General features: G+C 45.4%; 3 protein-coding genes across 3 annotated transcripts; 2 read left to right on the top strand and 1 right to left on the bottom strand.

The window, feature by feature from the left end:
• The first annotated feature begins 30,748 nt into the window (after nucleotides 1–30,748).
• Nucleotides 30,749–87,570, top strand: CEP170B (centrosomal protein 170B). Its single transcript, XM_053980942.1, has 19 exons — nucleotides 30,749–30,853; nucleotides 42,740–42,829; nucleotides 45,864–45,942; nucleotides 48,507–48,565; nucleotides 49,839–49,977; nucleotides 58,416–58,517; nucleotides 59,080–59,556; nucleotides 62,745–63,493; nucleotides 65,486–65,671; nucleotides 65,867–65,975; nucleotides 67,391–69,166; nucleotides 72,428–72,677; nucleotides 74,914–75,073; nucleotides 78,707–78,745; nucleotides 79,291–79,434; nucleotides 80,975–81,063; nucleotides 81,616–81,709; nucleotides 82,592–82,643; nucleotides 83,373–87,570. Exons 1-19 carry the CDS (start codon nucleotides 30,749–30,751, stop codon nucleotides 83,606–83,608), a joined length of 4,935 nt encoding a protein of 1,644 aa, XP_053836917.1. The 3' UTR covers nucleotides 83,609–87,570.
• A 4,656-nt stretch (nucleotides 87,571–92,226) lies between these two features.
• PLD4 (phospholipase D family member 4) lies at nucleotides 92,227–106,475 on the top strand. The gene is made up of 11 exons (XM_053980320.1): nucleotides 92,227–92,298; nucleotides 95,251–95,340; nucleotides 97,507–97,715; nucleotides 98,383–98,566; nucleotides 98,885–99,005; nucleotides 99,363–99,490; nucleotides 99,658–99,858; nucleotides 100,304–100,443; nucleotides 103,431–103,596; nucleotides 104,624–104,720; nucleotides 105,981–106,475. Exons 1-11 carry the CDS (start codon nucleotides 92,296–92,298, stop codon nucleotides 106,196–106,198), a joined length of 1,557 nt encoding a protein of 518 aa, XP_053836295.1. The 5' UTR covers nucleotides 92,227–92,295; the 3' UTR covers nucleotides 106,199–106,475.
• Nucleotides 106,476–110,598: 4,123 nt separating this feature from the next.
• Nucleotides 110,599–136,422, bottom strand: AHNAK2 (AHNAK nucleoprotein 2). Its single transcript, XM_053979845.1, has 4 exons — nucleotides 136,373–136,422; nucleotides 135,627–135,768; nucleotides 135,114–135,289; nucleotides 110,599–134,321 (listed from the first exon to the last, which is right to left on the bottom strand). Exons 2-4 carry the CDS (start codon nucleotides 135,760–135,762, stop codon nucleotides 111,594–111,596), a joined length of 23,040 nt encoding a protein of 7,679 aa, XP_053835820.1. The 5' UTR covers nucleotides 135,763–135,768; nucleotides 136,373–136,422; the 3' UTR covers nucleotides 110,599–111,593.
• Nucleotides 136,423–142,113: the final 5,691 nt, after the last annotated feature.

Here is a 142,113-nt window from a genome sequence, read left to right as displayed (position 1 = left end):
CCTAATATTTAGTGCGGCTCTGACATTTCACCTTTTTAGGTGGATAAAGAGGCAGGCTCTACTGTCAGTGTGATACCTGAGACATAAAAATGTCTGTGTGGGGGACTGACCCAGTTTATAAACTAGACCTGGATGCAGTCTTGGGCAAAGCAGCTGAGCAGCAGAACGAGATTGTTCTGAAGCCCCCTGGGGGTTTTATTTCACAGCCAGGAAGATCCAGGAGGCCCCAGGGCATAAGCTGCTGTCTGTAGGTGGCCAGCATGAGAAACAGGCTGTTGGATTGTGCCTGCACAAGTGCCTTCAATAAAACATGCAAGATTAAGGCTGCATTTGTTCTTCGGGACACTCTTAGGGACTGACCCCTGCTTGGCCAGAAGTAGGCTGAGTTCCTCTGGACCTTGTCTTAGGCTTTTGCTTAAGGTAGAATTTTGATCTCTTTTTAATGAACACAATTTAAATTTTTAGAGGTGTGGAGGGGAAACCCCAAGTGAGATTGTCTTCCCTTTCTTGTAGCCTTCAAACTGATCATCTGCTTCTGACTTCAGAAATAACCTCATTAGCCTCTTACTAATGAAAGTAATTTCTCTTGCATTAATTCAAAACAAGGGTATTCAGATAGAGCATGCTAGGAAAAGGGGGACAGGGACTAGGTTACAGCAGGGGTTATTAACCTTGTGAGACCTATTGGGCTGGGGTTGGACCAGTGTGGGACTGTGTAGCCTGTGGTGGTGTTGGCAAGTGGATGAGGTAGTGAACATGAGAGTCCTTCCTGCCTTTGGCCTGGTAAGATCTGAATGCTTCAGCTGGCAAGAGTGTGGTGGAGAAACTCACTGCTGGAGGGAAAAGGACCTGGGGCTGCTGGGGGAGTGCAGAGAAATGCCTGCTCTGTGAGACCTGGTGCTGCAGGTGCCCGTATCTCTGCTCTGCCTTGGGCTGATGGAAGGGTGAAGCAGGATTAATCAGTCCTGCTCAGTCATTCCCTGGTCTGGGCAGCACTTTGTCTCCTGGTGCTTCTCATACACCTGGCAGAAAAACTTTCAGCTCCATGACTCTCAGGGAGTGTGAGAATTTTCCTTAAGCTCAAGTTTACTCAGGGGATGGAGTTTTGCTTTGGGTCTGGAGCAGGTCTGAGGGAGCTCTGTCGAACCACTCAGCTGAAATCCAATCTTAGTTTCAGTGCCATGAAAGCGGAGCACTGAATTCCATTCAGCTCCATGTGTCCAGAGGTGGTACAGCCTCAAGCACTTGGTAAGGTCTTGTCTGGACCTTTTTGAAGCTGGGGAAGGAAAGGAGATGAAGTCAGTGATGCCATTCAGTGCAATAAACCTGGGATAGCAGCGCTTGCCCAGGAGGGATCCCCTCCTGCAAGGGCAAGGTTTGTCCAAAGAGAGAGAGAAGACAGCGAGGCTCTGCACCCACTGGATGAGGACAGTTTTGGGGAGGTCACAGTCTGAGGCTGCAGACTTGAACACAAAAGGTGTGATAGGTTTCGGAGCAAAGAACAGGGCTCTGACCCTAAAATCATGGTGACACTGCTGCTGCTTCTTGTTGTTTGTGTAACAGGACTGAGGTGCTCTGGCTCCCAGCAGCCCCAAATTCCAGCAGGGCAGAGAAGCTGCAATACTTCCAAAGGCTGCATTTAACTTCTCACCATCAGCAGAATCAGAAATGCTTCTTTCCCCTAATATTAGGCTAAAAAGTCACCCGTGACTTCCAACAAAAAAGCCACCTGTTTTACGGGGCTCAGGTTTTTTAAACCTTGCTGCTTGTAAAACCAGAATTTAAAAGATCAGACAACACTTTGTTCTACAGTATTTTCAGACATCAAAAGATGACAAAACTTACTGAGCACTGCTGTGAAGTTAGGTATGAGCACAGTGCCTTCCTCGTGGTGTTCACTGTGCCTCCAGTAGCATTCTGGCAAGTTCTTGCAATGCTTTGTGTTCACCTTCAAATCAGAATTTCTGGCTTTTTGTTTCGTTTATTTCAAACTCAACAAAATATGTCAACTGCTTTTGGAATATGGAAACTTAGGAAATTTATCTTGGAAATTATTTTTCAAAACATGCCTTTTTGTGTGTGTTTTTCTCTGTTTACTGGGTCTTCAGGGTATGCAATGTGGCTGTGCACAGCTGATGGAGCACAGGGGAGTGTGGGGAGGTATCAGGAATGTAACTACAAAACCCGAATTTATCCCCCAGGATGATTTCATGCACAGTCATGATATCTGGATCTCTTAATTCTCCTCTCAAGTTGACATATCTAACAGCCTTTTTGCTAAAATGTCAGTGCTGGGAGTTTCCCTGGGAGAGCCTGTCTCCACATCATGACCTGGCACAAACTCCCTTAGCTGTTACAACTGTGTGGTGTTAAAGGGTTCTGTGGAAGGAAAATAGATGTAGTGAGAGCTCTTATTGCATCGCTGGCTTCTGGCACTGCAGCAAAAGCTGACTGATTCAGTTGGTTTCAAAAAATGGGTTGAAGTCTGATTTTTTTCCTTTTCTTTCTTTATGGTGTTGTTTTTTTTTGTTTTTTTTGTTTTTTTAATCTGCTAAGGAAAGTATTAGATTGGCAGCCTTTCAGTTAAAAGTCTTCGGGTTTGCCATCCCCGCAGACTCTCACGTGTGGAGGTATCAAATTGCAGAAAATAGAAAGTGCCTGGGTTGCTGGCTGTATCCTGCGAGGCTCAGCCCCGCGGTGGGGGCAAACTCCAGCTCAGCGGTGCAGAATTTTGCCCACGAGAGGCTGCGGAACGGGCTCGGGTGTTGCACAACGTCCGAGCGGGCCCCGCGGAGCCGGTACCTGCGAGCCTCTCCCTCTTCCTTGTGTACTTTGAAACCCCGAGGGAGGGAGACGCGGAATGAGTAAGTCACTGGGAACAGATGTTGCACAGTAGCAGCGAAACAAATATTTTGTGTTTATGCTACTTCCATTCAAGGGTAATGTTAACACCGATGTGTCTGTGTTAACTTGCCCTTTTCTCAGCAGAATCTCAGCAGACTCAGGAATTGGTTGCTAACAGAAGTCTGGTTGGAGCAGGGTGAATGCTGGGTTCTGAATATGTGTGTTCGGTTCCTAATTCTGCAAAGTGTATTGCTTATTCCCTTGCTATGTGTCATTTCTTCCCCTGCCTGACCTGTTTGCTCTCCCCCTGCTGCCAGTGGCAGTTTGCTTTGCATAAGGAGGAAAAGCACTACCCAGAAGGACTCCAATTTTATTCCCCCAGCTTTAATTTATTTATTTTTTTCCCCAATGGAGTTTCTGAGTAAGAAGCAGATACCCTGGTGGGTTTTGTTTTTTTTCCTGGAGAGACCTGCCTATTCCTCTTGAGGCTTTTTCATGTAGATATGATGGGCTTGGGGTGCACAGCTGCCCCACCATCCCCTTGTTCTCAGCTTGGAAGTCTGGGAAATGCCTGGCTCCCCAGCCCTGGAGGATATTATCCCCGTGGCAGCATCTGGCTCTTGGCAGACTCTGTGGGCAGCCACACTGGCAGGGTTTGGAGTTCCCTTTTAGTTTTGTCGTGTGGTAATCTGTCAGTTGGCTCTTTGGGCTCCCTTGTTCTCTTGTGTGCCTTTTCTTTTTGACAAACCTCTTAATTCAGAGTTGGTCATTGAGAGTTCTGAGAATGATCCCTGGAATCTCTATCCACAAGGCATTTCTTTTACTTTGCTGCAAGGAGGGGTCTTTTGGCAAATCTTTGTTTTATTATAACAATGGGGAGAGGGAAAAAAAGCTGATCAAGTTCCTGGTAGCTCATGGAATCTGTTAGTGTCAGTGGACAGGATAATTTGCTCAGCAGACTGATTTATTTACAGTGACCCTAAAAGCATTGACTCCCTCCCCAGGAAGGAAGCACTGATGGTTTTAAACAGAAAGAAAAGCCTTTAAACAAACTAAGAGTAAAGACAAAATGCCAGTTCTGCTGCTGCTCTTGAAAATGAGTGGTTTTGGGGACAGACCTCAGCTGAAGTAAATCCCACCTTGGATTGTGTCACTGTGCACTGTTTGAAAACCGTCCCCCAAGGATATTACTATTATTTTCTCCATGTATGAATAAGCCACTTACAAGGCATAGCTGCTATATTACAATTTCCTAAGAGGTGCTGGCATCTGGAGAGATTACATTCCACTGGCCCTTGGGATGGAAAGAATGAGTTCAGGAACAAAGAATGAAACTCTCACTTCTGCACTCAGAAACCCAATATTCACCGAAGGGTAGGGGCCAGCCAGTAACCAGACCTCAACATTGCCGCTGCTTGGCGCAACCTTCCCCTTCCCTGCCAAAAATTGGGCTGCACTGAACCATCCATAAACTTAAGCTTAATACTACTCAGGCTGAACTTCGTGGCGGGGAGGGGAGAGGAGGAGGAAAAATCAGGCTCCTCTCTGTGGTGAACTTTGCGACACCGCAATGTGTAGGATTAGCAGCTCCGCGCTTCGGTGTCTATTTGCAGGACTGGCACGGTTCACGCCGTGGTCTTGGCAGCCGCGGCGCAGCCCCGGCACCTTGCTCTGCAGAGACACCTTTCTGGGTGGGAGGAGGATGCTGAGCGCCTGGCTGCCCGCCAGCCCGCGTCGAACCGCCACGCAAATTGCAGCGGAGCTGCAAAGAAACGGAGATCGCCCACTCCGAGCAGTCTGTGCCATCGGCTGTCTGGCAGGATTGATGGTTGTCACTACCGAACGCTGCTGAGCTGGAGCCAAAATCAAATGAGTGGATGTCCTTGTGAGCCTGCTTGGGGGAGAGAAAAAGAAAAAAGCAACTTAAACTAAGAACTTCTTTTCAGTTTAGAAAATGAGCTAAAGGCTGGTTCCACTTTGTAATAGCTTAGCTGAGAAGAAGGGCTGGGAAGCATTCCTGCTGCATGCAGAATTGGAAGGCCACAGGTTTTTGTCTTCCTTGGTACTGATTTGTAGCAGAAGAGACTCTGTCAGGAAGGAGGGAGCATCTCATGTTAAACTGTCCATAGGGCACAGAGGAATGTTTAACCATAGCCAGCCCTGATCTTGACAGGTGTGGCGTAACGTTGATGGTGGCAACAGGGATGGGCTGATGTCCTTTAATGGTTTTCTGTCTTCCCACATGGACAACCAGACCTGGCCATGCTCCAGGTCATGATTGTAGCAGTGGCTGATGCATAATGATAGTGAAGCAACTGGTTATAACCTCCCTGGGAAATCATAGATTAGCTTGTGTTGGAAGGTAACTTCAAAGATCATTCAGTCCAAACCTCCAGCAATGAGCAGGGACATCGTCATAGAATGACAGAATGGTTGGGGTTGGAAGGGACCTTAAAGATAATCTAGCTCCAACCCCACTGCCGTGGGCAGGGACACCTTCTGCCAGACCAGGTTATTCAGAACCCCATCTAACCTGGCCTTGAACACTTCCAGGGATGGGACAGCCTCAATTTCTCTGGGCAGCCTGTGCCAGTGCCTCACTGCCCTCATAGTAAAGAATTTCTTCCCAGTATCTAATTAAACCTGTCATTTGTCAGCTTACAAGCACACCTCCTGTTTTTCCTATTGCTATGTGCCTTTTTATCTGATCTTCAACTAGGTAAGATTGATCAGAGCCCCATCCCAAATGACCTTCAATGTTTCCCAGACAAAAAGAGGGGACTTGGTTTCCTGAATCTGACTGAGAGGTGTTGCCAAAAGAATGTTACAAAATCATGGTAGAAACACAGTGTTGGAGCCTGATTTGTCTCTGAGGACTGAATTGAGCCAGATTTACACCAACAAAGCAGAGATGAGGCACTACCCCTGGCATGGGGTTGGCTCACCTTTCAGTCTCCAAATTGTTCGCAAAATGGACAAGAATTATCCAGACCAACATATCCTGAGGGACAAGAACAACTTGGAAAATGGAATGCATTAATCTCTGCTCCTTCACCTCTTAAGAGAGGGACAAAAGGAAGGAAAGCAAGCCAGAAAGGAAAGAGATGTGCTTCCTTTTCTCCTCTGTGTTGGGGAAAAAAAAGCTTACTTGTCTGCCAGCTTCCTCTTTCCTTCCCTCATGTCCTTAGTGTGGTAAGATAAAGAAAATAAAGTGTTTTTCTCTACCATGTATATCAAGTCCCTCTCCTGGGATGGAGGTGCTGTGGTGCTGCTACTCACTGGGCTGAGGAGTGCTGGGTCTGGTCCTGCCTCTCCCATTGTTCCTACTTATACTGGTAATTTATGTTTTGGGGGTAGATCTGAGCTAGCCAAACTAAATCCTCGGGCCTTGCTAGAAAAATGGTACCACGCATTCTTGAATTAGGTCAACAATTCTTGAATTAGATGTGATGCCAAAGGTATCTTTGAGCCTGCTTGAGCTGAAGAAAAGCCTCCTGCCTGGTGATGTGACCTCTCCAGGATGCATCCTTTTGTTTTCTTCTGGTGTGTCTTGAAGGGACTGATTGTGGCAGGGAGGTACTGCTGGGGGGACATCCTTGTGCCTGAGGTGGGGAGCGGGGCGGGGACAGGGCATGCTTTGTTTGTGACATTGGCAGTGCCTACATTGCTCATTGCTAGAGGGATCCAAGCTGTAGAGCTAAAATGCATGGTAAACACTGGCTTGGCACATAGCAAGACTATGGCTACAATGAGGTAAGGACCATGTCCCCTGCCCTGCAGCCCAGCACTTGTTTGAGGTTGTATCCTCTGAGAGATGATCCCTCCTTGTTGTCCAGGCAATGAGGTGAAGCTCTTCTTTTCCTTGGAGCTCCTGCCCTGATGGCCAGGAAACTCCACTCTTCAGATGGGCTATAAATATTCAAAGGAGGAAGCACAGGAGCCTGGCCATGCCAGGCCATCACTTCTGTGCCTTCAAACCTAAATTACTCCCATAAGCTGAATTCTTGGTTTGGAGGGTACCTAAACAGCGTGTTCAAACACTTCTCACCTCCCTGAGCAGGTACTTCCTCTCTCTGTTGGCTTCAGGAAGGATGCTCACCCCAAGACACCTCCTTCCTGACTCAGGTTCAGCCTGGCTTTACAAACCCACAGACCCCTTCAGCCTGAGGGATCCTTCCATCGCTTCTCTGCTTCAGAGAAAATCATGTCCAAGTGCTGTGTCTGTCCCTAGGCAGGCATGTGGAGGATAAACTGGCTGCCTGTTTGTGTCTGGTCAAAGATGTTACTTGGTTTGGTTCCTTCTCCCTCCCTTTTCCCTGTTAGTCCAATGGTATCTTTATATTAAGCAGCACAAGAGAAGAATAAAGATTTAAGCTCATTTAACCTTGAACACAGCCATTAGTTAAGCAATTAAAATTAAAGGGTGAGTTAATGGGCAGTGTCAAACATTCGGAGAAACATCTGTTGTAATAGAAGTCTGCCTTTTAGTTGATGAATAATTGATCCTCTGTTTGTCAGCACCTAAGCCCAGGCAAGGCAGGAGCACTGGCACTGCCAGAGCATCTCCAGTGCCCCCTCCCCAGCCACAGGCTCCAGGAGAGCAGGAGGACCCAGCCACCAGCACTTGGAGGTACATTAGGAAAACCACCTGCACTGCACTCCCTCGCTGAGGTGGTCCCTGCTGGGTCTCTTGCTTAGCTGGGATCAGATGTGTTACTCCAGGTCTGGAGGAATTGATGGTCTATTTTTAAGTCTTTATTAATGCATATGTGGCTGGATGTGGTGTCTGGACACCCATAGCCAGGCACGTAGATGATTCAAACTGCTTTGAATTGAATCACTGAGTTAAATTTACTTGCTTTTTGGCAAGCAGTAGATGTGAGGGAACGTCTTTACTAATGCATTGAAGGCAGTACTGTAAATATTACCCAGAGTTTGAGGAGTAAAGAGCAGAAAGGGTTTGTCTCTTGGCTGTGGTAGAGCCAGTATTGCTGGAGTCACTTCTGCAGTATTGCCATCTCCCACAGGCATCCCTCTCTCCCTAGAATGGAGAACAGCAAAAGATATTTGGGTGAAATCTTGTGTCCTGTGAGATGGGGAGAGCTCCGCTATTGCCAGCAGCAGGGTGCCCTTGGTGCCTAGTCCTGCACACCCAGCTGGAAAGCACTTCCCAGCCAAACCAGTCTCCATGTGGGGCTGGGAGTGCCTTAGCAGGGTGGGGTGATGGAGCAGGGTCTGGTTCCCGTGCTGAGCTCCTCGTGGCTGGGGCTGGGAGAAGTGCCAGAACAACCCAGAAACCGAATCGAGGATATGAAACATTTGCAGCGTGGGATGTGGGAGAGGAAACCTGGGTCACGGAGGATTCTTGACGTGTTGTTTTCCATATTACCTCTCAATCCCTTAAAAAAAATCAAACTGAGCCTGTTGTGCAATTCTCCATAATTCGAGCATGCAAAACTGTGCAACAAACGGAATTAAATCAAAGCCACTGTCCCAGTCCAGCACAGAAGGAACAGTGGATTTTTAGCAAGCCCAGCAGCCCCCATATGGGGGATGCCATGAGCACAGACCCCTTTATAGAAGGCAGTTGGAAAAAAGCAGTGGGAAGACAGCAAAAAAAGCAGAAGGAAATTATTTTGAAGGTATGTCAGAGATGAATGTTGTCAGAATGTGAGTTCTACCCCTGCCTCAAGCTTTGTCAAGCCAAGCTTTTACCCTTTGAGGTAAAAAAATAATATCCATCTGGCTCTTTGTTAGAGAGAAACACAACAAAATCACCTCCACCCTCCTAAAGAAACCAATTGTAAAAATATTTTGGTTTCATACACTTATCTTTCTTTTTTCCCTCCAAACTATCTGTAGAACTTGAATTTATGCAAGAGTTCAGGATTTGTTTAATATTGGGTTAATCAGTGTGTGCATCATAAGCATAAAGAAAGGGAAATAAACTGGGATGGGAAAATTATCTGTGTGTCTTCTGCTGGTTTTAGCTGACAACAAACAGAACCTGTAGCCCTGTTTCTTCCCCTATCTCCTCCTCTGCATGTAGAGGCTGCCTTAGCATTTGTCTGCACTTTTGCTGCTGCTTCCACTTCTTTCTCTGCTTCTTTGGAGTAGAGTAGTTCTTTTTCAATTTTATATTGAAATTTCTATTTCAATGTAAGATTGTCCCCGCATTATTGTCAAGTGTTTGAAGTCTTTTTCCACTTGCACCTTTTTATTTAATTTGTCAATATTGCCTTTAGCCACACGTGAATGCAAACAGACCTTGATCTGAGGCCTGTGTACAGCAGGCAACAAACGTGGCTGTTCCAGAGTTCTTTAGACAAATTGTTTTCAAGCAAAATTTTAACTGCTGAGGTTATGAACACACAAACCAGCCCATCCAACTGTGTGTAGGACATGCACAGAGGAGATGTTCATGTTGAAATTAGTGTGGAAGCTTTTTAAAATCAGAGATGACTGTGAGGATGGATAAAGTAAAGGGTCAGGGATTTTTATCCTAGATGAATTTTGTTTGAGGAAATCTGACCAGTTATTAAGGAGATTGTATTCAAAACTGTAATTCAGCCATTTTCAAATATGAATAGCAAAACACCCCTCAGAAGCAACAACAAAGATCTCAGACCTCTGACTTTTCAAATTTACTTATTCCTATGTTTGGCTATATTGTAGTGCCAAATGTGTATTTTGTAACTTTTCCCCAAAATTGCATATTCATATCTCTGCCTCAACCCCAACTTTGAGACTGTCCCCATGGTGATACAAGTGACACTATTTCCACTCTAATAACCTGGTTATATTTTCTTGGCCACGAAACTACAAAAAATCATAATCATACTTTCTTTCACTCAAATATTTTGCGAGAAGGATCTAGGAAAAAATCTAAAAGCTAAATAGTTTAGCTGAAAGTCATATTTATTGACTTAAACGGAAGAAGATTTGAGCCTTAAAAGCAGGCTGCTGCCTTTCAGATAATATCCCCAAACACCACTTTTTCATGTGTTTTCTGAGCTAGGTATTTTCTGAGATGACTTCTTTCCAGCCCTCTGTTTACATCTACAGACAATAAAAAGGAGATTTACCCTGGAGCTTTCTTGCCTCTGATGAGCATTTGCCCCCTGCACACCACATCTCAGAGACGGGTGCAAAGCAGTGCTGATTAATCTGAGGATGCAGGTTACAGGAACAGCTGTTTTTTGAAAGTGGAGTTTATGCACATGAATAGGGGATAGCTGAGGGCTGCCAACTAATCTGCTGCAAGCTTCCCCTATACATTGTTACAGCAAAAGATTTGTGTGGTAATGCCTAATTTTTAATTGCAATTTCATTAGGATTATCAGCTAGTTATTTCATCCCTGTTGGGAGTGGCTGGGCTGCAAGGGAGGTACAAGGGCATCCTCAGCCTGGTCCAGCCAAACCTGTGTCACTCTCCCAGGAGGGGCAAATTCAGTGCCTCTGCCTAAGCTCTGCAGAGCCCACATTCAGAACCCCTCATGCATAAGCAGGAAACTTTACAGGAGCCCTGCAGATGCTCAGGAGGACAAAGTGAAGTTGGGGATGAAGGAGGAAACCTCTTGATGTCACAAAGACATCCCAGAGTCATAGAATCATCAAGGCTGGAAAAGACCTCCAGGGTCATCGAGTCTAGCCTTTCACCCAACACCACCTTGTCAGCTAAACCATGGCACTGAGTGCCTCCTCCAGGCATTTCAGGGATGGTGAGTGACTTCACCACCTCCCTGGGCAGCCCATTGCAATGCTTAACCACCCTTTCAGTGAAAAGCTTCTTCCTGATGTCCAACCTGAACCTCCCCTGGTGCAGCCTCAGGCCAATTCTTCTCATCCTGTCACTGGCTGCCTGGAAGAAAAGGCTGACCCTCACCTGAGTCCTTTCAGAAAGTTGTAAAGAGTGATAAGGTCTCCCCTGAGTGTCTTTTCATCCAGGCTAAACACCCCCAGCTCTCTCAGCAGCTCTTCATAAAACTTACTCTGAAACAAGCATCTACCTCCCCAGAGATGCTGCTAAGGCAAGTCAGAATAACTACTGCTTTGTTTCAAAATAATAGAGGATTGATTTGGCATTTTGTTCTGAAAAGCTGCTTGCAATGTTAGCAACTACCCAGGCAAAACAGAGGAGAAAGGTACAATTTCCCAAGCCCTGGGTGCTCTCCCCCTGCCCGTGACTGACAGCTCTGCTCTGCCTGTCATCTGCAAATGAGCTGAATTCCTCGCCATAACAACAGTTGGAAGAATCTGTTTTTCTAGCCTAGAAATAGGGATTTGGCCTTGGCCTTTTTGGATAATCTGTTTGGAATTTGGTGGTGGTGATGATCAACAGTTGTTCAAAGCTGCTGGCAGCCCACTGGCCTTCACGCATCGACTCGGTGGTCTTGGGCTCTTTCCAGCTCTGTGCATTAAACATTGCTTTCCCATGATGCAAGAAAAAGGGTGCAGTCGATGCTAAAAGGCAGAAAATTTAAATCTGATGAAAGGAAATGCTTTTCCACACAATTAGCCTTTGGGATTTGTTACCACATGGAGCTGCTTAGGCCAAACATTTCACATGTCTTTGGGGAGAGGAAAGGGTGTCTGGGGATTTATATGGAAAGCAGATTTTCCAAGGAAAAAGGTTCAAATTTGAATGAAGGCTCTGAAGTTCAGAGTAGGAGTTTTAGCTTCAGTTTGAGTGATTAAGGTGCTCTCTGGACTGCAGCAAGATTTTGAATTGCAACCTGCAGTCAATCCCAAGTGAGCATCACAGCTACTGGTTATGCTGTTAACCTGCTTTCAGAATTGTTTCTCCTACCACCAGTGCACCCAGCAGCATAAACTTCCCCACCAGAGGAGTTTCAGCAGTGGTACAGTTTGTTACCTTCCTCCTCGGGACCATACCAGCACTATGATGCATGGGGCTTGATGATTTCATATGTGGGCAGCAAAGGCATTAGTGGCTTTCCTCATCACTCCAGCTGATGGGTGACTTTGTGCTGTGGGAGAGGTCAAAATGTGCCTTCCCTTCAGACAGGAGCAAACCACAGGAAGTTTTGTGTATGAAATAAACTCTGCTGGATGGGCTGGCAAGGCTGAAGGCTGGAGGAAGCCTTCTTCCTGGGAAAGGTTTCTCCTGGCTGTAGCCTCACAGGTGCTGGGCCCTGAGTTGGAGTTTTAGTATAGTTTTGATGAACACAGCCTCCTGTAGTCACATCATGTTGAAATTAATGTGCTTTTTAATGGTTGGGTTTTCTTTCACTTTTGTTTTGAGAATGCCAGGACCATTTTTAAAAACCAAAAAATTCCCCCCTGGGTTTTCCAACTTCCCCTGAAATATCAAGCCCTTCATTTAAAGTCTATTTTTATTATTAGTTTGGACTTCACTGGACAGTCTCAACTTGCATCCAGGTGTTTTGTTAGACTGGATTTGTTCCCGTGTGCCACAATGAGTTTCATCCTGCAAAATGCGGCATTTTGCAGAAAAGGGGGGTTTTAGAGGAAGTCTTTCAAACCAGAAAAATAAAACCATGGCAGAGCAAGAGACTATTGCCATTATAAACAAGTGTTTGGTGCAAACACAAATGTCTGCAGAAATTCCCTTGTTCCAGTGGGTGGGGCTGAAATTCAGAATATTTACGGAGCCTTGGGAACTCCTGCCTGTTGGGAGATGGGTGCTGTGTTGCACAGTGCTAGAGAAATGCATAACAACCCCAATTTCCTCATTTCCTTCCTTGTTGTCTATGATAAAGAGACATAAGGATAATAAAGGACAGAAAGGTCCTTCAATTTGCCCCTTATTTGCTGTCAAAATCACAGAATCACAGAATGGTTTGGGTTGGAAGGGACCTTAAAGATCATCCAGTTCCAAACCCCCTCCATGGGCAGGGACACCTTCCACCAGGCCAGGCTGCTCAGAGCCCCATCCAGCCTGGCCTTGAACACTCACAGGGATGGGACATCCCAGCTTCTCTGGGCAACCTGTTCCAGTACCTCACCACTCCCACTGTCACAATTTTCTTCCTAATACCTAATCTATACCTGCTTTCTTTCAGTCTAAAGCCATTCCCTCTTCCCAGTCACTACTTGCCCATGTGAAAAGCCCCTCTCCAACTCCCCTGTATTCTCCTTTAGGTACTGGAGGGTCTCCCTGGAGCCTTCTCTTATGTCCCACATAATGTATCACAAATAGGTGATTGAAATAAAACCCAGCAAACAACTATTGGCCTTATCGAAGTCCCTGCCTGCCTCCATGCTGGTTCAAAATGTATATTGAGCAGTAATAACATTGCAAAAGCAGGGTAAGTAGTTTCTGTCACTGCTTTGTCACTTGCATTACACTTTTGTACGTATGAACGTTTTTTTCTTATCTTTTTAAGCCTTGAAACACCGCCTAAGCCTTGGCTAAGCCTTTGTGAGCCTCGAAGCCGAGCGGATTGAGAAGGGAGAGAGGCGGTTTGCCTCTCACTGCCGACCCAAGAGCATCCTCTAGTGTGGATGGGAGGTAACACTTACACCTTGCCTCGCAAAACCGCACTGGCGGAGCCGAGCAGCGAAAACGCAGCGCCAAGTTCGTGGTAAAAGGCAGCACGAGGGAGGGAATGCAAACACAGGCAGTGGGTGCTTGGCCCCACTCCAGGCTGGCTTCAGGAGAAGGTGACAGAGCCGAAACCCCCATGGGCTGAGCCTGTGAGGTGATTGGGCAGCTCTCATCTACTAATCCTGAGTGAAACTGAGTGCCAGCCATTTCATAATGTTAAATGTATTGATGTGGCCAGGTATATAAAAAATGGAAGACCTGCTGTAGGCAGACACCTTAAAATAATTTAAAATGTGTATCATGCACTTACAGATTACAGTAGTTTCTGTAAGGGGTGTATTTTTGCTAAAAAAGGTAAGTGAAACCACCTTTGAGGCTATGTTTTTTTGGTTTTTTTTGTTTTTTTTTTTTTTTTCTTTTTCTGTGAAAACCTACTTTATATTTTTGGTAACAGTAAGCAATTTTTGTGCACTGAGCAACCAAAACCACATTTTGATTTTCACTGCACTGTAAAAAATGTGCCTCCATGACAGCAGGAGGACTGAGATCCAGCAGCTGCCATGGTCCACTCCTAGGACCATGTAAGGGGATGCATCTCCAGTAGATAGAAGGCTGAAGAGTGTGACTAATGATTGTTAAATAGTCATTACATGGCTATTATGTGTATTTATGCTATTATGGTATTATATGACACAGATCTAGTCGCCTTCTGCCTTATTTTTTTGTTCTGAAAAATGGAAAAAACAAGTTTAATTTCACTGCCTCAGGAGGGGATAAACTAATTATCCTGAATGTGCATCTAAAAGCTGATGGGGAGCTGTAGAATTATTGCAGGTGGGTGGACACATGGCCAGTGACAGTGTGTTATCTTCCAAAGCCTGAACAGGAGAAATGAGGCCACCCTTTCCTTCCCCACCTCACTGCACCTCGGAATCACAGAATCATTGGTTTAGGTTGGAAGGGACCTAAAAGATCATCCAGTTCCAAACCCCTTGCCATGGGCAGGGACACCTTCCACCAAGTTGCTCAGCCTGGCTGAGCCTGGCTTTGAACACTCCCAGGGATGAAGGATTCAAAACCTTTCTGAGCAACCTGTGAGTGCCCTCACAGCAACGAATTTCTTCCTGATATCTAATCTAAATCTACCTTTCCTTTGGTTTGAAACTGCTAGCCCTTGTTGTGTCCCTACACTCCCTGATCCCTCATCTTTCCTCTCCTTGAAGTGCTGGAACCATCCTGTTATGGGGTGGCTGGGTTGTTTCTGGTTGTTTCTGTTTGCTAAAAGCTTGCAGTGAAACCTTCTGCAGGAAGGAAGGCAGCACATGTGCTCTGACCTGGAGAAGCTCACATATTAGGACAAGCAACACACTCCATCTGTGCACAAATTTGGAAGAAGTAGAGAGGAAGGGTGAGATCAGGACAGACACAGGTTGGAGTAATCTCACCTCAGTGGGATGAAAGGCTTTGAAAGAAGCTTTGAAGGGATAAGTACTTATCCAACATGGGAGCAAACAGAAAATGAGATAAGAGCCAACAGAGCTTACCCAAAGTCCACCATGCCAGCATAACCTGTTAGCTTCCTTCGATAAGAGAACTGATCTTCCAGATAAGATCTGCTGCACTGATACACTACTTGCCTGGTCTCTCAGAGCAATTGGTAAAGTGCCATTTGGGAAATTATGCCCTCAGATGGGAAGTGGTAGAAATGTTGTGGTGAGGTAAGAAACTGGCCAGGGCAATGTGAGTAGCAGGGAAAGCCTTGGGGGAAGCTGCTGGAGACATTCCACAAGAAGACTAGAAAATCATTGCCAGTACAGGGCAGATGGGGTGTCCCAGTAGGACACAGATGGAAAAAGTAGGAGAAAGGGAAGAAATTCAGTTGCTATGAGCATGAGCTCATGGAGTAGCAATAGCGTTTCTGCCATCAAACAGGTACTCAAGACTTGGGAATGACTGGGAAGGAGAACACATCCACTGGGGGCAGGAGGATTGAGATCCACCAGCTGCCATGGCCTTGACAGTGGTGTGTCCACTCCTAGGATGTAATAGGTGGGGATGGATTTCCTACAGATAGAAGGCAGGACAAAGGCCATAGAACAGAGGTGGGTGAGACTTCATCTGGGATATTCTGCTCAATCTGGTCCTCTGTGGAAGGTACTGGGCCTATCTACCAGCCAAGGCAGGAGGCTTTGGGGAGAACAGGCACAGCTTTTTATAGGTAAATATTGATGCTGGACAGGATGATCATTGCAGATCCCTTCTAACTGGAACTATCCTAACACCTTAAAGAGAACTGCTGGGCATACCCCAAAATTTTGAGCTTACTTCTTTTGCTGACTTGTGATTTAATTAGATCATAGAGCTAAACACAAGATAAACAAGTTCAAGCAACACAGATCTTGAAAATTAAACCAGAAATGTTAATGCCACCAAGGATTTTGTCCATTCAAGGCGCTGAATTGAATGTTGACAAGTTTTGTTGACTGATGCCCTCCCTTCTGCAGCTGGGGTGGTTCTGTGCATCTGGAATGTCTGTGTGGACATCTGCCCATGGACTTGCAGGGCTGATTGCTCACTTCCTGCCCTGCCTTGCTCCTGTGTCCTCTGAGTAAGCTACTGCAATCCCACCTTGAGAGCACACCAGCAACATTCAGTTTATGCTGGCAGTGGCTTCAGAGGGCTGGTATGGACAGTACAAGCACTGCAACAAACAGATAACATGAATAGACACAGGTGGGGCTAAATGATGTGTCATTTGGCCAATAAAATCCCTCTTAATAATACTCTGGATAGTAGAACTGCTGCATAGCAGTGGTGAGGGGAGGTGAAATTATGCAAAGCCTTGCACCCCCCTTCCCTGTTCCATCATGCCCTGCTGAAAAGAGCAGCTGCTTAGCTCCCGACTGGAATGAGCATTGGATTGGGTGCTGAGGAATGCTGTGTATTCTTCCACTCTCTGTTTTGACTGGCAATGCCACCTGCAGCACTTACTGCCAGGTTCCTCCCTAGATCCCAAGTGATGCTGCCCCTGGTGCCTTATGGTATGTCTCTGCCTTCTCTTCTATCTTTCTAACCAGTTTTTTACTCATTCACCCAGGCTATACTATTTGCCCCATGCTTGCTGCAGGAAGATAGGCTCTAGAGTAAATTCTGTGCTGTTTTTTGGCTCTTTGGTGTCTGTCATTTTTAGGAAATCCATCTTACCCTGCCAACACCCAGTCCTGTCTCCCATAAACAGCCTTCTAGCTATGCCATCTCCCTTCATATCCAAAAGCTGCTTTTCTCCAGCAACTGAGCCAAGATTGATTTGTAGAGTCTATGGTTCTGATTAGTGCAGGCAATTACTTAATCTCTTTTAAGTCTCCCCCCTACCCTAGAAGGTTTAGCAGTTGCAAGATCCCTTGTATCCAGCTGATGGACTTGCTGAGCACACCTATTGTGGTGGGAAGCTCTCCAGAGCCACACTGCCTTGGGCATGACTCCACTCAGGTAAATCACTAAAGCTCAGTGCCAAGAAATCACAGTCATTGCAGAGGGGCCTGAAGAAAAACTCTGTGCAAGCTGATCTATAACAGCTTCCAAATGCACTGAGCCCTTCCAGTACAGATGTCCTAAATCTCCTCTGCCTCTGCCAGTATCAGGGACCCTGCTGTGCCCTGGTGAAGGAAGGTAGAACATGACCCCATGTGCCTTATATCCGTTTGGTGCAATTATATTGCAAATGATAAAAACGACTGTGAGTTTAAGGAGAGGCTGGGCAGGTTCACAAAAGGCTGTTTAGAAGAGGGAAACCACACACACCTCAGGAAGGCTCTGGCAGCCAGGCTGCACCCAGGGCAAGTAGGTATTTTTGCATTTTCCTCTAGGAATTCACTTTGACTGTGGCCAGGGAGGGGCAGGATACAGCCATTATTAAGAGGAAAGCCATCTCTTTGCAGAGCACTTGTGAGCTCCTGGGTCTCATCACACACAGGCTCTGCTGCACCTGGCTGCCATCAGTGGGAATGGGTCCCCAGGCTTTTGTAGTCTGGACCTTCTTGCTTCACATCACATCTAGAGCAAAGTGAAAGTGCTGCCTGAACTGCAATTGGCATTGCTAATTCTGGGTCAATAACTTTCAGTATTTCTTCAAATGGAAAAGGTTGCAGTTTAAACCTTTCCCTAAGCACAGGCTGATATGTGTTTCTGACAGACAAGAACACAGCATGTGAAAGCTTTCCTTGCTGAACTCATCAGGAATTTACCCTTTCACATGGATGAGGGGCTTTTCTGGCCATCCCCCACCTTCCCATTGCAAAGGAATAGAGAGATGTGATCCCACACAGCAGTCTCCAGTCAGCAAATCCTCCCATTGGGAACAGTAAGTTTATGAATTTTCATGATATCCATTAGTAGTAAGCAGAAGTTGCCTTGAGACAGACTTTTTGTTAATTAACTTTCTGAACACGCACTTTTGTTTCTAGCTGGTGAATGAATTTGTTGTTCAAAGTCTTTCTCACATGCCCAGGCTTTTGTCTTTTTCTCTTCCAGGTTAATGGCTTTATAATTCTTCATGGATAGTTAAATAATCACCAAAAGACAAGAGCAATAATTACATAGAGCTGAATAAATGGACGTGGTCAGAACCTCAGCTAACGTAAAGAGATTTTGAGGGATCTGCTCCTACTAGATGAGGGTGTTCAAAGATTTTCCTGCCCTTCTTCCTCCTCAGGAATTTGGAGTGTGTGTTCTCAAGGATGTGAAATTCTGCTGTGTAAGGCTGTCAGCATCTTCAGGTTTACTTCTCAGCTTTGTAGTTTTACGCTGTCTAAGAAAAGCAATCGGCACAGATGAAACACTCAGATGTGCTGAATGACTGCTTTGATGACTGAAAAGCAGAATCCCAGGTGCTGAGCCTCTTGCACTCCAGTGGGTCCATGGAGATGGACGGTGGCTCCTGGAAATTTCCAGGAGCAATGCACAGGAGGACATGACCCAAATCCAACCAGCGAGGGATTTCCTGAGCTGAGAGTTGGAGGGATATCTGGGGGCTCTGCATGGGGACAAGAGTGGAGAAGTTCAGATCAACTTGCTTCTCTGTCTGACCAGCTCTCATCCCTTCTGCCACAGCCCAGAGAGAGGCCCCAGGGCTGAGCTCCTGTCCTGCACCATTCTGCATTTCCTAAACCCCGAGGGACCAGCTGCAGCCCAGTTATGCAATGATATTTTTTAATAGCCAGTAGCAGGGAAGGCAGAGTACAAAAGCGGCTTCAGCTGGCACCCCTACAAACCAAGACATTCCCATGTTTTTAGCAGGAGTCAGTTTTACACAAACCACACACCTTAGAAGAAGCAGCAGAGTGATGCTGGCTGTAGTATCCAAACCTGGTTCATTCTGTTTCTTGCCAAGTCTTTACTGAGGCCTGTATATTTCACTTAAGATTTGCCAATTTGTCACTTCTTAATTCACCTACCTTAATGCTATTACTTACTGCAATAATTATTGCAAACAATAAAGCAGTCTGCAAAAGGCAACTATCTTATATCTGTTTAGAAGCTGTTATCAACCAGGCAAATAATTTATGGAAAAGACAAAATCAAGCTCCTTTCACAAGCCTTTTTTTCCTGTAAATCGTGTTGACCCCTATTATATACATTGTCATTCTTTATTGCTGACTTCTATACTAATATTTCATTACTTTGCCCAGAATGGCTGACTGGATGGCTTAGCATTACTCACATTGCCCTAATGATTTTTTTAATAATTTACCCAAAATGCAGCATTCCACCAGTCCTCTAAAACATTTGTAGTCCTCCAAGATTAAGTGGGAGTGGGTCAAAGATCCCTTGAGCCAATTCATTTCAGTTCTGAAGATGACAGTTGTCTGGACCTGTTAAGGTAATAATGTTTGTCTCTAGTAATGCTGTTTAATAGCTTCCTTGGTTACTAATGGGATGGAAAGTGCATTGTCCTCATGACATTTGTGCATGATTCTTCTTGTTTCCAAATTCAGAACAAAAATATTTACTGAACATCTCAGTCCTTTTCACATCATCATCAACAATTTTACCATTTCCACCATGTGATTCAAGTGTTTTTGAAGTGAGCACCATCTTAAATGTAAACTAGAGCCAAATGCCAGCTTATTGCCCTGTTCTATTTAATGCACTTGTGACTGATTTAAGACTTGATTGTTCAAGGCTGCAGCAATATGAAAATCCCACTAAAACTCTAGAGGATCTTCAGGGGTGAACTCAACCCCCCAGGTGGTATTGGCTGCCAAAATTACTTAAAAGATTAAAATAGGCAATGCCTGACACAGCATACCAATTGGCCTTATTGATTTTGTTAAAGCTAAAAATGGCTACAATTCAAGTTTTAAATTAGTTGGAAAGGCAGTATGGTACTTTTATTAAGCCAAAGGCATTCTTAAATTTATATTCCCACAGCAAGCATCTTTTATATAATGTTTTTAAAAGCTGGTCTCTATGCCCAATCCTTTCTAAGTGTTTCTAATGTTAAAAAAAATAACCAGGTGTAGCTCAGATAGGGAAGAAAATTGCTTAACTGTGATAGCACAGCACAGAAATGGCAGAGAGCTCCAAAAGTGCACTGTAAGAAGTGCCCAATGGCCAGTGACATCACTGCTGCCACTGTTGTCATCTACAGTCTGTGACCTAACCTGTGACCAGGGCTGTGCAGGGACTGAAATGCCTTCCTGTGAGTTATGTTACATCAGGTAGACTTCCCTCTTCCTGGGCACTCCTGGGCTCAAGCTCCCTGCTGCTGTGGGTGCTCCCCACCAGCACAAAACCTCTCCTGCTATTCCTTGTGCAAAGGGCTCAGTGGGCACTATGACTGATACAGTCTCTCTGGTCCTCCAACTCCATCCCCCTTTTCTGTAAGGAAATATAAAATGTTTTAAACTATAACTATTGGGAGGGTTGGTTGGGGTTTGGGTATTTTGGTGGGGTTTTTTTGGTTTTTTTTGGGTTTTTTTTTTGGTTTTTTTTTTTTGTTTTGTTTTTTTTTTTGGTTGGATGGTTAGTTGGTTTGGAGGGTTGTTTTATTTTTTTTTTACTTAAAGCAGGAAATGCCATCTCTTTGAAAAGTGTTGTGCCCATTTCTGTTTGCAAAGGCAGATCTGTAGGGGCAAGGAAGTCTAAGCCATACCTCTGCATGATCCTTTATCCTGCAGGGTGGAACAAAGTAACCTGGCAAATTATTGGCCAATGCTCTAGGCAGAGTTCAAAATGCTTTCAAGTATTAACTGGAAGTTTCGAAAGTCCTTTTGTGCCACCAGTACAGTATTGTATTGCTTATTTTCCTCCCTTGAAAGACTTGCAAAAGACATTTGCATAGGGTTTGCTGAGCTCACTGTCAGAGGGCACGGCGAGCTCTCCGCAGAGTGTGTTAACCTCAGCTCCTCTCCTTGTCCAGACGTGTCCCCAGAAATCAGCTTATGGCTCAACAACAGATCACAGGACCAGTCAAACTACACACTGGAGGATTTCCTTTTCATCTTCTTCTTCCACTAAGATGACTTGTTACAAATGTGAACATTTTTCTGCTCAGCTATTAGTCCAGTCCAGCAAAGAAAGAAATTATAGACCATGTCATCAATCTTAACTATTTTCACCAATTCTCTCCCCTCCTCAGTTTATTGTCTTAGATAAATTCCTGTGAGACATGATCTCTGGTTTACCTTGGGTCTTAAAGGGATCTGATTTACAGCCTTGCCAGGTATACACCAGCTTCTGTTGAATGATTATTTATATTAGAGGAGTACTAAGAAGCTCAATGCATAGTACAAAAACATTATTTAAGACAGTCCCTGATTAAAAATGGTTGCAGTCTACTTGGGAACCAAATACCAGAGGCAAAGCTGTAAAGTGGGACAATTCTTATGTCTCACCCATTGTTGCTGCCTCTCGGTCTCCTACAAGACCTACATGTATTGTCTCAGGATTTTTCTTGCTCTCCTTGCATATTCTTTTGCACTTGAGTTTTGCTGACCACACCACTTGGAGAACCTTTTCATGGCATCTCTCTGCTGTGATGGCTCCTCTGTTCTCCATCATGTGTTTGAGCTGATGCATATGCAGGCCCAAGTACTGAGAAATATCTCTTGTAGAGTGGGAAATATAACCCTCGGGAATGAATGAGAAATTAAGATAAAATACAGTGGTAATGAATGTTTCTGCATTCAAAGTTAACTCATGGTGTGTGGGGGGAAAGCTCTAGGATGTTTCTTCAAGATCCCAAGAGCAGAAGTTTGACCTGTAGCAGCTAGTGCCAAAGGCAAGATGAGGATAGCCATGACTGAGATGGGGAAGTACTGTGTTGTGCCCACTGATGTGATGCAGAACCTATTCTGCATGTCCCAGGCCAAAAAAAAAAAAAAAAAACAAAAAAAAAAAAAAAAACAAAACAAAAAAAAAAAAGATGGCTAAAATCCTTTAGTGAGATTTAGTAGTATAATCTGTTCTCATCCCTAAGTACCCAGCTTGTGGGCAGGTGTGACCAGCATTGACTGGTGTGGCAGTCAATGTTTTTTTCCTAGAGAAAAAAACTTGCTTGCTGGTGTTATCTACCTCCTTTTCTCTCTGGAACAACTGCCAGGGTCTTTGAACAAAGGAGAAACCTGCACAAATCTGCTCTGCCACAGGGTAAGGAGAGGCATCAGTCAAAGCTGGTGACTGGATCCTCCTCTGAAAGCTCCTGCACCCTCTGATATTAGATCTGACCAGAAAGCTACAACGTGGTCCTTCTGCCTGCAGTGTCCAGATGTGGTCAGTTCAGAATTGTTTCTGCTAAAGCTATTCCTGCAGAAAATGCAATTCAACCCCAAACACTGAAGCTGATTATTAACAAAGGGAGTTGTATGGTGCCATTATCTCCCAGCAAGCATCCACCCTATAGGTATAGGTATTGAAAGGACCCAGAATTTTATTAATCTTGAAAAAAATGTGCAAGATGGTGAAACTTATTAGAGGTGAGAGGCATTCTGAGTCTCTTCTGGACAATTTAAACATAGCAGCCTGTGTGTGTAGGACGTGAAGAGTTGCTTCATGCTTGGCAGATAATCAAGACTGTGGTACCCCTCTTTTTTGTTCAAATGTCACTTAGCTTTCCTCAATCAACTATCTCAACCTCCCACAACTCACTTTTGGGAATTAATTACACCAGCATGGAAATACCCAGAAACCTGAGTCTTGCCAGGAGTGTTGCAATGATACAGAGATCTGTGCCCAGCTTACCTGAGAGCTTGTTTCAGTTATGATTACTCTGTTTGCCTGAAATGAATGGAGCTTTTACTCATCAACTCTGCAGTGAGAAGGACAGCCATGAGCCATGTGTGTGCAGTCAGAAAATGTGCATTTTTTGCAGGGTTTTAAGATGATTTAATGAATATGGAACACATGGCAGTTCATGCACCTGCTGACTAAAGAAGATTATTCTAAAGTATCCTGAAGCTTTTAAGAACCAGCATGTAATGAAGCCACTACTACATCTCAAAAATACTGCTCTGTTGGTCTCCTGCTTGTGGCTTTTTTCCTCCAGTGATGCTGGTAACACAACTTTTTCCCCCAAAGAAATAAATATTATTCTGATGAGCTCTCATAAAATGCCTGACAAGCATATAAATCTCCAGCTGATGGCTTGTATGCTATAAATTACTAAAGCTGCCCCTACAGTTGCCCCATCAAAGTGGGCTGGCTCCTCCAGACACTGCTGATCTTTTCTTCCACATTCATAACATTCTTCCACCATTCTCAAGTGAAGAAAGCATCACTAAAGATCAACACAGTGGAGTATGGTTTTAACTTCACAGGGCAGAAAATATGTGAATCTCCAAGTGATTAAATAAATTATTCCCTGCAGGGCAGCAGATTATGAACCTTCTCTTCCTGTAAGGCCTTTGTCTCTGCACTGGATATTACTGAAGACATATTCTTCAATTTAAAGGGAACTATATTTTTTTTACATGTACCTATTACATATTTCATCAAAGCTTTTCATCTTGCAGGCAAAAATGATAATGCAAGAAACCAAGAAGATGGTTTCAAGCAGAACTGCCATTTTCATTAAACCAGAGTGGCATGATCTAGTGTCAGCAGAGCAAACACTTGTTTACAGAGGCAATAATAATGATTGCTTTAGAGATGCAACTGGACTGTTATCTAAAATGTTCTTTATAACATCAGCAAAATATGTTTATTGGTCTTGGATTTCCAGTAAAATGTATGAATTTGCTCAAATCATACAGGAATGACTTATTCTCTAGAAGTTCTCATTTACCCATTGCTGAGTCTCTAAGTCTTGTCTTAACAAGTCTCTTAGGCAAGGAGCAACCTTGAATAGTTCATAAATCAGTGAGATCCTGTTGAATGACAATGTTGGTTTTCTTTAGTGTAAACTGATGTTTCATTTTGAACAAGGATTTTTATAATCCTCATGAATTTTAATCAAATGGCCACATTGAACTAAATATGAAAAGGATTTTCCTAGAAATGCATAAAGTTGAACCAATGGGAGAAATTTTATAAAGAATCTTCTGACTAAGTGGACCATTGGGAAAGGGTAGCAGAGGATCACCTGCATAGAACAGAGTGTGCAATGAATGTACTTGCAAAATAAACCTTGGGCCAGATCTGAAAATGTGCAAGTGTATGAGTGGAGTACTAGGGAAGAGGAAGGAAAAGAAATAGAGGGGGTTACTGCAGCAAAACTGCTTAAGGAAATCCTGCATTTTCGGCATTCAACCAAATATTCCTGCCTTAGCATTATAATAACAACCACAGAGGAAGAGGAGAAAGAATTTGTTCATGGTTGGGAGGGCAAAGTACAGCCCTCTGGCCATGCATGTTGTGTTGAGTTCTCCAGGCCATGTGAAATCATTTTTCTGTTTAAGTAGGCTTGCAACCTTTCTCTTAAGAAATACACACATATATGAAAATTAATTGAACGAATAAGAGGGAAAAGAACCCTGAAATAGAGACGATCTCAAGCTGCCTGTTGTTTGCATTCTCCCACACAGGAGGCCTCAAAACCCTGCTGCTTCTCTTATGAAACCAATCAACTTTCCCTGAGAAGCTATTTCTTTAAATGTGATATTGAAATGGCTCTGACTTGCCATAAGGTGATTCCCATTTAAGATGCCACACCATACAACTATGTATAATCTGACCTAATCTCATCAGACAGCACGACATCATCATTGACGAGCTTTTGCTAATTAAACCCCCCTAAAATGAGATCACTTAAGCGTATGTTTTAATTCTTGCAGCAAAGTTTTAAACCACACAGATCCTAGATGAGACATTCTGACAATGCTCACACTAAACCAGCTCCACTCTTTTATTGCACTGATAATTCTTCCTGCTCCCCTGCCACAAGTTATGAGGGTCATAAATTAAAAATAGTTGTACAAATTCCTCTCCATAATAAAAATAAGATCTTTTTTGTGGGTTAGCTGGGGAATAAAGGAGGATCACTGGAGAAGGCCATACTGCACATTCTGGAAATAAGTGTTAACACAAATGGGGTTTTATTTTAGTAAATTCCATAGTAGTAAAATTAAATTTCATGTTGGTATGTAGGACTATGCTGTGGGTAAAAAAAAATACGAGTAAAATTCTCCAGCTGGTGTAAAACAAAGATGCCAAACTAAAGCTGTTTTGGGCAATGCTACCACACTCCAGCTAAGAATCTGTCCCTATGGCTGGTTAATAAACAGGTTAAAAACACGAGTATTGTAAAAAGCCATTTTGTAGAACCATCTAAACGACATAAGCCTGTCCCAGTCAGACTGTATCTCTGCAAACATTTATGCCAGGAAATAACCATGCACATGAATGGTCTTATTGTTTTCCAGTTGACTGGGCAGGGTTGGGGCCTGTTCCTGGCTATACAGGAGAGGAGAATGTTGGCAACCAGCACAGCTGAGGTACTGGGCAGAGTGAAGGATTGGTGCTTAGATAGAGAGGAGGGGCAGATTGCTTTTGTTGGTCCAAGCTCAGTTTGGTTCCTACACCAAGCTCAGCAAGGTTTCTACACCAAGCTGACTAAAATTGAAATAAACATCCATTTAAAAATAATTTTAAAAATTCATTTAAAAATAATTAATCAGCAAGAAATGAACAAACAAACAAACAAACAAACAAAAACCATGTGAAATCAAAGGAAATGTTTTTGAAATGACACTTAGAAGGTGCATATTCAGAAAGGGGATTATTTGCATGTTATGCTGATCCAGCTCATGCTGATATCCAGAACCAGTGATGAAAAGCTTTGGTCTCAAGCTCCATAGGAAAGGGCTCAGGGCAGCCAACTGTACCATTAGCTGTGTGAAGTACACAGGTCCAGACCTGCAGCATTCTCTTGTGAAAGACCACAGATCTTTCTGGGTTACAGTAAAAATCCAGGCAGAAATCCTGACCTGAAGTGAGAATGCTGCAGGCACACATCTCCCTGCAGCAGGGCTCAAAGAGCTGGCATGTGTCCAATTTTGGCTTCCTGGGAAAGAAAGTAATCACTGAGAAGCAGAATCCATTCGAATGAAGAAGTGGTTAAGAAACCCTGCGTGACCTACTTGTGAACCTCTCCTGATGCTTCTCAAAGTGAGTTAACAAAGAACAAATGAAATAATCTTGGGGAACAGTGACTGACAACTACAGCCCTTGGATGCAAAGTAGTCAGGAATTAATGAGCTGCACATTTACTCATGAATGTGTTTGCATACAGCTGTGCACACTGGATTTCAGCCAGCCTGCAAAGAGTTAATCAGGCCACGTTCACTTAGCAGTCCTGCACACCTTCATTTACAAGCTACCCACCAAGTTGACATGTAGCTCATGGACAGGGAAAACTGCCCTTCAGAGGGGAAGCCAAACAGGACGACATCTGGATCAGGCTACGATCACTCTGGAACAGAAGCCTCCTCTGCAGCAAGATGCAGCTCTTGTTTGGCAACTCTATCAAAAAATCTCCTTCACATCAGAGCCTGCCAGCAAGAACTAGATTTAGCTCAGTTCCTTTGGGAATGGTGGGATCTTTGTTTTGAAGCAGGGATCTTAAGTGGTTCTGCTCCAAGCTGTGGGTTCAGGGTGTCAGACAGAAAGCATTTCAGTGGAGCAGATGACTTGATTCAATAGGTCTGGATACAGATTGCCCTGTGACCTGTTAATCTTCTGTCTGGACATTTTACCTTGCCTTCAATTTCCTTGTTTAGTGGGAATATGAGTGCTATGGGACAGGGACTGGTCATTACTCTGCATCTGCACAACGTACAGAGCAGTGAACCTCCTGCCACCTGGGCCATGCAGGTTAACACAGCTGAGAGCATGTCCTCTGTAGCTGAAGGTGACAAGGCTGTAGATGAATGTAGAGGGATTTGCAGGATAAATATATGCCCCAAATTTAGCGTGAGCCACATTGTGCTGCTGCTACACCCAACTTTGTGAGGTCTTTCCCTGGCCTTTCCTCCTCCCAACAGGAAGAAGTGGTTTTACGTCAACTTTATGGTGTTGTATTTTCCAAGACAGTTGTGTGTTTGGCTAGCCTGGGGGGTTGAGCAGCCCAAGGGCTACACTGCCTGCCAAAAGGGCTTGTTTCAATAGGAAAAAAAAAGTAAAACTCAAAGTACAGCCATGCTTTGAGCAGCTTGTCTTCCCCATGGACACATGCTCTGACTGGGATTTAAAGATGACAGTGTAGCACCAGGATATGGTGCCCACACACTCTTTTTGGAGGGGTGAGGAGTGAGGAGAGAGGACAAGGAAAAACTCCACTGATTATCTTTTTTATTCCTTTTAGATCACTGGAGTAAAATAAAGAGGCTGCAATGCAGCATTTAGCCAGGCCCAGGGTATTGGCCCAAACTTCATCTTCAGCCAGGTCAGAAGACACGTGGTGGGAACAGGGACGACTTTTTTTCTTCCCTATAAATGCTGAAGTACTGACTGACTGCTCAAATAAATACACTTGGATAAATGCATGGTAAAACTGGGCTTAAAGAGAGACTAAAGCAAACACCAACCTTTTTATAGCAACTTTTAACAAAGATTTGCCTAGATGGCAGGCTTGTATAAAGAAGTAAATTATCCTGCTTCCTTTGAGGAGCATAGAGATGCTCTACAGATCAGTTAATAGAGCAGCCTCTCCAGTAAATAGATGTAGTTCAGAAAGAAGTGAATAATATATATAAAAACTTAAGCTATAGGTCAGTTAAATCAATAATAAAACATCATTCAGTGACAGGATGAGCTGGCAAAATAGGGCAGAAGTCCATTTTTATTTATAAAGGATTTCTATTACTTCATGGCAGCACTCAATAAAAAAGCCTTCAAAGTGCTGTGGAAGTGGCAACTGCTCCCTCCATCCTCCTGCCTGCTGTCTGAGGGACATGGCATGCTGCAAGGGTGTGGTGCTCTGCTCCAAGCAGAGACCAAGAGCACTTCAGTAAAACACAGATGCTGCAGCTCAGCCAGCTTCGAAGACTTTGAAGATAATGATACCCTGAAATCACTCTGGGGCATGACGTATCTGCCAAGAAAGAAGTCAAATGCTGGTTAAAGAATACTATTAATTAAATAATAACAAAGTCCCACTGCTCTTCAGAAAGAGGAGGAAAAGGAAGAAATGCTCTTTTCCTTCCCTCCTTACAGTCCTGCTTCAGTTCACTTTGCCCTTCCTGGCTCCTCAGCCTTGCAGCAAAAGTATAAATCAGGAGTAAGCCCACTAAGAGGTGGCTAAAGGGCCACCCTCTGCAACTGGTGTGCCAGACCTGTGGTTTCTGTGCCATCAGACTTTATTAAGATTACATCCTGAGCCAAAATTCCAAAGCACACAACATGAAAACACCAAGAAAAGTTCTTGCAGGTGACTGAGAAACAATACTCAAACCCAACTGTACAGCATATAAAAGCATAGCTGTCTTTCCAGCTGGAATATGAGCCTGGGGAAACATCACCATGAACTTGGTGTCTTCCTATAGAATTCCTTTAGCAGCCTGTGTCAGCTGGAGCCAGAGAGCCAGTGTTCAGCTGCTGCTCTTTGCAGCTCCACTGACATCTGCAGGAGCTGGGGCTCTCTTGAGAAAGCTTTACCATGATACTCAATGCTCCTCACAAAGGGAGAAAAAGTTGTAATTGCTCGCTGCACTTACTGTTCTTTAGAATTTTGTAATTACCTGCAACTGAAAAGAACCCATAAAATGGCATGCCCTTTCACAGCACCCATTTCAGGCTCTTATTCCATGGTTAGATGCTCAAGATTAACTCAGTCCTGCCAACTGCATTTTGGTACTGCCCTGCAAGAGTTCAAGGAGTGCATCTGGAGATGGATGCTGACCTGCAGCTTGGTGGAGAGTGAGAGAGACTGGTGCTGAGGCTCGCTTGGGTGGCTGGAGAGCCTGTGCTGGGACTCGGGCTGGAGAAGCAGCTGGTGTTAGGACTTGAGTGGGAGAACAGGCTGGTGTTGGACCTCCCTTGGGCTGGTGTGGGGTCTGGTCCCAGTGTCTCACAGAGGCAGCATCTCCAGTCCCATGGTATCAAGCTTGCAAGTTGGACCTTCCCAGGTCAAGGATGGCTGCCCTGGTCAGAGAGGTGCCAGAGGCTCTGCTGGCATTCACTGAGCCTCTCTGAGAGCCTGAAGTGAGGGATGCTGAACCAGGGCACGGCACTGCACTGCCACAGGCTCCCTGGAGAAGCTGTGGATGCCCCAGCCCTGGGTGTTCAAGGCCAGGACGGATACGGCTTTGAGCAACCTGGTCTGGTGGCTGGCATCCCTTCCCATGGTAGCAGGGTAGATGACCTTTAAGGTAGATGACCTTTAAGGCCCCTTCCAACCCAACCCATGCCATGGTTGTGTCCCTGCAGCGATGACACGACCCGAAGCCAGGGCAGCACCTGCCGCTCAGGTGCCCCGCGAGCACCGGCGAGCCGGGCTCGGGACCCGCCGCGGCACCGCCGCCTCCCCCGGCCGGGCCCGGCAGGGCTGGAGCCGCCTCCTGACGTCGGGAACCTGCGGCGCGGGGGCGGAGCGGGGCGGGCGCCGGGAGCGGCCCGCGGGGCAGGCAGAGCCGGCTGGCGGGGCGCGGTGCCCGGCTGCCACCGCGCCGAGGGCCGCAGCAGGTAGGGCAGGCGGGCGGGGGCCGGGGGGCTGCGGGGCCGGCACACAAAGGGCTGCGCCGGCGGTTCCCGGCTCCTCTTCCCGGGCGCTTTGTCGGGGCCGCGGTGTGTGGGGCCGCTCGCATGTCGTGACATGGGCGCGGCGGCTCCCGGAGCGGCGGGGAGGCGGCGGGGGCCGTGCGGGCTGTCCCCGTCCCCCGTGGAGGTCACTCATCCCCACCTGCGCGCCCCGGGGCCGCCGGGGCCGCTGAGGCGGCGGTCGGGCCGGGGAGCGCCGCGCAGCCCGGGGAAAATGGAGATCTCCTTCCCCCGGTGCGCTTAGGAATGCAGCTGGGAGCCCGGGAGGTGGGTGAGGGGAAGGCGAGAGCCTGGCGTGTGCCGCTGAATCCTCCTTCCTTTAGCCAGGGAGAGGAAAATGGGATGTTGTGGGAGAGGCAGGCGGGGAGGCCGCAGGAACAGGCTGCCCGCAGCCGGGCTGTAGCAGGGACAACAAACAGGTGTGGCCGGGAGAGCGCCCGGTGAGTGCCGCACGCAGGTCACAGCTGCCGCCCCTCCGCCTGCTGAGCACCGAAACCCCGGTGGGAATCGCAGCTTGTGCTTCCTGTCCTGGGGCAGCTGAGCGCTTCGGTGTTTGGACCAGCCGTGCAGCGGGGGAGGAAGGAAGGAAGGATTTGTGGGTTCCCAACTTACATCAGTGTGGAAGTGGGATGAGCAATAGGGAGGTTCTCCTAGCACTGGTGTAAGCGCTCCTGGGAATGCACTGTGAAAGGTTAGAGGAGCCACGTTATGTCACCTCACTGATGCACTGGTCCACATCTCTGATGATGCGGGAGGCTCAAGCTGTGTAGCACTGTGGTAGTGGTGAGGAAATGTTCTGGAAAGGAGATCTTTGTTGTTATCTCTTTTTTCCCCTCCACCATATTTCATAATTTCATTGATTGGATGAAATTATGGATGCTTCAATTTTTTAAACAATCCTTTCTTCAGATCCTTAGTCTTACTTTGCCATGGGAATATTTGTAGGGCTGCAGAGCTCCTACACATGGGCAGCAGGTCCTGGCAGACACTTCACAACTGCTTATTGTCACCAGAGATTTAAGATAGGAACACAAGTGCATGAGGCAGTGTTGGGTCCCGTGGTAGAGGGAAATTTGGGAATGGCGGGTACTCTTGTACTTGCACGCTTCATTAATAGCTAACTGTGTCTTGTGGGGGTTTTTTGTGTTTAGGATGTATAAAGGTTAAGTGCCAAGCGCCAAAATGAGCGTGACTTCGTGGTTCTTGGTGAGCAGCACTGGCATTCGCCATCGGCTCCCTCGGGAGATGATATTTGTTGGAAGAGATGACTGTGAACTGATGCTCCAGGTAACATGGCTTTTTTTTTTTTTTTGTAATTATTTCTTCTGAAGATGCAGTAGATGTGTATGTAATGCTGGGGACCTGTAGAGATGTTTGATGCTTTCAAGTGACACCTTTTAAAAGGAATTTTGTCTTTTTATCCTGAGTCTGTGTTTCCCTTGAAGACTTCATGTTTGTGACAGTGTCAGTGAGGTTTTCAAATTGCCATGTCATCAGATGGATAGGATCCGTAGTGGTGGGAGATTAATCAAATAGATTAACTGTCTTGCTGCTACTAGAAGCAGTAAACAAAGACATACCATTCTGTCCTGATCTGTGATTATGCTGCTGGCTTTTTTAGCTTTTAACACATGCGCTGTTTACATGTGATTTGAATGCAGGCAGGGTTTTTTGTTTACCTGTTTTTCCCTTTAAGTTTGATTAAATTATTTATGCTGGTATTTCTGAGGTGTTTTTATCATGGTAGAAAATGCTGATGTTTTGGTAGGCTGAGTAGGCTGGTGACCTCTTCCCAAAGTAATTGTGTTACTTGGGCAAACTTTCAGCTTCTGTTAGTACTTTCCATACCAGCATGTGTCTCTGCTGGACCTAATCCAGCATGTCTGAATTGTTGACTGTGGTCTGATGTTTGACAGCATAATGTAGTAGATGTCACTCCAGACAAATGGAGCTGGAATCTTGCAAAGAGCTTTTGACAGGAGCAGTTTAGCTCAGGAATTTGTAGAAGCTCAGAATTATAATAGTGGTTCTGCTAAACCCATGCCATGAGTACTTAAGTGCACAAAAAATGTTCTATTGCACCTGCCCGTCCCCCTTTTGCCTCTTTGTGGAGGTGGCAAATGTTCCTGTTGGTGGCAAAATTAGGAATCTGCCTGCACAATGGAAACTCCCTCCTCATAATTTCCACTGCTGACCTGATCACAGGTATGTCCTAAATGCTGTGCTGATGATCTGCTGAGGAGGTTGCATTTGTAGTTGCTGCAGGGATTTTGTATGATAGTAGGAGATCTGTTTAGAGAGGTAGAAGTTCTTGTACGAGGTGTACTTGAAGGGCAAGGTGCTGTCTAGCTGTAATAAAATGTCAGTGTCCACAAGAGGAGAGCTTGCAGTGCTCTGCCTGCTGGCAGTGAGTGGCACGGCTGTGTTGCTGTGGTAGAGTTGGGAGCTCCTGTTCCACAGCAGATTGTTTGTTTGGGTTCTCCCATGAATCACACTATCTCTTATTTCATGTTTCTACATGTCTGGCTGGTGAGGCATGTAAAGGTGAGACATTAAAAATGTCCTGATACTTGCTGTACGTCTGCATTTGGCTGCTCAGGAACCTGATTGGCATCTTCTCTCATGACTTGGAGGGAGAAAACACGATGTCGCTGGTTTCCAGAAATGGTCTGAGTTTTAGGCTGCCCATCTTATTATCTTGTTAAGGAACTTGAGGGTTGTTGTCAGCTTTCAGTACTCTGACAGTCATATCTTAAGCTGTGGTCTCTAAATAATAAAGAACCCAAATATCAATTATGCTTAAAATGCACAGCTTATTTCTCTAGTTGCTTATGGGGTTAACTGGATGTTGTGGGTTGTGAGCCACTCCATACCAACCAGAGTATTTCATGCTTCTTTGCCAGTCTGAGCTGGCTTGTCAGTGTTGCTTGTGGAGTACCCAACCTTGTGAGGCTCTTCATTTGCCATGCACTTTTCTACAAGGTAAATGAATTGAGATTCCTGGAGGAGCCAGGAATATCTGTGAAACAGTTGTATCTGGGGGCTCATAGGTTGTGGGTGGTATTAAAAGAGATTTCCATTATTTCACCAGAGTGAAGGCTCTGGATTGTCTATAAAAGCCAGCATGGGGTGAGCTACATGTGACCCTTTATAAACATAACTGGTCTGCTATCTCCAGTAATAAAGCTTTTTCTAGGCTCACATGTAAGGTCTTGTTTTGAACAGCACAGCACATTCTTTTCCTAGCCATTTGCTAATGAAGATGTTTTCCAGAGCTACCTGGGGCTCCAAATGAGATGTTTGTAGTAAGACTGAGTGCAGAAGAGAAACTGTGAACAGAGAGTCTTCATATCCAAGCAGAATTGTATGTGAGCAGATGGAGGATGAGATCTAAAAATAGACTTTTTCCCTACTGTGACTGTCCATGTCACAAAATCATTGTGCAGATTGGCACAATCGTTTGTCTTGGGGGAGCTTAAGAAGCAGGGCAGTTATCAGAGCAGATGGACAGAGATCTTGTGGCAGTTGTTTGCACCTTGTAGTATTTCTGTGGTACTGACCCTGAAACTGTATATTCACTGCACAGTTATTTTCCATATATATTTCAAGATACTGGCATTTAATCCTTTAAAGTGCTCAGCTGGGAACAGACTGGCAGTGACTGGGTGACCTGGTCATTGTTTTTTCATGTCCAAGGCTGTTACTGCATATTGATTTCATCGTGACATGGTTTGTGGTTCCCTGTTGAGACCATGTGTAACATGGTGCTCTCACACACAACACAGAGATAATCCTTGTCCCAGAGACCTGCAGTCTTGCCTTTCTCATTTTACTGTTTTAGGAATGTCTTGTCTATTGATATTTTCTTGGAATGTGCTGTCTCAAGGTATCAGATCTCTAAACAGCAAAAAAGGATGGATTTGTCACCAAACAATTAAGCTTTAGCTTTGTCTGGCTTTCTTATTTCATAATACAAGTAGTGAATTTGCTTTCTGATTAACAAAGAGGTGAAGAAACCCAGAGTCTTTAATCTTAAAGTTGAGTAGGTCTGATAGTAGGGAAACATAAGGTACCTTGATACCTTCTATACCTACTAAGAGGATTAGAAATATTTTAAATGTTTTGCAGCCCTCTAAAGCTTCTAGTACAAGTAAATGTGAGATTTACATTGGGTTTGAATGTTAATGCATGGGTGAAAATGCCATGAAGTAGCTGTAGCTTGGCATGCAGTGTTCCTACCAGAGCCAAGGGCTCAATTCTGCCCTTTTTCCAAGAAAAGTGCTTGATTTCTTCAACAGCCTTGCTGCTTCCTTCAGGTAACAGTCAACAAACTGCAGGAGTGTGGAAATCTGGACCTTCACTAACTTGCACTGGTGTGGGTTTTTAATGTGAAACTTGGGGGTGTTACGAAGTAATGGTCTGAAAAGATCTACTCATTTTTTTAATCAAAAATAAAAGAATAAAGAATTTTGGGACCATCCTGAAGAAAATAATTTTTCCCTCCCCCCAACATCCTTCTTTTGGGAGATGCTGCCATTTTTATTGGCTTTGATCACTTGCTTAATGTGATGGGTATTCAGGGGACAAACATTTTGCAAACTCAAAAATTTCACTTAACCACTAAAACATTCCCTGCTGCTCCTAAACAAAACATTTTTTTTTTTTTTCATTTTTGCTAAATGTAGATATTTAACAGAATGGAAAGCAGTGTCATGGTTTCCCTGTTTTTGTTTGAGAGTGATGTTTACTGGAAAATTTGGGGAATAGAAATGTTTAATCAGTGCTCCCCTGATTATTTCCCTCCCTTTAGAATGATGCTCTGGGCATGTGAGTTTGTACATGAGTGTGAGTTACAGCAGGAGTAGGTGCAGGCAGCATGGTGCTTTCTGTTTTATGCCTTTATCCTTTATGCCTTTTGGGACAGCCTGACATTTCCTATCAGGAGACACTGTTTGCAATTGCTTATAACTCTGCTAAACTTTGTAGCTGTTTGGGATGAGAGTTTATTTTCCAGGCATCTGTTTTATGCAGTGTGTTCTGGATGCAATCATTTATCTCCCTTCTTTGGTTTTTGCTGTGAGCAACTCTGAGAAAAATGCTGTTTTCTTCAGGTCAATTATTTAAAAGTATTTTTAGCCTGTTCTTTGAAGTTCTGGCATTGTAGTAGAGCTGAGTCAGTGAAGATTTTCAAGAGTGAATTTCTAGGTTGGAGGTGGTGGGGTTTTTTTTCCCATTAATCGATAATCTAAATGTGTTTGACCAAGTTCCAAACCTTTGAATAAAAGCTGGAGTTTGAATATGGTCAGCAGGGACTTATTTGATAGTATTGCCATAAGTAATTTCATCTGGGAGTGAGGTTGGCAAGGAGATGGAGTGGAGGAGTGTCACAGGTTGGGCAAAGAGGAACTGGGTGCAGGTATTCACAAGGATGGGGTGTAGATGTAACAGCAGCTGTGATAGATTAGATCAGGGTACACCTAACCTGGCATTCCTGACTCAGTGGTCAAAGCAGCTGTCGAGGAAAGGGCAAGAACAAGCCAAGAGTGTAATGATACTTCCAGAATGCTTGTTCAACCTCTTCAACTGTGTTTCAGGAAGCCACGGGTCAGATCTTTGCATGTAGTGGTTGGATTTCTACTCTATAGAGCTTCACCAAATGATGAAGATTTGGCCAAGTGAGGAAGTACAATGAGGATTCTGTTTGTGCAGAGTGAGAGGAGAAGCAGCAGGACTTGGAAAAGTAGAGAGGGTGGTGCACATAGGGCAGAAGCTGCTCGGTGTGGGCAAAACGGGCATTACAGGATGTGGCTGCTGAGCAGCATCGCCCTTAGGCCTGAGATGGGTCAAGACTTGCTATTTATTATTCTGGTGTCAGAAGAGAGCTGTGAAAGCTCCTAGCCAAGCATCTGTCACTGGTCCAGATGGGACCAGTGGTGCTTATGATACCAATTAGTCAGTTCAAGTGGTAGGGCCTTGTGAGCTGAACATAGTTCATTCTTCTGGTGAATCACACAAAGGTAACAATACTGTGTTTCCATCTTTTTAGCTTGCTTTGTTAAAAAGACAGGGAATTACCAGCATTCTAGGAACTGAAGGAGTATTCTTATGGCTGCTAAGTCAAGTGTTTATAACAACACACTAGTGTGAAGGCTGCTGAAGGCTGCCTGTGTAATCCTGCCTCTGCCCCTGTGTACATAGGCATGAAGATGCAATCTGTTATTGTGTCGTTCTTGGGTATTTTTCCCCGCAGGATCTGTTCTGTGTCTGGTATGCAGGGTGCACGGCGTGCTCCACAAATAATAGAGTGCAAAGATGAACTCTGCCTGTGTGTGACATCTGGTCAAATTAAGGTTTCATTGACCTGATGTATCCTGCCTTCCCTGGGCCATACTTGATAATACCGTGTCTTTCCTATGTAGTTTAGCAAGTGCATACATAAACAACCATAGGTGTGGTGTGGGTTGTCTACAGCGTTATGCTGGGAAGAAGCAGATGGTGAGAAGTTGGTAGATGATCTTTTTCCTGGTCCTTCTAGGTGGATTCACGACAGTGCAGAAATTGTATCCCTCCATTGCTCACATATTTCCAGCACTGGGAGCTCCCAGAAGAAGCCATGAGGAATCTCTGCTGGGTTTTGTGTCTGGACCTCCTTCCCCATGGCAGTGTAGGGTTGAAGTGGGAGGCTGTAGTCGGGACAGGGAGATGCCCCACCTGTGCTGTTTCACTGCAATTATCCAGAGGGTGTGAACAAGCACCTAAGTCACTCCCTGGGTGTTGGGAATTACCAAAAGTAAATTCATTAGGTGTTACAAAGGAAGTAAATGTCTTACAGAAGGGAATGGATCTAGCCTTGGGAAGGTGCTGCTTTTTGACAGGTAGTGTTTCCAGGTGCTGGGACAGCAGCTGTGGGAGGAAGGATGCACATCCTGTATTTCCAGGCCTAGAGTTGTTTTTTTGGCTCTTCCTTGTCCCATTGTGTTCTGTTAATGTGCAGTTGATGGGAGGAGGTTATGATGCCTGATGGCATATGGGTGTTTGAGGCTGGAGGCATAGCAAGACTGGCAGACCTGGGAGGGGAGTTCATTGCTGGAGGCAGGGTAGGGAGAGAGGTGATGGTGGCACTGAAGGCAGATGGTTATTAGGGTTGAGAGGGCTTCATGCAGGTGCTGGAAGCCTGGACTGCCAAGGGAGGGTTTGTCCCACTCTGGAGAGGGCAGAGAAAAAAGGGAGATGTATCTTCCTTGTATGAGATCCTGATCCAGACAGTAGCAGCTCAGCTGCACTATAAAAATTCAGGCTTGTGTCCCACCTAAAATGATGCTTTTCCATTCCTCCTGGGTGGCCATGTAAAACAAAGGGAAAGCCAGTGCATCTTGGGCAGCATGCTCCCTGCCTGTGGTCAGGATCTGACCCTGGGTCACTTGAACCAGTTCACTTTGGGAATGGGGAACTAGCAAGCAAAAACCCATTTTACCCCAAAATAACGGGTTAAGTTTTTATGGGAACCGTGCCAGCCTCCAAATCCCTTTGCCAAGCTGTGGGGATTATAGTTTCATTTTCCTGGGGGATTTCTCTCTTTTGTTCAGTGCCTTATTTTTTGCTTGAATACTCAGGCCCTGGTTCAGCCACAGATCCGCAAAGCCCATGATTTTGGCTTCAGCAAAGCTGAGGGCAGGAGCCTCTGCAACCTGGGAGCTGTAAAGCGAGTCCAGCCCCAGGATGAGGTGGCTACACTTGCTGAAGAGATTTGTCTGCTTAGGCAGTCATTAGAAGCTGGCAGCACCTGCCCCTAGGAGCAATCAGGCTGCCACAGGGGTGACACATTTGCAACCAGCCTGGGGCAGGATGGAGCATTCACTGATATTCTGGAAAAGTACTGGAGGGGGCCAATGCACACAACGCTGTGAAATGCTTTGTGGTGAAAGAGAAGGACCCAGTGTTCACATCTGTCATTAAATGTTATCCAGCATATGTTTACTTTTGAGGAGCAAAATTCACATTTCAGGCCAGAATGCGTGGAAATTGATTTTTGTTATTGCTGTTGTTTTGTTGAGTGGGTGGTTTTTTTTTGGTTTTTTTAATTTGGTTTTTTCTGTCTCCATTGTAAAGTGGGTCACCAGCAGAGGTTTGTATTTCCTTACTGGGACACTTGTGCAGAGCACAGTACTGGCAGAAATGTAACCTGTTCACTATGGAAAGTATTCGAGCAACTGTTTTATTGCATGCTGCCACCAGAACACTGCAGTTTTTTTGTGCCAGAAGTGCACAGCAGACTGCAGTGAGGAACAGGGAAACTGCTCATGTTTGTTTATTTTATCTCCAGTGCCACGATGCCTTGCAGCATTGGCAGGGCTGAGGTCCAAGTCTCAACCCCAACCGGTAGGTTTTCACCCATGGTAATTCTCCTGAGAAAAAAGCAGCATCTGTATCTGCACAGGCAGCTGAGCTGCGTCTGCTCCCCGGCCCTGTGGGGAAATGCAGGCTGGCTGCCTGGATTTCTCCTCCTGCCTTCCTAAGCAGGTCTTTTTGCCTTGTGGATTTTGCTTGGCATCTCTGCAGCTCATGCTTTCATCCCGAGATTCCCTGCTCTCTGGATTGGACTCCTCACCAAACACAAAGCTGTAGGGTATGTGCAGCACATGTAGCCAGTGTGATTTGTGCCTCTGTGGAGATTTCTGCAAGCTTTTGAAGCTGATTTTGCTGATTTGATGATGTGTGCAGTTTTGAGAATCACAAGTGAGCTGCCTGGTTTCGTGGCTGATTGGAACCTGGTGATCGAAGGTGTTGGTACCACTGTGGGACTGGCAGACCCCCAGGTACTATTCCTGTGTTTTGTACTATTTGATTAACATGATTGTGGAAGAAGGAAGAGCTATATATAAAGTACCTCCATCCTCAGTTATATGCTGTGTGTGCATTTTGTCTACTAGGTATTTAAAACATGATGCATGGTAGATAGTATGACAGAAAAGCAGCACAACCTTATATTAGGAAATGATTTGAATGTCTGGAAATTCCAGCCCTGGATGAGGGCTGAGTGTAGCAACAAATCAATGTCCATGTTTTCCCTGCAGAGAAGTGTAAATATTCTTAATCAGAAAAGTACACGTGTTTTCCTGAGAGTTGTTTTCATTTGATAACAGGTCCAGTGTTGGGACATGGTGAGAATGCTATATGCTTCCTTCATTTCCAGCTTCTTGGAGTGTAGCCTTGTTTCTTGTCTGAAGATTACCACTGCTTAAGAGGACACCTCCCTTCCTTTTTTCCCCTTCTCAACCTCCCCTGAGGTGCTCCAGCTCTGGTTTGGTTGTTTGGATCTCTTACCCATAGCTCAAGACTACTGCTCACCCCATCACAAGTGCATTTCTAGTGAAACAGATTAACTGCAAGGATGTACTGGTTATTTTTTGCTTTTGACATCTGGATATGGGTAATTGAGGTTTCTTATTAACACTTTATTGGAAATTCTGTTGTGTTTTGGTTTTTTTGTTTTTTTTTTTGTTTTTTTTTTTTTTGTTTTTTTTTTTTGGTTTTTTTTTTTTTTTTGTTTTTTTTTTTTTTTTTTTGTTTTTTGTTTTTTTTGGACCCCTGTGTCTTCTCATGATGGATCAGTCTTGCCTTTGGTTGTAGAGGTCATGGCTCATCCTTAAGCAAAACTCAGTATTTGCTGCACATGTGCATTTAGGCTAGAAGTCCTCTTATGTTAGTGATTCAGTCAACTTAATTGCAATTTTTCAATTTATAGATGCCTAAAATCTTTCCAGTGAAGTTGCAGATGGCTGGGAGCTCTGCAGCCATGGATGTGTTGACTCGGGCTTCTTAAATCACTTTCTGTGATTCAGCAGGTCACTCCTTAGAAACCACTGGCCTGCTGGGCTGGACTGTCCCTGGGCTCTCAGCTGTGACCAGCATGGAAACTGGTTTGTCTCCTCATGGGAAGTGGGATTGAGGGAGCCTGCTCCTCTCTGAGACAAAAACACCATCAGCCGCTGGCACTGCACACAAGAGCAGTTTATGTTAAATGTGACTGATGTTGAAATAAGCCACACCTCAGTTCTCAAGTAAGAGTGACCTTTGGCAAGTCTGCATCAAAATAAATAAGGTGTGATTTTAGTTACTTTAAGTTGAATTTCCTTGGAGACAGGCCCTTAGGAACTCCTGCTACCAGTTCCTGTGATGTTTGCTGGCTTAACATAAACAAAACTAAGAAAATTCCTCTCTTCTCCACAAAAGCATGAAATTTCACAGAAGTGCAATCTGCATAACAGTTTGCCTTGTTCCTGATGTGCTCTTAAAGAGATGTTGAGAGGTTGGATGAAGACTGTGGGTCAGATTTTGCATGTTGTTTTGACTCCTTTTGCCATGGGCTTTCTTGAACACAGCTGAAACTTCCTTGGAAAACAGAGTGGCATAAATTGGTTCCTTTGGTGACCTTTTTCTGCATTTATGGAGGGGAATATCATATTGCTAGAATACATGTCTGCTCCCCTGAGATGACCCTCATATGACTGGGGACCCCTGAGTGGCTGAAGTCAGCTGTTGCAGAACACAGCAGACCAAGGGCTGTGCTCAGTTACATCAGGGTCAGATGCAGGGCAAGTTGAATTTTTTGGAGACAGCTGGTTCCCAGAAATAAACTTCTTTTTAAGTGATCTGTGATACATTTAAAATCAGATACCAGACCTGCCCCAGTTTTTTTGTCTGGGTTAACTTTTTGGGCTGGAAACCTTTCTGCCCTTGGAAGGGGGCTAAATGGTTTGTTCTACCTTTAGAATCTGTTAATCTTTAAATGGAACCTCCATGATGTGCTGTAAAAAGCTAAAGCAAACACTGCTGCACCAGTTAATCAGCATTCCCTTGTATCTCGTTGGGAACAGTGACATGCACAATTTTGAGTAGCAGAGGGATCACAGGGAAGACAGATCACGTCTCTGCTGTGCAGGCACGGTCCCCTGTGCATGGTTGTCTTTGACTCCAGTGGCATGAAACGTAGCACATAAATGCCCATGGATAGGGAGAGGGGATGGTCATCGCCCTCTGCTTTGTAGCTGAGGTGTGGTGAGCCCTCTAGGAGGCCTGTCCAGAGCAGTGCTCAAACAGCCAGACTGTTGTGGGGACCGACTGGGCTCACATCCCACCAGAGGGTGTGAGGGACCATGTGACAGATGAGGAACAACCCCAGCTTGTGTAGCATCAGCTGCTGTGGTACCTGAGGCTGTGCCTGGAGACACTCCCATCCTCAGGGCCATATGCTGAGGTGCAGGGCCTGGGCACTGTCCCTCAGCTGTGCTTTCCTGGACCACCCTTACCTCGCACTGCACACACCTGCCACAGCCACTTGGGTCTTTTAAAAAACGGACTGAGGAGCTGCATCTGATGTGGGTAATAGGAGAAAGAAGCAGTAGCTTCATTGCAGATGCTTAAGACCTGCCCTGCCTTGAGGTCAGGGCTCAGACACCAAGTGTGGGGATGACATGGGGGTGAGGGTTTTGTGTGTGCCCCTCCTGGGAGGGCTTTGCTGTGTGTTGTTTCTCATGTTTAGTGCTCAGCATAGCAGGAGGCACAGGTGGGCTGTCCCCAGTCACGCTCTCTCTGCCTGTCCCACCTCTGTTTGTGTCTTTGGGGGGGTGATTGCTGTCTGAGCAGCATCTGTTGGGCAGCAAAGCATGAAGTGCTTCCTTGGAAGTCCAGCAGCATGTGGATAACTGTATTAGTGAGGGAGCTGGAGGCCTGGGGTCACCTGTCCTCACTGCCTCTGCTTGAGGTGACATGTCATGAATAGTGTGAGGGACATTGCAAGGTGGGAACGTAGTCTTATGGCCAGGCATGTGCTTGCTTCATATTGGTACTTCGGGGTTATTCTGGAGGATGTGTCTCTTGGGCTGATGGATGCTCTGCAGGGGAAGGATATGCCATTTCTCAGGTGTTGTGGTACTTCCCATGTGCTTGACATTGGCAGGGCCAGAAAAAATTCCTGCAAATAGTAGCAGTTTGTGTGAAAAAAGCCTCTTTTGTTTTCACCAAGGAATTGCCTGAAACAATCTTTGCCTCTGCATGCTTGCAAGAAGCCAGATAATGGCTTGCTGAGAGCAGTGCTGTGGAAACCGGTGTGTTTAGACTTGGCAAAAGGGAAGGACTTTCAGCAGGAACTTGTTGGTTGGTGCCCAGGAAGATGAGGATTAGCTGACTTGGAGCCTGGCTGGTCTCCCTGCTCTGGTAGCGTGGCCTTCCCTCCCCTGGCCTGAAGTACCAGGGAGGTCTCAGTGCTCTGTGTACGTGCTGATGGAGTGACTGCTTCCAGCCTAAGGTCAACTGCAGCAAGGATTCAAGTTACGAGAAGCAGCAGGTCTAAAAACAGACAGTCTGGTGTCTTTAAGATGTAACACACCATATTTCAAAATTATTCATAGATTTTGTTCTAGCATTTCTTCAGAAGTCTGACATGATGCCTGCTCAAGTGTCACACTCTGTTTTGAAGATAAGGTGCATTACTTGTGCATTGTGACAAAGCCAGTGGCACCAGATCACTGTCAAGTTCAGTGTACTCAAACCCAGTTTACAATTTAAATTTTTCTGGAGTTGCTTTCTTTCTCATTCCACGTTTACTAACCTCTCTCTAACTTGGAACACATCCTAAAATTTAAATGAATTCCAGGACATAATCCTGGGAACAGTATAAATTTTTGGGAACAAGTTTTGTTTGTAACTCAAGAAAATGATTTTTTTTCTCTTTGAAATATAGGAAGAAATGATCCCAAGTAGGAGCATCCCTAGTGTTGAGGCCATTGGCCTCAGCAGTTGAAAAACTGAGATCTTCTAGCTCATGCTGGCTCAGATCCTGGCCCCCAGGCTTTCAGTTTGACTGATTTTGCTCTGTGTGCATTGATACAATTTATTGAAATTGTGGTATAGTCTTGACAGCCTTCAGTGATTTTTTAAAAACTTTTTCTTTTCCCTTCTCCATGAAAATGGCCTATTGTCTTCAAACTCTGCAAATAACCATGGAAGCATTTACTGCTTTTCCTTCCATTATTTATAGTAGTAAATAGTATTTAATCCTTCCTGCTTTCCCCCTCTGTCCCCCTACCCCACATCAAGCCAGTTTAATGTCTCAATGTTACCAGTGTCTGTTATGCCTGACCGCTCTCACGCTCATTGTGCTTCCATTGCCAGTCCCGCAGTGTGGATAAGCAGCACGCTGTAATCAACTACGACAAGGAGAAGGATGAGCACTGGGTGAAGGATCTTGGGAGCTTAAACGGAGTAAGTACCAAACCTCCCAGCTGGCAGGGGTGGCCTGGTGCTGTGCTCAGTCTGCAAGCACTCGTGTGCTTGCTGAATCCTGCTCTCAGACCCTTTTGGGTCACTGCAGCTGTTGGCATGAGTTAAGCCAAACATGCATAATTATTTGCAAGGCCTGAGGTGGAGGTCATGTAGCATCTCATCTTGGCAGGGGAAAACTTTGGTGAATATTGTATTGCTTTTTCCCTCTCTGCTGGTGTCCTTGTAGAATGCTTCAGGGCTCACAAAATTATAAAGCCTCTTGCAAAAGGGGAGGAAATAAATTCAGTTTCATTTTGAGGATCTTAACTTAAAACTGGTGGAGATTCTGGAGCAGCTGTTCAGCATGAGCAGGGTGACCTTTTGGTGGTTCAACTGTCAGTGCATGGAGTGATTTATGGGGTGATGAGACATTTAAGTTCATTTGGGAGAAAACTACTTAAAACCACCTCTTTTTTTTTTTTTTTTTTTTTTTTTTTTTTTTTTTTTTTTTTTAATAATAAAAATTGCTCTTTTGCCTGCCTTGAGCCTGGTTTGCGTGAAGACCGAGGAATACTGTAAGCACAGAGGAAGGAACTGAGCCTGACTGAATCTTAACCCTTGCTCTGGTTTGACTTATGCAGTGGTGTTAGACACCTGAATTCCATGGTATTTAAATACACCATTGTTGTTAAAAATGTCCAAATGTCATAGCATGCCTCTGTTTTGGTAGTTTCTTCATGCAAGTGGAGCTATTCCTCTGCTGGAGCAGGCCTAAGCTAGATTCACATAATTGTCTTCCCAGTGGGGGTTTTACTGCAGCCATTGTTTCATTGTTTTGGACTTAGAAACCCTCCGCTATCACAGCCACAAAACCACAAGATGAGCCCAGAAACTTGTACAAAAACAGTGGCTAAAGCAGCCCTCAACCATTCTGCCTCTTCTGGCATCTGAACACAGCAAGAATGAGTGCTAATCCTTCTCAGCCTAATAGCTGAAGGCACGGAGCCCTGCTGAAATGGGAATATTTCCAGTAACTGGTCTGGACTCTAGCTGGATCCCTGGTTCAAAAGCTATGGTATTTAACTCATGGTGGCAAAATAGCAACTGAAGATTCTGCTTGCAAGGGAGGAAAGACTTGTACCACTAATTATTTTCTATCTTCACATGCTAAAGCATAAGAATTTACAATGTTTTAATATTAGACTTGTGCTTAGAGAGGCAGTGGAGTAAAAGGGAGTTACAGCAGTGCTTGTCTTCTGCAGCTGATCAAACGTTTCTGTTGAAAAAGACTGTTGAGGCCAAACCAAATTTTGCATGCAAGAAACATATCTTTATTTGAAAATTGTCACAAAAGCTTGTTTTCCCCCCGAAACTAAAGAAATCACTTTTGAGCACCTTGATTTTAAATCCATGTTCAGAATTTCCTTTTATTTTGTATTTGAGTAGTCAGCAATGCATTATATGGCTTTGCTGGATAATCTGGTTCATATTAATTGTCAAAGTGTTTTGTATTGTTTTTATTATAATGTACAGGTAATTCTGCTGTCTCTATTCAGAGGTTTTTGTTTTTAAGGGTAGCATTTCTATCCATATTAAGAATTTTACTAAAGTTACTTTATCTCAGGTAAACATGGACAAATAGGTAACTATCAAAATGAGTTCTTGCAGACTTTTTTGAAGAAAATTCAGCAAACAATTATTCCTGTTCCAGATGCAACTGTTGTGGGTTTTTTAAATATTAAAAACTTTAATGCAAATTGGAATTCTGTGCCTTTTAACTAGCTTCACTGTTTTTATTCTGAAATTACAGGCCTATTTCCCAGCTCTTCTGTAAATTGCCAGGAAACTGGGGGCTGTTGTCTGCTGAGGTTCTAGTTTCCTGCTCTACCATTTATTTTTCCTCTGTGGTTAATACTAGGTTTTATCATGCATGTTTGGCTTGGCTGAGGTGAGAAGACAGAAGGAAAAGACTGTGTTGCAGTCATGAAAACATGTAAATTCATTTTCTAGTGTAATTTTGTTTCCTCAGCTGTATTTGCATTAATGGTACAAAGCCCCAGCAGCAGGTTCCTAGTCTGAGAGGCTGGATGAATCCCACCTTGCCAAGTAGGGTAGCTCCTGGTGTCTGTCTGCCTCAAATCCAGCTGTGGGAGTGGCTAATCCCAATCAGCACTCTAGGGCTTCTTCAGCCCCTTCTTATTTTTTGTTTGACCCAGGTAATTGCAAAAGTCCATGGGTTTATTTGTGAAAGATGTACATGCACGCTTGGTTTGATCCTTGGTTGGTCTGGGAGAATTGTTTCATAGTGGGTCCCCTCAGGAAGCAGACATCAAAGACATTTATTCACAGCTGTGAAATACATGTCTTGCACCTTTAGAAGGATGTTAGTTTCTTTCAGCCTCAATTAACTGCCTGGAGCATGGGAAAAAGGGATGTGTGAAGTTTTAGCAGGAGGGGTTTGGTTATCTTGGACAGTGTGGCCTCAGGTGTCATGGTGGTGCTGCTTCAAGTTTTTTTCCCATTTTCCTGTGCATTTTCATTTCCCCTTCCCCTGTGATAGGCTTTGCTTGTTAAATTATCAGGCCTTGGGGCTGACACCAGTCTTGTTTGCCATCCAGCAGAAAGCTGATTCCTAGCTCAGTAATTAAGGGCATGAGTTGCAACTGTTTGCTGGTTGAGACGGAGACCAAGGGCATTTGAAGTTCCTAACTTCAGGCACCTCATTTACCTGCTCAAGTTGGGGACTAAAATTGCATTTGCAGTTGGTGCAAAGGAAATCTCCCTAAAGGTCCCTTCACAGCACCTTGCTTTGAAGCATAATTGGGGTGCTCTGACTTGCCCATGGGAGCTACTTGCTGGTGTTGGTTTTTCCAGGGAACTTAGCTCCTAGCTCCTGACTGGGTGCTGGCACACTCCGAGTACGTGCAGTGCCATCAGCAGATGGACATGGGTGCCCTCCAGGAGCACCATCCATCTGAGATCCATCATCCTGCTATCCTCAGTCAAAACTCCTTCCTTTGCTTTTCTCCTGCAGACATTTGTCAATGATGTGAGGATTCCTGACCAGAAGTACATCACCCTGAAACTGAATGATGTCATTCGCTTCGGCTATGATATCCTTTCTGAAGAGGATTGAGACTCAGGCTTTCTTTGGGTTTTGTGCTGTTGGCTGCATGGAGAGGTACCAGGGCTAATTGTGTCTACTGAGTAAGGTGTTTGTTTTGCCTCTTGGAACCTTTGGATGGCTCATGAGCTTGTGTTTCTCCACCATGAACCTGATTCAGAGCACATTAATCATGATGCCTGCATTGGACTTTGGCTCAGGCCCTGCCTCTTCAGTCTCCTCCTAAGGAAGGGTTGTGTTTTTTCATTTTATTTGTGTGGCAACTGTAGCTGCTACCAGCTAGCAGCAAACATAATTCATCTATTTTTGTATGAACTAACATCTTCCTATTTTTTCTCATTCAATTTACCTTATTAGTCATTTCACCCAGATGCTTTCTTTCAGACAATTTTCAGGCCTTCAGCCTTCAACATGTAGCTGTAGAGCTTGTGGCCAGACCCTTGACTTTGTACTGATTAAAGTTTGCCCATGCAAATTGGTTCTGCCACAAAATGCAAGAGTAAATCTCACTTTTGCAATAGCACATTTCACCTCTAGCAAGGGAAACTAGGTTGCAGTTACTGCTTTATTTACAGAGCACAAATCCTGCTGGTGTCTGCTAAAACACCTTTGCTTTCATCCCTTTCCTTTTTTATCCTGATGTGACAGTATGGCTGGCTATAAACATAGATGTTGACATGCCTTTCTGAGCCTGAAGAGCAATAGTGATAAGTAGAGGCTCCTATTGCTGTCTTTTCATGTAATCTAATCCTTTTTTCACTTTTTTCAGTTGCTTCTATCTGCCAGACTTTGCCCACTCAAGCTGAATTTAGAAGTAGCAAGTGTCTTCTCCAGGTTTTTTTTTTTTCTTTTCTGGGGAGATGTCAAGTAAAACAGTCCAGACATTTCTGAGAATAGAGGCAGAGACTAAGTTTTACCATTTGGTGGGGGAAAAACGTTTGGCTGGAAAACTCTTGTGCATCCTTGACCCCAAGGCCACATTCTTCCACCTTTTGCTGTCCCCATGATAATCCATTTGTGCTTGACCATGATTTAGCCCTTGAAATACTCCAAACCTTTAGCCCTGCTGGTCTTCCAGGGATCTGGTACTTCAGCTCCCAGCAGTGACAGTGCAGGAGCACTCACTGTTGCAACCAGGATTGCTTGAACTTATGTGTGCGCCATCGTGGATCTGCAGGAAAAGAGGGTTTTCTGGGCCATGGATCATAATTTGGGTCTTGGTCACTGTCATAAAGGTGGTGTCTTGCTGCACAAGTGATGAAATCTTTTACAGGCAACCTCAGTTGAAGCTTTTCTCGACTTTGCAAATGTTTTTTTTATATAGCTGCTTGTGTATGTTCTGGTCTCTTGGTGTGTGATGAAATGCACACAAGACTTGCTGTGAACTCCAGTCCTGGGAAGGCAAAAATTAGTGCCTGGAGCATGGGTGGATTTTAATGGCTGTAATACCAGTTTAAACTTTTTACAGAAAGCAATTCTCAGCAATGATCAGCTGAGTTTAAGTATTTAGTCCTGCAGCCCTTTCATGGATATTCAAGTGAAATTAATTGTGAAGTGAATTCTACAACAAAAGTGAGTTGTAGAATCTATTGCCCTCAACAGGAAAATTTTAAAGAATGTAGGTTTTAGAGTAATCTTTATAAGATGTACTGTACCTATGGCAGCTGTAAGGTCTTTCTCTGCTTTGCTGCTTTGGTGCCACTCTGTTTAGCAGAGCTTTCTGTGCACACTGCAGTCAGCTTGGTGTGGATGGCAGCATCTCCTGAGGTCTTGGAGTCACTGTGTCCTGTTGCATGAGAGCATTTCTCTTTTCCATTTACAGTTTCACTTACAGGCTGTGCAGAGTTTCTCTGCTAGGCCAGTACCACTTGGTTTATTTTTAGTCTTAACATTTTCCATCTTTCCTTTTTCCTCCTCTTTGCTTTCTGCTCTGCTGATTGGGTTGTTCATGATGACATTCCAGATGCCAGCTTTTTTCTTTTTTTTTTTTTTAATACAGCATTGCTGAGGATTATTGCCTGGGCTCAACCATGTGAATGCCTCCCTTCCTAAGAGGTCACAGCAGCTCATGACCTGATTTACTTTTCATCTAGAAAACTGCAGTGACTGAAAGGTCTTGCAAGGGAGCACCATAGTACCAAGCATTTGAGCAAGGAGCTGAACTCTGCTGCTCCCTTATCCAGCATGTGAGACTGGCCCATCTTGGCCGGGATATTGAGTGGTCTGCCTGAAGCCCATCAGCCAGGTGGAGAGGATCAGGGTGTGAGCTGAGCTGGGGCTCTGGTTACTCCCCCAGGTCCTGCACAGAGTTGCTGATCCTCCAGGCTTCTCCTGCTCAGGTCCCCAGGTCTGCTGCCCCTCAGCTGTTGTGAGTCTGGCTAGCAAATGTGGTTGTGCACAACAAAACCATGCTGGGCTGCAGCACAGGCAACTTTTACTACCCTGCATATTTTAAGACTTTCTGGTATTATCATCCTCTTTTCTTTCTGTGACTAAATGCTAGATTTCTTTGTCCATTCAATTCCTGTGTATTTTCCTTAATGAATTCTGTACATTCGAATATGTATGTCCTGGAACAAATTCAACACAAAGTCCCAGAAGAAGCACTAAAGGTAAGAGTGGCTGGGTGCACTGCATTAAAAAAAAAAAAAATCTTTAAGTACTCTAGTGATGGTCAAGCAGAGTGAAATATTAAAATACTCTTGATGGCAGTGAAATGTTTCAAAATGTGAGGCTCTCCTTGCATTTGGACTTAATAAAACCCTCCTTAGAGGAGAGAGATTTCCCAGTTATCTCAATTCTGATCTTTCCTGTTCCTGTGCTGGCATGTAGATCAAGTTCTTTGAGAACTTTTCTTTTTCTTCAAGAAAAAAAAATGGTTACTTAAAGCTGTAAGATGTTACAGAACAACCAGCACATGAACTTGTAGGTGAGGCACAGCAGAACTTTATTCTTCCCAGAAGTGGAGCACAGATGTCTTTTTCTGAGCATGGTGACTTATGCCAGCTCCACCACACCTCAGTAAGACTGAAGTTTGCTTAATTTATTCATGTGTACCATCTCAATTTTTGCCTTCAAGCTCCCAATTTTTACTTACTGAGCAGTCAGTCCTCTTAGGAGTGAGGTGTTTTTTAAACATTGTTCAGTAGCAGGTAAGAAATATTCAAGCATTCTCTTTTCTAAGGCAGAAAAGCAACCCCCTCTGGACAAGAAAGCTGTAATGTTCAGCTGTGGGACTGGGCTATCAGTGCCATGCATCAGCTCTTGGCTAGCAGATACTGCCTTCCTAGCCCTGTTCCATATTTAAGACTTGGCAAGAATAGGAAATTTAACAGCTAGAATTGGGCAAATGATTCATTGAACTTACTCAGGGATAATCTGGATGGGTTCACCCTTTTATTAATTTACTTGTAATAAACCAGCTTCTAAATAGCTCATTTACTGTGTTAATATGGAACCTGTTTTAAGGTAGAATCACTTTCCTAGCTGGGGAGAGGGTTTGGAAAAAATAATTAAAATAGATTCCCATTCCTTTGCTGAAAAACCAAGATAATGCAGATGAGCACCCTGAAATAATTTATAATGTTCCTTTAAGAACAAAGGGGATTTCAGGATTTGAATCTTGAGTGGAGAATGGCCTGAGCTCTGATTCTTCTCAGTCTATTTTTTAAAGGATTTTCTAATTAGTTGTTTTGCAGAGCTAAGTCACAGTGACCTTCTCGTGTACTACAATTGTCACTTAATGGCTTCCAAATGGGGTACTTCTCCTGTTCTGTAGCTTCTGCTCAGGTGTGCATGCTTTTTGTTGAAGGACAGAGCTGCAGTGGAGTTTTGGGTGATCTGTTGGTGGGGAAGAGGGATTCATTGCTGTTTGTGTCTCTGCAGCATGAGAAGTACACCAGCCAGCTCCAGATGAATTACAAAGGCACGGCCATGAAGAGGGCGGAGCAGCCCATGGAGCACGGTGTCTACACAGAGTCCCCACAAGCAAAGCTGGAGAAAGGAGAGAGGAAAGCAGTTACAGGTACCTGCTTGGGAACCAGTTAATCTGGATTCTGAGCAAAGTGCAGCTTGAGCCCTGTGCTGGGTTATAATTCTGACAATAGAGTCTTGTGGGTTGCATTTGGGAGCAGTTCTGGAAGGATCATCTTTCTAAACTCCTGGAGTATTCCAGACTCTGGGTTTTTGGATATTCAGCCTCAAAAAAAAAAAAAAGTCAGCTGATGTGATGGCTCCTACATGCCTTGTCGCTGTGTGTGTTCTGGAAAACCTGTGGGCAGAGCAGGTTTGGTAAGTTCTCTGGCACCTGTCTGGTCTATTTTTAATTTCCTAATCATGAAGCTGGTGTTTGAACAGAGAGGGTGACTCAGAGTAGAAGATGTATAGCTGCTGTGGCATGGTGCTGGCAGGCAAAGAATCAGCAAGCCATTTCTTTCACAAAGCCCTGGATGGTTTTAAATGGCTGTGTTTCCTAATGTGTCAATATGTGGGATTGAAACTGACTGCCAAACTGGGAGATGTTTGCTTCAGGTTCGCTGTTCCCTGGCTTCAAACCTTTTCTATTTTGTTAACTTCTCTTCTCCATTTTGTTAACTGCTGCCTGCCTTTAAAGATCTTTTGTCAAACTCAGTTCCTCTGTGTTCCCCATTACAGTTTGCCAGGACCTCCCCCAACAGTCTTGTCTCACCCATTTCACCCAAACTCCTGCCTCCTATGTGTGCTGTCCTGACAGATCTCTCTCCCCAGTTCTGGTCAGGAATCAGTTCACGGCTTTCTGGAGCTTGCTGGTGCATGGGAGAAACAAATAAGGTTTTAAAGCATACTGGTGACATGACTGCTAGTGTTGGTGTTGTGGCTTCAGGATGGCAGAGCAATTGGAAAGCTTTAGGGTTTAGCAGGGGGAGTTGCCCACTCTCTGTTGGAGGAAGAATCAGGGAGGAGGGGGATGGGCAAGTAAAAGAGTGAGGTAAACATCCTGGGTGAGTTTGCCTAGAGACAGGTATGGCAGCTTTCTAGAAAAGTGTACAACTTTGGGCAAATCTGTTAAGGCTTCATGATAACTAATTGGAGTGGGTTGATTGGCCATAATTTCCCATGTATTGTCCTTATGAAAATCCCCCTAAGCTGACACAGTGCACTAACACAGTGTAATGTTCCTCCCTGGCTCCTTGCTGTCTCCAGCTGTGTGGGGAAGCACGTGCACCCACGTGTCCAACTCCCATTTTTGGCACCAGAAAACCTTTCTTTGTGTTGCTTTGGCTGTGTCTGTGTGGCTGTGTTTGAGACTGAGCCTGACAAGTGTGAAAGTAAAGGGATGGAATTGTGGATGTTTAGGTGTGGCACTAGGGAGGGTGAGAAGAGGTGAACCCCACTGGGGGAAGAGCTCTCCATTGCCTTTCAAGGGGCAGGACATTCTTGGAAAGCTTTGCCAGTAACTGGAACCACTTTGTGTTTGCTACTGCCTGGTTCCATGAACACTCAGTTTTTTATTCTTACCTCCTTCCAAAATACACTCTCATTGATTTTAACCTACATAGCATAAGCAGTGAATATTTGGAACACCTTCAAAGCCAGGACGTTGAGTGACTCTTCAGCAAGGTGACCCGTTTCTCTGGCCTGTGATTTGCAGACCTGCATTATGTTTCTGTCATCTTCAGTGGGCACAGACCAGAGGTCTGAGGCAAAACAGGCTCTTTGTTCTTACTGGGGACCACCACTGAAGTATGTCACATGCAGTGGGACTGATGGGCAGAGCTAAAAAAATCTGTAAAGTGCTGCTAACCCCACTGAACTATAGAGGAAATAAGGACTTTTTCTTTGAAGTATTTTGCTAAATTGGACTGAAGCCTGTGGAAACAAGAACCTGAGCATTAAATCAGTTCCTGGCTCTCCCAGGGACTGATTTAGCATCTCTATCTCGTGAGCAGAATGATCAGTGGATCCCTTTCTCATCTGCGAGGTGACTAATTCACCTTGTCCTCAGCTGCACACATGCACTGTTTCTCCTTGGCTGCTGGGAGGAGTGGCAGCAATTTGAAATTATTAGTGAAAAGAAGAGTGTAGTGTTCTTAAGGGGAGTGGGCTTGCTTAGTGGCAGCAGAAAGAGGCTTTAGGGAAAGAGCTATTTTGCTAAGCCTGTAGGTATTTAGGAATTTGCATTGACTAATTAAAGCAAGGTCTGGGCTGACAAAAGCCTTTAGAAGGATCGGTTCCCAGGGCCCGCGTGGAAAAGAGGCGGAGGGAATGCAAGCTTTCAGGGAAGAGGTTTAACAAACCGATGTGAACAATTAGAGCTGCTTAGAAATGGGAGGAGGTGAGGGGCTGAGGATAAAGAGATCCAGGGGAGTGAATGGGAAACAGTCAGTTTAGTCTTTATGCTGTTGAACTTGCAGCTTTTGGGTGTATGTTGCCTGTAAGCAGAAAATCATCAGTCTGTGAAATGTTTGAAGCAGAGAGCTTGGTTAATCCTATAGCTTGGAGATGGATATGAATAAAAGTGTCCACAGTTGAGCTAGATAATGTTAAAAATAGCTATTAGCTCTCATGTCTAAAGCCTTAAGTTATCAGGAAGCCAGGTAGAGCCTTGAACTGAGTAGATTTCAAGACAGTCACAATCCCTATTCCCATCTGTTGGTACCTGAGTTGAGGTACTTGATGAGATAAGCTGCTTTGTGGTCTTCTGTTCTCAGCACATTGTTAAATCCTCAGGCTGATCTTAATTTTTTGTTTTTTCAAAGCTGCCACAGTCTGATGGGACTGGGTAATCCTGAATCTGATGACTAACCTCTGAATAACTGCTGCAGGCCTGAGTTTCCAGGGGTGGAGGCTGCTTGCAGGGAAATGGGCATCATCACTTGCAGGAGCAGGACCAATTGCAGGAGCTGCTCTCGGGATCTGTGAAATAGGTTTGCTCACCAGGTCAGCGTCCATGTCATTAGTTAAGTCCTCTCAGCAGAGTGGACAACTTGAAAGTCTTGTTGATGTCCAGGGCTGAGGTCAGCAGGCAGCATGGATGGAGACAGTGGGAGCTGTGCCCAGTTGTGAAGTGGTTTCCGTGGTTTTTGGCTGCTTTCCCCATGAGATCATGGCAATAGCTATTTAGACGCACAGCACTGCCCTAGCCTTTAATTTAAGGGAGTGGTGTTATATCTGCTTTTTTGCCTGAACTAGAGTGGTGGTAACTGTAACATGTTTAAGGTTTGACCATGTAATTGATACATTTGTGATCATCAGCCTGATTTGAAAGTCCCTGGGGTCTGTGTATGTTTACAGCAAGGTACAAAAGACCAGGGCCTAGGTTAACCATGCACATAAGAAATAAATTGTGTGGCAAAGAGTCAGAGAACTGCTTTATGATTATTCCTACAAGGTCTGAATTCCCTATTTTGGAGAGGAGTTAAAAAGCAGAGATGTAAGGAATTAATTTTAAAATGTTGTAGCTAGATCATCTTTTTTTTTCCCCAAGGCCTCTGCTGTAAGAAACCTACTCTGCATCTTCTGTAGATGGACATTATTGTTATTAATAATGAATCAAAAACAGTTTGACTTAAAGCAAGCTGGATTTCTAATGCTTTTGTTATGACTTACAGTAGCGAGCTTCAAAGCTGTGTGTGCTTCTGTGAGCAAAGAAATTTGCTGTTGCTGACTGTCTCTCTCTCATGATTGTGTGAAGCTTTGTGAAGATTTGGGCAAAGCACAGTGCTCAGTCCTGTCCTGACCACAGGAGACACCTTCAAGAGAAATCAGGCCCCTCTGTTTAGTGGGAGCTGTATGCTAGTCTTGAAAGCTCTTCTTCCTGCTTGATGATGGAAAGCAGCTTTAACACAGTCTTTCTCCTTTGCCTTTCATCACCAGGAGTGTATTTCTGGTTGTGGCCTTGTGTTCTGTGTGATTCACTTCTCCATAAATGCACCCTTTGTATGGACACGTCTCGTTCTCTCTTTTGGTGCCTCTCCTTCAGATGATCAATAGTCCTGTATTAATTTAACAGGCCACATTTTTGTCAGACTGTTAAGCAAATGGACTTCCCTTGTTCTGTGCTAAAACAGCCTTCATTTTTCCTTTTGAGTGACTGCCCCAAAGACTGAAATCCAGGAGCAGAACATGTGTATGTCAGTGGTCTTCCCTGTATTACACCATCACTGGTAGCTCAGTATTTATCTGGCTGAATGCTTGTGCTGACCTCAATTCAGTTATCTAAAAGGATGGTTTTCGGGCTGCCTGCCTGAATTGATGAGCCAAGAAATATGTCTAAATGAATTGGCACCATCTGGGCAGCCTGGCACGGAGTGGAGGGAGGTGGTAACGAGCTGCCATCAATTGGAGGAAGTCTCATGTCATTAAAATGACTGAGCAGTTCATTTTCATTGGTGTTCCTCCCTTCACTGCTGACTTGAACAAGCCCCGAGTTTCTCTGCTCTTGCAAGAGCATCCATCTTACACTAAAACAGAACAGACAGGAGGTGGCTTCAGGGTGCTTTGCATGTCTCAGGACACAGGCAAACATGCTGCTCTGGATGTTGCCAGGTCCATGTTGAGGTTACTACCCAAAATGGATCCCAGCTGGTGAAGAGCAAAGCCCGCTGACACAACTGCACGTGTAGCTGCTCCCTGGCCCACTTCTGTCACAGCCATCTGTTTTAGCTGCCTTCCCATCGTGCTTTCGCCCCACCCCTCCCCTTTTCCTACAGTATTGTTGTGTTAGAGCTGGAGCTGGGAGAGGTGTCAGTTGTGCTGGCAAATTAGAAGGGACAGAAGCTTCTGACTGAGCAGGGCAGCAAATTCATGTAGCTCTTTGTGCTGGTTTTGGCTGGGGTAGAGTTAATTTTCTTCCCAGTGGCCAGTATGGAGCTGTGTTTTGGATTTTTGCGGAACACAGAGTTGTTAATACTGAGATGTTTTTGTTATTGCTGAGCAGGGCTTACACAGAGCCAAGGCCTTTTCTGCTTTCCCTCCTGCCACGCTGGCAAGGGGATTGGGGCTGCCTGGGAGGCTGGGAGGAGGCACAGCCAGGACAGGTGACCCAAAGGGACCAAAGGGATATTCCAGACCACATCACATGCTCAGTATATAATATAGGGGGAAGAAGGAGGAAGTGGGAGGGGATGTTTGGGGTGATGGTGTTTGTCTTCCCAAGTCACTGTTATGTGTAATGGAGTCCTGATTTCCTGGAGATGGTTGAGCACCTGCCTGCCCTTGGGAAGTGGTGAATGAATTCCTTCTTTGGCTTTGCTTCTGTGCACGGCTTTTGCTTTCCTTACTAAACTCTCTATATCTCAACCCATTACTATTCTACCTTTTACCCTTCTGATTCTTTCCCTTATCCCACTGGTGGGGGCGCAAGTGAGTGGCTGTGTGGGGCTTGGCTATTGGCTGGGGTTAAACTGCAAAACTTTTCTGAACTCAAGAGAAATTTTACTGTGTTTCAGGATCTGTCTGCTTTCAGCAACAGCCAGGAATGACGGTGACTGTCATGTAACACTGTTGTCCCTTGACAATGTTACTCAAAATGCAAATTAATATGAATGCTCAGTGGAAACATTAATTGCTCTTAAAATATTGAAACTGTCCCCAAATAGCAAGATACTGACTCCTCAGCTTTCCACCTGTGCTTTTTGCAATTTAAAAATTAAATTCCCGTTCATTGTGGAGGTTGGGAGAGGAAAGGAATGAAACGCCACACACAAAAATGTGCAGCTTTGTCACAGATGCTGTAACAGGCATTGCAGGTGGGGCCATGTGAGCTCTGTGTCATGGGGCATGAGGAACCCTCTGCTGCTGTGCAGTGAGTGCAGTGCAGTGTCTTCCACCTGATGGCCCCAGATCTGTGCACTCTGGCCAACCTGGTGCACTCTTTTTAGGCATTCCTAGGCCTGCCCTGGGGTTTTGACTTTGTGCTAGCTTTTGTCAGAGGGGCAGTTAGGGTAATTTCCAAGTACTATTAGGGTCCAGGGAAATTTAAGACAGCAGAAAAGCTGGAACATTATTATTTGTAAATCCTTTATTTTCCTCCTTCAGCTTCGGTTGTAATCCCAAAGTTCCTCATCAACAAAAGAGGTCTGACCCAAAGTCTGACTTACTCCCCCAGCTGCCTTTTCCCTGTAGTAGAAAAGCTCCTGGCTAACAAAGGCAGAAGCTCCTGTGTTTATACTCAGATGGGACACAGATCTTTGAGCAGTTTCTGGGAAGACTTCTGTCCTGCAGGATGGGTGTGAGCTCTCTAGCTCTCTTCTGCCCCTCTGGACACAGAATTGTCTTGGAATAGATCACTGGCATCTTCTAGACTAGGGGGCCTTTGGGATCCCTTTGGGGCTGGGATGTGCTGGAGAGACGAGCTGTTAATGAGCTACAACTCCTTGCAAGATGCAAGCAGTAACAGCACCCATCCTTGGGAAAGGTGCTGCTTGTGCAACAGTGGAGTGCAGGTGGTCTTTGCATTTCATCTATAGGGTAGTTGATCCCTTTAGGCACAAATTACCTCAGACATCACTGGCTCTTGCTAATGGATTTGTGTTAAAGTGTTGATCTCCTCCCCCTGGCTTCCCCCAGATAGCTGCCTCTTGGCTATCAACCCTAAGATCTGTACTGCAAGCCAGAGGGTAATAATGCATGGTGTGCCCAAAGTGCCTGACGCTGGTGGAGCAGATCCTGCATGGGTGGGGTGGGGTCTAGTGGGCAAGTTATAGCATGAAAAGAGGATGGTAGGTTTCTGCTAGGCTGTGTGACAGAAGCTCTCGGCCTAGGAGAAACCAAACCCTACCCTGGAGTAGGGTTCACTGGCAACATTGTGAATAGGTTTTTAAATTCTTTTTTTCCCCCCTCTCCCATGAGTGGTTTACCCATCAGTTATGAAACATATTGCTTGGCAATTCCAATTTATCATGGTGAGAAATGCTTCCTCCTTTGAACTTTCAAAGGCCGCCCACATAATAGGAACATGGTTTATCTTCCATGCACTCTAGGCAGGGAGGAGACTAATATTTTCAGCCTCTTTTGATCCTCAGTGAGAAGTGAGGCTGCGTGGTTAACTTTGAAACATGAACAAGATCTCTAGAAAAGGCCTGTGGGCTGCATCTGTAAAGCAAAAGTTTTGCTTGTGGACTGTCAGTGTATGAGCTTATATATCTGGAATGATCCTAGAACAAAAATATCTGAAGTAGTGGCCGCTGGGTCGGTGTAGCTTTAGAAACAACAGCATAAAATCAGGCTGCTTTTTAAATTTGAGTTATTTAATTCCCCTTCCTCTCCTGATTTCCCTTATGCTAACAACTGCTTTCTGTCATGTCCCTACTAAAGCAGGCAATGCAAAATTGCAGGGCTGTTTGAGAGCTGCTTTGCACAGAGCAGTGTGTGGCTTGAAAACCACAAGCTGAGCAGCAGCTGGCAGTAGAAGCCCAGCTATGGCTCTGGAGCTGGAGCCAGGGTTTCAAGATGTGGCCAGCTGCAGCTATTATGAGCAGAGGCAGAAGCAGCCTAACAAAGCTGGATCTTAACCTCAGCCCCTGACCTATCCCGGTGTTTCTATCACCTCTAGATGAAAGAACAAAAGCTACTTTATTTGCTTCTCTTGGACTATGAAAAAACTGTAGTATTAACTGTTCCACAGGCAAATTGGGTGTATTCTTTTTGTTTGTTGCATAAACAGCAGCAGCCCAAGGCACTTCCAAAACACAACCTTGTTTTGTGGGGTACAAAACAAGGAGCAGTGGATCAGCTCCACTGAGTGGGTGCAGTGAAGCCCTGATCTTTCAGTGAGTGCTCACTGAATAGAGAATAATGTAAGCCTGGCTCTTCTAGACGAAATTCTCCATGAGAAAAACCTCTGTCCTACAATGACTATGCAACTCATTTGGTTTACTATAAATAAGCTTTAGAGAGCAAGATTGTACTGCTTCTTTATGAAAATATAAGGAGATGATTTTACTATTTTTCCTAAGTTTGTAATGCTTCAAGAATTTCCTGTTGTGGAATGTGTGTCACTTACAGTGGGAGTGGTAAATAGTGCAAAAAATCCCTAGCCTGGACATATCCAAGGACATGATGGGACAAAAAAGGGTAGAGCTAAAGTCTTCCCAGTTAAGTTGAGGAAAAAAGATTTTTCACCCAAATTGCAGATGAGTTGAAGACAGTTTTGTGTTTAGTGTTTTGTAGTCTGTCCTACCAAAAATCTTCCACTTTGTGTGTATTGTAAGGCAAGAAAGGGACAAAAACCAGTATCTGGGAAACACAGCTATGAAAGACAATGAAAGGAGGTGGAGTTAGTATCTTGCAATAGCATGTAAAAAGGAAAAAAACCAAAGAAAAGTCTGAACATATTATTGTGTATAATTTGCTGTTGTTATAAGTGTGATGTAACAGGTTCATGGTCTCATCTGGCCCTGCTGTTTTTCCCCTTTAGCTGTGCAGTTGAACCTAGGAAATTAGTATTTTCTGTGTTAAAGTATTTGCTTATCCTCTTCCTAGAAACAAATACTTACCGCACCCCTCTCTATGGGCAGCCCTCCTGGTGGGGGGAAGATGATGCAAATAACAAGGAAGAGAGAAGGCAAGAGGAACATTACTCAGGTAATGGAGGTGAGCTGGGGTGGGGGAAGATAGGGGACACAAAATTTTGGCACCCTTTTGATATTTACTGTTTGAAGCTGTCCTGTTTCAAGACTTCTAATTACTACTTCTTTTTTGTGCTTGCATTTGCACATTCCTGTGTGTAGGTTGCTGCTGCTGAAACTGGAATAAGGGGGAATTAGAATGTTTTCCCTAAAACATTTGACCACTAGAAACAGCAGCTGTGGAGTAAATCACTAAGCTTGTTTTAGAGTTAGTTGTGTAGCCGTATCTGTTTCTCACCTCATCATCCTTGGGAGCCATTTGGTCTTAACATTCCTGTTGTTATCAATCTCTGTGTATGGAAGAGGCATGTTGTTTTCACTTGTGCAGTAAACCTGATGTTTCCATCATCATATGCTCTACTGCACAAAGAATGTTTTATTTCAATGCACACACAATGTATCTGTTCTCTAGCAGAGAGGGGTTGTGATTAGTAGCCCTTCCAAGAAGTTGAAACAAGTGAATTAAGTAGTACTAAAAAAATGTTATTTTATCCTTTATTTTTTTTTCACTTTTGTAGAGAGATCAAAAGAGATAACCCAACATGAAGAGGAACTGAATGGGAATATTTCTACTTATAGGGATGCCCAAGAACAATCTGTGTTTGCCTTCCGGAGAGAGCCAAGTTATTTTGAGATTCCAACTAAAGAATTTCAGCAGCCATCAAAATCTCCAGAAACACAGGTCCATGAGATCCCAACAAAAGATATTGATGCTGTGGTAGCTCCTGTGGTACAGAGTCATGCTTCTTTCACCATTGAATTTGATGATGGTACCCCTGGTAAAATAAAGATAAAAGACCATATAACTAAATTTTCACTCAGACAGAGAAGACCCTACTGTAAGGAACCAGCTCATACAGAAGTGATGTCAGCAGAGAGCAAAGTGGCTGACTGGCTTGTCCAGAATGACCCAAGCCTGATGAGAAGGCAGTCTGCAGGAGATGATGTTTACAGTACCAAGAGTGACCTGCCAGTTCATGTGAGGACACTTAAAGGTGAGTGAATGTCTTGTCATGTGGACATAGCTCTCTGTTGGCCATGCAAAATCCAGCCTTTCATAATAAAATACGAAAATGCTTCTCCCATCAAGGAAAACTGGACTTAATTATCTCTGCTCCAAATTTGCAAGATGAAGAATATTACTTTAATGACTGCTGGTATTTTGAATGCAGCTAGCATGCTCTTCACCTGGCCCTGAAGTCATGTGTGATGTTAGCTTGAGGACACTAATGTGACTCCTCTGCATCTATAATGCCAGCTCAGCAGTAATTGGTTGAAAAAAAATTTGATTTTTAAATGTCTAAAATAATTTCCATGTGGTCAGGCAGGCTGATAAACACAGATATTTCAGTGAATTTGGTTCTCTTGGCTTCTCCTAGCTGATGGAATGCCTTTTCTTTTTAACTCTAGTCCAAAGGAGTCTAAGCATGATCATCCTGCTGCCTTTAAGTGTAAGTGTGATCATCTGGTAATGACCAGAGTCAGTTGGTTGGATGACAGAAAGTTGTTACAGAGACAATACTGGTAGAGTTGAGATACACATGATCCCTAGTAGAGGAAATTGTTGTGCTTGTAGGAAAAGGTTTCTTCTCCTAACCCAAAGCTTTTCTAAAATTCTGCTCTGTTCAAAGCCATCAGGTTTAGTGGACCTGTGTCTTGTTAAGTATGTCACTGTGAGGAATTCTTTTGGGATTTTCAAAGATCTGAAGTGAAGTTTGGAGCCCAGTTCTTAGAGCAGCTGATGGGACTTAACATGATTCTGATGCAACTTGGAATACATTTTGCAAGATTTATGATTGCTTGGGTGTCTCTCTTGGGCCATCCACTGAACAGCTCGGAGGAGACCAGTGATTCCTGCATTCTCACTGCCTTGCCTTTGGAAGAGCTATTGTTTTGAACGGCAGCTTGAGCTGATTCTGTGAAATTGAAGGTTACCAGACCTACTTGTGCTTGAGGTCCTACTTAAATAAGTAGGACCTTGTTTTCTCTTAAAGGAATATTTGCTTTGACCTTCTTGAAAAAAAAACCCCAAAACTCATCATAATATGGAGAGTTTTACGTATTACACCTCCAAATTGCTGGTTTGGGTACATATTTGTGGGAACCGTGTACCTGTAAAAGTCTCATATTCAGCCATATGATTTGGCATGGCATGGAAATTGAACTATTTTGTTGGCCATTGCTTGGTTCTAGTCCTTCCCAATAAGGGACAATGTTGAGGTGCCCTGCTTCATTATTTAGGGTCTTAATTTCAGCATACTGTGATTGTGTGATGAAAGGGTTTGTGCTGGGATTTCTATTTTATTGTCATACTGGATTTTGTTGACTTCTTGGAGAACATTGTCAGGGATAGAGATGTGCTTCAGTGGTTTTGATCTTTCCTCTTGGAGAAAACTAGAGAGTTGGGCAGGTGTTGCTGTTGTGATGCACAGGAACACTGGCTGCATTTGCCTCTCTACATGGAAAGAAGCTGAGATAATTCAGGGTTTAATTTGCATATCAAGAAATCAACACTGGACATTTGATTAAAACATACAGTGTTGATGGCCTGAGCAGTTGATCTGCCTCTGCTTTGGCAGGTGTCGTTTATCTACGATAGCTGTGCAACGTGTTCTTCTGGCAGGGCTAATGTTGAAGATGTGTTGGAGGCTGCTGCTGGCTGCCTACCAGGTTTGGGTCTCCAGGATCAGAAATGCACTCCACTGGCGCTATCTAAGTAACATTTGTTCACTTCCAGCAACAATGTGGTGAATGTAAAGCCTGGTATCAAGACTACAGGGTGTTCAGGTCTTAGCAGCTTGAGGGGTTGTGCATGATGTTCTGCTGGGGAATCCGTGAGCATGGTGCATGTTTTCCTTGTGTCCTTACCGGTTTACATTCGTCAGAGCTCTTTGTCAAGACCTTTAATTTAAGAACTTACCCTTCCAAGGATGAAGCTTATCGGCCCTCAGGGCACAATGCAAAGTTTGCTGGCTTTCTTCATGAGTGCATTAGCAAACTCTTCATAGAATTGACTCCTGGGTTGAATGGACCTTACATTAAATTCTAATAGTTCACAGTTAACTTGATGTAATAAATGGTCTTCACCCATGAGTTTGGAGAACTTGCCAAGTTGGTTTGAGCAGTTTTCCTTCAAACACGTGGTATTTTAGCCAGTATATCTTGCTACATATTACAGTCTAGAGCGCAGAGACCTCTTTCCCCGTTCTCCCGATGACAGGTTCCTGGTCGTTGACTGAATCGTGTTGTGTGCCTTCACACCTGTTTCCTTCTCCAAAAAAAGGTTTGTTTTTTGTTTTACTTTTAACTTTTTGTTTTAATTTTGACTTTTTGTTTTACTTCAACTTACTTTCTGAGAGTCCTGAGCTAAGGTGCTGAGAGGCAGGCAGGCACTGATACATAGAGACAGTTGTAAAGACGGTTGTTGCTAACATAAGTGAAAATAATTATAAACTCAGTTTAAGCTTAGTGAACTCTTAAGCAATGATTTAACCTTTGCTTGGCTGGTGATAGGATGGTGTAACTCATGGGGTTGTTATGGTATGATTCTTAAATCTCCAGGAAGAGTAAAGAACCCTGCAAATCCCCTTTTCTGTTAGCCTCTGGTTTATTTCCCCTTGTAGAGGAGAGTGACATGGGTGCTCAGAGATGCATGTACTTGTAATGCAGTGATCTGGTCTTTCATCGTGGGGATTTGGTTTCATGGTATGCAGTGTGAAGTTTTTATTCCCTGATCCTGCAGAGATATTTCTGCTCTGTAAAAGAGAAAACCTAGTGAGGTGGTCTTGGACTACAGTGATTGGATAGAATGGCAAAAAAATCTCATAATTTTTATTTGAATTGAAAAAGTAAAGAAACAAAACATTAGGTATGTAAACCCATCACCACCAGAATCAGAAAAAAATCAGAAATCCATGAGGCTGAGAGTACTTCTTGAATTCTTTTTAAATAAATAATTTGCTTGGTAGCCAACCAGTGGTGAAAAGTGTGGTCAGGAAAAAGCTGCCTTCTCTTTATTTCTTCTGATGGGGTGTAATCCCTGTACCACACAGAGGTCTTCGGAGTTTTTTAATCTTACAGAATGCCTTTTTCGTAACTGAAATTATAAATGTCAACTGGGCAGTAATGACAGGCCTACAACAGCTGAGAATATGAAGGTCAAATCTACATACCTTGTTTCCAGGCAACAGGCACGAGGACGGGACGCAGAGCGACACCGAAGACCCCAAGGCAGAGAAGGAGACGACGACGGGTGGGGAACGTCCGACAGAGCAGACGAGGCTGCAGCGCCAGATGAGGCGTGACCCCCACGAGATGCTGCACAACAAGCAGGCCTTCGTCATCGAGTTCTTCGAGGACACGCCGCGGAAGAAGCGGTCCCAGTCCTTCACGCACAGCGCTCACTCATCCCAGAGCGACACGGATCCGGGGCTGAAGAACAAGGTTGAAAAGCGCAAGAGTGCGTTGCCGGCGGAGAAGCCGGGAAATTCAGTGCCACCATCCCATCTCACAGCCCAGACGGGCAAAGCCACCAACAACTCCTGCGGGACCCAAAGAACGAGCTCCTTCAAGAGGGACAAGACGGAGGATCGGATCAACTCTTCATCCTCCTCTGCTCCCAGAGCCAAAAGTTATGGGAGCGTTGGGAGGAAGTCGAAAATGGCTCAGGATTTTATGGCTGAGTACTTGCGTGAGACGGCTCAGTCTGGGAAGCCAAATGCTGAGAAACCAGCCCCTGTGCCCATGCCGGCAGCTCCACGCGTGGTTATATCCTCGGAACCAGAGCCTGCCTCTGCTTCACCTCCAGAGGTGAAGTCTGCCCAGGGCAGGAGGAATGATGAGGAAGACAGTGTAAGTGAGACGGGCACGTACACCATTGAGACAGAGTCGCAGGACAAAGAAGTGGAAGAAGCACGAAAAATGATAGATCAGGTAAATGCTGCTTTTCTGTGCTTGGCCAGTGAGCTGAGGGCTGCAGGCTCGGAGAGCCTAAATTAACTGTTGCCATGAAGGGATGCAATTGAGTGGAGCAGGGCATTATAGTTAGGGGTGGAAAATCATCCTGAGTGACCTGTGCTAAGGATAGGCCTCAACAAACTGTGATGCTTGTCTTTGAAAAATCCCATCAAAACAACAAAATTACAAACAAACAAAAAACCGCAGAGTTAAAGAAGGCAAAATATGCCTACAGCAAAGAACTGCTTGCTTAAAAATGGAATTTGGAAGCAAAAGGGAAAGAGTGGGTTTGCCATCTGTTTAGAGGGAAGGCAACACCTGAATAAAGATCAGGCTGATCCTGCTGACAGCTGTGGCTCGGAGCAGCTCTGCTCTCTAGGACTGCTCCCAAGCCTCTGCCTTGGCATTGCATCACCTCCTGCCCGCTGCTGTGAAGATGGGAGCTATAGCCCATCACTGATGCATCATCCCATGGTAGGCCACAGGAAATGCCAAGGGCTGGTGCTTACAAGCCTTAGTGGCAGATGTTTCTCTATTTGGCTGTGCCTGATTAGAAAGGCAGTGCTTGCAGTCAGGGCAAGCGGCAGCTGGCTGAGATAGCAAAGGGTGTGATCTAGGGCAGAGGCAATCCCAGATGGATCTGTACTTGTTTGGATTTTGCAGGGTGAGTGATTGCCTAAAAGCTAAACACCAGAAGAACCCACCCAACTAACCAACCGCAGGGCAAACGAAAGTTTGGCTGATTTTCAGGTTTAACTCTCATCTGCGGTCTATTATGAAAACAAAACTGGCAAGTTGTTATGAAGATTTAGTGAAATGTAGTCAGGAGGATGGCAAGGTTTAAAGGAAGCCTTAATTGAACCTGGCTTTAGAGCTATGTATACAGTGTTTATGAGCCTGGATCTAGCTTCTCTCTTTTGTTTTTGATTACATTTGTTCCTTACATCATGTTTGAAATGTGATCGGAAGCTTTCCGGGCGTGGTATTTAGGTCACAGTAAGGTCCTAGTCCTGACAATAGATGGCTAATTGTTCTGATGGGGAAATATGAAGGAAAATGCCACAAAAATACAAATATTTCTGGGGAGTAGTCTTGGCAGCCATGTGGCTCTGGCAGACAAACTGGCCAGCTTCTGGCCCGACTGTGCCATAGACCTGGTGCAGTGCAGACCTGCCACTTGTGAAACAGCTGATAACTGAACCTCAGTGCTTCTGTCCAGGAAGAAAGAAAATGAATTCTGGACTTACTTAGGTTCTAAGGTGTTTCTATTCTTTATTCCTCCACCACTGCAAGCCCATTTTTTCAACAGCAGTGAGAGTGGAGATGTTTATGGCTATCTCTTTACAGTCAAGGCACCCTCTGTGGTGGTATCTTCCTCTGAACTTCTTGCAGTCAAGTGAGAGGAACAAACCCTTCTGAGGCATGAGTCTTTGTCATTCCCCATAGAAGGCCTGTTTATCTTCAGGGGGAATCTGTGCAATGAGCTCAAACACTCACCCATCTCAGAGGCACATCCTGTCCCAGTTCCCTGTGGCAGTGCAGGGCTGCTTTGCTCAACCCACTCACAGCTACAGTCTATGAAAGGCACTGGGGATGGAGCTTTCCCATTTTCTGTGTCTAAATCTTCATGAATGAGCTGGTAAATAGCTTTTCCGACATTCATCCTAAATTTCTCTGGGCTGAAAAGGAACTCCTTTTCAGTGAAAGATACTGCTGTTAAAGGCAAAACCCCTAAATAATGAGGGAGAGAGGAAATGTGGGTGTGAGTGGAATTCTCTGATTTTGTATATTTAAAGCTGCTACTCTGGAGTACAGAATAAAATCATTTACATGGTTTGCATGGAAGCATTGGCAAGTGTTTCTGGCCCCTTGGGATCATAGTTTATGTGTGACTAATGTTTCACAGATTTTGGCTAATGTTCTTCTGTTTCCTTGCATTTTTATATTGCCATGCAAACATCTTTTCAGGTTTTTGGCGTTCTTGAATCGCCTGAATTTTCCAGAATCTCTTCAACCTTTAGACCAATAATTAAAGGTGAAAAAGATGACTCCGGTTCTCAGCATCTAATCAGTGAAAATGGCACTAGTCAGAAGTCACCCTTGCTCCAGGCATTTTCCTCAAAAGCTGTGAATGGGTCTCAGGCTGAAGCACAGGTATGGGCAGTCCAGGTGGATTTCCTGGGATGGTGGAGGTGTAGATGGGTTTTCTGTCTGGATGTAAATGTGATGTGTATCTTGATTTCCATCTTGAACAGACCGAGTGGTGTCAGTAAGAGAGGAGAGATTTTTGTGGCTAGGATTTTGTGTACAAACCCTCTTTCTGACCTCATCTTCCCCACCTTGTTGTAGGTGTCTGCAGCATCTCAAGGGAGTCAGAAGTGGGTGTCAAGGTGGGCAAGCCTTGCGGACAGTTACTCTGACTCTGGATCTGTCTCTGGGCAGGGTGATGGAAGTGCAGGTAAGTCTCATCTGACAGTGTGGTTCAAGGATATAAGAATCTAAACCAGAGTGATAAAAAAGCAGAAATTAAGGGCATCTTTGCATCTGGCTGTAGCTTATTTTCTGTTTTAACTGCAGTAGTTGGAGATGGGAAGCACAGAGTGAATAGTTCGTAGTGGACTGGAGACAGAGAGAGCCTCTGGTTTGCATTTTGGAGTTATTCAAGAGATTCTTAAATGTTCGGTTTGACATGACTAGGGGGAACCTGGGAAGGAGAAAGCTTGTAAGGGCTTTGGGTGTTAACCAGCCCCAAGCTGTTATTCCTTAGACTGCCTTATGATGCCTTTGCACATAGCCTTGGAGTTAGTTCCTTACTTGCATGTTTTTTGTATGCATCTCCTGTGTCTGGCTGTGCTGAGAATTTAGGCTGTTCTGGCATTTGCTGTTGAGTGGCAGTTTTAAAGGGTGGAGATCAGCATAGAATACTAGATATGGTGGGGGAGAAATGGGAGTCTGATATCCTCCAGCTTCCTAACTTGGAAAACATCTTACAGACCCTGTGATCTTCTTGGTGTGTGAGAAAATGAGAAAAGCACTTTATTGGCTTCTGCAAATATTTTCAACTTTTTTTGGTTGGGATTACTTGTCATTAGATTCTTGCCATCGACAGTTATAGATAGAGCCAATAAAGATTAGAAGGAAACTTTGTTTCAGAGATCATTGCTACTGTTTTAACACCATGTAGGATGCCTAACTCCTGGAGTGCTTGTAATATTACCATAGCAAAATAACCAGTTATCCTGGTATTTCGAGGTCTTATCAGATATGGAGGCCTGGCCAGCCGCATGGGAGAAATAGGAGCACTCTTTCTATGGAGTGTTAGTGTTCCTGCTGATAAGCCCACACAATTCAGAGTCTCTTGATTATTACAGGGTCTTTCTCCTGGGACTTTGCTCTGGGATATGAGTGTAGGAGAATTTGTACTGTGAAAAACACAATCTGTTTAGTCAAATGGGCAGTGTTGTTTAGAATGGCACTTAAAGCACTGCATCACTGATGTCTGATGGCTTTTCATCTCATTCCTGTGGCCTGATTGATGCTAGATGCCAGCAATGTCATTATACTCCATAGTGCTTGTACTAAGAGGTATATTATGGGAGAATGAATCTGACATACTACCTTGAGAGGGGAAGGTGTTGAGCAGTGTGATTCAGCAAAGGAATTAAGTTTAATGTCTGTATTGATAAACCCAAGGGAGCAGGGACCAACCAGGCCCTGCTGATGTTCATATTACATAAAACCTTAGTTCTAAGCACATCTTATGAGTGCTTGTGTGGACTTGCATTTTGCAGGATCAAGCTCTTCCTAAACAAATAAATAAATAAGTGGCACAGTTTTACAGTAATTGATTCTTTTCCTCTTAACTTTCTTCAGAAAGTGGGGTACCTCCAAAACCTGGGGAACCAGAAAACTCTGTACCCTCGAGAACAAGGCGCCTTCTTCCCCAGCTGCCACCAAGTGATAAATCAGACAGCCCCACTCCCCCAGTCCTGGTGTGCCAGGAGTCCTATTCGGAGGTTACCAAGAGAACCATCATGAAGGACCACTGTATGGAAGCCTATGGCGATTCCAGCAGCCGCCTCTTCATCCAAGAAGACCTGGATCCGGATAGCCTCAGCGATGCCAGCAGATCTGACGATGGCTTCAGCACAGAAAAAGGCAAGAAATACAAAGAGAACAGCAAAATGCTAGAGCAGATGAGGGAAGACAATAGATCAGAGAGCCGGCAGCCAGGAGCCTCCCGGATCTCTCACGTGAGAGCTGTGAGTGAGCCAGTTTCTACTTCGTTCTACATTGGTGATGACAGCAATGATGCAGAGGTTCCCTCCAAGCTCTCTCTGAGTGTGTCCCACACTCGAGCAGACAAGGACAGCAAGGATCCGGAATTTTCCTTCAAGTGTGCTGGCACAGCAGTTTCTGGAAAGGCAGCAGTCAAAGATGTTAGTGCTTATATAAACACGGCTGGAAAAGTTGTCATTTCCCTTCATCAGAGTCTTCCTCAAGATCAAGAAAACACATCAGGAAAGGAAACGGCATCTTTTGTTAGACAAGAAAGTTTTACCAAAGATAAATCAAGCAGTGGTATTCCTCAGAATAAACTCCCACATATTTCAAGTCACCCCCTGCTTAAAGATTTAGAGGCTGTTCGGTCAACTCGTATGGACTTTAGTCAGGACACTCATCTTCTGCTTAAGGACACTGAAACTGCCTTGGCAGCGCTGGAAGCCAAATTGCTTGGTCAAAGCCAACAGCTGGAGCCGTCAGAAACTGGTGGTCAGCTGGAGGACTCCTTGTCAGGGGACTCAGATGTAGACACGGCCAGCACAGTCAGCTTGGTGAGTGGCAAAAACGTCCCAGCAAGTGCCCCGAAACGCAAAGCAGTTGTGAGTTTGCAGAAGGAGAAATCTTCGTCCACGCCATCCATCCAGGACCAGTGTGGGCAGCCCAGCGCTCGGGACAGGCTGACGGAGAAGCGGAAAACGCAAGCACCAGAGGCACCCAACCGAGCAGAGGCCGCCAAACACTTCCAGGTGAAGCGGAGCGCTGGGACTCGAGGGTCACTTGACTTCACAGATGACGAGAGAAGTTCAAACTCTCCCTACCTGCCAGTCCCAGATGCAGTCGTGTCTGACCACGAGCACTCGGTAACCCGGCCTGTTCCCAGGAGGAAACCTTTCACTCAGGCCACCAAGGAGGATCAGAGCAAAACGACCTCGAATGTGCAGAAAATCCAGCAGGTTCTCACCCGGTCCAACAGTTTATCCACCCCACGGCCCACAAGGGCCTCAAAGCTGCGCCGTGCCCGGCTGGGAGATGCTTCAGACAATGAATTTGTGGATGGTGACAAAACAGCCTCCAACTCGGATGCCACTGCTCAGGGCACCAAGCAGCCCACGGAGACGAAGAAGCTCTCCCGACTGGACATCCTGGCCATGCCCAGGAAACGGGCAGGGTCCTTTACGGTGCCCAGTGACTCGGAGACGGCGCAGTCGAGGACGGGGTTTTCGGGCCGCAGCGCTGAGTCCTATCGGAAGACGGGTGTTTCAGAGGTCAGAGCTGCAGCCAGGAAAACAGCAGCTGCTGCCTCTGCCAAGCAGCCTTTCAGCAGGACTCGTTCAAGCAGTGTCAAGTATTCCTCCTCATCATCCTGTAAGTGGTCCGGCTTTATGTTTTTCCCCTCTTCCCCTGTTTCTGACTTACAGGCAGCACGTGGTTGCCAAGGATTAGTATTACAGTAGTAGAGGTGCTGCCATGGTGAGTACAAAAGTCTGCATTAATGAGCAGCACGGATGTTGAGATTTCATGTGGATTTGGAGACAGCAGATCACTCTTATACTCAGTGAGATGGTATTGTAGTTATGTCCATGAGGATACTACAAACAACTACTTTTTTTTTTTCCTCCAGTGGTTTATTTTTTGAAAAACCAGTTGCCATTTGACAGTACTTTTTTTTTTTAAGGATAGAATTTAATGCCTTTCTAGTGCTACAAAAAATTCTGACCTGTTTTACTTGTAAGAGTCAAAGTTTTCTTCCAGAGTGTTTATAATGATGTTGGTGACAGCTGATGTCCAAGGTGGCAGGTTTGAAGGCATCTGAAACTGGAGAACAAGCAGTATATGTCCCTGTGTTGTGAAAGCTGTTCCCTTGTTGTTCCTGAAAATATAAATACAGAGCTAGACACTGCACATTGATTACCCCAGGAAATTGACACTTCTGTGTATTTTCAGTGACTTTTGCCACAGCTAAGGCAGGTACACAGTTGTGGTTCCCATGAGGCAGAGGTGTGGGGACTACATCATCCTGTAGTTGAGCACTCAGCAGACCCTTGAAATACCAGCATATGCCATATTTGAAATCAGCCTTCAATTAAGAGATGGGAACAATTCAGATGAGAACTTTAGGATGGTAATTGGTAATGGGAGATTGTTCCTGAAACCTTTGGTCTAAGTTCAGGTCTGTGCCTGTAGTTCTTGACCTTCTACAGATGTGGCAAAGCAGATGTGTTTGCTTAGGATTTTAGGAATGATTGGTCACCAAAGGAACAGGAAGAACCTCTTTGGCTGGGTTTCTCAGTCCTGTTGAGAGGAATGCTATTTTCAACAATTTAATGATTTTGTAAGGGGTCTTGGAGTTCTGGATGTGTCCTTTAATATATTTTCATAGAGCTGAGTATTTATCCCTCTTCCAGTATTCATTTTTATTGCATGCTAAAATGTTATTTGCTGCTTGTTTTGATTTGGATTGTTTTAGTACATTCAGCTTCACCTTTAATTTTAGTGATTTTTTTTCTTACACACTTTTATATGCATGTAAATATGAATGTGATTAAGCTAAAAGAGTATGTACAGTCTCTTCTCTTGCCTTATTTTGAGATGATGCTATTATTAACTTCTTGTTAATACTGATAAACAAATTTAAAACAAGATAATGTGGTCAGTTTTCCAAACAGCAGGTGCTCTTTGCACTCCCTCTGCCTTTGGACCACAGGCTTCAAATGATTCAGAGAAAAATGCTAAGTGTTTGGCCAGTTCTTTCTTTAAATGAATTGGTTTTTGATTTCCACACCTCTGTAGCAGCATGCTAACCCCCTTCCTTGTCCACAGTTGCAGCAGATTATGCTAATCCTTCCTCTGAATTAGTCACTCTTAAAATACTAACCTCATAATTCCTTGATAGGAATTGATCCTTGTGCAAGCTCTAAGTACATGCTGGTGTATTTCGAGCTTCATCATGCTTGCTTGTCGTGTGATCCATGCTCTTGTACTAATGCTGTTATAGTCATAGCAAATCAGCAGCTAGAACTCCCTTCCTGCAACATGAGTGACACGTTAAACTGGACTATTGCACTGTGCCATCAAGGCTTTTTTTGCATGATACAAGAACCCTTGAAAGCTTTGAATGTCAGGCCTAGGGGATAAGGAGGCAGATGTGGCTGATTTATTCCAGAAGTTCTTAGTGTTTGTTTAGCTAACCACAGGAGCTCCCAACTCTCCCAGTGGGAGAAAGTTAATCTCGCTAGTGGAGGAACAGCATGAACTGTCTGCCCATGAGACAAGAAGTGCTGGTATATTGTTGGGCCATATGAAGTAGCTTTCTGTGAAAGTCACAGATAACATCAGAATAATCCAAGTTACCAGTTCTGAAAGCTAAAGGCCTGTCTCCTATGCTCCTCTGTGTACACAATTTGTTTACTCAGGGTAATTTAATTGATGCTGAGGGAGCTGATTCTGATTTCCCTTGGCGCACAGAGATGGAAAATGAGTCTCATCATTTTGAAATTGCTGTTCAGTGACAGGGTGACCTCTTGATTCTAAAACTGCATTAAAAAAAAAAAAAGAGATGCAACTCTATGAATTGAATATGAGCAGATTTATTTTTATTTTTTATATATATATATATATATATGTATATATCTAAATCCCAAGACAAGGCATTGTTATAGCTATGGGTGAGATAGCAATGTCTAGGAATTCTTCTTTCACTATACAGTAATTATCTATAGTTTCTACCTGCATCTTACAAGCCAAATTAGTTGGTTTTGTATGTATGGTGTATGATGCTGACTTAATTCAGAGGTAGTGTTTCAGTGTTAGGATTGTCTTGGCAACACGGTGACGTTTTTTGGTGCTGTAATTCTAAATAACTCGTCTGGTTCTGTTTGGTGGGTCTCCATTCTCCAGGGGTGGACAGAAGGGAATGAAGCAGTACTTGTAGGGAGTATAGTGAGGCAGCAAACATTGGGAGCCCAGTTTTCAAACAAGGACACCTTGACATTTCCCATGCAAGGAAGACCTGGGTGTCTGCAGATCTGCAGAACAAGTTGGGATAAGTGAGCAGCTTCCACTTGGCTCCAGGGCTTGGAGCCAGTCCTGACTGTGAACACTTTCTTGCAGAGTGTCATTAATGGTGAATTGTGAGGCAGGAGGTGAACATGGGGTGTGTACTCTTGCAAATAACACCAAGCACCACAGTCTACTCTTCACTCAAAAATCCCTCCTTGTGCTTGTACTTGAAGCTAATTAGAAAGGTATCTGCAGGCTTGAAAATTGGGCTCTCTTTAGAAAAGGACTTCTGTGGGACTATGAGGAGTCTGAAATGTGTGCTACTTATTTACAGAGCTTCTGTGCATGGAAAGCCGAGTCTGTGGTAGTAATTTACTACAGTGGAGGCGTTAGCCTAGTCATTATGATTTTCCATTGGAATTTTCCACTCCAAATTTGTACAGTGAATGGGAACCATAAAGGGGCTTAACCTTGAAATAAGCTCAGAGAATGTGGTGTTTTAACTTAAGATCTGCACAGAAACTCTCCTTTCCTTGTGCTCTTGGGCTAGTTTTGTGTTACCTTTCAGCCTTTTGTAGTTACTCTTGACTACTGTCCTCGATCTGAAACCAATTCATTTTTTATAAGCATCAAGGCGGAGACCACAGGGTTCAGATTACACTTCTACTTCGGAGGAGGAATATGGCTCAAATCACAGCTCCCCTAAACACAAACGCTCCCATACTTCAACAGCCACACAAACACCGAGGATGCGTGGCTCTGGGCTGGGCAAGCAGAAGCACAACGGCAGAGAAACAGATGAGGATGAAGATTTTGATGACAACCCTGACCCCTACAACTTCATGGCACAAACAGCAGAGATAGCAGAAATAGCCAGGTGAGGTGGGGCTTTATCTCTTAATCCACAAGTTTAAAATGGGTTATTTTCTCCTTGGTGTTCAAATCAAACACAGGTGTCAGGGTAGAAGGAGAGGCTCTCTCCTGTTGTTTGTGTGCCCACATCTCCTTTATATATGAACATTGACTTGGAAGGTTTTCATGAACCTTTACAGCCTGGATGTGCTGGTTGTACCTTGTATCTACAAAAGGCCATGGTGCAGGGCGTCGTCTGTTGGTTTGTTTCTTGCTCAAGCTATGGGAAGTCTAATTGTTTATATCTGCATAACTCTGCTCTCTGCTGGAAGTCACAGTGTATGTGTGTGTGTGTATGGTGTGGTTGGTGTGAACTCTCCTAATTCTCTGCAGAGGAAGTCAAATAGATTAGCAAAGACTGAATATGTAAACTGTGGAAGCTGCTTTGCCTGAAGCTGGTGAGGGAGCAGTAAGGAATAGCTGCAGGGCAGAAACCTCTTTGTTTGGCACAACTGAATCTGAACGTGTCTAGACCTTGTATATAAATGAATCGTTTCTTAGCTTGATGTCCCTGGATACAGTACTTGCTGTGTACTGGTGGTCTGATGGTTGCCTGGAGGACCTCGGCAATAAAGCAAATAGATTCTTTTTTTAAACAGTGGCATTTGAGGTTTGTCATCTCTAATATGCAACTGTGTTATGCCAACTTTCCAGAAATACTGGTCTTCCTTTGTACTGGCCATACTTGAAATACTTTTGCCTGAGGAAGCTGCCTTGTGTCTGCTTTTGGCTATATCACCTTCGCTGCTGCCATGCTCACCTCAAAAGGGCTTTTCTTGCTAAAAGTTGCTGTCAAGCTGCTAGAAAGTGTGTCAGCCTTCAAACCAGGGTGCTCTACCTGTGCTGCACAAAGTGTGTGTGTGTGTGAGATGCCGGCTTCCCTCCCAGCAGCATTCCCAGCACGGGGGAGCGCTCCGGCTCTCAGCTATAAATAAAGGCTTGCGTCAGGCTCGTCTGGCGCTGCACCGTGCAGGGCTCTGTCACAGAGTCTGCCTGGTAATTGCAGTTCTGATTTCCCTTGCTGCTCCTGAATTAACTGGGAGGGGTTTAGAGGAGTCAGGGAGAGTTAAAAGGGAAAATGCCACTTGTTTACAGTACTGAGTCACATAATGGAAGTGTTTGGTGACAGTTCTATCCAAACCAGCACAGAGAGGGGTTACCTTATGCAGCCTGTATTTTATTAGTTCAACTGTGCGTTTTCTTTCCAAGGAAATGTTTTGATGAACTGACAGTTTCATCACATTGCTTGTTTTCCTTGTGGGTGTCTTCCAACTTGGAATATTCCATAATAACATGGGGTTTTTTTGTTGAGTGACGTGTTTTAGGGTTTGTTTTTTTTTTTTTTTTTTTGGTTGGTTGTTTTGGTTTTTTTCATTAAAAGATTGTTGTTTCAAATTAATCTGACTAGCTGTAAGATTTTTTTTTTTTTTCTTGTGGAAGTTTTCCTTTAAAATTACCACAACAGCTACTTCTGGTCTGAAGGGGGTTTTTAAAGCTCTACTACCAACAATCCAGAGACTTAGGAGCTGTTTTTGAGCTCTAGAGCAGACAGAGCAAGGTCCTGCCAACACTGAGTGTTAACTGGACACCTGTCAAGGGGCTTGAAGTTTCAAGATTTGGTTTCTGAAAACCAGATCCCTCTAACATATGCTGTGCTTTCCTCATAATCCCTCAGTTCTTCTGGAGAATGTGGAGGCATATTGTGATTTTCAGTCTACAGACCACAAGAAAAATGCAAGAGAAACGGAGTTTTTTTTCTTTAAGTAAAAAATGAATTTTTTTTCCCCTGTATGTACTTTTTAATGGAAACCAAAGAAAACCCAGGAAGAAAAATTAACTGTACTGTATTAAGAAAACAAACAAACAAGAGACAGAAGTAGAATGAATGGGTGGGGGAGCAATAACAAAATTTCTTTATGGATTGTCTCTACTTTCTGGCAGTGTGTAGTTACTAGAATTTGCTTTATATAAATTCTCCACTTTGAGGCTGGATTCAGGCAGGAAGGGGATTTATTTTTTTATGCAGCCAGAACATTCCTCAGCACCTTGCCAAGGCAGCCCAAAAAACCCTGTTTGCCCTAGCCTCTGCAGAGGTTATAGTTCCCACAAACCTTTTGTGGGTCCTCTTTTTATATTTTATGAATGAGAGGCATGTTGGTATTCTGTCTCCTAATGGTTCTGCTTCGTTGCCTGTGCTTTAGGCTCAGCCAAACCTTGGTGAAGGATGTGGCCATCCTTGCTCGAGAGATTCACGATGTTGCTGGAGATGGGGACTCACAGAGTTCCTCGGGGACGGGACCAAGCCCCTCCCTCAGCTCTGTGCCCAACACTCCGGCTTCCACCATATCCGCCAGAGAGGAGGTAAGGTCTGGAATCACAGAGATCTCTGCCCCTCGCTGCTAGTAAGTGCCTGGGGCATGATTGGAGTGGGAGACCTGGGCAGCATCCCCAGTTGCTGCAGCACTGGAAAGCCTTCATTCCTTGTTCTCCTAAAAAGCACCACCAGAAAGACCAAATGCAGCCTATTTAGGGTGCTCTTTATTTTGTCCTCTCTGCTGCAGCCAGCCTTGCAAGAATCATATAATTTTCTAAGGCTCTCAAGGCTTCTGTTTGGACACTGGTCCCTGAAATTTGCCTCTGAGGAACAGGATGGAGGGGATGTGTTGTGCTGCTGTGCCAGGGAGCCAGAGCCTTCCTCTTTGTTTCACACAAGGCACTGACCGTGTGCGCTGGCTGCACTCTCTGTGTCAGCTGTGTTTTGTACTTCTGCTGTGTCCTTTCTGCCAGGACTGTTGAAATGCTGTGCAGGTGTTCCTTGAATCCCTTCCCTTCATGTGAGTATTGGTGGAGGAGGGCAAGGACTCTGGGAGCTGGGCAGGGAGGCAGGCAGGTAGCTTGGGAAGTGCTGTCACCGAGCCCTTCAGTGAAGCTGTGGCTTCCTCCCAAACTGTGTAGCACAGTTTGTCTGCACTAGGCTGGGAAGGAGAGAGGCAATTTCTTAATTTGGTTCACCAGTGCCGCAGCGCAGGGACCAGCTCAGCTCAAATTTGGCTGTAAGGTCACCAGGAGGCTTCAGCTGCTGAAACAAAATCGCCTTTACTACTGTTTAAATCCAAATTCCCTCCTGTGTACCACCAGCGTGGGCTTAAAAAATACACAGGTCTCTGCTGCTCAGATGGTTCCTCTGGCCCCCTGTTGTCTTTGACTATTGTGAGAATTGCAGACCCATCCTAGGCAGGGTTCAAAGCTGAGACCAAACCTGTTGCTCTGCCAAGAGAGTCCTTGGAGGTCCCGTGATTCTGCTGTGATCAGCGCTAGAGGTGCAAAGCAGAAGTTTAGGGAGATACCCAGATCAGGCGAGTGTGGCTGTGGTTGTGCTAAACAGAGATCAACTGCAGCCTGCTCAGGGAGGGGTTTGTCCTGGGGCCTTTTGGAGCCAAAGTGCACAAATGTTTCACAATAACTGCAGACTCTGAGATAAAATGTTTTATTGCTTTGTTTCCTTGCAAGTGCCACACCTGCCAAGCTGCCTTTTGCATTATTCTTTTCAAGCAGTAAAGGTGACATGCCTACTGTACTTCTGACTTGCAAATGAAACATTTTGCTGGGCTCCCACTTGCTTACAGGGGAAGAAGAGTAGCATCCCTGCTTTTTTTTGTGGAGTGCCACTGAAGGGTTCAACCGTAACTCAGCTCATACAGAGGGATATTCCCAGCTGCTAGAGGAAGACACCTGCAGAAGTGTGTCTCTAGTTTCTCTAGTGTTTCTGCTCTGTGCAAAATTCTTGAGATCTTACAGTGGTGTGAAGGACGAAGCACTGATGGAAGCCCATGAAGACAGATCAGGAATCATAACCTTTGGTGTGTTCAGGTAGTGGCTGAGAACACTCTAAAGGCTTCTAATGAGGCTTCCTCTGAACAGGAGTGGATATCAGCATGACTTCAGCAGGGCCAGCATCTGGCAGGCCATTTGAGTACACTCAAAATGCCACAGTGCATCAGTGTTGCTGCCGTACGTGATTGATAGCCAGGAACAGGTTCCATCAGCAGGGCTTTCTGCTGGCAGTGCTGAGATGTGGAGCAGATCCTGAATAGCTTGGGATTCTAAACAGTGCAGCCTGGGGGTCTTGTTATGAATGCCAGCAATATAAACTGATGTGAGTTTAATAAACACACATCATCTTTGGCACTGGACCAGATGCAGCACCAGTGCACTGCCACGCCTGCTTCCCACAGTCTAAATGTTGTTGAAACTGTGCTGAATTAATAATTTTGGCTTGATGCAGAGAAGCTACTGGGAAATGTCTGAAGATCAGTGTGTGTGATGCTAAGCACTGTGAATTTTGTGAGTGTTATCAAACAACTATATTAAATATTCTAGGAAAGGACACAGTGATGAGAAATAGCTACTATGGTTATAATAGTAATATATTGAAATATCTGATAGAAGTGATTATATGAATAAGAAAATTTTTCTCTATGTGGCTGTCTCTTACACTGCAATGGCTTATGCAGTGTTGTATGCCATTCTGCATTCTAGTACTAAATATTTATGTCTATTCCAAAAAAATGGGGGAAAATGCAGGAAAAAGAAGTACTGATATTGGAATCACTTTTGAGTGTTTAATGCTGTACCGGAAACGTCATTTGGGACCAGCGTGTGGTTGGCATTTCTCGGCCTCAAATGAACTGCTTTTTGATTACTTTTATTAAGAAGCTTGGTCAAAGTTTAAATGAGAAGTATCCTCTTCTAAGTTAAGGTGGAGCCTTAGATTAAAACCTTATTTTTCATGTTCTGTCCTTTCAGGTTCAGTGCTGGCTTGGATGTGTGCCAGGGAGGCTTTCCATTTCCCCAGTGTACGTTTGGGGTGGTTTTGTTTTTCTAGCCTCAGCTGTACAGTTTATGATAAGATAGATTCTTGGCATACAGAACTGAGTACTGCTACAAATTAAGCAAATTAAAAAATCCCAAAAAGCCAACAATAAAAAAACAGAACAAAAGAAAGAGGTTCAGCAAGGGCGAAGTCTTAATGATTCCTGTTTACCAAAGCCTTGGGTTGTTTGGGATGCCTTGCTTTGTGGTTGTGTAGGTTTTGCAGGACCCAGCTTTCTGCAGAGCTCAGCCACCAAACTTAAACCTCAGCTGCTGCAAACACATCAGGTTGGATCATCCCAAATCACTGGATACTTCTGCGAATTTTAGACCTGCATAAAATTCTTTTGGCAGATCTTTTTAAAAAAAGTTAATAATGATGTAACAAAAACTAAAGAGCCTGATTAAGTTTGTTAAGTTGTTGTGTAATGTACTCAGTATGAGTGTTGGTACGACAAGAGGAAATGCTTACGGGTGTGATGGAACAGAAAATGTGAGAAGAGAACAGGTCATGTGCAAAATCTCCTGGATGGTGGAGCAGGTGCTGTCCTTACCTTGTTTTCAGCTGTTTGTGCTGAGACCTGCTCACTGTAGGAATATCTCATTCCCTTCTGACACTTTTACTGCTGCAATCAGCCTAACTTACTGTTTCTGCACTTGATGATAGGAAGCTTATTAGCTAAATATTTTGGCTGTTCTGGCCCTGCGCCATAATATCTCACACCTGCTGCCTGTGTATAACCCAAGTGCTGCTGCATAGTGTGGGGAGCCTGGACCTTGGATGGCACATGGTTTCCTCACAAGGAGCTGTGTGCTTTGCCAACCAAAGAGCCTCTTGGGCTGGGTGTTCAGTCCTTTCCCAGAGCGCTCTGGATTTCGCTCAGCACAGTCCAGTTTGGATTAACTGGGGAGCTGCCCAAGGCCACCTCAGCAGAACTGGCTGGTGACCAGGATCTCTGTGGGCTTCAGTGCATGATGGGGGGGTGGGCACCAAGTGCTGGTCCTCAGGAATGTGCTTTTGGGGATGTCAACCCCAAATAATGCCAAACCCTGTGTTCTCTTTGATACTTGCTGTCACAGTCATTCACTAGCATTGATCTCTTTGTTTCTGTTTTAACACAGATTGCTCGTAGATCTTTTCGGCTGGCATATCCATCTCAGGTGCACTTTCCATCCCATTATTTTTGTATCTCTGTCTTGTCACTGTTATTTTCTTCCCCTTCTTTTAAAGTTTTTGTCAGTAAACCCAACAGGAGTAACTGTCTTGTCATTTCTGTTCTTCCAGTTAATTATTTGCTTTTTTAGTGGTTTTGTATTGCTTTTTCATCTCTTTCACGTGTTACTAAATGGTTTCTGATTAATTTGAGTGTGTCTTTAATGTTGCATTGATATATTAAGACATAAAATATGGGAAAATAGGGTCCTTTTGAGTTTTAGCTAAATTCAAAAAAGACTGATGTACTTTTCCATACATGCTCAAGACTCAAAATTTTAAAGTAAGCCCCACAGAGTTTTGTGGTATGTCTCCAGTGGGTAGGCACTTGCAGGATTGGGGTCTAGGAATTTGCTTACGAGCCCATACCTGTCTGAACAAGACTTAAATGAATCAGGGTTCCTCTCGGGCTTGCCTGAAAATCTGCAATACCTTCAGTGAGTGCCTGCTTTCCCTACTAATTTTTAATGACTCATTACTCATTATTTCCAAGTTGGTGCAGCACATTCCAGAAGCAAGTCTGAACTACCAGAAAGTGCCTCCGGGATCAGTGGAACTGAAGGATTTTGACCAAAATATGAACGATAATAGAGAAGAGGATCCCTCAAGAAAAACAAGGACAAGAAACCGTGAGGAGGCAGGCCACCTTTTTCTTTACTTTATATATGACATTGCTATAAGCTGCTATATGTAAACTTGTTGTTTGTAAGCTGCCAAAGGAGGCTGCTCAAAAAAAAACCAACAAAACAAAAAACCCACATGTCTCAGCAGCCCTGATGTGTGGGTATAGAAACAGTGTTTAAAAAGAAAGAAGAGGAGCAGAACCACCCCTCTTGCCAGTAGTGACTGGAAGTTTCCTCCCTTGTGTAAAATGCCAGTCAAACCTGAGGCTTGGTCACCTGTTTTTGGCTCTAACACATTCAGTGTTAGAGCCTTCTTAGGCTATTTCACTGCTATCTTAGAGAAGAGCTCAAACATCTCAACTTTGAAATCTGAAGCACTGATAGTTTAATGGCACCTTACTGTTCTGCAGCTGGCATCCTGGTTAGAGCTGCTCATGGAGCAGCAATGGCAGGATCTGGACCTTAGGAGGGGATGTGTGACAGCTGGCTTGCTGTGCCCTGCAGTCTGTGAGCATCACTCCCTCCAACGTTACATGCAGGGTGACCTGCAAATCCCTGTGGTGATGGTAAAGGCTGAGAAAGCCTGGCCTGCACTTGAGGCTGGGGATGGTGTTGGGATGAGGGGTGTAGTGGGGTGATGGTGCCAGGGGGAGGAGGAGGAAAGCTGCTGATCCAGCACTGGCTGTTGCTCTTGCCTGCTTTCTGCCTGCCTGCCAGCTGTGGTGGAAAGGAGGAGCTGGGGCAGAGGCTTCAGGGAGGCAGTGCAGGCAGGAGGGCAGAGCTGCCTCCAGCACATCCACCCTGGAGGTGGTGTGACTCTCACAGGCACATACAGGGGACCGTGGGCTCAGCCACTGGAACTGATCCTGGTCTGTGACTGGTTTGAAGCAATCCCTTCCTCTCCTGTAGAGAAGTGCCAAGGCTGGATAAAAAGTGCAGCTTCAGAGTGCCCCCAGCTTGATGTGGGCTTTCCTGGCAGAAGCCTGGAAGCTCTACTAAGCCACAGGACTTGAATATTTGGGGTTTGATAGTATTTTGTTCTTACTTTTAATAAAGCAGAATGTAACATGGTGGGATACCTGGCTGTGAAGGTGGTTTGAACTCATATGTGTCACATTAGATAGTTTCAGTGAGACTGCTTGTGGGGCTTCTTGCATTGTGATTTGACTTTTTGGTTGTGGTTTTTTGGTTGGTTTTTTGTTTTTGTGGGTTTTTTTGTTTTTGGTTTTGGTTTTGGTTTTTTTTTTGGTGAGGTGTGGAAAGTCCTAAGTGCTGCTCTTTCAGAAATGCTTAAATGCTTAACAGCAAACTTACTTAAATGCTTACTGCAAACAGCTGTGTCTCTGTCTCTAAAAAAAGTCTGAACAAGTTAGTATTAACCATTTTGCCAAAGTGCTGTAGCAAAGCTGCACATCATCTTAATCTCCCTTGAACTTCAAGTATTATCCACAGAAACAAAGGTGTTTCAGTGGAGATGATTTACTGTACAAAAAATTCCTATTTTGTAATATGCTGCTTTTGCTAAAAGTTCTCCAATCTGTCCTCATATTTTAGGTAATCTTTGACAATCTGATGTTGAACCCAGTGTCCCAGTTATCACATACGATCCGTGAAAATACAGAAAACCTTGCTGAAAAAATGAAGTAAGTAACTTCTTGTCCCTGGCCTGAAATATTAACTTGCTGGTGAGTTTGTTGACTTACTGCTTGTGGAATATATTGTACTGTTGTCTTGGAAAGTTCTGTAATCAGGATGCAGGGAATCTACACGTAGGAAATTGTGTGTGTGTGTAGCCACCCAGAGGTAATATGATTATTTGCTATCACTTTTCCTCATATCTTTGGAATTTTAATGCTGGATTTGTAGTGCCTGTTGATGCCTTGACTTTGAAATGCTGCCTATGCAGGAGATAGAGCAGAAAACTGGTGGATTGTTTCTTCTTTCCTTTTCTGTACCAAGGCTCTTGTAAATATGCAATATGTTACCAAGCTTGTGAAGTCTTTTCAAAGTTTGTTGTTGCTCTAAAGACATCAGAGGGAAGGACTTTGGATTGTTCCTAATTCAGCTGAAAGGAGCTTTATCCAGCTGCTAATCCACTAATCTCTTTTGTTGCCACATCTTTTGATAATTAAGTCTTTTAAACAAGCAGTTTTTTGATGGCAGTTTTAAGATCTGCTCTACTTTTTGTGTTACAGGATTCTGTTTCAAAATTCAGAAAGGACCTGGGAGGAAATGGAGGCCAAAATCAATTCAGAAAATGAAGTGCCAATTCTGAAGACATCAAACAAAGTAAGTCCATGCAAACAAGGGAAATACTAAAGACTTGATCCATGAAAGCTTTGTAACAAACCAAACTAACAATCTCTGACCCTTCTCAAAGCCATTTCTGAAATTTCTGGTCCATTTTCATGTGTTGAACTGCTGGATTTCGTTACTGTTTGAAGTGTGACAAAGTGAGTTCCTTCTGTGGTTTTGTTTCACCAAACTCTTTCCCAGTTCTTTTGCAAATGATTTTCAGAGACTGGATCTCTTAACAGATGTTGAAGTTCAGGGTCATTAGGCCTCATTTAAACATTTACCAAAGGGTTGCCTACCATGTGGTTGCCACAGCTTCAGCTGCAGACAGGTGTTTCACCTGTAAATGTTTGATATGAGGACCGTAAAAATCCACCTCAGGTGATTCAGCCTCAAGATGGTGCTTGTGCTCTCATGACCTTTCATTGCCCTTGAAGGGGGATTGTCAGTAAGGATTTAAGTGCAGTAGTGGACCCAGTGAATATGATGAATGCTAAACAACCTTGTGCTAGACCTGTGTAGCTTGATGCTGCAGCAGTATAAATGTGGCCAAATACCCTGTCTGGTCTAGGAGTTGAGTTTGTAAATATCTTAGTGCGTTTCATATTAAGGATGAGTCTTTGTACAGGTGTAGCATTTCATATCTAAAAGCCACTGTGGCTGTGAATGGGGTGTGTAGTAGCACTTGGTGACACGATGCAGAGCAGGCTCCCTGTGCACTGACCAAATGCCCCTCAATACAGCTTTTCTGTTAAATGACCAAGGTTGGGCCTGACTTTGAATCTTCTTGATCAGATAAGGCAGAAGCAGTAAGACTAAATTCCTGTGTCAGTTGAATACTTTGTTGCTTAATTTTCTTTTGATGCTTTTTTCTAGGAAATCAGTTCTATCCTGAAGGAGCTCAGGCGAGTTCAAAAACAGCTTGAAGGTTGGTCATCTAAAATGTTCCTGTTGTCTCTCAAATGCCAGTAGAGTTGCACAAAATAATGTTGTCCTGATTTGTCAGTGAAAGCTGGGAGAGGATGCAGAAGTTCAGGCTGTTACCACAGTGCTGTCTGATGAGTGCATAGGGAATTAACTGTAGATTTATCTTTATACTGACAGTTTTTAGAAAGATTTTTGACTATTGAAATGTAGAAGCTGTTGCTATGGAAATGCCTTGTTTGTGGTAATTAGCATATTCCCATAAGATAAACTGGTGCAAGACTGTTCTGATGAAATAGTATTTAGCAGCTCTTCCAGCCAATAAACTGTGCTATGCTTTTTGGACTTGAATTTTGCACTTAGATCTCTGCATTAGAAAAAGCAAGACAAGCTCTTGCATCATCTAAAAGCATAGTAAAGGCATGTAAAAGCATGCAGGCATCATTTTGGGCTCCTGCTAAAATTTAGCTTGCCATTTGGCTGCTGTAGTTTGTCTTTTCCAATTTAACCAGAAAGTTGAGAGTCCACATCTCTTCAGTCTGGGAGAGGTTTTGCTTGTTAAAGCTGTTTACACCTGAAGGTACTAATGAGGAAAATAACCTGACTAAAATGAACAAAAGTACTGTTTACAGTTCTTCTGCCTTCAAAATGAAGGCAGCAAATTTCTGTTTGGAAACTGCTGACTGCTGCTAATGTGTTTATGTCTCTTTTTTTTTTTTTTTTTTTTCCCTAGTCATAAACGCTATCATTGACCCTACTGGAAACTTGGATATAGTTACCAGTAACAAAACGTCTTCTGCTGCTAAACAATCTACAGCCACTAAAGTCAGGACTGCTAACAATTCTGGGTCCACACTGGAGACTTTGTCCCTAGCACAGATGAGAAACTACGCTCAGAAATCGAACTGTGGGTCTTCTAGCTTACAAGAGTCGAATTTCATTCCAGATGGAGAGAAATACGTGATCTGATACAATATTTTGTATTGCTGTTATACTGTAATCTACTGTTGCATTAGTATTGTGTATGAGTGGTTTGTGGACAGTTTGTGTGGAGCAGTTGTTTAGATTGCTAACATGTTGCACAAAAAAGAAAAATCTATGCTGTGAGGGTGAATGGAAAGTCTGTGTATGCCTTTTAAACAAGACTAGCACTGTGGAGCAGCACATACTCAGCACAGAGGCAAACTGATTTTTACTAAAGTACTCATTTATTCTTCCAGTGTGCCATAAGAAAACAGGCTTTGCATATTTTCCATTCGATACTGCTGAGGCTAAAGTGCTCTTGCATTGGCCTGTTTATAACTATTCAGTTGTAATGATGTTCAATTTGAAAAAAAAACCTACACTTTTTTGGTACTATATTTGTTTGGGTTTTATTTGATTGAATTTTTTGAAGTGTACAAGTGAAGCATTACAACTCTGTTGGAATCAACTTGCAAATCCAACAGAACAATTGTGCAATATTATCGGTTTCTGAGAGAAACCCTTACTGCAGTTGTGTAAGATTTCCTTTCAACAGTCATAAAAAAGCAACCACGCTGAAGTTGTGCATCTGTTTTTCAGTCCAAAAACCAAAACAAGACAGAATAAACCCATTTGTTTTTTTTTACTGGGAAAGTATAAAAGTTAATAACGGTATGAATGTCAAGACTACTGATACAGCTACTATTTTTGATTATATTTCAGACCCAAAGTTTGGGGTAGGTACAAAAAGTTATATTTTACAATTTAGCTTGCCAGATTTTCATTATTTTGGTACAAATGCTGTCTTTAAGCTGCTTTTCTTTTTTTAATTTAAATATACAGTCTTTTCATAATGAGCTACAAGTGCTCTTGGCTGGGCCAAAGACTAAGATGTTTGCAATTACCCAATTGCAAAGAAAACCATCTGTTCCAATGGCTCATGGAATAAACTCAATTACACAGTTGCTGTGAACTAGTGCAATCACTTGACAGCACTGAAAAAATAATGGCTTTGATGTAGCTCCACCTTTATGGCTACTTCTGTTACAAATTTTTTTTCAATGCAAAAGTGCTTACGAAGGCCACCATTGTGGTGTTCCTCAGAAACTATTCAGCAGTGTCAAGCACTTGGTACGTTTGAGATTTTTGTCTCTGGATTTAATTTTTGGTCCGTTATAATCCTAGAACACTAAGGAATGTGTACAGTTGTTTGAGCAATTTCTTATTTAACAAAAGTTGGGGTTTATATTCTGTCTCTGTGTTAAACTGTAAAACACTAAGCAATTTTTATTGCTTTAAGAGCAAAAATTTTGGTTTTGAGGGGATCTCTTCCAGATGTGTTTGCTCCCAGTTTTTTCTGTCTTGTATCGATTCCTTTTTCATTCTTCCAGGTCAACAAATAGTAATCGGGTAAAGAAATTCTTTTGTAGCTGTGGAGGATACATTTACTGGGAAAGGTGAGCAGATGAGTTCCACTTTGCCCTCATACAGTATGTAGTTTAACCAGTGAAAATGGTTTCCCAAGCTTGACTGCTTCTTGTGTGCTGACTCTATATTTTGGGGTGAGTAGTGGATTCCTTAGTTAGCTTCAGTAGTTACCTGAGCTTTTCTGCTAGGATGTTGTAACAGTGGGGACCTGTTAAAATAATTTAAATAAATAGGGGTGCTCACAAAGTGTTTAACCTTACTAGTGAAGAAGGTGATTGCTTTCCTGGTGGAGCCAGTGAGAGCTTTCCATCAATTTCAGCAGAGACAAGATCGGTCGCAAAATAGGAGTATGTCAACACGTCATTAGTTTATTTTTGAGCCTGCAAGATGCTGGCTGGTAAATAGTAGGTGCAGATATCCTTCAGAGATTTCCAGTAGGCTATAAGCTCATCTGCTTGTGTGGAGATGCCCTTCCATGAAGAAATCTGCTGGGTTTCACATAGATGAATGCAGAATTAAAAGAATTTGCCCTTGACGTTGTTCTGCCTGTAATATACGCACTATCTGAATGTGTTAATTAATGTTGATCCTGATCTGTCTTTTCTTGAAATACCTGACTGTGTCCTTGGTGAATATCATAAGTGGTGGTATCGTTCCTGACATATGAGACACAATTTTTCAAACCCTTCTTAGTTAGGGTTTGAACTGACCAGGTGCTACCCCAACTCACTAGGAGTTGAAGGACCTTCACAGATAAGGTGTTGCTATTAGTTTCAGTTTTGCTGTAGAGACAAGTGAATTACTAAGACGTACATCTGACTTCTCTGATTATTTGTTATTTCCACATCTTCATGGCTATGCGCAAGTGGATTCTGTTTCTCTGCAATGTGCCCTTGATGGGACTTCTGTTTACTTTCACTTGAAAATTGCTTGATTATTCTTTGATTCTTGAACACATCAGGGAGGGATTTTTCTCCCTTGGTTGCTCTGTTCTGAGCTAGAGAGAGCAAGCCCACAGACACCTTGCATCAATTAAATCAACCTGCAAAATACAGTACCTCTTCAAGTGACTAATGAGGATGCAACAATCAGTGTCTCTTGATAATTTGTAAATGAGTGTGTGAAGGCAGGGAGGATGCACAGCTTGATTTGTTTTATTTGTGACTCAGCCAAACTGTAAAATGCTTCTGTGTCCTGACACAATGCACATTCTTGGATCTGCATTTGAAAAGGTTTTGCTACTCAACGATGAAACGCAACATATTTTTTCTTGTGTTCACTGCTTCTGAAGTACTGTGGTTTGCACTTGTCTGCTCCAGATAAGCCAAAGAGCTATCCACTCCTTTGCTGATTGTTGGTTCTTACAAACAGTACTGTATGCAACCATGGAAACATTGTTTGCCTGTGTGACTCCAATGTGAACCTGACCCATGTGTAGTGGTGTATCTGGAGGGCCCAGGATCGGTGCACGAGATTCCTGCTGGCTCCCGTGAGCTGTGGATGGGCCCTGCATTGAGCTTGGCAGGGGTGATGCTGCCCTGTGTGTCAGTACTGGGCCACTGCTTTTGTGTGTTTTGTGTTTGACTAAAGCAATGTAACCAAGGGTGGGATTTTCGAAGTCTTGGGGAAGCAAGTTGCTCAGGTCCTTTTGGATTTTCCGTATGCTTTGGGCACTTGATGCCCTGAGCACCTTCCAAAATCCCAGCCATCAGCTCTTCCACTATACTTGAAAACTTTTCAGTTTGACACTTTCAAATGTAAAATCCTGTTATTCTGTTCTGATGGCGTGAATGTAAATTCCTGTGAGGGTGTGTAGGAGCTTTGGGAGCGAGGACCCAGCTGGATCTATGGTGGTGTCATGTTGTGGTCATGCTCCAGGAGGGAAGAACGTCTGCATCATCTTTGAGTATTTTAGTAAAGGTACAATTAGTGGAATGTTTACATACAGCCTACTGACGAAAAAGGAGACAAAAAGAAAAAGATAAAAAAGTGTAAAGTATTTAAGTGCAAGACTCTACTAGTTTTTTCTTGTTTTGCAGATCACACTAGCTATTTTTGAAGTTGGTAAATGTGTATAACTTTTGCAAAGACCAGACAGAACTACCTGTTCACGTTCAGTGTGCCCCGTGCTGAATTGTGCCTATTTCACTCTCTGCTGTTGTTATGCTGCTGATTCTGCTGTTCTGAACTGTTCACTGGATCATTCCATTTGCATGCAACACAAATGCAAGCTGAGCTGTCTGAGAGTAAAGCTGAAACACGTTTGTATAACTTGAATCGATTAATGACTTTCTTTTTTCCACACCCTCTTGAAATGCTGTGTATAATTTTGATTTGTTTCTTCTGCCCTGTTTTCTTTCCACTTTTGGTTTGTTGTTTTTTTTTGAACGGTAATTTATTTTTGTTTGGATTATAGGCAGTATCTGTACATTTTGTTTCAAGGTGATATTGTGGATGTCTTTAAAAAACCAAAATGTTATTTTATATAATTTTATCATAAAGTTGCTCTAATAAATCATTCTTTTATCATGTGACAGTGATGCTGAATTTTGTGCATTAATTTGGAGGAGGATGTGTGTTTGGTGGATGGATTGTTTCAACTGCCTGTTCTCACTGCTGTTAATTGCAGTGCAATGACAGAATGGTCAGCCACTGAAGACTCAGAGCACAACTGGATCAGTCCTGGTGACACCTATGGCTGGGCAGATCCCTCTCCAAAGAGCAGGAGTCCCCTTATTCCCCTAGAATCTCTGGGGTTTAAGTCCCTAAGTCCCTTTAACATGAAGAAACCACATCTCAATATTGTATGGTGATACTTTATTTAATTTTTAGTGCTGTTTTGTTTCATTGCCATGATTAACATGGTGGTTGAATCCAACCTGGAAGTGATCATTCCCCAGGAGGTATGTGATTGCAGATACATTATTAGGCTTTTTTTTTTTTTTTTCTCTCACCTTAGAGATATATATATATAGCTTATGTGTCTGTGAAATAGTTTTTGATGTTTTCCTTCATTCCACCAATTCCACCAGTGTCCTCCTTCCCTCCTGCATTTCTGTCTGAGCTTTGCATCCTTCCTGGCACTTTAGAAATAATTTTAATTCCTCCTTCTTTGCACTGCCTTCAACCTCCCCCACCCTGCCTGGTGCCACGTGAGACTCTGCATTAGCATAGCTCCTGTAGGAAGCAGAACACATGCAGCTGATGAAAACATGGCATTGTTTGCCAGCAATAACTAAAACAGAAAGAGGAAGACAATCCTAGTCCCTAACTAGAATCTCTGGGAGATTTTCCATCCCCTTGTTACCTTTCCATTAGATACTTGCATATGGAAATCTTTTACATTTAAAAGCTTTAGGGAGGGAATTTGTATTAAAAAAACCAGTAAATCTAATGCCTCTCTTAAAAAGCCTTCTGAAGCTTCATTTGTGTGCTGTGTCTGCGGAGGTTTTCTGTGTGGCCTCCAGTGCAGGGCTGCATTGCACACTGACAATATTGCCTTTCCCCAGGCTTCCCTGACAGTATGGAGCAGTGTTTGAGTTGGGATGCTGTGCAAAGGGCCCTTTTGAAATCAATAGTGAACCCACTTCATTAATTTTTAACATTTTGACTGAACAAACATAAGAGGCGGTGGAACTGTAGCCAAAACTATTTGCAATGTAATAAAGCTGCTAGAATTGAAAAATAAAGGAGAGATGGGAAAAGTAATGATCTCTGTGCATCTTCCTGCTGAGCCTTCAGCTGCAAGCTTGGCTCTCCAACATCCTCAGCTGCTTTGGGAAATAGAGCCTGTTTTTTTCCACATGTGCCTAGCAGGGACCACCAGAATGCTTTGCCTTGAGCAGGGTTTCAGGATCCTTTCTCAGAACAAACCTTTTAATTCTTTGGAGGAGACAGGTTCTCTTTTTTGGATGTTGTGTGAAGATCCAGCGGTAGACCCCCATCTGCTGGGTTCTGCCCACATGATGGTGGGAGAGCAGCTTGTCCTCCTCAGCAAGGACATCCTTGGGCTTTGAAGAGCAAAGCCCTGCAGGTCTCAGCTGGTGAGGTGGGGTCGGTGAGGGGAGCAGTGGGCAGTTTGCCTGAAGGGGTGCTGCTTTCTGTAATGGGGTGCAACCATTTAGATGCAACCCTGCAAAGACACTGAGCACCAGCACACAGGAGCTCCCCTGTGCAGTTACCTAGAAAAGGTGTTATTTTAGTGGGTTGGCTGCTGAGTTCTGTGAGTGATGTGGGCTGAGCAAGAGAAGCCAAGAACAATGAATATAAGAAAGTAGCACTCATTAGCACTCTACCCTGATTAAGCCTTTTCTCCTCTAAAAAGAAAATACTGAAAATACTGTACTTGCCAAAAGAGTTGGTGCCAGAAATTGAATGTTCAACACTAAATGCTTCTGTCAACATTCAAATCACAGGAAGGAAAAAAAAAAAACACCAAAAAACCCAAAATACAGCATCCACCTAGCACCTGCAGACACTTCCCAAACAGGAGATCCAAAGGCCTGGGTGAGGTTTGGTTTCAGCCAGAGCAATAACCCCAGAAAGAAGAGAAGGAGTACAATTTTTATAATAGAAAATACATTCAACACAGCATACACTGAAGTATTTTCCTAATACTTGCAAGTCATCTTTCCCAGGTGTGACTGGAGGGTGAGTGCTACAAAAGATGAGTGACAAGACTGAGACAGCAAAGGACTCTGCAGTCTCTTGTGCTATATGAATCACAGCTTTATTTGTTTGTTTTCAACTGAAATATTTTTCCAAACAAAACATGGCTGGCAGGCATTCAGTATTTAAATTTAAGCTGAATAAAGTTACTCCATATAAATTAAATATTTCAAGTTAAATATTTCAAGTCCATGGCCAGATATCTTAGTGAATTTACTGAATATTTTAAGAAGTGGAAACTGAGTAAATCTTGAAAAATACTTCCAAACAAATCACAATTTTATTTGGACTTTGAATTTTTCCCTTGGCTTGTCAGCTGAATCACTTCCCAGTTCTAAACCTGAAATAATTTCTTTTGGGTCCTCCCCCCTACCCCCCCCCTCCAGCTAGTTTAAATATACAGTCTTTTGGCCCAAAGTATAAATAGAGCATTTTTCTTTTCAATTGTACAGACCTTGACTACTCCTGCTTCCTATCCTTCTGTCAGCTGTTGGTATTTGCAGCCCAGGCTTGTTCTCATGGAACAGAAAGTGTAGTTTTGTAGTAATCTCTGCAGTGGTACTGATGTTTTTGTCTATAATTAGCTCTCGGAGATGAGAATGCATTAAACTAGCAGTTTCTTCTTAGCAAACCTCCCACACAGGCAGAAAAAGCTCCTCCACTGTATCTTTTAATGCACCCTATAACAAACTGGAAGTCCAGGCATGATTTTTAGAGGGAATATGTTAACCACAGAGTGCCACCCAACCATACAGCAAGAGATGCATTTATTCTGTGTGGGATGGTGGCAAGTCAGCCAGAGCAACTGGCAGAAGGAGCCTTGTCTGAGAGATGGGGAAGAGGAAGAATAAAGAAGATTTCCTGTTTGCTCTAAAACTTGCTATTCTTTTTTTTTTTTTTTTTTCCTCCCCCCAGCTGCATGAATTGGTCAAATAGAACCATATTCTACCCATCCTGAAGCTATCATAGCTACAACACTGTTAGTAAGATCAGAAATGCAGAATGGTTGGGCTGGTATGTGAGATCAGATGAGAAGGAAACCAGGATTTTGCAGCTGGAATGAAGGAGGACAGTGGAATTTATCAGTGCTGCAAGTGGTTAGAGAGCTGAAAAAGAGGAGAAATACAGAGCATTCCTTTTCCTGGAAGCTGCTCTTCCTCTGATACAACCTTCTTAAACTGAGCTTGTGATACTGCAGAACTAAGTTATAAATCCTGAACTTCGTAAAAAGGTGCTGCTGCCTTTGTGGTTTGATCCTGAAATCAGTGGGAGCTTTTGTGACTTATGCTGACATAGTTCATGCCAGGATTTCAGTCCTGCACACAAGCAGGAGCTTAGCTGAAATATTTAGTTGAAATGCTCAGCCTCTGAAGTCATCTGAGGGCCAGGGACACTTCCTGGGGGTGATTTGGATCTTTAGCAGGGGTGGCTTTCTGGAGCTCTTTTCATTGGCTGCAGATCCTGCCTCCAGCTTTCTGATGATTCGGATCTACACGGACAGCAGCAGCCTTTGCTTTGTTTTTAAGTCCTGTTGTAAATCCAGAGATTTGGGATAGCTCCCATGATAAGTGCTCTGTGCATAGCAGTAAATTCAGGAGTGAGGTGGCTGGGCAGAGAGGTGTCCTCTCTGCTCCACTAATTACTTTTTGGGCTTCTTTGACTTCATGCTTGTGTTTTGGTCTTGAGGGAAGCAGAAGACTCACGGCACTTGCAGTTTCCCAGGGAAAGCCAGACCTATCCTGGCTCCTGTTGTACCAGACCTATCCTCTGGCTCCTTATTTTTTCCATCTTCAGCAGCTTAATACAAGGTGTGCTAAAGCCTAAACAAGGTGTTCCAAGCTGTCTCTCCATTGACTCCTTACAGCATTCTTCCTCTGGTACTGCACTAGGGAACTGCATCCTTGGGTTCAGTAGGAACAAGAGGCTGCCTGGAGAAAAACAGCAGTGTTCCAGAGCAATTTGTGTCAGCTGAGGTGCAGCCTTTGTGTTTTTTATAGAAGGTATAATTTCTTAGAAGCTGCCCCAATCTCAATGTCAGATATAACCCCTCAACTGCAAATCCCAAATGCCACGTGTTCAAGGTGAGGACTGCATTGTTTCAAAGGAGCTGGTTTGCTCCCTTGTGTTTGTGCTTTCAAGAAAAATTTTGCAGAGAGGTTGTTTTGGAGAGTTTGTTTGCCTGCTTAAAATGAAGCTTCTGGTTAAGAATAATGCAGTGAAAATAGAGCCATGTTTGGGCTGCTAACAGCACCAAAGCCAAGCAGTCCTTCCAGCCAGTGTCTTCCCATGCTGATGTGGACTTTCCACCACTGAGTGGGAGCTTTGCCACCCAACAGAGCAAGTTATGGCAAACCATGAAGATCAGGATCTGGAGTTTAAGAACTGGGTCACAACAACTGGAGGATAACTTAGTACTCTGTCAGTACACGTTGTGAAACTCAGTGTCTAAGAGGAAGTGATCTACAGCAGGAGGGGAAAAAAGCCAGAAGAACCCTAAACAAATGTGCTGACAGAGCATGAGTATTGCCTTTTGTACATAAGGCTGGGAGTAACATCAGAGTACAGTGGGACATCCACACAGGAGGAGACCTTCCAGGATGGTAAGTACATTGGTCATCATCTTGAGAGAGCTGGGGGGTGGCCATGGAGAGATGAATGCACCTTGTTCATCTGAGGAACTTCAAACAGCTCCTGGGGACGATTTGGTATAGTGAAAAATCACATTCTTGTGTTTGAAATTCAAAATCTGACACAATTTGTTGCTGGTGGAGAAAAGAAGTACCAAGACGTATTTCAGAGGCAAAGAGAAAGCAACCTTAATGGTATGAACAGCAGTGTCCTGTGGGTACTCAGCAGACTGGCATTAGCTGGTGTCCCAGCAATGCTAAGCAGTGCTTATATTTATTGCTCTTGGATGAACTTTATTCAGTCATTGAATGAAGCTGGTAGAGCCCTGAAAACTTTGAGGGAGCCGCAGTTAATTGCTGACTAACTACAATATTATTCTTAGGAATTCTGGTTGTGTCTGTGATGTTTCCCTTCTTGAAAATTAAACTGTTTTAGAGCAGTTCTCATGACTTCTCTATAGCAGGTGGGACTTCAACCCATCACCAGTCAAAAACATCAAGAAGGGCTTTGTTTGAACAGAATGGTAGATGATTCTATCACAGCACATATGAAATCTGTTCACCTTCGTATTTTAAGAAAAACACTGCTTTTGGAAGACATTTTGTAACTGTTGCTGAAAAAGAGAAGTGAAACAAGTTGTTTCTGGTAAGCTCCATCCATCTGAGGCCATCATGTGGCTCTAATAGCACTGACACCTGCAGTTTCTTACTAAGACACTGCCTGGGTCATCAGATGTGAATTTGGGAGCCAGAGGGACAAGGGAGCCAGAGGGACAAGGGAGACAGAGGGATGCCTCTCAGCTCCGTGATGAGAACACTCGTGGTGGCTGTTTGTTCCCGCCAGCCCAGCTGATTGGGACAGCTGTGCCAGAGTCACAGGGTGTAGAGTGTGACCTGCAGCCTCAGTGGGCTCTCCTGGCCCAGCCTGAAGGGCTGATGCTGTTTGTCAGATGCCTTTCTTCTCCTCCTTTAAAATACCTTTGCCTCACTTTCTACCCAACTCTTTCACATCTTGCTGTCTCTTTCTTTTCCTCCCACTAAGATTTCTGGGTTGGAGTGTGACCATTTCCTCTCACGTGTGTTGCTGTCACACACCTTTCTCTGTGTGGTGGGTTATATCCCCCCATCTGCTTGGGCTGTCAGCTCTTTGGGGTAAGACAGTGGGTCTTTATATTGTGCTAAAAACATGAACTGGGATTTCAGAGGTATGGGAATGGCCAACTGTCCTTTACTGCTGGCAGCCACTCCATTTCTCCAGGGCTGGGAGAATGGATGCTTACCTGCCAGCATTTGTAGCTATTTCTAGTAGAAAAGCTTTCAGCTGAGCTTGGGGCAGCAAACGGAAGTGACAGTGAAAAGTGTGAGTAAAACTGCTTTGGGAAGTGGGCCCTGCTGTAGTGATTGCAGCTGATAACAACAAGCAGGTCCTCAAGTGGAAACAGGGCTTTTTTCTATGCAGCTCCAGTCCTGCTTTTAAGCAGAAGTGTTTGTACCTTTTCTTCCCTCTACACCTTTTCCATCTTTGCCATTCTCTCTCGTCTGCTCTTTTACCACAGGCCCTCCCTTTGCACATCCCTCTCTGTGTTCCCCAAGTCACTGTTTCAGACCCACCTCCCTTGTCTTCCAAGACATCCTCCCCCCCTTTGCTTCAGCCCCACCAGTACCTGTGAGTCGAGTCCCAGAGGAAGCCATTGGGGCTGTGTCCACCCCCTGCCTGTTCCATGCAGCCACAGCATCCATACAGAAAGGTGGAGTGGGCAGGAGCTGGAAGCAGCAGGGAATGTGGATGGCCATGCTGCTTTACTGCTGGGGGAGGGCAGACACCGTAAGCCCACCCAGTTCAGGTGACAACAGCTGTGAACACATGCCAAGATGGATGGGACAAGTCTGGCAGGATCCTTCCTACGTAAAACTTGTTTGAGTGTGGCCACCCACAGAGCAACTCCACATCCAATACCACTGCAGCAGGTTCATCCTCCAGGCTACAAAAGCCCCGTGGCTCAGGGGTCAGAAGCAGTCGTTCAGGGACTGGACAGGTGGAGGGATCATCTGGTAGCACCTTATGAGATCTGCTGTACCCCAGGATTTGCTTCTTGCTTCTGAGAATGAAACGTGTCATCAGGCTCCTGTGGGGTAAATTCACCTCTGCCAATGCTGAGATGATTCATGACCCACTGGGCATGTGTCAAGTTTTTGAGAAGGTAAAATAGGCAAGTGCCAATTCCCCCTGTCTGGCCATCTGCTGTCATATTGGCATATTTTGGTATTTGCTCTTATGGTTGTCTCTGCTGACAGTAACACAAGATTGGAGAAATACTGCCTGAGAAGGAAAAGAAGATAACTTTTATTTTCCAGAGTCATGACTGCAACAGGGGAGAAGGGGAGTTTGTATTTCAGCATGGTCCCTGTCCCCTTAACTGACTGGCCCCTGTCCCTGACTCGTCCAGAGTCACTTCTGGAAGAGACACTGGCATTGAAGACAACTCACAGGCACAGGAAGAGAGCAGAAGCCTGACAGAGTCACACGCAGGATGAGACTGATGCTGCACACTATCACCCACTGCTTCTGCATTTAATTACTGCTTGTTGGCAAATATGTTCGCTTGCAACAGGACAAAAGTGGGTGTTGAAGGATGGCTGGAAGAGGCAGCGATGCAGTTGTTTACACATTAATTACTGCAGGGATTTTTGTGTGTAGACAGCACTGGGGAAAAACTGCGGGGACATGTCTCTCTGTCACTTTGGGATCTGTTAATGTCACTCAAGACCCATAACACAGGGAGCATGTTGCACAGATCCATACTCAAATCTCAGAGCACTGTGTAAAGCAGTGGCAGTAACCTACACTTTTTGTCTGTAATTGACTGTACACAAATGTTGTCATAAAGCTTTATTTTTCCCCTTGCATACATTTCTGTTTTTCAGATTGTGAAAAAAGCATTGAAAACATCCCTGATGTTTAATGAGTCCTTCAACATGAAATTAGGCGTGAACAATCAAAAAGACGTCAAAACGGTAATTATTGGGATACACCACATTTGCTTACAAGAGCTGAGATTGTGCTGACATTTCTGAAAAGAAATAACAGGTTAAGAAGAATGATTTTATTGGCCATTTTAGAAATCTGTGTAGGTTTCAATCCTATTTGTAAACAAGTGAGTGACAAAACCCTCATTGATTTATCTGGTAGACTGATCAAACCTTGCCCAGAGGGAGTAATGTGGAGATAAATCCTGCAGCTCAGTCTGGCTCAGGACAAGGAAACCATGCTCGTTCAAACAGCCTCACTTCCAGCACTGGCACAGCATTTATTCATGTATTCATTTGTTCATTTATTCAGATGCCCAGAGTACCTAGACATCACAGTGTGTAGCATGGTGACAGCCATGATGTGACTTCAAAATAGATTTCTTACCTTAGAAATGTCTTCTATAACCTGTCTAAGTCTTGCTAATGTGTTCATGTGATGAAATCTGGATCTCTTAAAAATGGATGAGATTTTTTTTTTTTGTAAGGTAGAGAACAAGCCAGAGGGCAAAAATTTAAGTAGATAGCTTAAAGATTATTGTTTTATTCAAATCACAGCCTGAAATCCATGTCAGCTCTGTAGATTTTGAGCAAAGCAGAGAAGATTAAAAGCAAGAAGCTTTATCCACACAGAAACTGAAATAGAAACTTTCAGAGGCAAGTGGTACCTGTGTGGTTTTCCCATGTGCTTGATTTAGCTCAGATTTATGGCTACAGCCTCACAACCACCCCCAGACTCAATTCTCCTGCCTGGAAGCTCAGAAGCTCAACTCTGAAGTCCATGTTGCCTATCACAGGGTGGTGGATGGTTCCAACTCCCACCAATTGCCATGGGGAGCCAGACATGATAATTACTGGGGGGAAATAGATCTGCATGTGTGGCTGGTTGCCTTTTCCTGCTTGGCACAGGCAGCATTTAGAGCATGGTGCTATAATTTTCAGCATGTGAGTGGCTGGACTGCAGATCTGAAGCTACCAGGTAGCCAGGCTACTTTTGGGTTTGGTTTTTTTTTTTTTTTTTTTTCCATCTACATTCAGGAAAAAAAAAAAAAAAGTGTAGTAAAAGGGAAATGAGGAAATAGGAAATGAAACTAACTCACCACAGTAGAATGATATGGGAATACTCTACACATGGATAAATGAGATTTGTGTCGTTTCAGTTAAGGGAGGTTTAAGACAAAACCAGAATGTGTTCAGAAACCACAAAATGTCTTTCTGCCTCTGACACTTTCTGCCTGTTTTTTTTCCCCTGACAACACAAACTTCCTTTTTATGGTAATGCTTGGCTTAATCCCACAGCTAACCTTATGTTAGAAATTTCCCTATTTTGATTTTGGTAGAAATTTTGTTGAACATCCACTGGTCCTGTGCTAAAATAAAGCTAATCAATGACAATCACAAAATTTGTGAAAAAACAAAGGATTGATATGTTGGCACAAAAAAAATTAAACCAAAAAATGGAAGTCATAATCATCACATAAACCAACACCAATCCATTTCCAAATTTTCTTTTTTTCCCCCCAGTTGCACTTTATTTGATCATATCTCTTTTCCAGAGTGTTTGTTCCACTTGATTCTCTCTTTCAAGATTTCATGGAGTTTCAGGAAATTCTTCCTTTCGGGAAAGGGGAAGAAATCTTGCCATTTCAATGAGGATCAATTGGGCAAGCTTTGGTCCATTTCCATGCATGTCATGTCGTCCCATTGGCTTTTATTGTTTTCACTTAGTTTCAGAATTTTCTCTTTTGTTTCTTAGTATTTCCTTTCTTCAATTTATTCTCCTGTCTCTTTGTTTACCTTTCTTCCCTGATTTTGGTGTTTCAATGTGAATAATTTTAGCAAGTTTTGGTCCTTCTCACTGCACCTCATTTCAGTTTGAAGGGACCTTTTAAAGGTCATCTAATCCAACCCCCTGGCAGAGAGAAGGGACATCTTCAACTAGATCAGGTTGCTCAGGGCCCTGGCCAAGCAGACCTCGAACAGTTGTTCCTCACTTTCAGTGCTGCACCTAAGAACACTGTCTGGCAGTAGCTGCAAGCAGATCTCCTATTCAAAGACTGTGATTTATTCACCTGCACAGGTAGTCATCCATTAGCTGGTGCACCAATGTCTTGGTGATCACTTAAATCTTCTCCTCTCTGGGTTCTGTTCTAGTTTCAAATCTTAGGGGCAATTCTGATGCTTGGTCTTGCCCTGATGGCTTTTTACTTCCTGAGTGTGGGCAGCACAGTTGATGCTGATGGAGAAGAAGCAGCAGTTGTCAGCATTTACAGAAAGGTGGAGGAGGAAGAAGGACTCTATGGAGATCTCCCAAGAACCACAATAACTGAGGAGGGCACCAACAGATCCAATGACTCCTGCAGGTGAGTCAGGTTAGATGGCACATGGAGAAGTCATCTCACAGAGAGAGAAATAGTTACAGTACTGATAATATCAGCATGGGTTTTATTCTCTTCCCACTGTATCATAAGTGATGAAGCACCACTAATTTGGGAAGAGTGGGGGTGCTGTTTAGGCACTGGGTAATTGGTAGTTGCCTGCTGTGAGGGACAGTAGGGGCAGTGTCACTGCTCCTCTCCCAGTCCTATGCTTCTATGTTCATCTCAGCTCAGTTCCTCCTCTGCCACCTCCAGCCATCCTCCTTTTCTGTCACAGCAGAGTGACCAGCTGGCAGAGCAGTGGCTTCACAGAGACTGGAGGGGTAGGGAATGTCTGTGCTGGGAGAGGGTGAAGAGGGTACCCTAGCAACATCCAGCTGTGGGGGTTTGCTTTTCTCCACATCTTAGGCATGGTAAAATAAAAAGCTCAGAATGCCTACTGAGAAACCACTCTGCTGAACTGGGGAGGTCCAATAATGTAAGCCTGGCTATAAAAGCTAGGGGTAGAGAGCACTCCCAGCTTGTTTGTCCAGCTCATCTTGTTTGCTGTGGAGGCTGATACCCAGCATGGCCAACTGTGTAGCCTGACAGGTGCTTGGTGTCCTGCTGGGGTCACAGTCACTTGCTTCACAATACAAAATTGCCATTGCAGCTTTGAACTCGTGGAAAATGTTCCTTATGACTTACCCTTCGAGATAAACAGCACTGCAGCCAAACCCTTGTTCCAAGCCTGGATGAGACTGCTTGATCTAGCCCAGGAAAAAGTGCACGTGGCTTCTTACTACTGGTCTCTTACTGGGAAGGATATCGGTGTCAATGACTCCTCCTCCAAGCAGGTAAGGTAAAATCAACAGCAAGCATGTCTGTGGTTGTTTTTCCTCATGTCCATGTGGTAGAGGTCAGGCTGGCTGTGTGGTCTGTCTCCCAGAGACATTGCTTAACTCCTCCTGCAAATCCAGGAAGGTTTTCCATGCTGTTCTGAAGCAACACTCCAACTTTCCTCCTTCAGTCAAGTTAGACTGAAATAGGTGAAAATTCTGACCTCCCTTGTGCTGGGGTTCTTCAAATGAAGCACCCATTAGTAACACTGCCCTTGCATATATCTTACTACACCTTCTGTAACAAAATATAAAAAATAACAATGTACCACACAGGGTGAAGATATTCTGCAGAGGTTTGAGAGGTTGCTTGCAAAGAATGTCTCTTTGTATATTGCAGCAAGTTCACCAACTCTGGCTACAAAATCAAAGGACCTTGAGCTTTTAAAGGAAAAAGGTAATTATTTCCCTTCAGTGATCCACTCACAGCTTCTGTATTGCAAAAAGGCATTTGTGGGAAACTGGTCTCCAAGGCCTGTTCTGATGTAGTGCTTAAATGGGTTCACAGGACAAGCACTGTCTGCTCATTAGTTCATGCTTTTTTTCTGTCTTGTCATGCTCTTTAGGATTTTCTGAAAGTTCACATTTTGCATAATTTTTTTTCAAGTTACTGTGTTCCCAGGAATTAGTGCTTGTAAATTTTGGTAGCTGTTACTGCCTGCAAGAGTCAGACATGCAGATGTGTCCTAGCTGTTGAAGAACCATCTCCATGCTGTATCTCAACTCTTTTTTTCCCCTCTCCATCTTTCTTCAGGGGCTCATGTGAAAAAGATTGATTTTGGACATTTGACAGGAGGAGTGTTGCATAGCAAATTCTGGATAGTAGACATGAAACACATATATATTGGTAGTGCAAACATGGACTGGAGATCTTTATCTCAGGTAACGTCTGCTGCTGCATATTCAAAATCTGGGGGAAAATTCATGTCCTGGCAGATAACAGAGAAAAATCATAATTATGTAAAATATTGTCAGAGCATAAGAAACAGCAAAGAAACCCCTGGAGGTGGCTCTTTCTGGGGCTGTGACACAGCTTGTTCTCTTTGCAGGTAAAGGAGTTTGGTGCTGTGATGTATAACTGCAGCTGTTTGGCCCAAGACCTCTGGAAAACATTTAGTACCTACTGGGATGTTGGATATCCTAATGCTACCATCCCAAAGCCTTGGCCTCTTAATTATTCAACCCACATTAACAATCATCAGCCTCTGGAAGTAGAATTCAATGGAATCTTGACAGAAACCTATTTTTCTGTAAGTATGTTTGAAATTAATATGACAGACTGTAAACTGTTTAAGGATTGAGTAGGAAAGTTTCTTCAGCAGTCCTCCTGAGTTGTTTGTGTTCCGGGTGGATAATAATTTGTTCCTTAGGTTTCTTTGGAATTGTTCAAAGGATAGGGATAAACCCAGCATAAGCTGTCAAATTGTATGGCAGGAACAGCGTGCAGGTCTCTTTTAACCACCTGTAGGCTCAATATATCCATAAGTATCTGACCCAGCAGGATATGAAAGGCATGAGGAAAGATGGTGGCCCATCTCAAGTGCTTTGTGATATTTTAATGAAAACTAGACAGATCTAAACATAAAGGGGTCTGAAATTTAAAAAAAAAATAATTAAATCACTGATCTATGTGTTTTCCTTTTTTTTTTTGGTTTTGTTTTGTTTTGTTTTGTTTTTTTGGTTTTTTTTTTACAGGCTTCCCCTCCAGCATTTTGTCCAGAAGGTCGCACCCATGACCTCTCTGCTATACTCAGTATTATCAGTCGGGCACAGAAGTTTGTCTATGTTTCTGTTATGGAATATTTCCCTACCAGCCGTTTTGTTCAACCAAAAAGGTACAGTTTTAATCCTGAGCAAATCAGCTACTTGTACTATTTAAAGAAAATAATATATTATTCCCCTCCTTCTGCAATGAAAATATTCAGAATGGAGAGAGACTTTGCTCTGCATTCCCAACCATCCTGCAGACTGTGCCTCCCAGGTACCAAGGGACAGGATGAGAGGAAACAGCCTCAAGTTGTTCCAGGGGAGGTTTAGGTTGGATGTTAGGAAAAAAAAAATTAATGGAAAGGGTTGTCAGGTATTGGAACAGACTACCCAGGGAAGTGGTGGAGCCACCATCCCTGGAAGTGTTTAAAAATTCTGTGGATATGGCACTTGAGTACATGGTTTAGTGGTGAACATGGTGCTAATGCTGGGCTGAGAGTTGGACTTGATGATCTTAAAGGTGATTTCCAGAACCTAACAATTCTAGGATTCTGTGATTCCAGTCCTGATGCTGCAGGAAGGATGATTACCAATATCTGTGTGCTTTGCTGGTGTTTTGGAGCACCCTCCTGAGCTCTACACACAGCAGAAAAGCTGTGAAATGCCATACTAGAGACAGTCAGGTCCAGCGTCCTCCAAAATTCAACACAGCAGCTTTATGAATTGAGAGGAACACCAGAAATCTATCTGACACCAGATTTTTCAGAGAAAACATTTCTGTGCTCTCCTTTCTTTCTCCCATTTTTCTTTCTTGCTGTCCTTTACGTCTGAAGAGTCTTGACTTCCTGCTCTATTTCCTGCTTGATGCACTTGACCAGTAATTTAGAGGGTAGTTCTTGACTCTCCTGACCTTTGCAGTGAGAGCTGAAACAGCCTCTAAAAGAAATTTCTGGGGTCTTTTGTTTGTTTGGGGCTTGGTGGTTTTTTTTGTTGAGGTTTTTTTGTTGTTTTTTTTTTTTTGGTTGTTGTTTGAGGTATTTGTGTTGTTTTTAATAATTCCATCTAAGTTCCAGCAGCAGCTTCAGAGATAAGGTGATAGTGGTGATCTGGAGTAATCACAGAATGGTTTGGGCTACAGACCACCTCCTTCCTCCCCCTCCTGTGCCATGGGCAGGGACACCTTTCACTAGACCAGGCTGCTCAAAGCCCCATCTGGCCTTGAGCCTGCGTGTGGTGAACCACTGCCATGGTCCCAGAGACTGCCCGAGGCCACAGCAGAACAATGCAGGCTCTGCACATGAACCCAAACCTGAGCAGCACAGAAAGTTAGTCATGGGGCAGCACTAAGACTCCCAGATCCTCTTAGATATGCTTGAATTGGGATGCTCATGTGCAACCAAGGGCTCTGAATTATCTGCTTACAACATTTCTGAGTTTTCCAGCCAGCTAAATAATCTGAGAAAGAAGTTCAAGTGAAAGAATTATGTGCAACATGTCTTGTGCAATAGGGTAAGCTCTAGGCTGCCATTTATCCAGAATGATATAATGCATTATGTCCCTCTGTCACAACTGTGTAAAGCCTCTGTTGTTCAGCTGAGGCATGGGTGTGTTATGGGGAAGATTTTAGGATAATAGACACAGATAATTCTACTGTCCAAGAAACAAAATCTTGAGACCAGCCTCTGCTTGGAGGATATCTTTTATAAATCAAACACCTCAGAGGATTTTCAGTTTATATGTAATACAATTGAGTTTCTGGGTTTCTCATCGTCTGAGAAACCACTCATCTTTCTGGGAATAAGTTCCCAGAAAGTCTCTTTTCCCCCTTAGGACTGAGTGCATTAATACTCCTTATTCTTCATCTGAAGGCTTAATCCACAGTTTGTGACATCTAGGGCTGATCAGATGCAAACAAGAGTTTGAAAGGCCCAGGGAAAGCAGCACAGGGCCTCGGGCTATCTCCACAGCAACCAGCTGTAGTGCCATGAATTGAAGCTGATTAGTTCAGGTTAGGTTCCTCCAGCAGCTGAGGCAGGGGGAACAAAGCTGCTGTCTAATGCCTGAGTGTAAATCAACTAGAAACTGATATATTTTAAAAATTGAAACCATTCAAAAATTGCATTTCAAATAGCATGTTTTTCCAAGCTTTTCAGAATCTATAAGTCAAGCCTGAGCCTCAGAGCACGTGGCCAGGCCATTGATCGCAATAGGACGATGCACGGGGGAGGCTTAGAGAATTCAGGCCTTTGTACATAAGACCAAAAGGATTAAGCTAGGCAAATTAATTCATCATTGCTCATGGGACTGTGAGCAAATGCTGGACCTCTCTCTGTATCAGCCCTCCAATCTGTACTAAACATGTTCGTCTCCCTCCGTGCAGCATTTGTCAGGATCTATGCAATGAAAGTGCCACGTGGGTGTTTGGAGTTACCAGCCCTGGGATGAACACTGTCCAGATCTTAGTGTTGTGTAGCTGGGTGAAGGATGTTAAAAATGTTCCCCATAGCTACAGCCAACACAAGTGTCAGGAAAACTAATTTTCCCATGTTCAGGGAACATGGAGAGCACAGCTGTGTCCATTACCTTTGGGCACACACAATGAGGACAGGGAGAGGTGGGGAGGGATAGAGTCTGCCCACACTGGCTGATGGCACAGGACCACTGCAGACATTGGAAATAATCTCCAGGGGCCTGAAAAAGCCATATTCTGCAAGATGGTTCTTAGACTTTTCTCTGGGCTCTGTACTGCCCTTTTTACTCTGTGTTGTATGAACTGGCTTTACCCAGGAGTTGCTATGTAGTTTCCTAAGGAGATAGGCATGGTGGCACCATGCTGTGTGTGTATCTGTACGTGCACTTTACTAAGCTTTAAACTTTCGGATGAATTTCACCCCAATTTGTCAGAGTCTGGGGGTCTCAAAACACGTTCCTGAAAAGAATGGACTTGGTAGAAGGCAGAAACCTTTCTTGTACCTCCAGGGAAGCCACAAGTGCTTCACTTACTGGACATCAGAAATTCCATCTGTGCATCATCACTCATAGTCTCAGTTTAACTTTGCAGCTTTCTAGTGAAGAAAAAAAAAATCCCTTTTTGCACACCCCTCCTTTTCTGCAGATACTGGCCAGCCATCGACAACGCCCTGAGACGTGCGGCTTTCAACCACAGAGTGCAAGTCCGGCTCCTGGTCAGCTGCTGGGCATACACTGACCCAGCCATGCTCCACTATCTGAGGTCCCTGCGTGCTCTCAACGACCCACATGCCCACATCAGTGTCGACGTGGTATGAATAAGAAACCTGATTTTGGAAAGACACCTTGAGGACATGGCCCCACACTGATTTCTGAGAATAAGCTGCTGTTTGTGTGTACAAATGTTAGCTTTTAGAGAAGCAGGTTGTCTGTTTTTGCAGTGACTGCTTCCCATTTTAGTGAAAATAAGGCCCAATATATAATCTTTGAGGAAGCAGCTATTTCAAGCTACTAGTGATATCAGGTATGTGCCTGGCTGTGGCACTTGAGACATTATCCAGGCATCTGCTTTTGCTGAGCGCTGTGACAGTAACAGTTTATATGATAACTCAGTGCTCCTCTCAGACACCTTTTCCTGCACGGCATATATTAAATTGGTCTAACTGGTATCAGTTTTTTAAAAATTGAGAACTCTGCTGTCTGCCTATACAGACAGATCTGTTCTTGAACACTAAATATTGCACACAGGTCATAGGCATTAGGCTGGAATGCATTAGGTGGAGTGGGGATGGTGTGGATGCTCCCAACATGATGCAGTAATCACAACAGAGAAATATCACAGAAGGAGGAGTGAGTTTCAGAAAAAAAAAAATAAAAAGGGAAATGTAGATTTTGGTAAGAGTTAACACAAAAAGTTAGGCATTTAGTTGCCTACAGTACCCCTTGTGTCTGTGATCAGCCCATTCTCACACAAAATAAGAGCAGCAATCAGTGGTAAATGCAATCTATTAAACAGCTGCCTAAAACTGCATTTTATTGTCTGCCCTGTAATGATAATAGCTGTGCCACTAATGGAACATTGTGAGGCAAACGTTTTCTGTATCTGATCTTAATTGCTTATCCAGTTTTATGTATAGTGGAAGTATTATTTGCTAATTTTCTTGGATAGAAGTAAAATTTCTTCTATGGTCTATTCAATAACAGAGAGCAGTATGTTCTCTTTTGTTCTTCCCATACTCTTCTATTCTTTGAAACTATAGAAAACATGCACTGTCCAATCATGACGTCTGTTCCTCACTCTAGTATTTGTGTTAATATTTTTAATTTCTCTCCCTCCAGAAACTCTTCATTGTTCCCATTCTCAATCACACAAACATTCCTCATGGGAGAGTGAATCACAACAAATACATGGTCACTGATAAAGTAGCCTACATTGGTATGTATTCCATTATTCCAAATACTTACAGTATCTCCAGAGGTACTGGACTGAGACTGCAATACCAAAAAATACCTCATTTTGCCATATTAAGCAAAGTCTGTCCTAGGTAAAGAAGTACAGATATGAAGGGGAGAAAATAATGTAGGTCAAGTTCAGTAAGAGATTATTTCATATGATTGTGAACCATTAGGAGCAGAGCATGACAAGGCTGAGTGCACAGCCTGTGACAAGCACAGTGGGAATTTCACAGCCTGTGTGCTCAGAATGACAGAGGGATAGCTGGTGCTCCAGTATCTAACATTATAGTGCTTTAACAAAAAGGAACTGCTGGGAGGAATTAATTCTATGCACTGTTTGTTGAACAGAATTCTAGGAAAGGAAATGAGAAAACAGTAAAGTCAACTGTGCGCTGTTCCTGAAAACTGGGATGGTGTTTACATTTTATTCTTTTATTAGGAACCCTCAAAAAAGGAGACGTGAAAGTGCTCTGTCATTTCAGCCAGCTCATCCTCCCAGCAATACACACCAGCAAATAGCCTGATCTTCCATCTGGCTGAGGGTTTACAGCTCCAATTGCCTTCAATACTTTAATAACTTGTTTCATACTTGAAGGCAGATATGCAGATGATTTATTTTCATGCCTAAGCACCTTCTGGAATTGACAGATTTTTTTCTGGCTAAAGTGATCACGAGGAGAAGTGCGTAAGTGATCAAATGTGTATTCTTCACAGTGCTTGATTTTCTGAATTGAGGTAGCTTTGGAGAGAGCCCTAGACAATGTCTGCAGCTGGATTTCCAGCTTTGCCTGATTTAGAAGCAGGCTTTGCATGTCAAGCTCAGAACAGCTCCTGAGGGTTTATTGATCAGGAGTCCAGTTTCTCCTTTTGTTTTCCTTTAACAAGTGAAGAGAATTAAGTAAATTAAAGACTTTTTTCTTTAAACACTGAAACCCATGTCAAACACTGGCTTTTACTTCTCTTAATACTCAAATATTGCACTTCATTACCATGTTTATGAGTAGATTTGTGCATTCTGTCACAGGCTGTAATGAATCAGAAGGTTATGAACCTTCAGGGTTGCAGTTAATACCAAGTTTTCAAAACCTGAGGTCTGGCATAAGAAGGAGGTGACCTGATTTTTGCTGCCTCGTTGGTCCTAATGAGATTTGCAGTCATAGACCAAATCAACAAAGCCCAGAGATCAAACAGAACACTGGGAAATGAATGTTTTCTAACCAGCTACTTTTCCATTGCATAGGGACTTCCAATTGGTCAGAAGACTACTTCACTAATACAGCTGGTGTGGGACTAATTATCAAACAGAATTCAACCAACCTGCAAAGAAGGCAACAACCTGTTCAGGAACAGTTGAAAGATCTTTTTGAGCGAGACTGGAATTCCAAATATGCGGTGAATCTGGAAGATGTGCAGGGGCAGAAAGACTGTAACTGGGATGAAGACCCTGAAATGAATTGAAATGTGCACTTAAAATAGAAACAAAACATGAATTTGAATCTTGTTCACATGCAAATCAAGGAACTATCTTCTTTTTGTCTTTGTCAGAGAAATCACTTCTTTGTGGCATCCACATTGGTGACATGAGAATTTCTGATAGTTGACTCTACCTGTAAAACCACTAGTCAATGTGTGATGTTTGAATTTTTTTGTGCTTACCTCATTGCAGAGTTAATGAAATGGATACAGTGTTGTATGACAAGCTGTCTGGCATTAAAGCAAACATCAGAGACACAGATCATTATTGGTCTGCTATTTTATCTTTAGAAACTATATATTTCAACCTAGAGGTTCCATTAACAGTGTTTGCTTTCATGTATTTAAACATTTTTAATAAACTCCTGGCCACCTTAACATTTCAGCCATATATAGGATCACCTACAATAGCAGGGGCAGATTTTTAAAAGCATTTAGAAATTAGAGATACAGGGTTTAATGTTGGTTGAAGAAATTTAGAGATTACCTGTTTCTAAGTGTTGAGGCTAGCTGCTAGAGACAAATGCCTGGGATTTAAACTTTGGAGTCAGTTTCCAACTCAGCTGCCCTGGAGCTCCGAATCTCTGGGGATGTTTGATTGTCTGTGTGTTGGTGTTGTGCAGCAAACAGGATGGGGAGCAGGGCAAAGCTGTAACATGAGTGCTGTTGTGGCTAGGGCATCCCACCTGCACTGTGGGCAGTGCTTGGAGAGCCTCCTTGCTCCTTCTGGGCTGCCCTGGTGCTGGCCCTGAGCAGTGTTGTGTCTCTGGGCTGCCTTTCCTCCTGCAGTCACTCAGGGACCACAACCCTGAGCCATCTGGTGCCTGATATCCGTATCCACCACAGCTCTGCCCTGGGTGACTTTCTGAGGTGACAGGAAAGGAGAGCAGGGCTCATGCTCCAGCTGTGAGTGACACTGGGCTGGAGCTCCATGAGCCTTTCCAGGGCTGTGCATACACAAAAATCCCCATACAAATAAGGACTTTTAGACATGACCCCCATCAATGTTCCTTTTTTTAGTTTCCAGACTGCTCCTTAGCTATCTCTTCAGACATTTCCAAGATTCCTTGGAGTATCTTATCCATCATTACAAATCAATGCTTCTTGATACTGTGGCAGATTTTTTAAGACATGCAATTACTTGTACAGATATCACTGAAATTTTGGGAGTATTCACATACATGCCAAAATATTGAGGAACATGCAGGTGCTTTTCGTGCTCTCACACACTATTTCCTTACTAGAGTCAGCTTGAAAATCTTTGTGAGACCTTACATCTTCCACCAGCAAGACAGTTTTCTGTAGAGGAGTGCATTCCTCTAGATGGCACTCCAAGCTGTGTTTTCTGTTTCGGCAGGGCTAGATATTGCAGGAGTAAGAAGAAAACTTCCTTCTCTTCTACTTGGGAGCTCAAATCTGACAGTGCTGGATTAGTTGTTCGGTGGGACAGAGTTTCTGTACAAACTGGCAGAATTTTTCTTATGGCCATATAAACCTCAGGTGGATTAAGGATTTGCTTATAAATGAAAAATGGACGCTTAGGAGAGTGCTCTTCTGTTTTCTCTACTGACATCACTGTTGGTTTTTCTCTTCATATGGGAAGGTGAGGAGGGAGTTTCCAATTAATACAATGAACTTGATCTAAGAGGAACTTGGGAGTATTTCCCTGGTTACTTGTGTGACTTTTGAAGCCCATTCATACCTTGATTCTTATTTACTTGTTTTCTATTAGAAAGGTAGAATATAATGTAAATTATAACCAGGCTTTGAGTCTCAATTCTTTTCTGTTTATGAAACAGGGTTAATAATAGTCCTTATCCATTCACCTCTTACTTATGTCTTTCATTTAGATTGTGATTTCTCCAAGCTAAGGACTGTTCCAAATGTATCCTGGGTCCTCCAGTGGCATTTATCAGCATCATCCTTGGGCAGATTGGCTATTAGAAAAAGGTTCTTCACCCAGAGGGTGGCTGGGCAGTGGAAAGGCTCCCCAGGAAAGCTGTCACATCAAGAAGCATTTGAAATACACTCTTGGAGATGTGGTGTGATTCTTGGGGTTGTACTGTGTAGAGCCAGGAGTTGGACCTTGTGAATCCCTTCTGACTCAGGATATTCTATGATTTTCTAGTCTCACTGTAGGCTGTTCAAATTTTTGTCAGTATTGGTTTATTCATGTCTAGAAAAGGTCACTGTTTTGGGTCTTGAGCATGGATACTCTCCTCTGATCAGCTCATCTCAGGTACCTGTGTGATGAGGGGGTTCAAGGTGTGCAAATTGGCTCTGCTTTACTGCAGTGGCTTTCAGGAGGAACTGCTGCACTGGTCCCCCAGCAGGATCACCTCTGGAAGCTCTTGGTGCAGTGCCTTGTGGCTACAGTGCTGCAAGAGCAATGCAGGCGACAGCAAGACAGAACCTAGCTGGCTCCATAGGTTATGAGCACTGACATGACCACACAGTCACCTTAGACATTAGACACCAGCTTGTTTCAAAAGCTTTAGTGTTATCTGTTCACATTTTTTCCTGCCATTACCCAGGATGTTCCACATAAAACATACTTTTGTTGCTTTAATACAGGTACCGAGAAAACATTTAATCTACCATTTATGCCATATTAGGGTACACTTAATTTCTTGACAGTCATTAATATCCCCACAATCCTTAGAGGATAGCTCTTGGGCCATGGGCACTGACTCACAGACCTCTGCTCTCTGTAGAGAGCCCAGAAAAGTCAGCTTTAGTTGCAGGGTGGATGGTGGTGATGCAGCTTCCTGAAAAGGGGAAGTGGAGAGGGAGGTGCCAGTTCTTTCTTCCTGGTATCCAGTGTTAGGATGTGTGGGAATAGTTCAGTTGCATCAGGGTAGGTTCAAATTTGACATTAGGAAAGATTTCCTTACCAAAAGAGTGGTCAAACGCTAAACCAGACTTGTCTTGAGAAGTGTTCAATGCCACAAGCCTGTCAGTGTTCAAGAGGCCTTAATAACCTCAATGTTTTTTCGATGTTTTGGTCATCCCTGAAGTGGTCAAGCAATTGAACTGAATCATCATTGTGGGCCCCTTTCAATTAACTATTCTGTTCTGTTCTGTTCTATTCTAAATGTCTAGAATGTGAAACAGAGTTAGATCAGATATAAGGAGAAAATCTTTTCTGTGAGGGTGGTGAGGCCCTGGCACAGGTTGCCCAGAGAACCTGCAGCTGCCCCTGGGAGTGTTCAAGGCCTGAGCAATCTAGGCCAGTGGAAGGTGTCCCTGCCCATGGCAGGGGGTTAGATGGATGATCTTTAAGATTCCTTCTGTCCCCTAAACATTCTATGATTCTGTGATAAGAAGAAGAGATGAAGAACATCTTAATCTACAGATGGTTAGACAGCCAAGTGCACTTCACTTACAACCCATTTCCTAAGTGTTTTGCTGTGTCTGCTTTCCTGTACTAAGTAGAATATGGAGAAATATGGGAAGAGAAAACTACCATAAAGAAGCATGTCTGCACTTGTCATTCTGGAGAGAGGACCTCATGAGTGAAGTGGTGATTGCAGCCGTCTTGGCCGAAGAGGCCACAAAGAAATTGAGTTTAAAATCTCTGTTGACAGGAGGAAAAGGGACAGCAAAACTTCAACTCTGGACAGGGGGAGAGCTGACTTCAGGTTGTTTAGGGAACTAGTGAGTAAAGTCTCCCAGGAAAATGTTTTTGCATTTGAGGGGAGTGTCCTGCTCTGCTCTGCACTGGCATAGCCTTGCCTGGAGTCCTGTGAGCAGTTTTGGGTGCCACAATAAAAAAAAAAGGTATTAGGAGGCCACAGGGATGATGAAGGGTCTGGAGGGAAAGCTGTATGAGGAGTGGCTGAAGTTGCTTGGTCTGTCCAGCCTGGAGGAGACTGAGGGGAGAGCTCAGTGTGGCCTTCAAATGCCCAAGAGGGGAAGCAGAGGGGCAGCTGCTATCTCTTCACTCTCATGGCCAGTGACAGGACCTGAGGAAATGGCTGGAGCTGAGTCATGAGGAGCTTAGGATAGATGTTAGGAAAAGATTTTTCACCCAAAGGGTATTTGAGCACTGGGACAGACTCCCCAGGGCAGTGGTCACAACCCCAAGCCTGACAGAGTTCAAGAAGCCTTTGGACAATGTTGTCAAGCACGTGGTGGGAGTCTTGGGGTGTCCTATGCAGGGCCAGGAGTGAGATTCAAGGATCCTAACAGGTTCCTTCCAAATCAACATATTCTATGATTCAACTTGGGATTGTAATGAGTGAAAAGTCTCCATTACCCTTACGTTAAGGACCTGCGCTGTCATTAAGCATCCACCTCAGCAGACAGTGAAGTACATGCAAACTTTTGCAAATTTAACCTGGGATTTTCCTAATCAGAAATGCCAGTAACTCACACTACTCAAGTTATTATTCATACAGTGAGTTTATTGTGAATTAAGAATACAGACAGTGTTTTAATGGTACATGTGAAGGCTGTCACATATGCACTCTGGTTTTCATTGTGCACTTGAGAGAAGCATTAATATAAACAGAGGAGCAAATAATTATATACACCTCCTTTCCCAGAAAATCTCTGAAGCAATTCCACCAGTGTGGCAGATCATTCGAAGCATTTAAGTATCCCATAAGTATATACATTAAAATTTATTTATCCACATTTGAATAATATTCTTTGTAAGCATGTTTTATTCTGGTATCTTACAAACATGATTTAGTTACATGTTTTTTGGTCTTGAAATTATTCTGTTGGTTTTGCTGTTTTTGTTTTTTGGTTTTTTTTTTAATTATCGTAAGGCTAAATATGACCCACCACAATAATAAAAAATGAGAAGAGAGGAAGAGGCAAAGCGTAGTCTCTCTACACTAATATTTAATTTTTATTTTATATTTTAAAATGTTTGTGGACTATACATACTACCTTAGCTGAAATAAAGAAAAAACATTTTAATAACAAAGCAAAAGTGGATCAGAAAGTTCCAAAATCTAAACAGGTAAGTATAGTTCTCATAATACTTGTTTAGAACCCATTCTGGAAATAATCTGTAATCTAAATATAACTGGTGGGTTTTGAGAAGCCTCTTTAACAATTCTTTTGGTACTGTTGAGCCTGTCAATGATTTACTTTCATGGTTCTGGTATATACTCAGACTTTCCTCAAACTATGGGCTCATCTGCACCTGTCATAATTGCTGCCCTTGGGGTAGATATGAAGAAATAATTCTTTTTATTAGTGTACAATCTAGTACATCCATGTACTTGAAAATCTGAATGCAGTAAATTCTGTTCAAGTGTTTTCATGAATACCAACCTTGGGTTTTAATTTTGTTAGCAGAAAATTAGGAAAACATTCTCTTCCGTGGATGATTTTGTTTTCATTGAGAATTGAGAAAATACAACCTTCATTTGGTTGTATCTCCAACAATATTAGATTTACTGTCTTTTTCTTCCTCCAACAATATTAGTTCAGTTCTTGCTGAAGATGTCACGATAGATGAGGCCCTGTCAGTTTCAGCTTTTTCACCCTCTCCTATTTCTTTAGGTGATAAGGTTTCTCGTGCATCAAAAAACACATCTGGCTTATCTGTTGGGCTATCTTCATCTGAGAGTCTCCCCTCTTTATGACCCACCTCTTCTTTGTCAACAGACTTAGCCTTTTTGGAGGGAGATGTGAAACCAAGCTTGGGAAATCTAAACCATCCAGTTTTTTCACTCTGCTTAGAGGAATCATCTGATGTGTCAACAGGTTTCACATCTTCTGGAACTGATTTTTTTATTTCTGCTTTTGCATCTGTGCTTGCTTCTTCCCCAGAAGCTGAAAAGCCAATACTTGGAAGCCAAAACTTAAATCTTCCAGGAGACCTTTTACTATCAGTCTTTTCTTTCTCATTGGTTATGTCTTTTTCTTCACCTTCCACTGCTTCAACTACATCTTCATCTTCAGAGAGAGGAGCTGCAGTTACTCCCTCTGGTGATTTATCAGGAAAACTCTCTTCAAGTTTACTGGGACCCTTTACTTCAGCAGCAGATGTTTTTAACTTTGACAAACTTACTTTTCCTCTAGATTCTTCAGACTCACAGTGTGGTTTGTCAGATAGTTTAAGCTCAGAACTGCCAGTTCTCTGCGCTGCTACTCCAAAGCTTTCACCACCACCTGTAGGTTTTCTCACTGATGCATCTCCTGTTGGAGATGGCTGCTGGACCAGCATGTCTAAATCACTGTGTGATTCAGGCAACTTGGCCTTGAGCAATGAGAATCCCAAAGTAGCAGTTTTGACCTCTGATGACAGAATCTCTGATTCTTTCAGTATTTCAGTAGTGTAAATCTCACACCGCTCAATAGCAACACGTTCAGTTTCTACTTTTTCACTTACTTCTTGGCCCTCTATATAAGACCAATGAATGTCTTGCCCTGGACTTGAAAGGGAGGACTCAATGGTAGCTGTCATTTGTGCTGTTTTTATGTCAGGTTCAGTCAGTGTTAAAATTTTGCTTTTTGCTTTTTGAATACCCCCCTCTACAGCTCCTGGTGTTTCTTCAGGGATAGCAGAGCTTGCTGGCAGTTGCACTATTTCAATGTCAGTACTAGATCCCTTTGGATCTGTTACAACTTTTGACAGTAAAACATCAGCTTCAATTGGGGGAGTTCTGAAAGTGAATCTTGGTATTTTTAGTTTGGGAATTCTTACACTTACTTCTGGGACACCTTGTGTTTGGTCCACTGTTTCCCCTGTTATTCTGGCAGATGCTTCTATATGATCTAGAGCTGGACTTTTCAGGCCAATCCATCCTTCTGGTTTTTGTAACTGCATTTCTGCTGTGCCTCTTTCACTTTTAGGTGCTGAATCAGCTTCTGACTTTGGCAAATTGGTATCATCTTCAAACCCCTTGGTTTCAGAATGCAACATTCCAAATCTTGGGATCTTAAACTTGTATGCTTTAATTCTACTTATTTCTGCTCTGTCTTCTACTTGCACTTCCACTCCTGCAGACACATCCTTTTCAACACTTTTCACTCGAAATTTCATTTCAGGATCTACTCCAGTAATTTTAACATCCGTCTTCACTGTTGGAACTTCTACCTTTAGATCTTCCAGTTTAGCAGTAACGTAAGTACCATCTTCCAATTCTTCTGTTGTAGACCATTCACACATAGTCCTTTTTAATTGACTTTCTTCACTGTCTTTTCCTATGATTTTCACCTCACCCTTTATCTTTCCTTTTTTAATTGCTGCCTCTTTATTTTGAGAATCTAGCTCTTCCTTTGGAAGACTAACATCTATTTTCTTCTGTGTTGCATCCAGAGTAATTTCAGCTGATGATGGTTTGCATTCTACCTCTGATGTCTCTAATTTCATGGAACTTTCTACCTTTTGGACATTTATATCCTGTGATTTGCCTTTATGCTCTGGAAATGTCAGAGTACATGTAGGAAACCTATTTGTTGAACTCTCGTCCTTGTCAGTTTCTGAACTTGGGTATGATTTAGACAATTCTGCTGCAGACACTGTGATTTCTGAAGTATGTCCTTCAGCACTGCGCTTAACTACATCTGCGTAAGTTTCAGTTTTTTGAATACTAACTCTACTATCTGTTCTTTCTGTGGATAATGAAATATCTCCTTCAATCTTTGGCAAGCTAACATTAGAACTCTTCACAGAATCTCCTAATTTTTGAATCCCTTCTTTTCCAATAGTAATTTCAGCAACTGCATGTGGTAATGAGAAGGTATTTTCAGGGACGCTTGTTTCAGTTTGTACTTTAGCAGAAGGAGTAGTTGCCTGAGCTTTTTCCATACTTCTTTCAATATCAGCATCACTTTTTTTTTCCTTTAAGGATGACCTGCCAAATGCAGGTATTCTGAATTTTGGCATTTTAAACCATCCCTGGTGTTCTTCAGTCTGAACTTCTTCAGCTTTTATTTCATGTTCTTTTAATTTGATTTCCTTCTCCCCAAGACTCTCAGTAACTCTCTCTGTTTTTGGTTTAGGCACTGACTGGGTGCTTATGTCTACCTTTGCATCTTCAATGCCACCCGTCAGAGCTTGGGGTGTTTTTATCTTACCATCAACTACTCCAGGATCTGACATATCAGATGTAAGTTCTGATGCTGGAACTCCCACAGCAATGTCAGCAATTTCATTTGTTGTTCTTAGTTGGGGTGGCTCCGTTTCTATTTTTGGAGAGCTGATCTCTGTCTCTGGGACTTTCCCTTTTGTGCGGGAGATTCCAAACTTTGTCTTCTGGAATTTGGGCATTTTAATCTTCCCTTCAGGACCTTCCAATTTCACTTTTCTTCCATCCACAACTGATGAGTTTCCTGTTAACATATCAGGGCTCTTCAAATCAACTGAAGCTTCTCCTTTGGGGAGCTTAGTACCTGTTTTTTGAATGTTACCTTCATTGGTAGAACTTATTTTTAAGTCAACCTGTTGAAAACTCCCCTCTGAGGGAGTCAAAGAAGCATCAGTCTTTGCTGAGCTGACTGTTATTTCAGTGTTAGAGGCTTCAGTTTCTACTCTGGAAAACTCCAGAGTGTGGACCGTAGTGTCAGCCAGTTTTATGGTGATTTGTGCCCCTTCTTTAGTCCCTTCAGGATGACTTTTTTCTATATCAGGTATCTTAATTGAATCATCACCCTCTATTTCACTTTTAGGAAGAGTAGCATCAGCTTCAACTTTTGGTGACTGAGACTGAGATTTTGGAACCTTGATCTTGGAGAGTGAAATTTTAGGCATGACAAATTGAGGCTTTTTAATGGGGCTTTTTTGTTCAACTTTTCCTGCAGATATTTCCAGATCAAGGTCTGGCCCACTACCTTGATCATCAGTTGTAGTACCTTTCACTTCTGTGTCTATTCTGCTTGACATGACAGCAAGTTTTTGGTCTTCCAAATTTGCTCCAGAATCAGATTTAACACTTGCTTCCTTCTTTGGTGACCAACTGAAGGATGGAAGTTTGAATTTGGGCATTTTGAAATGTCCTTCTTTCTCTTCTCCATCTCCATCTTGCTTTATTTCCCCCTTGATCTTTACTGCTGCATCTGAATCTTGAATATCACTGTCTGTTTTTGGAATAGGAATGTCAGCTGATGGGAGGTGAACATCAGCCTCTGATGTCTTACTGTCAGTTTTGGTAATTTTGGCTTCAGGACTGTAAGTCCCTGTTTCTATGCCACATTCCACCTTCAAGTCGGGTGCTTCAACAGCTATGTCAGATATTTCTACTGTTGCTTTTAGTTGGGGAACCTTTACTTCTGGTTTGGATTGGCCAACATCCTTTTCTGACCCTTTTCCTTTAGAAAGTGTAATTCCTACCTTTGGCATTTGGAACTTAGACATTTTTGTTTTTCCTTCAGAACCTTCAGCTTTTATGTCTACATCACACACAGCAATTTCACTTGATGTTCCTTCAACAGTTATGTCAGGACTCTTCACCTCAAGTGAACCTTCAGGTATCATCTTAATATCTGAGGTGGAGAGGCTGGCATTAGCAGCAGCTGATTTCAGTGTCAGCTCATCTCCTTCACAGGTAGGAACTTTGACCTCACCTGTAGGCATGCTAATATCCATCTCTATTTTGGGAGCTTTGGGTTCTGGTTTGGAAAATTCCAAAGTTGGGACTGTAACTTTAGGCACTTCTATGCCCAGTCCTGCCCCTTCTCCACTACTTCCTTTCTCAGATTTCTGAACAGAAACACCTTCTATTTCTTGTTTGGGTCCAGAAATATCAGTTTCCAGTACAGGCAGAGAGACCTGTACTTTCTGACCCTTAATTTTAGGGAATGAGATCTTTGGCATGGTAAATTGGGACTTCTTGGTTTTGGCCTTTTCACCATCTTTTTCTGTTGTATCAACTTCTTCATTAAGGTATTGATTCTCAGGAGTAGGAAAAGTTAATTCAGATCCCATGTCTCCAGATAAGGTAGACAAAGTGGGTCCTTCCAGATGTTCCTCAACATGAGAAGGAGCAATAGCTTCTTTCTTTGGTGACCACCTAAATGAAGGCAGTTTGAATTTTGATGATTTAAATTTGTTTTCTTTCTCCTCAGTACCCTTCTCTCCTGTAACAACTTCCTGTTCTGCCTTGCACTCTAAAACTGGGCCATGGATTTCTGCTTCTAAGTTCGGCAAGGTAACCTCCATGGATGAGAGATTTGGATCCATTGTTGGTGCATCCAGAACAACTTCAAGTGAAGGCTTATGCAACTTTAAACCAAGTTGGGCATCAGAGATTTGAGCTGATTTTTCAATATCAGGATCAGTCATATCAGATGTTATCCTCCCCTTGGAAATTTCAGATTCCATGCCGGAACCAATGTCACTTTCAAATGCTTTTTCCTTAGCTTGAATTCTGAATTTTGGTTTTCGGAATTTAGGAATTTTAACTGTGACCTCTGTGTCAAACAAAGATATTTCAGCAGAAGTGGTTTTGCCCTCTAGCTTAATACCTCCTTGCTCCTCAGAACCATCATCACATAAAATTTCAAAATCTGAAAGATTTTCATCAGCAAGAGTTGCTATTTTTGATTCTGGGGAATTAATTTGGTATTTAGTAAGAGTAATATCCCCCTTTTGTAATGAGGACTCCAGATCAATTTTAGATGAAGTCACTTCAGATTTAGAAAAACCAATGCTAGGAATTCTGAATTTGGTACTTTTAGAGACACTCTCTCCCTTAATGTCAGGAAAAAGTTTAGGTTCAACACTCTGAGAAGGATCAGAAGTTTCCTCTGTTAAAGAATAACAAAGAGTTTCTGAAACAGCAACATCAGATCCAGACTGGCTTTGTGCATGAGGTTTGAAACTTTTAGAAAGAGAAATTTTGGGCATTCTAAATAGAGAAGTTTTAGATTTACCAACATCCACCTCTTTACAAACAGAAGGATCTAGGGAAACGTCAAAACTGGGTGCTTGGATCTCAGAGTCAGAAAATGTCATGTCCACATCAGCCATTCCTGACGGCACTGTCACTTGAGGCTCCTGGAGACTGACGTCCACCTCCGCGGCCACTGTGCCCTTGGCCTCTTTGCTGCTGGACCAGCCAAAGGAAGGCATGCCAAACTTGGGCATCTTGAACTTGCCGTCCTTGGTCTTGCCGGCCTCCTTCTCTGGGACCTTGGCTTCTCCTTCAAGGCTAAGGGTGGCCTCGGGCGCCTGCAGGTCGAGGCCGGCCTGTGGAAGGGTGACGTCGACGGAGGGCAGGCTGATGTCCACCTTGGGAGCTTTGACGTCAGCTTTGGGCATCTTGAGGGAGGGCTTCTCCAGCTTCCAGCCGGTGCCCTCCCCTGCGGCCGTCACGGTGGAGGAGGGGAGGTCGACCTCTGCGCTGGGCAAACTGACCTCGGCTGTGGGCGCCACGGCCTTGGGGGAGGACACTGTGAATTTGGGCTTGTCAAACTTGGGCATCTTGAGCTTGCCTTTCAGACCCGAGCCTTCCAGCTTGAGCTTGCCCTCGGCAGAGGGCGCTTTGAGGTCTGTGTCAGGCGCCTGGATCTCGAGGGAGCCTTCGACGGAGGGCAGCGTGACGTCGGGGGCCGTGATGGTGATGTCGGCGTCAGCGGCCTTGAGCTCCGCCTGTGGGAGGCTGACGTCCGCATCCAGTTTGGGAGACTTGACGGTGGGCTTAGAGAAGACCACGCTGGGCACCTTGACTTTGGGCATGTGTATTTTCATGCCGCCGCCCTCAGCTTTGCCAGCGGCCACCTCCAGGCTGGCTTCGGCCTCGGGCCCCTGCAGGGCGACTTCGCCCTCCTGGCCTTTGGGCAGCGACACCTCGGCCTTGGGCAGGCTGACCTGCGCCTGCGGAGCTTTGACTTTGGGCAGCTTGACGCTGGGCATCTTGACGTCGGGCATCTTGAATCGGCCTTTCTCACCCTCTGCTGCAGCTGGGGCCGTCTCGACGGTCACCTCCACGCTGGGCGCTTGGATATTGGCTGCGGGTAGGCTCACTTCCACTTCCGTGGCCCCAGAAGGCACCGTCACTTGAGGCTCCTGGAGACTGACGTCCACCTCTGCGGCCACTGTGCCCTTGGCCTCTTTGCTGCTGGACCAGCCAAAGGAAGGCATGCCGAACTTGGGCATCTTGAACTTGCCGTCCTTGGTCTTGCCGGCCTCCTTCTCTGGGACCTTGGCTTCTCCTTCAAGGCTAAGGGTGGCCTCGGGCGCCTGCAGGTCGAGGCCGGCCTGTGGAAGGGTGACGTCGACGGAGGGCAGGCTGATGTCCACCTTGGGAGCTTTGACGTCAGCTTTGGGCATCTTGAGGGAGGGCTTCTCCAGCTTCCAGCCGGTGCCCTCCCCTGCGGCCGTCACGGTGGTGGAGGGGAGGTCGACCTCTGCGCTGGGCAAACTGACCTCGGCTGTGGGCGCCACGGCCTTGGGGGAGGACACTGTGAATTTGGGCTTGTCAAACTTGGGCATCTTGAGCTTGCCTTTCAGACCCGAGCCTTCCAGCTCGAGCTTGCCCTCGGCGGAGGGCGCTTTGAGGTCTGTGTCAGGCGCCTGGATCTCGAGGGAGCCTTCGACGGAGGGCAGCGTGACGTCGGGGGCCGTGATGGTGATGTCGGCGTCAGCGGCCTTGAGCTCCGCCTGTGGGAGGCTGACGTCCGCATCCAGTTTGGGAGACTTGACGGTGGGCTTAGAGAAGACCACGCTGGGCACCTTGACTTTGGGCATGTGTATTTTCATGCCGCCGCCCTCAGCTTTGCCAGCGGCCACCTCCAGGCTGGCTTCGGCCTCGGGCCCCTGCAGGGCGACTTCGCCCTCCTGGCCTTTGGGCAGCGACACCTCGGCCTTGGGCAGGCTGACCTGCGCCTGCGGAGCTTTGACTTTGGGCAGCTTGACGCTGGGCATCTTGACGTCGGGCATCTTGAATCGGCCTTTCTCACCCTCTGCTGCAGCTGGGGCCGTCTCGACGGTCACCTCCACGCTGGGCGCTTGGATATCGGCTGCGGGTAGGCTCACTTCCACTTCCGTGGCCCCAGAAGGCACCGTCACTTGAGGCTCCTGGAGACTGACGTCCACCTCTGCGGCCACTGTGCCCTTGGCCTCTTTGCTGCTGGACCAGCCAAAGGAAGGCATGCCGAACTTGGGCATCTTGAACTTGCCGTCCTTGGTCTTGCCGGCCTCCTTCTCTGGGACCTTGGCTTCTCCTTCAAGGCTAAGGGTGGCCTCGGGCGCCTGCAGGTCGAGGCCGGCCTGTGGAAGGGTGACGTCGACGGAGGGCAGGCTGATGTCCACCTTGGGAGCTTTGACGTCAGCTTTGGGCATCTTGAGGGAGGGCTTCTCCAGCTTCCAGCCGGTGCCCTCCCCTGCGGCCGTCACGGTGGTGGAGGGGAGGTCGACCTCTGCGCTGGGCAAACTGACCTCGGCTGTGGGCGCCACGGCCTTGGGGGAGGACACTGTGAATTTGGGCTTGTCAAACTTGGGCATCTTGAGCTTGCCTTTCAGACCCGAGCCTTCCAGCTCGAGCTTGCCCTCGGCGGAGGGCGCTTTGAGGTCTGTGTCAGGCGCCTGGATCTCGAGGGAGCCTTCGACGGAGGGCAGCGTGACGTCGGGGGCCGTGATGGTGATGTCGGCGTCAGCGGCCTTGAGCTCCGCCTGTGGGAGGCTGACGTCCGCATCCAGTTTGGGAGACTTGACGGTGGGCTTAGAGAAGACCACGCTGGGCACCTTGACTTTGGGCATGTGTATTTTCATGCCGCCGCCCTCAGCTTTGCCAGCGGCCACCTCCAGGCTGGCTTCGGCCTCGGGCCCCTGCAGGACGACTTCGCCCTCCTGGCCTTTGGGCAGCGACACCTCGGCCTTGGGCAGGCTGACCTGCGCCTGCGGAGCTTTGACTTTGGGCAGCTTGACGCTGGGCATCTTGACGTCGGGCATCTTGAATCGGCCTTTCTCACCCTCTGCTGCAGCTGGGGCCGTCTCGACGGTCACCTCCACGCTGGGCGCTTGGATATCGGCTGCGGGTAGGCTCACTTCCACTTCCGTGGCCCCAGAAGGCACCGTCACTTGAGGCTCCTGGAGACTGACGTCCACCTCTGCGGCCACTGTGCCCTTGGCCTCTTTGCTGCTGGACCAGCCAAAGGAAGGCATGCCGAACTTGGGCATCTTGAACTTGCCGTCCTTGGTCTTGCCGGCCTCCTTCTCTGGGACCTTGGCTTCTCCTTCAAGGCTAAGGGTGGCCTCGGGCGCCTGCAGGTCGAGGCCGGCCTGTGGAAGGGTGACGTCGACGGAGGGCAGGCTGATGTCCACCTTGGGAGCTTTGACGTCAGCTTTGGGCATCTTGAGGGAGGGCTTCTCCAGCTTCCAGCCGGTGCCCTCCCCTGCGGCCGTCACGGTGGTGGAGGGGAGGTCGACCTCTGCGCTGGGCAAACTGACCTCGGCTGTGGGCGCCACGGCCTTGGGGGAGGACACTGTGAATTTGGGCTTGTCAAACTTGGGCATCTTGAGCTTGCCTTTCAGACCCGAGCCTTCCAGCTCGAGCTTGCCCTCGGCGGAGGGCGCTTTGAGGTCTGTGTCAGGCGCCTGGATCTCGAGGGAGCCTTCGACGGAGGGCAGCGTGACGTCGGGGGCCGTGATGGTGATGTCGGCGTCAGCGGCCTTGAGCTCCGCCTGTGGGAGGCTGACGTCCGCATCCAGTTTGGGAGACTTGACGGTGGGCTTAGAGAAGACCACGCTGGGCACCTTGACTTTGGGCATGTGTATTTTCATGCCGCCGCCCTCAGCTTTGCCAGCGGCCACCTCCAGGCTGGCTTCGGCCTCGGGCCCCTGCAGGACGACTTCGCCCTCCTGGCCTTTGGGCAGCGACACCTCGGCCTTGGGCAGGCTGACCTGCGCCTGCGGAGCTTTGACTTTGGGCAGCTTGACGCTGGGCATCTTGACGTCGGGCATCTTGAATCGGCCTTTCTCACCCTCTGCTGCAGCTGGGGCCGTCTCGACGGTCACCTCCACGCTGGGCGCTTGGATATCGGCTGCGGGTAGGCTCACTTCCACTTCCGTGGCCCCAGAAGGCACCGTCACTTGAGGCTCCTGGAGACTGACGTCCACCTCTGCGGCCACTGTGCCCTTGGCCTCTTTGCTGCTGGACCAGCCAAAGGAAGGCATGCCGAACTTGGGCATCTTGAACTTGCCGTCCTTGGTCTTGCCGGCCTCCTTCTCTGGGACCTTGGCTTCTCCTTCAAGGCTAAGGGTGGCCTCGGGCGCCTGCAGGTCGAGGCCGGCCTGTGGAAGGGTGACGTCGACGGAGGGCAGGCTGATGTCCACCTTGGGAGCTTTGACGTCAGCTTTGGGCATCTTGAGGGAGGGCTTCTCCAGCTTCCAGCCGGTGCCCTCCCCTGCGGCCGTCACGGTGGTGGAGGGGAGGTCGACCTCTGCGCTGGGCAAACTGACCTCGGCTGTGGGCGCCACGGCCTTGGGGGAGGACACTGTGAATTTGGGCTTGTCAAACTTGGGCATCTTGAGCTTGCCTTTCAGACCCGAGCCTTCCAGCTCGAGCTTGCCCTCGGCGGAGGGCGCTTTGAGGTCTGCGTCAGGCGCCTGGATCTCGAGGGAGCCTTCGACGGAGGGCAGCGTGACGTCGGGGGCCGTGATGGTGATGTCGGCGTCAGCGGCCTTGAGCTCCGCCTGTGGGAGGCTGACGTCCGCATCCAGTTTGGGAGACTTGACGGTGGGCTTAGAGAAGACCACGCTGGGCACCTTGACTTTGGGCATGTGTATTTTCATGCCGCCGCCCTCAGCTTTGCCAGCGGCCACCTCCAGGCTGGCTTCGGCCTCGGGCCCCTGCAGGACGACTTCGCCCTCCTGGCCTTTGGGCAGCGACACCTCGGCCTTGGGCAGGCTGACCTGCGCCTGCGGAGCTTTGACTTTGGGCAGCTTGACGCTGGGCATCTTGACGTCGGGCATCTTGAATCGGCCTTTCTCACCCTCTGCTGCAGCTGGGGCCGTCTCGACGGTCACCTCCACGCTGGGCGCTTGGATATCGGCTGCGGGTAGGCTCACTTCCACTTCCGTGGCCCCAGAAGGCACCGTCACTTGAGGCTCCTGGAGACTGACGTCCACCTCTGCGGCCACTGTGCCCTTGGCCTCTTTGCTGCTGGACCAGCCAAAGGAAGGCATGCCGAACTTGGGCATCTTGAACTTGCCGTCCTTGGTCTTGCCGGCCTCCTTCTCTGGGACCTTGGCTTCTCCTTCAAGGCTAAGGGTGGCCTCGGGCGCCTGCAGGTCGAGGCCGGCCTGTGGAAGGGTGACGTCGACGGAGGGCAGGCTGATGTCCACCTTGGGAGCTTTGACGTCAGCTTTGGGCATCTTGAGGGAGGGCTTCTCCAGCTTCCAGCCGGTGCCCTCCCCTGCGGCCGTCACGGTGGTGGAGGGGAGGTCGACCTCTGCGCTGGGCAAACTGACCTCGGCTGTGGGCGCCACGGCCTTGGGGGAGGACACTGTGAATTTGGGCTTGTCAAACTTGGGCATCTTGAGCTTGCCTTTCAGACCCGAGCCTTCCAGCTCGAGCTTGCCCTCGGCGGAGGGCGCTTTGAGGTCTGCGTCAGGCGCCTGGATCTCGAGGGAGCCTTCGACGGAGGGCAGCGTGACGTCGGGGGCCGTGATGGTGATGTCGGCGTCAGCGGCCTTGAGCTCCGCCTGTGGGAGGCTGACGTCCGCATCCAGTTTGGGAGACTTGACGGTGGGCTTAGAGAAGACCACGCTGGGCACCTTGACTTTGGGCATGTGTATTTTCATGCCGCCGCCCTCAGCTTTGCCAGCGGCCACCTCCAGGCTGGCTTCGGCCTCGGGCCCCTGCAGGACGACTTCGCCCTCCTGGCCTTTGGGCAGCGACACCTCGGCCTTGGGCAGGCTGACCTGCGCCTGCGGAGCTTTGACTTTGGGCAGCTTGACGCTGGGCATCTTGACGTCGGGCATCTTGAATCGGCCTTTCTCACCCTCTGCTGCAGCTGGGGCCGTCTCGACGGTCACCTCCACGCTGGGCGCTTGGATATCGGCTGCGGGTAGGCTCACTTCCACTTCCGTGGCCCCAGAAGGCACCGTCACTTGAGGCTCCTGGAGACTGACGTCCACCTCTGCGGCCACTGTGCCCTTGGCCTCTTTGCTGCTGGACCAGCCAAAGGAAGGCATGCCGAACTTGGGCATCTTGAACTTGCCGTCCTTGGTCTTGCCGGCCTCCTTCTCTGGGACCTTGGCTTCTCCTTCAAGGCTAAGGGTGGCCTCGGGCGCCTGCAGGTCGAGGCCGGCCTGTGGAAGGGTGACGTCGACGGAGGGCAGGCTGATGTCCACCTTGGGAGCTTTGACGTCAGCTTTGGGCATCTTGAGGGAGGGCTTCTCCAGCTTCCAGCCGGTGCCCTCCCCTGCGGCCGTCACGGTGGTGGAGGGGAGGTCGACCTCTGCGCTGGGCAAACTGACCTCGGCTGTGGGCGCCACGGCCTTGGGGGAGGACACTGTGAATTTGGGCTTGTCAAACTTGGGCATCTTGAGCTTGCCTTTCAGACCCGAGCCTTCCAGCTCGAGCTTGCCCTCGTCGGAGGGCGCTTTGAGGTCTGCGTCAGGCGCCTGGATCTCGAGGGAGCCTTCGACGGAGGGCAGCGTGACGTCGGGGGCCGTGATGGTGATGTCGGCGTCAGCGGCCTTGAGCTCCGCCTGTGGGAGGCTGACGTCCGCATCCAGTTTGGGAGACTTGACGGTGGGCTTAGAGAAGACCACGCTGGGCACCTTGACTTTGGGCATGTGTATTTTCATGCCGCCGCCCTCAGCTTTGCCAGCGGCCACCTCCAGGCTGGCTTCGGCCTCGGGCCCCTGCAGGACGACTTCGCCCTCCTGGCCTTTGGGCAGCGACACCTCGGCCTTGGGCAGGCTGACCTGCGCCTGCGGAGCTTTGACTTTGGGCAGCTTGACGCTGGGCATCTTGACGTCGGGCATCTTGAATCGGCCTTTCTCACCCTCTGCTGCAGCTGGGGCCGTCTCGACGGTCACCTCCACGCTGGGCGCTTGGATATCGGCTGCGGGTAGGCTCACTTCCACTTCCGTGGCCCCAGAAGGCACCGTCACTTGAGGCTCCTGGAGACTGACGTCCACCTCTGCGGCCACTGTGCCCTTGGCCTCTTTGCTGCTGGACCAGCCAAAGGAAGGCATGCCGAACTTGGGCATCTTGAACTTGCCGTCCTTGGTCTTGCCGGCCTCCTTCTCTGGGACCTTGGCTTCTCCTTCAAGGCTAAGGGTGGCCTCGGGCGCCTGCAGGTCGAGGCCGGCCTGTGGAAGGGTGACGTCGACGGAGGGCAGGCTGATGTCCACCTTGGGAGCTTTGACGTCAGCTTTGGGCATCTTGAGGGAGGGCTTCTCCAGCTTCCAGCCGGTGCCCTCCCCTGCGGCCGTCACGGTGGTGGAGGGGAGGTCGACCTCTGCGCTGGGCAAACTGACCTCGGCTGTGGGCGCCACGGCCTTGGGGGAGGACACTGTGAATTTGGGCTTGTCAAACTTGGGCATCTTGAGCTTGCCTTTCAGACCCGAGCCTTCCAGCTCGAGCTTGCCCTCGGCGGAGGGCGCTTTGAGGTCTGCGTCAGGCGCCTGGATCTCGAGGGAGCCTTCGACGGAGGGCAGCGTGACGTCGGGGGCCGTGATGGTGATGTCGGCGTCAGCGGCCTTGAGCTCCGCCTGTGGGAGGCTGACGTCCGCATCCAGTTTGGGAGACTTGACGGTGGGCTTAGAGAAGACCACGCTGGGCACCTTGACTTTGGGCATGTGTATTTTCATGCCGCCGCCCTCAGCTTTGCCAGCGGCCACCTCCAGGCTGGCTTCGGCCTCGGGCCCCTGCAGGACGACTTCGCCCTCCTGGCCTTTGGGCAGCGACACCTCGGCCTTGGGCAGGCTGACCTGCGCCTGCGGAGCTTTGACTTTGGGCAGCTTGACGCTGGGCATCTTGACGTCGGGCATCTTGAATCGGCCTTTCTCACCCTCTGCTGCAGCTGGGGCCGTCTCGACGGTCACCTCCACGCTGGGCGCTTGGATATCGGCTGCGGGTAGGCTCACTTCCACTTCCGTGGCCCCAGAAGGCACCGTCACTTGAGGCTCCTGGAGACTGACGTCCACCTCTGCGGCCACTGTGCCCTTGGCCTCTTTGCTGCTGGACCAGCCAAAGGAAGGCATGCCGAACTTGGGCATCTTGAACTTGCCGTCCTTGGTCTTGCCGGCCTCCTTCTCTGGGACCTTGGCTTCTCCTTCAAGGCTAAGGGTGGCCTCGGGCGCCTGCAGGTCGAGGCCGGCCTGTGGAAGGGTGACGTCGACGGAGGGCAGGCTGATGTCCACCTTGGGAGCTTTGACGTCAGCTTTGGGCATCTTGAGGGAGGGCTTCTCCAGCTTCCAGCCGGTGCCCTCCCCTGCGGCCGTCACGGTGGTGGAGGGGAGGTCGACCTCTGCGCTGGGCAAACTGACCTCGGCTGTGGGCGCCACGGCCTTGGGGGAGGACACTGTGAATTTGGGCTTGTCAAACTTGGGCATCTTGAGCTTGCCTTTCAGACCCGAGCCTTCCAGCTCGAGCTTGCCCTCGTCGGAGGGCGCTTTGAGGTCTGCGTCAGGCGCCTGGATCTCGAGGGAGCCTTCGACGGAGGGCAGCGTGACGTCGGGGGCCGTGATGGTGATGTCGGCGTCAGCGGCCTTGAGCTCCGCCTGTGGGAGGCTGACGTCCGCATCCAGTTTGGGAGACTTGACGGTGGGCTTAGAGAAGACCACGCTGGGCACCTTGACTTTGGGCATGTGTATTTTCATGCCGCCGCCCTCAGCTTTGCCAGCGGCCACCTCCAGGCTGGCTTCGGCCTCGGGCCCCTGCAGGACGACTTCGCCCTCCTGGCCTTTGGGCAGCGACACCTCGGCCTTGGGCAGGCTGACCTGCGCCTGCGGAGCTTTGACTTTGGGCAGCTTGACGCTGGGCATCTTGACGTCGGGCATCTTGAATCGGCCTTTCTCACCCTCTGCTGCAGCTGGGGCCGTCTCGACGGTCACCTCCACGCTGGGCGCTTGGATATCGGCTGCGGGTAGGCTCACTTCCACTTCCGTGGCCCCAGAAGGCACCGTCACTTGAGGCTCCTGGAGACTGACGTCCACCTCTGCGGCCACTGTGCCCTTGGCCTCTTTGCTGCTGGACCAGCCAAAGGAAGGCATGCCGAACTTGGGCATCTTGAACTTGCCGTCCTTGGTCTTGCCGGCCTCCTTCTCTGGGACCTTGGCTTCTCCTTCAAGGCTAAGGGTGGCCTCGGGCGCCTGCAGGTCGAGGCCGGCCTGTGGAAGGGTGACGTCGACGGAGGGCAGGCTGATGTCCACCTTGGGAGCTTTGACGTCAGCTTTGGGCATCTTGAGGGAGGGCTTCTCCAGCTTCCAGCCGGTGCCCTCCCCTGCGGCCGTCACGGTGGTGGAGGGGAGGTCGACCTCTGCGCTGGGCAAACTGACCTCGGCTGTGGGCGCCACGGCCTTGGGGGAGGACACTGTGAATTTGGGCTTGTCAAACTTGGGCATCTTGAGCTTGCCTTTCAGACCCGAGCCTTCCAGCTCGAGCTTGCCCTCGTCGGAGGGCGCTTTGAGGTCTGCGTCAGGCGCCTGGATCTCGAGGGAGCCTTCGACGGAGGGCAGCGTGACGTCGGGGGCCGTGATGGTGATGTCGGCGTCAGCGGCCTTGAGCTCCGCCTGTGGGAGGCTGACGTCCGCATCCAGTTTGGGAGACTTGACGGTGGGCTTAGAGAAGACCACGCTGGGCACCTTGACTTTGGGCATGTGTATTTTCATGCCGCCGCCCTCAGCTTTGCCAGCGGCCACCTCCAGGCTGGCTTCGGCCTCGGGCCCCTGCAGGACGACTTCGCCCTCCTGGCCTTTGGGCAGCGACACCTCGGCCTTGGGCAGGCTGACCTGCGCCTGCGGAGCTTTGACTTTGGGCAGCTTGACGCTGGGCATCTTGACGTCGGGCATCTTGAATCGGCCTTTCTCACCCTCTGCTGCAGCTGGGGCCGTCTCGACGGTCACCTCCACGCTGGGCGCTTGGATATCGGCTGCGGGTAGGCTCACTTCCACTTCCGTGGCCCCAGAAGGCACCGTCACTTGAGGCTCCTGGAGACTGACGTCCACCTCTGCGGCCACTGTGCCCTTGGCCTCTTTGCTGCTGGACCAGCCAAAGGAAGGCATGCCGAACTTGGGCATCTTGAACTTGCCGTCCTTGGTCTTGCCGGCCTCCTTCTCTGGGACCTTGGCTTCTCCTTCAAGGCTAAGGGTGGCCTCGGGCGCCTGCAGGTCGAGGCCGGCCTGTGGAAGGGTGACGTCGACGGAGGGCAGGCTGATGTCCACCTTGGGAGCTTTGACGTCAGCTTTGGGCATCTTGAGGGAGGGCTTCTCCAGCTTCCAGCCGGTGCCCTCCCCTGCGGCCGTCACGGTGGTGGAGGGGAGGTCGACCTCTGCGCTGGGCAAACTGACCTCGGCTGTGGGCGCCACGGCCTTGGGGGAGGACACTGTGAATTTGGGCTTGTCAAACTTGGGCATCTTGAGCTTGCCTTTCAGACCCGAGCCTTCCAGCTCGAGCTTGCCCTCGGCGGAGGGCGCTTTGAGGTCTGCGTCAGGCGCCTGGATCTCGAGGGAGCCTTCGACGGAGGGCAGCGTGACGTCGGGGGCCGTGATGGTGATGTCGGCGTCAGCGGCCTTGAGCTCCGCCTGTGGGAGGCTGACGTCCGCATCCAGTTTGGGAGACTTGACGGTGGGCTTAGAGAAGACCACGCTGGGCACCTTGACTTTGGGCATGTGTATTTTCATGCCGCCGCCCTCAGCTTTGCCAGCGGCCACCTCCAGGCTGGCTTCGGCCTCGGGCCCCTGCAGGACGACTTCGCCCTCCTGGCCTTTGGGCAGCGACACCTCGGCCTTGGGCAGGCTGACCTGCGCCTGCGGAGCTTTGACTTTGGGCAGCTTGACGCTGGGCATCTTGACGTCGGGCATCTTGAATCGGCCTTTCTCACCCTCTGCTGCAGCTGGGGCCGTCTCGACGGTCACCTCCACGCTGGGCGCTTGGATATCGGCTGCGGGTAGGCTCACTTCCACTTCCGTGGCCCCAGAAGGCACCGTCACTTGAGGCTCCTGGAGACTGACGTCCACCTCTGCGGCCACTGTGCCCTTGGCCTCTTTGCTGCTGGACCAGCCAAAGGAAGGCATGCCGAACTTGGGCATCTTGAACTTGCCGTCCTTGGTCTTGCCGGCCTCCTTCTCTGGGACCTTGGCTTCTCCTTCAAGGCTAAGGGTGGCCTCGGGCGCCTGCAGGTCGAGGCCGGCCTGTGGAAGGGTGACGTCGACGGAGGGCAGGCTGATGTCCACCTTGGGAGCTTTGACGTCAGCTTTGGGCATCTTGAGGGAGGGCTTCTCCAGCTTCCAGCCGGTGCCCTCCCCTGCGGCCGTCACGGTGGTGGAGGGGAGGTCGACCTCTGCGCTGGGCAAACTGACCTCGGCTGTGGGCGCCACGGCCTTGGGGGAGGACACTGTGAATTTGGGCTTGTCAAACTTGGGCATCTTGAGCTTGCCTTTCAGACCCGAGCCTTCCAGCTCGAGCTTGCCCTCGGCGGAGGGCGCTTTGAGGTCTGCGTCAGGCGCCTGGATCTCGAGGGAGCCTTCGACGGAGGGCAGCGTGACGTCGGGGGCCGTGATGGTGATGTCGGCGTCAGCGGCCTTGAGCTCCGCCTGTGGGAGGCTGACGTCCGCATCCAGTTTGGGAGACTTGACGGTGGGCTTAGAGAAGACCACGCTGGGCACCTTGACTTTGGGCATGTGTATTTTCATGCCGCCGCCCTCAGCTTTGCCAGCGGCCACCTCCAGGCTGGCTTCGGCCTCGGGCCCCTGCAGGGCGACTTCGCCCTCCTGGCCTTTGGGCAGCGACACCTCGGCCTTGGGCAGGCTGACCTGCGCCTGCGGAGCTTTGACTTTGGGCAGCTTGACGCTGGGCATCTTGACGTCGGGCATCTTGAATCGGCCTTTCTCACCCTCTGCTGCAGCTGGGGCCGTCTCGACGGTCACCTCCACGCTGGGCGCTTGGATATCGGCTGCGGGTAGGCTCACTTCCACTTCCGTGGCCCCAGAAGGCACCGTCACTTGAGGCTCCTGGAGACTGACGTCCACCTCTGCGGCCACTGTGCCCTTGGCCTCTTTGCTGCTGGACCAGCCAAAGGAAGGCATGCCGAACTTGGGCATCTTGAACTTGCCGTCCTTGGTCTTGCCGGCCTCCTTCTCTGGGACCTTGGCTTCTCCTTCAAGGCTAAGGGTGGCCTCGGGCGCCTGCAGGTCGAGGCCGGCCTGTGGAAGGGTGACGTCGACGGAGGGCAGGCTGATGTCCACCTTGGGAGCTTTGACGTCAGCTTTGGGCATCTTGAGGGAGGGCTTCTCCAGCTTCCAGCCGGTGCCCTCCCCTGCGGCCGTCACGGTGGTGGAGGGGAGGTCGACCTCTGCGCTGGGCAAACTGACCTCGGCTGTGGGCGCCACGGCCTTGGGGGAGGACACTGTGAATTTGGGCTTGTCAAACTTGGGCATCTTGAGCTTGCCTTTCAGACCCGAGCCTTCCAGCTCGAGCTTGCCCTCGTCGGAGGGCGCTTTGAGGTCTGCGTCAGGCGCCTGGATCTCGAGGGAGCCTTCGACGGAGGGCAGCGTGACGTCGGGGGCCGTGATGGTGATGTCGGCGTCAGCGGCCTTGAGCTCCGCCTGTGGGAGGCTGACGTCCGCATCCAGTTTGGGAGACTTGACGGTGGGCTTAGAGAAGACCACGCTGGGCACCTTGACTTTGGGCATGTGTATTTTCATGCCGCCGCCCTCAGCTTTGCCAGCGGCCACCTCCAGGCTGGCTTCGGCCTCGGGCCCCTGCAGGACGACTTCGCCCTCCTGGCCTTTGGGCAGCGACACCTCGGCCTTGGGCAGGCTGACCTGCGCCTGCGGAGCTTTGACTTTGGGCAGCTTGACGCTGGGCATCTTGACGTCGGGCATCTTGAATCGGCCTTTCTCACCCTCTGCTGCAGCTGGGGCCGTCTCGACGGTCACCTCCACGCTGGGCGCTTGGATATCGGCTGCGGGTAGGCTCACTTCCACTTCCGTGGCCCCAGAAGGCACCGTCACTTGAGGCTCCTGGAGACTGACGTCCACCTCTGCGGCCACTGTGCCCTTGGCCTCTTTGCTGCTGGACCAGCCAAAGGAAGGCATGCCGAACTTGGGCATCTTGAACTTGCCGTCCTTGGTCTTGCCGGCCTCCTTCTCTGGGACCTTGGCTTCTCCTTCAAGGCTAAGGGTGGCCTCGGGCGCCTGCAGGTCGAGGCCGGCCTGTGGAAGGGTGACGTCGACGGAGGGCAGGCTGATGTCCACCTTGGGAGCTTTGACGTCAGCTTTGGGCATCTTGAGGGAGGGCTTCTCCAGCTTCCAGCCGGTGCCCTCCCCTGCGGCCGTCACGGTGGTGGAGGGGAGGTCGACCTCTGCGCTGGGCAAACTGACCTCGGCTGTGGGCGCCACGGCCTTGGGGGAGGACACTGTGAATTTGGGCTTGTCAAACTTGGGCATCTTGAGCTTGCCTTTCAGACCCGAGCCTTCCAGCTCGAGCTTGCCCTCGTCGGAGGGCGCTTTGAGGTCTGCGTCAGGCGCCTGGATCTCGAGGGAGCCTTCGACGGAGGGCAGCGTGACGTCGGGGGCCGTGATGGTGATGTCGGCGTCAGCGGCCTTGAGCTCCGCCTGTGGGAGGCTGACGTCCGCATCCAGTTTGGGAGACTTGACGGTGGGCTTAGAGAAGACCACGCTGGGCACCTTGACTTTGGGCATGTGTATTTTCATGCCGCCGCCCTCAGCTTTGCCAGCGGCCACCTCCAGGCTGGCTTCGGCCTCGGGCCCCTGCAGGACGACTTCGCCCTCCTGGCCTTTGGGCAGCGACACCTCGGCCTTGGGCAGGCTGACCTGCGCCTGCGGAGCTTTGACTTTGGGCAGCTTGACGCTGGGCATCTTGACGTCGGGCATCTTGAATCGGCCTTTCTCACCCTCTGCTGCAGCTGGGGCCGTCTCGACGGTCACCTCCACGCTGGGCGCTTGGATATCGGCTGCGGGTAGGCTCACTTCCACTTCCGTGGCCCCAGAAGGCACCGTCACTTGAGGCTCCTGGAGACTGACGTCCACCTCTGCGGCCACTGTGCCCTTGGCCTCTTTGCTGCTGGACCAGCCAAAGGAAGGCATGCCGAACTTGGGCATCTTGAACTTGCCGTCCTTGGTCTTGCCGGCCTCCTTCTCTGGGACCTTGGCTTCTCCTTCAAGGCTAAGGGTGGCCTCGGGCGCCTGCAGGTCGAGGCCGGCCTGTGGAAGGGTGACGTCGACGGAGGGCAGGCTGATGTCCACCTTGGGAGCTTTGACGTCAGCTTTGGGCATCTTGAGGGAGGGCTTCTCCAGCTTCCAGCCGGTGCCCTCCCCTGCGGCCGTCACGGTGGTGGAGGGGAGGTCGACCTCTGCGCTGGGCAAACTGACCTCGGCTGTGGGCGCCACGGCCTTGGGGGAGGACACTGTGAATTTGGGCTTGTCAAACTTGGGCATCTTGAGCTTGCCTTTCAGACCCGAGCCTTCCAGCTCGAGCTTGCCCTCGGCGGAGGGCGCTTTGAGGTCTGCGTCAGGCGCCTGGATCTCGAGGGAGCCTTCGACGGAGGGCAGCGTGACGTCGGGGGCCGTGATGGTGATGTCGGCGTCAGCGGCCTTGAGCTCCGCCTGTGGGAGGCTGACGTCCGCATCCAGTTTGGGAGACTTGACGGTGGGCTTAGAGAAGACCACGCTGGGCACCTTGACTTTGGGCATGTGTATTTTCATGCCGCCGCCCTCAGCTTTGCCAGCGGCCACCTCCAGGCTGGCTTCGGCCTCGGGCCCCTGCAGGACGACTTCGCCCTCCTGGCCTTTGGGCAGCGACACCTCGGCCTTGGGCAGGCTGACCTGCGCCTGCGGAGCTTTGACTTTGGGCAGCTTGACGCTGGGCATCTTGACGTCGGGCATCTTGAATCGGCCTTTCTCACCCTCTGCTGCAGCTGGGGCCGTCTCGACGGTCACCTCCACGCTGGGCGCTTGGATATCGGCTGCGGGTAGGCTCACTTCCACTTCCGTGGCCCCAGAAGGCACCGTCACTTGAGGCTCCTGGAGACTGACGTCCACCTCTGCGGCCACTGTGCCCTTGGCCTCTTTGCTGCTGGACCAGCCAAAGGAAGGCATGCCGAACTTGGGCATCTTGAACTTGCCGTCCCTGGTCTTGCCGGCCTCCTTCTCTGGGACCTTGGCTTCTCCTTCAAGACTAAGGGTGGCCTCGGGCGCCTGCAGGTCGAGGCCGGCCTGTGGAAGGGTGACGTCGACGGAGGGCAGGCTGATGTCCACCTTGGGAGCTTTGATGTGAGATGGTGTAATTTCTGAAATTTCATCTTTTGATATTTTATTGAATTCCTTCGTCTCTATTTCAATATCTCTTTTTGAAATCCATATTTGTTTCTTTATGTCTTCAGTTTTAGTTTCCAGTGGCGAAGATTTTATAGTTGATTCTTTCGGACTCGGGAACTGGCCTTCGGGATTTTGCTTTATATTATTATCAAGTCTTTTTCCTATGGATATTCCTATATGCATATCAGCACTTGGAGTCCGAATTTCTCCTGGTGGTCCACTTACCTGAAGTCCTTCGGCATTTTCTAGTGTTTGCACTTTTGCTTCCTTTTCACTTATCTGTGCTTCAGGTTGGGCTGTTTCTTCCTTAGTTGTTGACCAGGTAAATGTAGGGAATTTTAACTTTGGCAGTCTGAATTTGCTTTCTTTCCCGTCTATATCTTTTTCTCCTCTCTTCATTCCAATTTCTATGTTTAAGGCTTTGTCATTTGTAGGCATGCCATTATCCTCCATCCTTTCCTTTTTTACACTATCTTTTGTGTCCTCTCTGCTTTCTTCTCTTGGCATTTTCATGTCAGTTTTAGGTTCTTTGACCACTTTGAATGATGGCATTTGTATTTTCGAAGTAGACACATCTGATTCTGCATCTGGCATAAGAGTTTTCACATTGAAATTCCTGCTGTCCTCTAAAGTCATATCAGCTGTTTTTTCTGGTACTGAATGTGGAACATCACTTCCCTGTTTGGTAGTGTCAGTGTCTGTCTCTTTTTTTTTGGGCACTGAAATTCCATAATTTATTTTCTGAATGTTTAGTATTTGTGTGTCTTGTTCTGCTTGTTTTTCTCCTGTTTCCAGTGTGTCAGATGTCTGTAATTCTGCTTTAGCAGTGCCAATTTCTAGGCCTTTTACCTGTACATATCCTTTAGTACTGTGACCTACCAAGTCTATGTTAATTCCACTTTCTCCATCTTTTTTATCTGCTGTTCCCTTCTGTTTCTTTTTTCGGGATTTTGATGAGGCTTGTGGTGATTTTTCAGTTGGGCTTACTTTCAGATCAGCTGTTTCTAAACTGGGCTTTGATATCTCTGTTGTTATGTCTGGTACTTCAGGTACACTAAATTTTGATGTTGCTTCCTTATCTTTTTCTTTTTTAATGCTTATTTCAACTTCAGGGCATTGTTTTACATGAGATGGAATACCATTTTTCATCTCTTTTAAGTCTTTTGTTAAAGTTTCATGTCCCTCCCCTGTTTTCATTTCATAAGCAGGAGATGTGGTATATTCAACAGTTAAGATTTCGGGATTTTCCAGGCTTATATCATCTTTATATATTTTTTCTTTTTCAGAGATCAGTGTCGTTTTTATTTCTTTTTTTTGCTTTTCTTGTGGTTCTGGTCTGGACCTGTGCATTCTGAATCCAATGCTAGGGAACTTCAGTTTCCTTTGGCTTCCTTTTTTCTCTTTGGTATGGACCTCTTGTGGAAATTGAGACTCTGTGTCTGTGCTTGTAGGGGAAATATCCTGCACAGCAGGCTCATATGCATCTGATGTACTATGAGATCTTCTGTGCCTCAATATCTTTTTGTTTTTGATTGACTGAAATTTTGGCCATGATAATCTATCTTTTTTAGGTCTCTTACTTCTTCCTACCCTTTGGCTTACAATTAATGTTTCCCTGTCTTCTTCTGAAATGGCTTTTCCTGAAACATGCAGTGTTTCTTCAGGAATGCCCTCACTGAATTCTTTTTCCTAAAAGAACAAACAGTAATCAGAAGATTAGAAGTAACCTAAATATAAGTGAAACAGAAAATAAAAAACATACCATAAAACATGTAGAAAAATGTTCTTTTTATTACTAGTATCTACTTGTTATATAAAAAAATCCTGAAGATTACAAAAATATGCAATGTCAGGCAGAAATTACATTAAAAAATTGACTGTAATATATGGATTTCTGAAGATTTTAATTCCTTGCAAAACATTACAGTAGAGGTTTCTATATGTATCTATATATGTATATATGTTCCTATAAATATATATTATATACATTTGAAAAAATATATTAAGAAAATATAATCTTTAAGTTGATGGAAGCCTATTCAGAGATCATAGGTCTATCAAAATATCAGTGGTTAGACACAGATTTTTTTTAATAGAAAAATCTTACAGAGGAGTTTTGGATAAAAATTTTTACTGATATTTTACATTTTTGAACATACTTATTATAAGTATTACAGAGATTACCCAAGTCTGTTCCATCAGTGGACAATTAACAACTAAAAAATGCTGACTCCCTAAAAGAGTATTTTCACACCCTAAAACAAGATTGTGGATTTATATAAAATCTGTAGTCTCACTCAAGATATTTAAAAAGCTGCAAATATTGTTTGGGATTTTTTAAAATTATGAATATTCATGCTAGTAAATTTAAACACATGTGTAAGTCTTAAGAAGACACAAGCGTGTGTTTTATGATCTATTTCCACACAGCACATTACTATAGTATGTTACTCAAACCTTGTAAACTAATTGGATATCTACCTGGCCTATCTTTTCCCTTTTGTGCTGGGCTGTAGAGTGTTCTAGATCTTCTTGCACGGCAATTTTTCTTTTGAGGCTGAATTGGACTCTGTATGGCTCGGAATATTGGAGAATCTTGAGTGCATCTTCATATTTGATATTATCAAAAAATATTGTAGCACTTAGAAGCTGATCACCTGCAAGCGGAATAACGCATAATTTTAATTACTTTGTCTTTTCTTATAGGTTTTTTCTTCCATTTTAGTTTTGTATATACTACTTTCTATATGTCTTCTCCACTGTTCCAGTGAAAACGGATTTTTTTACAGTATACAAAAAAATCACATTTCATTATTGTTCAAGCAAGTGATCTTAGAAATTATTAATATGAACAGGTTGAGCTCACAGATAACAATAGTTGGTTTGAAATCTACTATTTCTGATACCTAAAGAGATGACAGATCACACAGCTACAAATCTCATTATTTAAAGAAACAGAATAAAATCATAACAAAATAAAAAAACAGACTGTACCTTCTCTAAGACTAAATATTTTTGAAGCAGGAGATTCCTTAAGTACTTTTTTAATAAATATTCCTTCATTTCCTCCACCTTTCACACTAAAACCACTAGCTCCAGCTTCCACTTCTGTTTTCAGGGTCACTTCCATTGTCTCCTAGAGATGGAAAAAGATGTGAATTTATCATTTTTATTCATTTGTATTAAAGGGTTCTAAGTTGTTCTACAATAACAAATTTAGTCTCCTCAGGTATATTTTCAATAGCTCAAGAAAGATTATCCAAAATATAGAATATACTTAGTGTGGGTTTGATTCTGTTCTGAATTACAATTAAGCACGTGTGTTGGGGTTATGTTGAATCAGAGTCATAAGGAAAATAGGTTATAATTTTAAAATGTGAAATATATGGAAACTTTTAGGGCTGAAGGGTTGTATTTTCTGTGAAGTTGTTAACCACTCAAATTAAAATCTATGGGCCAGAAAAGTCAGAATAAGAGCTAATGCTGTACTGCACTCAAATTAGAGAAGGCTAAAGAAAGAATTATAAAAAGAATTATGGAAGAACCACAAATAGGACAAATAAATGTTCCTGCCTGTGCTACAACTCAGCCATTCATGAAGTTCCTGGTCAAAACAAGTCCAAAGTGCTTCTTTGCCCATTTGTCCTTCCTTCTGTCCACCCATTCATGTCTCTGTGTTTTAACAAACTTTACTATTTACAAGGCTCATACCTAAAACTACGGAGTGCTTTTAAACTGACCTGTGGATGACTCTTCTTTGATTTGTCTGTAGAATGTTTTTTATTTTCTTCTTGAATCTGAAAAATAATTTTTAATTATTTCAAGTTCAGAAGCCATGGTGTTCTTAAGTACAACAAAAGTCAATTAAAATTCCAGGTTTAGAGTAAGAAATGAGGCTGAATTTAATGGCAACAAAGCAAAATCAGGATCAAGTGCTATGTACAACATGAATGATTTAACTATGCTAATCCCAGTAGTAAATTAGATGCCAAGGCCTCCCTTCATTGTATCAAAATTTGCATTAAATCACAGACCATTGTACAAAAATTTGCATTTGGTCAGAGACCAAATGTCTTAAGATATTGGGAGCTTTTCTGTGTCCTAATGTAGTATATTGTTCACCTTTCAATTTTGCAAATATATTTTTTTTTTACTTATTCAACTTCAGCATGAATTTTAAACTGTTGCTTACTTAACATGGATGTACTAATTAAATCTCTAACTTTGAGTAACTAAGAGGCACAGGTAATTTTTAAATACTTATTAGTAAGATTCAAGCCATATATTCTAACAGGAAAAATGCTATAATTCCTTTATGCCCTCTGCCTTGTGTCCTTTACAGAACTAAGTCAAATGCATTTTCTTGCCAAGAAACAAGAACATGGTCAGCAAGTCCAGCACAAAATAAATCCATCAATGAACACAGATGCAGTTTTGGTGGGGACAGGAAGACAACATGGCTGCAACAATGGCCCATTCTATGACATGTGACTCTCTGCTACTTGTGGGAGCTAAAGCCTCTTGAATCAACTTGATAAAGCCATGTCTGCACAAAAAGTCAGTATCTTGCCTTAAAATAGTCTTCTTCTACTGGATACTCATAAACTGGAGAGGATCCTTGTGGCCTTGGACGAATGTCTTCTACTGCCACTTCATTAACCTGTGGAAAAGACATGAGTGGTGGTAAAGGAACACCCACCATTAAGCAGTGACTCGTTTTTAGGAGTGTTTCTCTAGCTATCCACAGTGTCCTTCTGAGTAAAAATATTTAATTAGTGATGGTGGATAAAAAATAACCAGTAACTTTTTTTTAGATCAAGAACAAATACAGTTCTCATGTTAAAGCACTCAAAACCACAAGAGACAGAGTTCTGAGAGACAAAATCGAGTGGTAAGCTTATTTTTATTTTCTTTATGTATTGTATGTATCTACAGACTGAACAGACTGAAAATGGACAGATCAATTAGTAATAATTGAAAAAGTAAAAAAAAACAAAAAATCCCTTCCCTGCTCTATTTGCACACCTAAACTTTGCATCCAATGGCTTCAACCTTTATTGTCCTCTATAAGCAAGCAAACCATAGAAAAGTCCCAGCAGAAATTTCTGCTGACAAGCACTTGGCATTCTTCCTTCTCCAGTCAGACAATAGGGAACCTAAACTGTCTAAAGCCTTAAAGAAAAGTTACTGTAGTTAACAGACATGTAATACTTTGGTAAGTCTTGGTAGTAAACTTATGCCAAGGAACCATGGCAAAGAGCAGATGCCTTTACACTGAAACATCTTTCTGGGTTTTGAGCTGGCAGGACAATCCCAAGCTAAAATACAACATTTTTAATGGGAAGGAAAACCACCAGCAAGACCCAGCCATAAACAAAATATTTAAGATCCCATTTTGCCAAACTGTCATCACAGAAAAACTCAACTCCAAAAAACTCACAGAATCTTCCTCCTCGGCATCTGCATCGGCATCAGCATCTCCCGGGGGCTCAGCCGGTCTCAGCTGTCGTCCAGAACCTGAAAGCAGCACACAGGTTGTTGGTGCCTGCACGATCCACACAGAGCACAGAGCAGTCAGCTTGCAAGCTGAAACCCCCTGGAGCAGCATGGCAAGGGCCGTGCACAGGCCACTGGAAAGGCCTGCCTTAATTTAGACTCCTAGCATCACAGAATGGTTTGGCTTGGAAGGGACTTTAAAGATCATCGAGTGCCGCCATAGGCAAAACCACAGTACAACAATCTAGTTCTCCCTACCAGCCATGGGCAGGGGTTATAATCTAGCTTACCTCTAGTTCAACATTTTCTCCCAGCTAGGGGTTTTTCTCCTTCACAAAAGCCTTTACATTTCTGGATATGAGTATTTCTGCTACCTTTGGAAGAATGAAAGCATCGACCATCTGCTGACCCCTGTCTTCTGCACCAGCCTCCACCTTTCCAAAGGGACTGAGCATAGCCCACAGTGAAGGCTTGGAGGGATTGGAGACCAGAAAAAGGGAAGGAGAGGTCTACAGAGGGTATCCAACGTGTTTTTCCCTGAGTTGTTTTATTCTTTAAAATAACAGAATCAGTAATTAACAGTTTGCTAATTCACAATGAATTGAATTACTGAAATTCCCCATACTGAAACTCTTCTTCGCTTCTGACAAAGGTCTTAAGAACAGAAGAGTAAACATCATGAACCTTGATAGTCATAAAGACATTGTTTTCCTAGTTTTTAAAAGTATTGAGGGTGGACAGAGATGAGGTGAAGGAGATGGGCTGTCTGAAAGTATGATTCTCTTGAAATGCTCTAAATTGGGCACCAAAGAATGAAAACAGCATGAATTAGAACATTTTCAGAGATCCAGGCTTAGCCAGTAGAGGACAGTGTGGCTGAACTACATATTCCCTAATGCACCAGCTATTCACACACATGCCCAAGTCCTTGTCCTAATAACTATGTCTCTTTCCTGTCTCCATGCTTGTTTTTTCCAAGCCATCAGGCTGTCTAGCTCCGCAACACTCAGTTCTGCAACTGCCATTACTATACATAGTTTTGGCTCTCCTAAACAGATCCTCTGGCTTAAAAATATGCTCAAAAACGAAAGAAAACAACTGACAAGAACTGTGCAACTCATTGTCTGTTTTAAATGGAGAATCCTTGGGCTGGAACACAAGATTTCTGGACGTTGCACGCTGTGTGTGCAGACAAGATGGCACGACTTAGTCATGTCTGCAATCACTGACTTACACATGTTGCCAAGCTCTTGTTAAAGCGGCTGGGATTTTGTTGGTCACTCCTCATAGTCTTCTGATCTCCTACATTTACTTTTTCCTTGATTTCTTGAAGGTGAAATTATATAGTACAGGCAAAGTTTTGAAAGAGTTATGCCCCAGTGATCAGTGATGGACCACTTTGTTAAGATGAATGGGAAGAGTGTGCTTCCAGTGGGGATATCCCATAACAGTCTGTGGGTCAGGCTTCCAAACTTGATAAAATAAAAGGCAATCCACATTACCATATGTACAGCATCATAATCAGCTCTCCTGCAGTATTCCTGCCCCAGAGAATTAGGATCAACCCAGAACACATCAGGGCTGCCAGACCATTCCTCATTTAGCCTTCACAGCACTAGTCCTGACACCAAAAATGGATAATTCCAGCAAATTCTAGAAAATGGTCTTAATGCACATTTTAACTCAGATTAATGACCTGCCTGAAATTTAGCTTGATTTTTTTTCCCAAAAGCTCTAGCATTTGCAGTCTTCAGAAGCTCAAAAAATTTGAAGAATTAGCATAACCTTATTTAAAAATTTAGACATGGAGTTATGAACTTGATTTTAAGCATTTCTGCTTGAAAATTCTGGAATCCATTCATGACGCACTTCACCAAATGTACTTTAATAACCATCATATGAGGAGAAGAGCTGCAGGATTGATGCTTGATTGTTTAATTTGCCTAGTGCTTCTAAAGATTCAGGTGCCAACAATAAATTTTATGGCTGTTACTAAAATTCCAAGAAATACTAAGGACTTAGTCTTGTGGCCTTGCCATATTTTTCACTTGGGAGAATCCCACCCACAAGCCCTGCAGTCCAGTAGAATGACTTAACAGAAAATTGCTTGGATTGCTGGAGTGTTTGCTCTTCAATGCAGCACTCCAGTGTTAACTACAGCATTGATCCCTGGTGGCTGCCAATAATTTTGCTACTGGAAAAGAAACAGGAAAGAATCCTCTGTGAGACTTCTTGGGCTGGTTCACTGCAGTTTCTCTTGTTTTACTCTGATGTAACTTCAGTGACACTTTAACTGTCTGGAGCTGGAGCAATGCAAGTACATCACCTCTCCTAAACTGGGATAGCAGTGCCTTTTCCTAAAAAAATCAACCAACATATTACTGCCCCCAGAGCTAACAGAGACGTGGGTGAGACTGCATGGAGGGGCATCAGAGACACAGATGACCTTCCCTCCCAAAGCTTCGCACTGAGGCTTTTCCATCCACCCTGATTTCCCCAGGCTGCCCCTCTGTGATAGTTAACCCATGTCATAAAAGACTTCTCGTGCCCTTGATTCCTACTGTTGGCTAAGATTTGCTTCTGATTATGTCCTGATTCAGAATACTTTCAAAAGAAATCTATAAAAGAGGGGCATTACAGTACATTTCCAGCAAAGCCTTCTTTCTGAGTAGAAAAGCCTGTGCCAATAAACTATGATTTATATGCATGTCATTCTCATGCCCTGAATAGCAGTGATGCCAACATTTTATAGATTTTAACATTTTTTTTATGGACCCTGGACAATCAATGCTTTGTTCAAAATGTTTTCATAAACAAGATGGAATTTACATCAGTGACTACTTCTAATAGCCACTGGACTGACTTCAGAACAAGGGAATTTTTTGAAAGTAAGCTGTAGGAGTTATATAGGCTGGATCCTTTTCATATCATATGACTGAAATGTGTATCTGCTTATTGAAATGCATTTAAAAATTCTTTTATCTTTAGCCTAGCAACCCAGATGGACTGTTTGGACAAAACCAGAAGGAAAAAAGTAAAAACAAGTTATTTTTTTGGTATTCACATTCAGTGGGCAACAATCTCCAAAATCACATTTGATACAATATAATGAATTCTAAGTATGACAGTGTCATTGAATTTAAATCAAATGTGCTTTAGTGTATTGTATAAAGAGAAACCTAGTTTTAATTGGAACACTGGCATATAAAATTCCTGTGATCTGTATACTTCAAAATTAAATAACACAGTACATGAAAATACCAGAGATGTTAATAAAAGAAAACAAAAATGTCTTTTGCTCATCATCCTAGCTTCTCTGCTTCCAGATTATAGTCCTTTTCCTGCAATTCTTAGATTTGGGCTTTTTGCTTTTTAAGATTTCTTTCTAAAGTTATATTTGCATATGAATAGTGAATTTAAGTAATCTGCTCTTATCTTTAAGCATATCACTTTTCCTTGCATCAACTTCAAGTTACTTCAACAAATAGTTTCTCCGAACAGACAGAAACCTGATCCATGATAAATATCTATCCACAGGTGAGAACTTTTATGCTTTGCTCATTGTTATTAACAATAACACAGCCTATGACTTTTCTGTATGCTTTGTCACAACTTATGCCTTTTCTTTATGAGGATTTTGGCATTTGCTAGTTACCATTTCTAAGCTGTGACAAGAAATGAACAGTTCTGTTGATGCAGTGTTGTGGAAATAACTCTTGAGTCCATAGCCAGTTAGAGAACTTGTACCTTGACATGTGGGCAAGGCTGGAACATTTTTAGATCAGGTCTTTTCTGACATTGCAAAGCATGTTCTGGACACATTTGTGTTATTAATAAGGAGAAGGAGGAATAAATAATTGAAAAAAAAAAAAAACCCAAACCAAAAGCAATAATAATTTAATGCCATTGTCTCTGTTGGCACTGTGTTTGACCCACTGAAAGAATTCATACATGTAGGTCAGCAGTTTTCACAGTGCTCCCTCAT

This window comes from Vidua macroura, chromosome 6 (assembly GCF_024509145.1).
Source record: "Vidua macroura isolate BioBank_ID:100142 chromosome 6, ASM2450914v1, whole genome shotgun sequence".
Lineage (NCBI taxonomy): Eukaryota > Metazoa > Chordata > Aves > Passeriformes > Viduidae > Vidua > Vidua macroura.
This window is presented reverse-complemented; position numbering and strand designations above follow the sequence as displayed.

Excerpts from the sequence above, each read along its gene's own strand:
- CEP170B (XM_053980942.1), top strand. The coding sequence starts at position 30,749 with ATGAGCGTGACTTCGTGGTTCTTGGTGAGCAGCACTGGCATTCGCCAT. Across the intron at positions 30,854-42,739 it reads ACTGTGAACTGATGCTCCAG|TCCCGCAGTGTGGATAAGCA; the intron begins GTAACATGGCTT and ends TTCCATTGCCAG. Across the intron at positions 81,710-82,591 it reads TTCTGAAGACATCAAACAAA|GAAATCAGTTCTATCCTGAA; the intron begins GTAAGTCCATGC and ends GCTTTTTTCTAG.
- PLD4 (XM_053980320.1), top strand. Across the intron at positions 99,006-99,362 it reads TGAGCTTTTAAAGGAAAAAG|GGGCTCATGTGAAAAAGATT; the intron begins GTAATTATTTCC and ends ATCTTTCTTCAG. Across the intron at positions 100,444-103,430 it reads CGTTTTGTTCAACCAAAAAG|ATACTGGCCAGCCATCGACA; the intron begins GTACAGTTTTAA and ends CCTTTTCTGCAG.
- AHNAK2 (XM_053979845.1), bottom strand. The coding sequence starts at position 135,762 with ATGGAAGTGACCCTGAAAACAGAAGTGGAAGCTGGAGCTAGTGGTTTT. Across the intron at positions 135,290-135,626 it reads AATATTTAGTCTTAGAGAAG|GTGATCAGCTTCTAAGTGCT; the intron begins GTACAGTCTGTT and ends TTCCGCTTGCAG. Across the intron at positions 134,322-135,113 it reads AAAGGGAAAAGATAGGCCAG|GAAAAAGAATTCAGTGAGGG; the intron begins GTAGATATCCAA and ends TTGTTCTTTTAG.